This window comes from Vigna angularis, chromosome 6 (assembly GCF_016808095.1).
Source record: "Vigna angularis cultivar LongXiaoDou No.4 chromosome 6, ASM1680809v1, whole genome shotgun sequence".
NCBI classification, from domain to species: Eukaryota; Viridiplantae; Streptophyta; class Magnoliopsida; order Fabales; family Fabaceae; genus Vigna; species Vigna angularis.
The window spans coordinates 37,088,286-37,189,677 of record NC_068975.1 but is presented as its reverse complement, the minus strand read 5'-3'; the positions used below and the strand labels follow the sequence as shown (position 1 = coordinate 37,189,677).

The following is a 101,392-nucleotide window of genomic DNA, read 5'->3' as shown; positions in this document are numbered from 1 at the left end:
TGGGAAGGTGCTGAAAGTAAACCACCCTTTTCAGAACTGGATGAGTGTAATTGGACTTTGGTCGCATCCAATTGGGTTTTGGGAGTTGATCCCTCCACCATCACCCTTCTCCCTCCACCTCCTTAACTCTTTAATTTTTTTTAATTATAAAAGTAGCTTTTTTTTTTTACTTTTAATCCTATTTATATATTTTAATATGAAACTTTAAATTCCTACCTATTTTCACTCTCCCAGTTCCATCCCAACTCTCCCAAGTCTCACTTTCTCTCTTTCCATATTTCCAACCCCACCCACTCATCAGATTTGGTGAACAAAAGGTGGAACAGTATAATATCGTGGGTGGTTAATAGTTCATAAATTTGGTAGCTGGTGTAAGAACGGGAACGATTCATAATTCATAGACATATTGATAACTTTGACAGCTTCCTATAGCACATTTTAACGTGAAAATTGACACGTTTCCAATGAGGCCACTTCAATATTCTAACCACGCCTTTACTAATAGCTAAATGTTATGGAGGAATTGAAGTGTGATACGATGGTTTCAGTTTTGGGAAGATTAACATGTTTTGTTACAGTTTGGCATATCAAGACACGAAACTTTTGCTAGCTTCCTTGTAGTTTTCGTAATCAGCATCATCCCTTCTTGCTTTCTTCCGAATGTATCTATAGTTGGCGTACTGAAAAATTATCTGCCATTGTTAAGGTTTAACAACTTTCTAGTCCTGTAAGAATATGTTTGATGAGTATGTTCTGGAAAAAAAGAAACAATTTCTTATTAACAAAAAAATATTTGCATGAAAAAACTGCGTATAAAGGATAAGAATAGGTCCAATTCCACGCAACCTATGGCATCCAACCGCTGGCATATCCAAGGAAACAAATGAACCTTGAACTTTTTTTGAGAGGTGGAGAGAGGGGTAAAACAGGAATAAGTGGTAGAGAGAGGAGTAAAACAGAAATGGGATGGTGGAGGGAGCAAGAGGTGGTGGTGGAGCAACGCCCTCTTCCTCACCAGATAAGTTTGGCCCAGGAAGAACGGGACCTCTTCCTCAATTCCTCGTACAAAATTACCATGTTTTTTATGGTCATTTAATAGATAATGAAATTTAAAAAAAAACAAAAGAAAAAAAAAACGCACCTCCCTTCTCTTTTTCTTACAAATCTATAATATAATATTTGTCTATTGATATTTAAGGTTTGTCTTCTTATATTTTTCAAAAACGATATAAATTTTTAAATCGTTCTTTAAACTTTAGAACAGGTATTTGTTTCTTTTTAACTGTGTGATTATTATTAATACATTTTTACTTAAAGAAAAACATTCTTTAATTAAAAAAAACAAACATATTTTCCACTTACACTTTTATTTATTCATCATACTCTTTTATATATATAAAAGTATAATTTAGCATGGTTAAGAACATGATGTCACGTTTCTACTGACACTTAAAATAAAATAAGGTCAATTCCTTTTAATGTCACTACAAATTAATATCAGATTATACTAGAATTTTCTATTTAAGTAATAACAAAATGTGAGACAATAGAATAAGCAACCAATATTAATAAGAACTTGGTACTTAGAAAACATTATACATTGCCTCATTTACACTAGTGGAAAAGTTTCTGAAGTCCGTTAAGCGAAAGGTATTATGACATAAAAGTTTTTGTACGTTATAATATGCGATATTTTTGTTGTACTTATAATATGTGATCAACGTATGATGACGTATATTGTTTAGTATGTCATAATATATGTTTTTTTTTAAAAAAAATTTGATTATTAAATATACATACACTGTTGAATTGTAGCCAAGTTTTTACTAACACTTAAAATAAAAGAAGTTCAGTTCTTCTAATGTCTTCCATGTCTGCAGCTTCATGGGACACTGCAAATTGACGTCGACACTGCAAATTAAATACAAATAATAAAGACTCATCCAAACCAAGAACACAAAATATCATATTATATTATAATTTTCTATTTAAGTAATAACAAAATGTGAAACAATAGAACAAGCAACCAATATTGATAAGAACCTTAGTACCTAAAAAACATTATACCTTGCTTCATTTAGTAAACTTTAGTGTTTTAATATGATATTAGGATCATTAAAGTTCTATTACGGTTAACATTTTGTTTTATTTTGTTACTAGCTGTGAAACTCCTTTAATTTCCACAAATAATATAGCAAAACAAAAATCTTGAAATTAAAATTGAAAAATAAATGTTAAACACAATATTTAGTGTATTAATAATTCTTACATAAAATTTAAGATGTTTCTGTTAAGAGATTAATATTTGAATAAACTAACAATGAAAGAATTATGATAACAATTATATCAAGAGCTCTAAAGATTATTTTATGAAATTCATAAATTCGAACCCTGTAATTTTTATATTTGAGTAAACACTTTATGTAACATAAATTTTCATAACGTAGCCTTAGTTATTACATTTGAGTTTGATGAGTGATGGGGATCAAGCAGAGGTCATTTTTTCTTCTGAGAGTAATTCCACCAGACTCGGTCATGTCAAGTTCTTCATTCTTCATATTGTTCGGAAGCTTCCAATCAAAATGGTAAAGTAGCTGAGCAAGTGGCAACTCAATGTTCGGGATGGCAAATGTGATGCCTGGGCAGATCCTTCTTCCACCACCAAATGGCATAAATGCAAAGTCTGCACCTTTGAAATCGATACAGTTATTGAGAAACCTTTCAGGTTTGAAACTCTCAGCTTCAGTCCAATACTCAGCATTTCTTCCAATTGCCCAAGCATTGATAATTACCCTTGTCTTAGAGGATATCTCATATCCATTGATTTCACACCTTTCTCTACTTTCTCTCGGAGCTAACAATGGTGCAGGTGGGTGCAACCTCAATGTTTCTTTGATTATGGACTTCAAGTATATCAATTTCTGTAATTCTGTCTCATCCACATATCCCTTCTTACCATACACTCTTCTCACCTCAGCTTGTGCTTTTTCCATCACCCTTGGGTTTCTTATCAATTCTGACATCCCCCATTCCACTACGGAAGATGAAGTCTCTCCTCCACCGACGAATATGTCCTGAAAAATATGGATTAATGTTATTATTTATCTACAAATAAATGTGTTTTTGTTAGAAATAACGAGACACTTGACTGACATATAAGTTAGAAGATCCATAACAGAGCGAATTTTCCTATGAGAATTCCATCAATCTTTCATTTAAATCATGAATTATTTGACATCTTATCTAGTTAGAAGTTTCATACAGACACTAACCTGGATGACCGCTTTAATGTTGTCATCAGTTAAGACACTTTCAGAATCGTTTTCCTGTTGATACTTGAGAAGAACATCGACCAGATCTTCCACTACTTCACACTCACTTCTATTTCTGTGTTCGTCGATGATGTCTTGCAAAACCCTGTCAATCTCTTTGTGAATTTTCTCAAACTTCACCCTCTCCGCTATTTCAAGCACTCTGCTAGAAGGATAGAGATCAGCTAGCGAAAACCCTCCCATGAGTTTCAATTGCTCCTCAATCTTTGAAATGAAAACTTGTTGATATCTGCTTTTTTTACCAAAAGCCGCTCGTGCCGCTATTCCGTAAGTCATCGGGAAAATGTTCTGGGTGAGATTAACAGCACAGCCTTCACTTGCAGCTATTTTCTTAACCAGTTCTACCATCTCCTCTTCCCTTATGGACTGAAAAGATTGCACTCGCTTTGTCGTTAGTAGCTCCACCGTGCATATCTTTCGTACCTGTCTCCAATATTCTCCATATGGAGAGAAGACTATGTTGGTATTGTTGTAAGAAACTGTTCTAGCCGATGCAAGGTTTGGCCTATCAGAAAAATTAACATCATGTGTTTTCAGAACCTCTTGGGCTATATCCGGTGAAGTGACTATGATGTTGGATACCTCTCCTAGTTTCAGGTGCATTAACGGTCCGTACTTATCTGCCAAAAGTTTTAAGGAGTGATGTGGCAATGAACCTACCAACTGATGCAAGTTCCCTATGAGAGGCAGTGTCGTAGGTCCTGGAGGTAAATTGCTAGAGGAGTTGCTTGAACTCCAGCTTTGAACTAATTTGTATAAGATGAAGAAAACAAAGAGAATGGAAGCAATGAAGTAAACAGAGAAAGGGTGGTAGTGGTGAACATCCATGACCATATATGATATAAGATGATAGATCTAGGAGGAACGGTGAAAAAGAAGATGAATGAATGCATCAACCAGGGGCATTTAATATATTTATCTACAGATTTAGGGACTTACTTATGGGAAACAACTTCTCCATGTAAATTTGTCATCCATACTGTTTGTCATCGCCAGAATGTGGCCAATATTTATTGCCTTTAGATAACGACTGTTAAATATGTGGCTCTTAAATATACCATAAAAACTATAAGTGTTATTTTGTTGACATCCACGTATAAATAAACTTAAGTAATTTTTCCAACAAAGTCTTTTAAGAGATAGATAATTTGAGCATTTGTAAGGAAATTTTTTAGCTATAGAATATCGTTCTTTCTATTGGATTTGTACGCAAAAAGAAGGTCAGATCTAAGTGAATTTAGTCCTAATGGAATATTGCCACCACTATCTTACCTATCCTGGGTTTTTTTCAACCTTGTTTTCCAGAGGTTATAATCGTCAATATCTGACACTTAAATTGACAGATTGGTAGTTTTTCTCATTCCCATGGTATAGATGGATCCACATGTCAATTCCATAATTTTCACATAATATCATTCTAATGGACGGTGTAATATCATGCAAATAAGGAAATAAAGCAACCGAGTTTTATAAGTCAGCACATGATCATGATGTAACTGACAAATGTTTTTTGTATTACAACCAAAACACTAACACACTTCTTTAAACCAAAAAACCAACATTAAACAAAACATTTTTTGTACAATTATTACCTTTTATTTAATCATCAAATTCCTAATCGAAAATGGAAATCTTTTTTTTTCACAACTCATGCACCCATATATCTCCAAATCATAAGTATTTTTTTTCTTAAAATAAATTTGTGAACTGGGTAAACTACGTTTTTCTTATCATAACCTCTTTTTTTTTTGTCATGAAAGTTGTTAAGATTTATTGTACCTGGCGCCCAATATCTTTAGCTACTGGACTTATTCCATCTATGTGGAGCAGGAGTGAAGATTTCAACTGTGAAAAACACAATTCTTTCACAATTCTAAGTAGCTACCAGTGACCAGAATACAAAAGTAAATTGAACATCAAATAATCCAACGTATCTTGCATGTAAAAGCCAAAAAAATCTCGATTTCAATCCAAACTACTCTATTATATTCCAAACATAGGTTGTTTTTCTGTCAAAATAATATATATATATATATATATATATATATATATATATATATATATATATATATATATATATATATATATATATATATATATATATTCTTTTACCTTCTTTCTCTCTTAATCTTCTGTTTTGAGTTTCTAGTTGCTGTAATGAGCTTACCATGTTGCTGGACAAAGATGAGAGAAGGAAAGTAACAGTAAACGCAAGATAAAAAGATAAATATATAGGTATATACAATATTCAGATTTTCTTACAAATTTTGTTTTATGAACATAGCTGAAAGTGTTGATGAGTAAAATTCTTACATTGCATGCTTTCAAAAATAATAGCATGGTACAAAATACATTATGAGTACTATGGAATTTCCAAACAAACCTACAGGAAGGAACCTTAGAGGAAATAAGAATGAAGAAATTGGAAAATAGTAGAACTTCAGAAATGAAGAAAATTACACTTGATAATAATAATAATAATAATAATAATAACATCAATATCAATATCAATTTTTTTTTCTCATTTGCACATCATCTTCTGTTTTCCAAACAACAACATCCAGGCTTGTTGAAAGCTTCTTGTAAAACTGCAGAAGATCAACCAAACAATTTCAATTAGATTCTTTTCCCGCAGGGCCTTACCTTGTCATTCAAGAACAAGAGAAGATCTACTTCCCTTTCTTAATTCAACAACAACTTCATGATGAGGATATAAGAAACTTGATTTCATGTTTTTCTTTTCTTTTATAAATATGTAATTATAAGCTAAGCAGAAACATATTCTTATTGGTACAAATATATATAAAAAGTAAAGATCTGATATTGACAAATGAATAATTCTGATTCTCCTTTCCCATCTAACTAATGATGTATTCTTCCAGGGAAAATTATTCCTTTGTAGAGAGAAGTTTAAAATTATAGAGTAATCCTTTTAAATTATCATTAAAATTGACCCAAGAACAGTTATTTATGAAGTGGCAAGCAAAGACTATGTAAAGCAATTGAGCAAAGAAGGGGACAGAAGAACACCTTATGGAACTCCAATGTGTCTCCTTTTGCCTTCCGTACCTCAACCATGTGAAGAGAAGGTGCCACTTGAAATATCTGTTTATGATGAGCACTTTTAAGTTTCTGTAAAATAATGTGACAAATACTGTTCAACAGCACCAAATAACAATCATATACCTCAGTGGCAACATTAAGGTTTCCCTTTCTTCCAACTTTCACATTTGCAAGCCTCATCTGCAGGTGATGGCTTATTAATTTCAAAAGCTACCATTTCATATAAAGCTATCTGAGTAGCAGAGAAGCTCATTAACTAATTTGTTTGTTCTGGTTTTTGTTTCATATATGACAGATGGGAACACTCTGTCTAACTTTAAATGTCAAATGTCTTTCTTTTCACATTCAAAAAGCATAAAATATGTCACTTTTAAACTCCACCAATGATCTCATTGTCGTTCCAAATTCATGGTTGCATTAGGCCATCAAAAGCCAATATAAAACCAATAGAAACCATGAACATAAATCACTCAAGAGTTCTAACTAAAAATGAATTAGAATTGAAAAGAAAATAAGAAAAAAAAAGGAAATAAATTCCCTCGTAAACCAAATCAGCTACTGGATGAGTTAAAAACAATTTACACACAAGCTAAGTTTAATTTACGAAAGAGCTAACTCATTGTTCATTCTAGTTTCTTTAGCTAACGTGCTTCCAGAAAGGTTAATTCAAATATACACTTAATCCTAGGCAAAGATGAGGTTTGCATTACACCATTTCCATTCAACCAAAAATAGTCAAAAACCCAAACGTGAATAGCTCATTTGAGATTGATTCATTTAACAATAACAATTCATATAAAACAAGAAAAATGACAGAAATAATGTTTGAAAGTACCTTTTATTTATCCACAAGACAGTCATTCAGACTCAACCGGCTCAACCTTAGGAGCTGTATCAGAAAATTAAACAATGAATAAGGAATCACAAAAAAATCATGACAGTAAACCACGATTACAAACATCGTTAATGAAAATCACCAAACGGATCACACCTCTGTAGTTGAAAACAACAAAATATGTAACGGAGTTTCCACATTGCCCAATAATTCCCAAAATAAAAACCCTAGAACATTCAATTTGAAAAAAAATGGTTTTAGAAATTGAGTGACTGACCATGGAGAAAGGGATGGCGACGGTCCTTGCACCAACCAAAAGCGTGTGTGGATTCGAGGTACTGCATACCAAAAGAACATGAAGATTGAAGAGATAAAATTGAGGAGTTTGAGGGGTACCCTTCAGCAGAGTCCTCGACGACTCGCCGTCTCGACCTCGACGACTCGCCGTCTCGACCTCGACGCTCAGCCCAAGTAGGGGAAGACGTTCCACGAACACGAAGCAGGGGAAGATTGAGGGTTTGGGGGAAAATTTCACGAAGGCAGCAAGGAGGGAGGGAATCAATGCTTAGATAATTAAGAATTAGAAGAAGGAACGAAGGAACCAAGGCGGGAGAACAATAATATTTAATAATTACAAATAAAAATAAAAAAGTACCCACGGTTTTAAATGTACTCGCCGGTAATTAATGGAGGTTTCTCCGCCGAAAAATAACTCCTTCTAAAATCTATTATTTTTTAGTATAAATAAAATTATATTTGAGTATTTTTGTCATAAAATCACATTTTATTTTCGTTTAATGTTTTCGTAGGTCCCTATTTTCGTCCAGAATCTCAAATAAGTCCTCTTCTTTTTCGGCGTCTCAACAGCGTTAGTGTTAGGTTGATGTGGCATAGTGACGTTGGTTTTTAAATGACGTGGACTTCTTTAGTGTATTTTGACGTGTCTATTTTATTGTATTTTAAAAAAAAAAACAAATTCAGAAATTGAACTGGGAATTCAACTTGTTTGAATTAGGGTTTGAGAAAATTTCGTTCTCCTTCTTTGTAGGTTCATACAAATTGAAAATCAATTTCAGAAATTGGAGATTGATGGCACTACCCAGCACTACCGCTGCATTTTGATGGCAACCTGCTGCCAATTTCTTCCAAATTCATCCAATTTCTTCCAATTTATTCTTCCACTCCTATCTTCTCAGAATCTGTGGATCTCTCTCCTTATCTGAACGAGTACATGTTTGTGGGGTTCTCAGCTTCCACTGGTAACCATACACAAATCCACAACATACTCTCTTGGAACTTCACTTCTGTAAGCCAAGCTTTTCTGCGCTTCCCTTCATCTGAAACCTGCCAGGGTAAGATCTTACTTGAGAATAGTACAGCAGCACCAACTACTGAGAAGTCTTCTAAGAATGAGCCACCAAGAAGCTTTTTGATTTTTATGGCATCTGTGGCATTGGCTCTGGCTCTTTTCCTTGGCTTTTACTTCATCAGCAGGCACAGGAGAAATGCTACCAAGATAAAGACTTCAGTGGAGACAGAGATTCACTTGTCAAGGCCTCCAAACAAACCACGCCGCTTCACATTTTCTCAACTTTCATCTTCAACTCGGTCATTCAGTGAGATAGAGTTGCTTGGCAGTGATTCTAGAGGAGAATACTACAGAGGAAAGCTTTCTAATGGAAGCCAGGTGGCTGTGAAAAGGTTCTCAACTCAGTTTCTCCACACACATGGATCAGACAAGAAGCGTTTGCTGAAGGAAATCAAAGTCATTGACCATGTTCGCCACCCGAATTTGCTCTGTTTTTAGCTGACGATGTATTGGCCCCGCTGAATTTGGAAGAAATTGGCAGCACGTTGCCATCAAAATGCAGCGGTAGTGCTGGGTAGTGCCATCAATCTCCAATTTCTGAAATTGATTTTCAATTTGTATGAACCTACAAAGAAGGAGAACGAAATTTTCTCAAACCCTAATTCAAACAAGTTGAATTCCCAGTTCAATTTCTGAATTTGTTTTTTTTTAAATACAATAAAATAGACACGTCAAAATACACTAAAGAAGTCCACGTCATTTAAAAACCAACGTCAGTATGCCACATCAACCTAACACTAACGCTGTTAGACCCAATTTAACGGTAAGGGTCTAATTGTTGCAATTTTTACAAAATAAGGACTCAATTGAAACGCCGAAAAAGAAAGAGACTTATTTGAGATTCTGGACGAAAATAGGGACTTACGAAGACATTAAAAATTTTATTTTCTAAATTTGTTTTTTTATTTAATATATGCATATTTTTTACAATTTAATTAAGTTTTAAGTTTCTTGTAAACTTATTTTTTTTGTTGATTATATATATATATATATATATATATATATATATATATATATATATATATATATATATATATATATATATATATATAACATTAAAAAAATTTACTTTTTAAGTGAGTCTTAATTGTTTAATTTTTCTATTAACACATGACGTGATTGCTGTTTAGTCTTATTATTTTGTTTACCTTCTCATTTAATATAAACATAATTTTAAAATTTTAATTAACTTAGTAGTTGTTTTTATAAATTTAAGTACTTCTAATTAATTTTTGAAATAAATATTTATTTATCTATTCTTCAACTTTTTTATCTTTTTCAATTTTGTTACAAATATTTAAATTTTTGTTTCATTAACATTGTAAATTAATTGTTGTCTTTGTCATCTTATCTTGTTTACTTATTTTTATGTATTATGTTTAAATAATATGTAGTGCTGTTAAATTGATTAAAATCTGCGAATCAATTTGACCTATCATGATAGGTTTTAATTGATTAAGTTAATTTTTTTCCAATTTAAACATATAAAAATTGAATTATTAAGTAATATAGTATAAAGTTTTGTGATCAATATAAAACATATTATATAATTGTTATAACAAAAAAAATATTAGGTACAATCAGGGATTAAAAATGTTCTCTCTATTTTTTATTGGCTATTTTAAGAATATTTTTTTCCTTTATTATTTCAATTAAACCTATATGTGATTAACAACAAACAAGTAGTTATTATGAAAATTTTGTGGCATAATTATCCAATTGTTACACATTTTCAACGTTAAATCTAATAAAAAGTCTTAAAAAGAAAAAAAATTATTCAAATCTCATCTTTATCAAATTTGAATATCATAATAGATATAAATATTTTTTTATTTTTCCATTATAGAATTTTACACTTTTTTATTTTTATTACTTTACTTTATTCTAATGAAAATCTACTATTATTTTCTTTTTTTTTTATTACAAATAGAAACTTTTAAAAAATATAAGAATTTCAAATAGAAAGACTATTGCTTTTGAAAAAAAAAAATAAAAAACCCCTTATCGGCTTAAAGATTGATAAGAATTGAACCTAACATCACATTCTATTACCACTTATAACATCATTGTTATACAACATGTTTTCAATAAAAGTCTTATAATATCTCTACATTATTTTACCTCACATTCTTAACACAATAAAATAAATAAATAAGATAACAATTACATCACACTTATAAAAAAAATTTAAATTACAAAAGCTTAATTGAATTTTGAATACTTAGTGAACAAAAAGAAATAAAAAATCAATAAAAATATTTAAATTTACGATAAACTTACAATTTAATTAAGTTATTTTAATTATATTTTATAATTAAATTAATAAATTAAATTATAAATATTAAAATAAAATCATTAATATATAATTATCAAGATAAACAAGAATATTATCTTTGAATTTCATGCCTTATAATAACATAAAAACGTTGCAACCCCTTCATCATCGTATTGTTTTTGGTTGGACCGCGTTTTAATGCATACACCCACGCATTCAGTGCATACTCTAGACATTCTTTTCATTTATTTTGGATGCACTGTTTGTTTTTTATATCATGAGTTTCTTATATTTACACCTCGTTTCTTCTTATTTTATTTTTTGTTTTTTCTCACTCCACTCCACATGTTACTTAAAATGTTATTCTATTTTGTTCATATTTCCGATTAAACTCCATATTTTACACACGTTCACCATTTTTTAAAATATTAAAAAAATAAAAACATCAAATATAAATTAAATCATGAAAAAATATTTTTATTTTATTTTTTATGTGATCACTCGCATATTTTTTAAATAATTTAACAAAATAATAAATTTTTTAAAAAGTTTCCAAAATTAAAAAATCAAATCAATATTACTTTGTTGTTTCTACAAAATAGAATTAGCTTATATGTTGAGTTAAATTAAGGTAGATTAGTTAAAAATAAATATTAAGAATGATAATAATGTAAGGACTCAAGTATATTTTAATTATTTCCCTCGTAAAAGTACTCTTGTTTTTATTTATATCCATGCTTGTACTAAACTATTTTACAATTGTAAATATTAATTCAATAATATTTAAAAAAAAGTAAGAATCATAAGCAAAACTGGAATATTATATTATAATGTAATACACATCCTAAAAACTATTTGATTGAATGAAGTTGCTATTTGTAATTTTTAGAATGTAATACATGTTTTGAATGAAATAAAATATATATACATACATACATACATATATATATATATATATATATATATATATATATATATATATATATATATATATATATACTCAATGTTACATAAAAAAGAATAAACTTTGTGAATATTAAATAAGTAAAAAAAAACATGTTTAAAAAGTAAAAGACTGCGTAAAAATTGTACAATTAAGGTTAGAATAAGAGAAAATATATATTAGCCATTCTTAAATAAACTTTGACCATTAATAAGTTGAAATAGTTGAAAGAGAAAGTAAGAAATATGATAATCTCTTATAAATATATAGATTGGAACACTTAATTATTAATAACCTAGATGTACTTATATTCATAAGATTAGCCTCTGATATGTTTCAGAACTACTAAAAATGATATTAGCAAGTTGATTTGGGTTAGAAATATACTTTTCATGGATGAATCTATTTCTATTCCTTAGTACAATAAAAAAACATAAGCATACATTAGATATTTATTAAGTACAGAAAACAGTATTAGAATTTTCCTCATCTCTTCCCTGGTTACTCTGACTTGGTACATCTAAATTCTGCTCTAGCTTTCGATCTTCGCGGTAATCCCCAATTACTTTTTCATCATTTTTATGTCTTTTCTTTTGGTTGCTTTTATCTTCTACTTCATCCCTAACTACTACTTCCACCCTATCAGACTCATCCTCATGGCTGTTATCTGCTGCTGGCACCAATTGATTATTTTTCTTCATCTCTTTACTTTTACCCCATAAAACCATGTATAAGCCACACACAATCAGCACAGCTCCAATAATGCTGAAACAAATTTATATAAAAATAAATAAATAAATTCATTTCAGAAACATTCAACATCATTGCATATTAAAATGCTAAACCTTAATAATTGTAAAGGTACATACCATCCAAGGTGTAGCTTCTCCTTCAACATGGTAGAACCAGCCAAGGCGACTATTACAAGCATCAGAGGGTTAAAAACAGAGGCAAATAATGGGCCTCTCATGCGGATGCACCATGAAATCACAACCACCATAATCCCAGAAACCACAATACCCTACAACACCATTTAGATAACAACATTTTGCATTTAGTCATAGAAAAATACAACAATAATCACATTTCTTAAACTATTTACAAACATTTCAATAGACATGCTTTCTACCTTTATTTGAATACCAAAAACAGCTACCCAGAAAAAGCAATAAATAGACTTTTGGAATTATACAACTATTAATACCGCATATGCTGCAGTCCAAAGCCTAATATTCCAACCCAACCTCCACTGATTCCAGTCCCTCTCAACGAAAAGTGCAAACATAATGGACACTAATGCTCCCCACAGTGACATCAACGCTGTGCTAGAGTAGGGATGAGGATATCTTTCACTCATTTTCGCCTGACCAAAATTAAATTTTAAGAGCTATAAGTGTATGAAAAAATGCACCAAAGAAAATCTGAATTAAACAAGAAAAAAAGTTTATTTACCTGAATGATGAGCCAGAACGCATAACTGACTCCACTAGCCAGAGCGCACAAAGCACCCATGACGGTCTTGGCACCGCCGCCGGTAGCCTGCACCTGTGGGTGTGCGCCATTCTCAGGCAAAAGGTTAAAGTGAAACGTCCCTATCTCAATATCTTTACCTTTAACGAATGTAAGAACCATTGCTCCACCAATTCCAATTAATGTACCCATTATTTTGGCCTTTCCGAATGTTGTTCTCAAATTCAATCTTTCCAAACTGAAAATAATTAAATTAAATTAATTTAAAAGTAAATTTAAAAAAGTTTAAAATAATAATAATAATAATAATAATAATAATAATAATAATAATATTAATATGAGGGATATACTGAGTTTACCCAAAGCAAACGGCCATGATAAAGGTTATGCCTGGTACAAGATTAGCCATTGCAGATGCAAATGTTGCAGATGTTAAGGACAGAGCTCGCAAGTAGAAATTCTGAGCTAAAGATCCCCTGCATATTGACCAGTTCGTTTAAAATATTATAGAAAAAATTATTCCATTGCTAAATTTTATGTGTATCTTTATACCAAATTTTTAGTAAGAAATTCCGTCTTTTGTTTTTATATTACTACTGCAATTTGTATTTTATTTTATAATAAAAGAAAAACAACAAAACCTGTTTTTGTCACGACAAAAGATAGTGTGAGACTTGTGAGAAAGTAAAAGTAAAAAGAAAAATCTTAGGAAAAAATTCTTTTTTTTAAACTTAATTTAAGAGGAACATAAATTTATTTGCCTATATTAATATGATCTTGAATAATTAGTTTATAACTTCAACAGATTAAATTATAGATAACTTGTTTTAATTAGATTGTATATTTTCTATAAGTTTGTAATTTATCTTTTATTCTTTTTTATCTTTGTTTTTTTACACTTACTTCTCAATATTGATATATAAGATTAGATGACTAAATATAAAATTTATAAAAAAAAGTGCAATATTATTAAAGATTTAATATAAGAAAGACACACATTTTTAAGATTTAATTGATTGAATAATTAAAATTGGTTAAGTGAGATATTATTATATAAAAATAAATAAAACAACAAATAAAAATATAATAAATAAAAATCTTAAAAATAAATAAACATATTATATATGTATTCTAAAATTTATTTGATTTGATTAAAAGTTTATCATAAGAAAAAGTAAAGATAAAAAACTTAATATTATTAAAATTTTAATAATATTATTAAAGATAGAAAGACATATTTAGACTAATAGCGTAACTCATACACTCAATTGACGAATATACACATCCTATGCAATTCATATAATTAATTTACGTGTATTTGGAGAATATCAAATAAAAGACATTTCATCATCTCTACTACTTTATGTTCTCACATCATGCTATTTTTAATCAAGAAAGACTATTATTTAATTACAATCATTTAAATTAAATCTTTTTAAATGTCAAGTGTTTGAATTATAATTTTGAGAAAAATATTGTCAAATAGAGATAAAAAAATGATTTTAATAATTGAGTCAGTATTTACTAGTAATAAATATTTCACTTAAAGGAGTAGTATATTCATAATTTGTAATAAATAAGTTCCTGAAAACTTGCCAGGTGAGGGGGAAACAGCTGGTAAAAAATAGTTCCATGTGTAAATATTGCTATGTATTCATGGTGCGAACACAGTCTACAAACTCATAACCATTTTACATAATATGTATTTGGCTCAAAATCGAAGTTGGTTAACATTCTTAATCTAGAGAAGAGTACCAAGAATAGATAGCTAAGGAACAAGAAAATCGCATCTGAACAGTTAAACGACAACATATACCCAAATAAGCCGCAAAGAAATGACTGAAACAGTATGGTCCAATTCATCTTTGTTCTCTTCTTCCTGCCAATCAAACAAAAGAACCATGTCACCTTGTTTTGTGTTTCTCTTCGTTAACTTTTGTTTTGTGTTTCCTAATTTATTAAAGTGAGTCTGTAACAAACAAGACCATCAAACATGAAACAACACAATCAAACGTGAAAGAAAGAAATAAACTACATAATCAAACGTGAAAGAAAGAAATAAACTACATAGGAATTTAAACGTGTGAAAAACAGAAATGGTACCTTTCAAGAATGAGAGCAAGTGGAGCAATGAAAGCGGTGGCAAACAGAAAACGGTAGGCAACAATGACTTTCAAGTTCATGCCATCGTTGACGGCAAGCTTGTAGAAGATATTAACTCCGGCAAATGCTACTTGCACAACCAGCATTAGCAGGGTGGGTTTCATGGCCTGCACCACATTACACACATTCTTCATGGTTCTGTTTTATAATGACAATTTCAAAAAATGCAAATTACTATATATAATATGAATAGAAGTGAATCTGAGTGGGTAGATGGGTTGTTAAACACTTGAAATTGAAAAGTAGTAGAGAGTGTAATAGAGAAGAGTTGAGAAGTTAATTGAGAGTTTTATAGTTAGGGAAATGGTGTTGTGAGGTAGGGTTTTATTAGGGGGCAGATTCCAAAGTTGAAAGAGCCCTTCTTTGTTTCTTTCACATGTCATTTTCTCAGTTGTTAGTGTCAAAATACCACACACTTTTTGCTCTAGCCTGACACGTGTCAAACCTCTTTTCCTAGGTTAATCTCCAGATTCTTCAACCTCCTCCCGTTATCACCTGTGAACAACTTGTCTTTTTCTACTTTAAACTTATTAAATAACTTATGGTTTTTTCTTTCTTCTACCTTTTCTTACATTACCTTTTTAACAATATTCTTTCTTAAATATTTATAATCAAAACCTATGTTGGTTTAGTGGATTGAAAGAATGAAAAAAAAGTGAGAATAACATTATTTGTACTAAAAAATGAAATAAGTAAAAATCAAATTTATTTATTTATTTTATTAAAATATTATTATAAATATTAATAAAATATTACTCACATAAAAAATTATAATTTAATGCAATCAGTTATATAAAATGGATTCATGCATTGTAGAGATGTAATTAAATTTTTTAATCAGGTTATAGTTAAATTTCTCCTACTTTTTTTACAAAAAATCTAAGAGTCTTCGTTTTTTTTAAAGTTTAGTCTAATTTTTCATTTGTAATGTTTTTTAGTGTGGTTTTGGTTTATGTTTGACGATAAACTTTAACTAATTTTTATGCTTATAGAAAAAGTTAGTTTGAATTCATATTACTTTGTAAACAAACTTTAATAGCTTGTAACTTTTTGTACATAGTTATTATTAAATTATTTTACAGTTTTATATTTATATTCTCTTTTATAATATTTATTAAATTTGTGTAGTATATTTTTGGCTTAATTAAGTTTTGAGTTATTAATAAACTTGAATATTTTCAATTGAATGTCTATTAATTTTTTTATGTCCATTGAGTATTAAAAATTTTATATTTTTAAATTAAATTTATTTTATTTAATTTTTCATTAATTAGGTGTTATGGTTATTAGTTATTTTATTGTTTTATATTTATATGTTGAGAAATGTAAGGTTATATTATTAATATAAAACAATATTAAAGAAATAAAAGTTATTTGTAATTTTACAATGTAATATTGTCAGAACCATTAAAAACGCACCCAAACCCCTCTGAACGGATGTCAGGTGTCAAGCTGAGGAGAGTCAGAAATCAGATAGTGGAATGCAGGTGTCAGCAGAGGAGCGGACGTTCGGTTTTAACAAAACTGATTTTTCTGAAATTCGCGTCACACTCTCTGCATGCATCTTCTTCTCCAAACTCTAAACTTCTCAAATTCTCCTCCTTCTCTCTAAAAGCTCTCCCTTCTCTCTACCAAAACTCACCCTTTCTCTACTCCGATCTCCATTCAGGCACCGTAGAAGCACTTTCGGCGTCCCAAGCTTCATTTTGAACCGAACAGTTTCGAGTTCTGAAACTAGTAAGTTTCCTTGTCGTTAGACGTTCGTTTTCTGGTACATGCAAACCAAATTCTGGTTGCATGCTGTCATCTGATCTGAGCTATTATTAATTTTCTGTTGTTTGGTTTAGTTTGAAGAGTTGTTGAGCGTTGAGAGTAGAAAAATCTGTAGTCAGACGAACCAAACTCTGTCTTTAGGACGTTCGTTCACGCTCAGAAGTAAGGGAAGCTTATTTAATTTAATCTGTATGTTTACTGTGCTGTATGAACGTTCGTTGATTTGATGACTGGAAATGAAATATGGTTGTGCTATGTTCTGATGTACGAAATATATGAAATTGATATGATATAGATGTATGAACTTATGTAGTTAAATGTTGAGAAATTGAATTGAGATAAATGATTCCTAAGTGTGAAATTCCCCTATGAAAGTGTACGTTCGTTACTGAATGGTCTTTGACCGTTCGGTTTTCTAAGTGAACTTGGTTAGAATTGGATTCTTTCATTTGGGAAGAATCCTAGTTGAGGACGAGCGTCTTCGTGTTGTAATACTATGCTTTGGCGTTCGGCCAAGTATAATTGCGTCTTGGGGTATTCCGTGATAAGCTTAAGTATATATATCTCTATACGTATTTGTATATTTTAGTTATTCTTAAACACTACTCCAATATTATTTTAGTATATTCATCAAACCTCTTCTCTTAAAATTTAGTAGCACTAGGTCTTATACTAAGTGTTCGTTCTAAGCAAGTGTTTGGTCTTACACCAGACACTCGTTCTAACTTCTTAAGCTAAACTTCATAATAAGAGCGTTCATTCAAGCCCACTAGGGTTCGCTCAATATAGTGTTCAGTCTTTGACTGTCATTCAGATTTCTTGATACTAAACTCAATTAAGCTAAGTTTTCATAAGCGTTCGGTTTCTTCATGGGAATTATCCTAAGTCTTCTTCTTGGAAAGTCTCGAAGTGTCTGTATTCATTGGTTACAACATAGAGCCATAGTACTAGGCATGGTCATTTCGATGTTCGGTTGAAGTCCTCAAAAGTCAGTTCATCTAATTGACTCACTTTTAAATAACGCTCGTTCCATTCGTTTATTGTGATAATTGATTTTACTCGGTTTCTTTCTCAACCCGACAATACCTTTTACTCTAAATCCCTTATGTAACTAAAGACCTCTTAGTCTTGCTCCAAGTATTCGCTCTCGTTCTAAATCAGTGTTGAACGTTCGGTATTAAGTACCCTTACGGATCGTTGCGAAAAATGTTTAAGTGAGATGAATAATAATGAAAGATACGAGAATATGAGATGGATGAAATGTTGTGAATTATGGACGAGCGTTCTAGGGAGGAACGACTCATAAATGAATATTGGAATTTGTAATGTATGAATGTGGTCATGCTAAGCTAGCGGTTCATCCTGATGTTCCGTGAGTACTCGTCCTCACGTAGAGGAGGGTAGGTCATGTGTGGGAACGGCAGGAGGTCCTAGTCCTTAGGGGTACTTTGAACATATAGGACTAACCTCGGGTGGCAGCTATTGAGGGCATCCCAGTTACTACATCACCCGGGTGCACGAACGTCGTAGCTACACAGATTTCATACAGTCCGGACAGTCAGTCTAGTATTAGGCCTTATTTGAAATGTATGATGAAGTATATATTATGTGTTTGAATGTGAGAATTGTATGTTTATACTTGAATTAAATTATATAAGCTTACCCTGTGTTTTCTTGCGTTGTCTGGTGTTGTACGTCCGTTTTTGTCATTGCAATGATTATCCTTGTGGATGTGAGCAGGAGGAGACGAGCTGCTGGAAGAGGCGTTGGAAGAAGAAAATTTGGTAGAGGTAGAAGTGAAGACCGAACAATAGGACGTTCGACCAGTAGTCTAGTATTGTAAGGTGGTCGTTCGATCACCTCCCCTTTTGTTTCAGTTTTGATCGTTCGGTATAAGTTTTGTAAACTGTTCGGTTAAACTTTCTTAACCTGTTTAGTTAATTTAGTAACCCTTTTATGTAAAGCCGTTCGGCCATGAGCGTTCGCTCTACTTTAGTGTAAGACTGATCTGTATATTATTAAATGTGATTATTCTATTATATGGTTTAGACTGTATTTTTGCGATGTTACAAATATTTTTTATATTAATAATAAAAAATTGAATATAAACATTTTGTATTTCTATTATAGTAATAAAAGTAGAATATTCATTCTTTGAATCTCTTGAGACATAATTATATGCAATATTTTCCTCAAAAGAAATGCTTGTATAATTATTATTTTCTTTCTTATTTGGTATAGAAGGAAAAAAAACTCATGCCTGCAAGAGAAGCACTTAATTTATCTTTATAACACAGTCAAAAGAGAACCCATTTCCATAAAATACTATAATTTTTTAAATAATAATACTTCAACTATCCAAAATTATAAAAAAAACATAATTTTTTTTGCAACTATGATACTATATTAGCAATTCATTACCCATATAAAATAATAATGACGATAAGGAAAAAATAAATAAGATATTTTTTTTCAATTATCGCTCTCCAAATTGTCAATGATATATTGTATAAATGATAATGAAGATAAAAATATAAAACATAAAAACAAAAATTACTACTGAAATTATGTGATATATACACTTAAACTTTGTACTAACTATCAAAATTTCGTAATTGATATTAAGTTAAGTTTGTTGGAACTCCTCTAGTTTTATCCATTTTGTTAAAATCAGATATTTAATTATAATATTTTAAAATACTGTGACTTGAATATAAAATATTTTAAAATAAATAGATGAACTAGATCAATATATAAAATCAAACTAGGGATAGACCATTAAAAATGAATTATATAAGAAGCAAATACCAATTTGAATCTTAGGAGTAGATTTGATTAACATGAATGAAGACACAATAGAAGAGAAAGATGGAGACGAAAAATGCAGAAAAAGTGTAGTGGGGTCTGATAATTCCATTAATTGGTGAAAAATGAAAAAGGGTCATAGGTTTATGTTGATGGAAGCTTACTCATAAAAGGCATTAGCATGTTGTAAAAACCAAACTAAAATTGGAAAGTTTGGTTTTCTCACTTATTTCATGTCTGTCTTAATTATGTTTTTAGACAGCGCCCACCATTGCCTTCTCCTTTTGAGATTGCGTCTAACTTACCTATTCATGTATACACAATTATTACTATAGATATTAAATGTCGACAAAATCTAAATTTTATTTCCACATAATATCTCAGGTTACTTAATTTCAAAATGAGAAATTAAACAATACTTTTTCATGTAATTATATATTAATAAACTTAAACTCAACATATTTGATTAATCTGAGATCAATTCAATGTGCTTGTTGAATATAATTAAAGTTTTATTTGATCTAGATTGCATTACTATATAAGATACTATAAGGTCAAAATAATTTAATAGTAGTAATAGTATATATATATATATATATATATATATATCCAAAACAAAGAAATATAAAGCATCATTACTTGAGTGTTTAATTTTTCACTCAAGTAATAAACCTCTTTAATCAAGTTATAAATTGAAGTTTAAATGAGAGAGATATAAATCAATTATCTTTGATATAAAACTCTTAATGTCCAAAAATAATAGTTGGTCAAGTAATGAAGAAGAGTAAGATTTTTAAGTTGATTATGAAAGTGTGTTACTTATTAATGAATTCATGTAGTTTAAGTGATGATATATAGTATAAGCAAGGAGAATCAATGTTAATTTTCTTTCCACATAATTTACTTGACTAAATTTTATTTTATTTTCATATAATTGACTAAACTTTGATTGACATGCGATTTATTTGACTTTCTTATGAGAAGATTAAATAATTTTAACCATGAAAGATTGGGATATAACCTTTCTCACAAAAGCATTTTCATATAGTTGATCATCTATATATATGATCTTTCCAACACTTAATTTTTTCGTCAAATCTTTGTTTACCAACGATGATGCAAATTAGATTGAATTTATTTGGTTCCAATTGTTAAAATTAAAAAAAAAAAAATTATCTAATCCAAATGAATCCAAAATCAGGGATCTCCAGAAATATTGAGATGGACTTTTTTTTATGCTGTGATGCATCATGTCAGACTTTTCCCTTTTTTTTTCACAAAAATTAATGACTTTAGAGATTTTTTCCTCTAACTAGCATAGATTTCTATAATAGCTCTTCATGAAGCATACTCTCATCTCCATTTATCATAATAGTAAAATTTATTTTGGAGAGGTCAGAATTTGATTCTTGAAAACTTCTCACATTATTTTTTCCTTTTAGAACATTTTGTTCTTATTAATTAAGAGAAGGTCAAAATTTAGTTTTCAGAACCGTGTGTTCTGTTCTGTCCGGAAAATTTTCATAGACAAGTGCAATAGTTGGGAATAAAAATCTAGTTTTACAGGTTAAGTCACTTTATCTTTACAACTTAATGAGGTTTTTAATTAAAAGGAAAAAAAGAAACTTTTAACCCATTTGTTTCCTTTTAAATTTTTTTATTAAACAAAAGGTTAAATGTTGTGATATCCAATGAACTTTCAAGAGCCCAAGAACAAATATATGTTAACACATGAAAGAAAAGATTCAAAGATTGAAAGACAATATTCATGCACCATCTGCTTTGGATGATGCATAAAGCTCTTTGATTTGCTCAATGTCATCGTAACTGCCTAGGAATATTGGTGATCGTTCATGTAATTCTCTTGGAACCAAGTCAAGAGCCTGCAATTTGCCAATCCATTCATAAATAAGGAATGTATACACATATAATGCTTCAAAACCTCCTAGAATTTATTGTAGTTGCTTAAACATTGATACGTAAAAGAATTCAAAAAAGGATCCATCAGAAGTGACATCAAATTATGATCCACATGTTAAGTTCAAGAAGCAAAAATGCATGTACTGCCGTCTAAGTTATTTAGTTTTTTACTATTGGATATTAACATTGCATTGGAGCTAGAGTGTTTGCAATAATAAACTATGAGGTGAAAGGAAAATGAGAGGCATACCCGTCGTTTTCCTGTGAAAGCCTGACCTCCTGCTTGCTCCATCAAATATGACATTGGAAATACTTCATAAAGAATCCTGATTTAACAGTGAAATCCCATAAATAAGTCATGTAACTCAGAAAACACGTCTTGATTTGGAAAATTGAATATGCAAAAGTGTAGGTGAGAGATGGTTTTCCTAGAAGCTAATTCAAAGTACATCATACCGTAGCTTTCCATGTGGACTCTTTATATCAGCAGGGTACATGAAGATACCACCATAAAGCAATGTTCGATGGATGTCAGCAACCATACTGTGTTGCTCATCATTGTTAGAATTGAAATGAAGACATATAAAAGAAGGCCAAGATACTACAAGAAGTTCAGAATCAAATACCTTCCTATGTACCTTAGAGACTTTGGTGGTGAACCATCTTGAGGAAACTTGCACTTTTGTACATATCTGGAACAGAAAGTGTCAAGAATTTTGTCATTTATGAAAGGAATTATTAATAAATTAAATCAGTTATTTCAGGTTCAATTAGATTTCAAATAATAGGTCTCCATAACTTACTTAGTGGTTGGTTCATCCCAGTTTTTGGCATTTCCTTCATTCACGGAATAAATATTTCCTTTCCTTGGTATCTATGCAAGTGACACAGTAATTAAACAAAATTGAAAGCTCGCTTTAACAGTCTAACGTTTGATACACAAAAAATTATGTGCAATGTGTGCAGAGCAAGGATGAATTGGACTCTGGAGTCACATGTACACATCTTGATACTACTACGCCTTATTACATAGAAGAAAATTTAGAATTTCCTGCTAAAAATTCTAATAACTTGATATACCAATTTCACGGCCAATTGCATATACCTTGATGTTGGGGTGAGTTAATATGAACTCCCCAAGAGAAGGATCGAGTGTAAAACCATTCACTCCATTTCCTGTGCTAAGCACGAACTGCAATTCCATAGTTATTTTATTCAATTAGCATCATATATTCGTGACTAGAAAAATAGGGAACTTCTAATTATGTTGGTATAAGAAAAACAGGACAACCTTGAAATTCGTTGTGAAAAGGAAATATTTTTTTTAATAGTTATACAAGTCGTGTTTCACAGATTTTGTCTGTTTTACCGTGCAAGAGCTTCCATACATGCAATAACCTGCTGCTAGCATTTGGTTTCCAGGTTGCATTGCATCTTCAAGACTTACTTTAGCCTCATTCTTTACCATGTAAATTCCAAAGATCTATGTGCAACAGAAAAAATGCTGGCAGTTATTATAATGTTTTCTGTTTTTAAATGCAGCAATTTTGTTTGGCAATTGAAGTTAAAAAAAATTCATACAGTTCCAATAGAAACTCCGCAGTCAATGTTTGAGGATCCATCCAAAGGATCAAACACAACAATGTATCTACAAAATCAAAAGGAACTTTGATCAGATAATGTATTTTATCAAAACCACTAAAAGATGGAGTATTAGTTGGTTCTAGAGCTTTGAACTGACTTGCCACGGTGTGATTGTGGCACAAATATGGCCTCTCCAACTTCTTCAGAAACAAGAACGGACTGTCAAGACAACAGATTGGATTTTTACGAGAAAATATGCCCAAAGGCTGCACGGAGTCAAACTTAAATTTAAAGAAAAGGAGAATGAAAAAACAAGAACTATAAACACACTTACTGTGCGTCCACTGCTAATTAAGGCTTTCACAAATACTTCATTTGAAAGTACATCCAATTTCTTTTGCTCCTCCCCCTACAAAAAGGCATACTTACTCCTAATATGATAAAACACCAAAGCATAATAGTGTAATTAAGAAAATATATCATTACTTTGTGTTTGGATCATCCCAAAAACTAAAGGATTGTAACTATAATTATGTACAGTATTTTAATATCATTAGTTAATTCGTGAGATCCTTAACTTAGGAAAATTTGCTAAACTTTGATATGGTATCTAAAATTTGGATTTGGACTCAAAAGCTAGTTGTCCCTATTCATACACACTAGCGATTTATGTCAATGGTTATTTCGAAAATGAGAAATATAGAACTCACTTGAACATTGGTCTCTCCAGCAAGTCCTATGAGTTTAGCCAACCCAGCCTGCCAGAAAAAGTGCCCAACAAAATATGTAAAGATAAATGCTCCAAAAAGAAAATGTCAAATCATGAGAACATAAAGTTGGACGGGGGAAAACTATGTTTTTTTTTTCCGGTAAAAATAACAGTTTCCCCAGTGTCCAAGAAAATTATGTGTATGGTTGGAGGAAAAAAAACACCTTGCCAACAGCAGAACAAACAAATTTGCAACCAAGAACAATGGTATTGAGAAGGATGGTGAAATCACCACGTGATTCGGGATACTTAGACTGTTCATTCAGAACAAAGCGTGTGATAGTCATCAAATCAGTTCTGTTAGTGTCAGCTTGGTGATCCATCCTTCTTCCCTTCTCTCTTTCTCAATGTTCTGTGTGAATACCAGCAGCAATACACGCAAATTCAACTAAAGAAAGGTACCTCTTTTTAAGAAAAGAAGTTCTTGGAATGAATGAAAGATGATTAGAGTATCCTACTTATACCAATATTTAGGGATTAAAGATTTTTACTAATGGAGAGAATTGGGGCATGAGAAAGTTATGTCAACGAGATGATAGGAATGACACATGGGTATGATGCTGTATCACGAACTATTCTCATACCTTTGAGTGAGAAGGGAAGGAAAGAAGAAAATGGAGGGAAAGGATGAGATTACACGCAAATCATAGACAGCTTGTTTAGAATAAATGGTTTTATATTGAATTTTTATGTAGATACAGGAAAGATTTTTTTATTATCAATTAATTTAAAAATTGTTATCAAGGATAATCTAACTATATATGACATTTTTTATTAGACAAACGTCTGAAAATATTACAGTGTAACCATCCACTCAAAAAGAAACTATAGATATTCAAAATAGTAAGTAATTGATATTCTGGTATCTTTCCTTTAGAGTCTTGAGACATGAAAGATAAAGAAAAGAAAAAGAAACAATATAAGCATGTAAGCTTTTCATTTATTTCACGTTATTATTTTTTATATAATACTGAAGAAAACAAGTGCAACTTCCATTGATCTTGCAATTCCAGTCCATTTATAAATATCGTAAGTACTATATTTCCCACTCAATCTTTATTAGGATAAGGATGACAACATCCTCGCCTTGTCTGACTCATCCCCTTTCTACGAAAATCCAAAGAAAGATGAAAGTGATAAGAAATAAGCAAATCTCTTGAGCAAATGCTAGACGAAAATATACATCAACTTTGAAAAGAAGTGAAAAAAAGTACACTTTTTCATCAGGACTGAGTACCATTAAGGTTCGGTTGATGGATCGAACTCGAACAGCATCATGGTACTAAGGCAGGGTCCATCTTTTGTTCCTCGTGAACCTTTTTCTGGAATATCGAAAGGCAGGGAGCATATACGCACTAAACTCTATCCCTGTTTAAATATATGCCACAGGCGTATACGAATAGATTTCATTTAAGTTTAACCATATGGTGTATGAACGATTGATCACACAAACTCAAAATAAAAGCATTCTTTTATAGTATTGCAAACATAAAACCAATTAGGCATATAACTAATAAACAGAAACTGACTCAAAAATCCACCTGGGAGAAAATATCCTTAAACTTATCGTCCTTCTAAACCGAGGCACCTAATTCTTGGCCACAGCATGAAAAACGAAGAAAAGGAATATCAAACCCAGCAGAACCTACAGAGTTCCAATACCATCCGCCAATTGCATAAAAAGTCTGGCTTCAAGAACCTAACGGAGAAACATATTACATACTCAACTTATAAATCCATTCATTAAACTAGATATATCTATCAAAAACCCAAAAGCATGAAATATCAAATAATTCAACCAAACTTGACTGAAATATGAAACATGATCGGATGCATGCAGAACTTGATAACCGTTCAGTTCAACTTGACCCAACTTAGAAGCACTTCCGATGAACGATAGCTGGCCCCGATTCATCATATTCACCCTTAGAGATCCGCATCTATATACAGTAGAAAAAAGTAAAAATCCAATGACTTCCATAAACTAATCAGTTTTATTCGTAATAATTACACAAGGGGAGGGGTTAGGGGTTCTGTTGAATTGAGAAAAGAATCAGTACAAACCTGTTGGAAGGTGCTAAGCGATGCCAAGATAGAACCACAAATCCAGACACTATACTTTCTCAAGGGAGGTGCAACCACCTTGATTTTTATGCTGCTTGGTGCTAGAGCACTGATTTCCTTGCTCATACGATCAGCAATTCCGGGAAACATAGTAGACCCTCCACTAAGCACAATGTTTCCATACACCCTTCTTTATCCCATCCGGTGAGTGATTTGCCAAGTATAGAGTTGAACATACACGGCTCCAAGTTAATGTGTGCTCTTATTTTTATAAAGAGATATCTTTCTTACTTGTACACGTTTGCATTACCTTAAAATATATATTTATGTTGATAGGTTTTGAAAAACAAAAATCATTTGCGAGCTTAGTATAGTGATGGAATATCAAGTTGGTCTGGATAAACTCATCAGGAAGTCTTTCCTTGCAAAGGCAAAAACATGAAAAAAGATACAACATAAGCAATTAGTACCAAATCTTTTAGAAGAGAGTGAAGTATCGCAATCAGTCAAATATGTTGACATTGCAATTAGAACTGGACAACTAAAACTACATAACACATCAATTACTTGAAACATCCAGATAAGACGTGGATGTTACTTTAATCATCACCATATGCTCTAAAACTATAACGTTCTTGATATGGGCCATTGAACCAGAGGTCAGCTTCAAACCACTTTGGGTACCGGACCAAGTCTCCAGCCAAAAATTGCATGAAACGCTTGCTTCCTTGAGGCACAACTCTCACTTCCCCTTCTTCAATGTACACCAGTTGGTCTACCTGCCAGTCCCAGGGAAGCTTGCTTTTCCCAGTCTTCCACACTGACCATTTTGATACTCCAAGCTCAGTTAGTCTCTCAGGAGACACTTTTCTTTCCACTTTCACATTGTACAATTCCTCCAAGGATTTCTCTATCTTCACCGCTTTTATGCAATGACTTCCTTTAGAAAAATTCCCCGACTTTCCAAATCCCCTGGAACCATTGTTCACAGGACAATAGCTGATGACCGATGTTGTCAACAAGCTTGCCATGCCAGGTCAACAGTTCACACTCAGTCTGTTTCACTTTTAAAATAGCACAAACCTGCAAGGACGATTTTAATAAGTTCATAGACTTCCAATGTTCATGTTATAAGCATTGAACAACTCCACAAGGAACCAAAATTCCCACGAGTAATGTTTGTTAAATTTTAATTGCAAGGGAGGGGGGAGGGGACTGACGATGATATAGCCTTCTGTTGTTGATTCTACAGTAGCAAGGCAGCCCACTCTCTTTCCATCTTTATGTGGGTTTGTTTGTTTTACTTAGCTGTTATTTTGTGTCCGTTTCCATCATAGATGAGAAGTGAATGGCATATACAATAACAAGGGGAGAGATAACCTGAGTGAAGGATCAGGCTTACCATACCCAACACCAACGAATGAAAGGACCAGAAAAATGAACATAAGTTCAGAAAATTATCAAATTGCATTCACTCACAGATGGAGACACCATTCATTAAAAGCACATCACAAATCTTCATATTCCAAAAAACAAGAATCAATTAAAATGTAAAAACACCAGCTTTCTAATTAGGGTTTCCTCACAAGGCCCTATTCAACAACACAGGATAAATGATTTTCGTATTTGATAAGCGCCGATGCTGAGTTGACATGAAAACAAACTAAGGAAAAATGCAAAACGAATCAAAAGATGATTAAAGTCTGAGACTTTACCAGTTCAAAACAATCGCAGGATTGAGGATGCAGAAGGGAATAACCGTTAAACAATAAACCCTCACTGGGAGCAGCAGAGAGAGGTTTATCCTCAAAGTTGAAACCTTCAATTACAGATATTTCTGAAAATATGAAAAAAAATTAAAATAAAGAGGGAAATGAAAATAAAAGGAGATACAAATCATAAGTTTTTCCTCTGAAATAATTATTCCCCAATTGAACAAAAACGATCTCTTTTACTCCCACAAACCCTAATACAAACCCCAATCTTTTTTTTCGAGTCTAATTTCGATTTGTGAATAGCAGATAAAGTAATGCACTTAATTTAATTTCTTTTGTTCACTTTATCTTTAATTAAATTTGATTTCTTTTTTTTTTCACTCCAATCTTTTAATACAAAATATCTTTCACACAGGTTTTTAATGTTGCACGTTTTTAATGTCACAGTCCGATTAATCAATAAGCATGACAGGTAAGGTCATCTTAAACATCGTTTGTCTAATTTAATGGTAAACTCTATTTGTGATGCGTGTTTCTGTTTCTGGCTCTCCTTGCAAGTCTCAAAGCAGGCTCAAGGAAAATGATGTTCGTGATGGAGGGCGCGAGTCGCAACGACGTTGTGATGACGAATTTCTGGGGTTCTTGCACTTGGATTCTGTTTTGAATGCAGATTACGTTTGCATTTTTTGTATTTCCTTTTGCAGGTTGAAGGTGCGACGAAGGCGGTCGCAGCGGCGTCGTGCTCGTGGTGGATGGTGATCTTGCGACGGTGGCGGTTCGGCAGTGGCGGCTAGGGTTTCTCTTTAAAGGGAAATTAGGAATTTTTGGAGGTAGGAAATGATGTTGACGTGTCAGAAGTGGTGATGTGGCAGGCTAACGTGTCAAGGCGATGATTGGTTGGAAGAATAAATTTTGTCACGTCAAAAACTCTTAATTTTAAAAAAAAAATCCACATAATAAAACACGTGCACCAGGTCATCACATTTTAACGTCATTTATGAAAACTTAACGGACATGGCTTAATTGGCTTAATTTTTTAAATATTTAGATCCAATTAAGACATTTTACAAGTATATGGACCCAATTTTGACAATTGAAAAAACGAGACCCACTTGAAATTCTCCAACAAATATGAGGATGATTCCATGGTTTAATCCTAAAAAAAATGTCACTTTGAAAATGATAGATTAGAGTATGAATATCTGGTCTCGTATATTTTGTGGTTTATTTGTAAGAATTTAATTTTTAAATTTTGTTAATTTATGCATTGCATCACTCTTAAAATGAAATGACTTGGTCACGTGAGTTCATTTTTGGAGAATTTTATTTTTCAATATCTATTAAAAGATGATGGATTGATCTATGTATTATGTTACTTTAGACAAGACTTATTGAGTTATGAATGTGAACTATGTAATTGTAGCACTACATTTAATTATGTTTGTTTATTTAGGAAGATTTAATCTCTAACATTTGGTAAAAAATGGTGTATTGTTCTATGTGTGAGTGTTCTAAAAAAAAGTAACTAAGTCATGAATGCATGTCAGATGAAGCATATTGTTCAGTTATGTGGAATTTAATAATGGTACATTAAAAATTGATGTACTGACATATAAAGATTGACTACGTATCAGATCTCATTCAGTATGATGTTCAATAATAATGCATTTCATCATTTCATCACTCATATAAATGGGATGTATGCTTTATATCACTTCATCATATATATCATATACAAAAATGATTCTTTGACACGGTTAAACCAAATAACATTCATTTGACACGCGGTGGGCCCCGAAAACTGTCAACATCATGAAGGATAGCTTGGTCATTTGACATTATGGGCTGGTGCTGAGTTGGCAGGTAAAAAAGTTAAATGAAACGTTGCGTTTCACTGTGTGGCTTAGGATCTGTGTGTGGGATTTCAAATTTCGAAACGCTCGAGTTAACTTGCTGGCTTAGGATCGTGTGTGGGATTTCAAATTTCGAAATTTCGAGCTAGGGTTAGGATTGAGAGAGAACGAGAGATAACGAGAGAACCAGAGATATCGAGGGAGAAAACACAAACCTAACACCATTGCTGCCACCGGAGGCTGGACGTGATAGGAAAAGTTTGTACCAGCGAAGGTGTAGCCGAAGGCAAAGTTCGTACCGGACGTGATCGATGTGGAGCGCGGAAGGTTTGTCCCCTTTCTTATTTCTCCCCTTTGTACCGTTTGAATAATGTTTCGACTGGTCCGGACGGACCCTGCAAAAACACACGAGCTTACAGTTGAAGGCGGACGGGCGGACGACCTATTGTGAGTGCGGACGGATGACCGATGGCGGGTGAACGGACACTCGAGGACGAGCCGGGCGAACGACGAAGACGCACTGCCGGGCGGTTGAGAAGACGGGCGACTGATGGTGTATGTTGGAGCCGGACGTTCGCTCCCTGCTTCAAGCGGGACGGACGTCCTCCCCTCCTGACGGATGATCCCTGGCATTCAGCTCCAAACTGGACGGGCGTACCTCTTCTCCTTAGCGCTGCTTCACCCTCCCAATGGGGAGGGGCCGGGTACCTGCTAAAGGCACTCCGACGCTCAAGTCAGTAATATGACAGGGCATTGAATAATGCATGCATGAGTTGCGTTCTAAGCAATCTGGTCTGAAATCATACCTGAGACCTTTATTTATACTGATCGTAATGGGCTTTTACCTTTTGGGGGCCTTCAAACGGCCCAATAACACCTTAATCTTTATTAAGAACTTGATGTGTCATTAGCGCTTAACCATGTAATCAGCGAAGTACATAGGCTGGGAATGAGGGTCGGTCAGGGATGTTCCCTGGGCGGGCGTCCGGCTCTTGGGCGGACCTCAATTCCATGGGCGGACGTCCAATCCTTAGGCGAACGTCCAGCTATTGGGCGAACGTCCTCCTATGGGCGGACGTCCTACTCTGGGCGGATGTCCTCTCTTTGGGAGGCGGACGTGCTACTTCTTGGGCGGACGTTCGGCTATTGGGCGAACGTCCAGCACTTGGGCGGACGTTCCACAATTGGGCGGATGCCCCATACTGGGCGGACGCTTCATACTGGCGGGCGTTCCACATTGGGCGGACGTCCGGCACTTGGGCGAGCGTCCACTTCATGGGCGGACGTCCTATTTGGGCGAACGTCCAGCACTTGGGCGGACGTTCCACATTTGGGCGGATGCCCCATACTGGGCGGACGCTTCATACTGGCGGGCGTTCCACATTGGGCGGACGTCCAGCACTTGGGCGAGCGTCCACTTCATGGGCGGACGTCCTACTTGGGCGAACGTCCAGCACTCGGACGGACGTTCCATATTGGGCGGGTGCCCCAGCTCTTGGGCGAGCGTCCCCGGGCGAGCGTCCACTCCATGGGCGAACGTCCGTCCAGCACTCGGGCGGACGTTCCTTATGCCGGGAGGGCCTGTCGGTACAAATAATATAAAGTATGATACTGTTGTTCCTTTGTTCTTTTCTCAGAATTTGTCTATCTTTGTTTTTATTTTTGGTATTTTATCGGAAACCCTAGACTAAAGGGGGAAATGTCGTGAGAGATAAAATTCTGGATTGGGCAAACCTGTAGGATTATTTACTGTCGTTAGTGTTTTTGGGCTTGGTTTGCTTATTTGCAAAAGGGAATATTGCAATAAATGGATAAAGTGTGAGATGATTACAAGAAATGGAAAAAGGGTAGTGTCGATGGAGAGCTACAGAGTGAAAAAGTTCCACGAAATCAGAGGGAATAGTGATTGGAATAGTTTGCAAAATGGCAACTACCCAGCACGGTTATTCTGCTCAGCAGCAGCACGAAATGCAACGCAAACGTTTCTAACTGTCTTCGCGCCAATGCTGGAGCTACTTCCCATGAACTGATTGAAATGATTCCCCTTTTTGTTATAGTCCGAAAACTCCCTGTCCATGCTGCATTGGCTCCTTCTGTGTTCCTTCATTATTATCTGTTTGATGATATTTTTTTTGAGTTAGAAAAAGGGAAATATTGTCATGAGAGTTGAACATCAGTTTAAGGTGTCCTGAATTTTTCATACATTTGCTTGTGGCACCATTTTATTTTTAATTTATGTATTGTATATGTTATTTACCTGCATCCACTGTTTTTTACTGAGTGATAAATTTTCTTTGGAATCCATCACATATATTTTATTTATATCACTACTAGGTTGCCCTTTATTGGTCAGTTGTATTAGCATTTTGCATTGTGCCCTGTTTGCCCCTAGATATATTGCGTGATTATGTTGTTTGTGGTTTGTATATGGTGTTTGGCCACTGTTATTTATAACTCCTTGGATTTTATGTAGAGAATAGTTTCATCTAATTTATGAATTTAAATATAGGTTATTCTTTCATAGAGCTAAGTGGTTGATTAACACCAAAAGTTTGTTTCTCCAATTTTTCTGTTTCTAGTGTCCTTGTGGAATCAGCTCTTACGAAATTAATTGTTTTGCATGTATTACCCTATGACAATTGATGCAGGAGTTAGATTTTACAAATGTTCGTGAACTTGAAGATTGCATGATTACCGTATGACAAATGTATGTATTCCCTTCCACAGAGTATTTAATGCTTTCCTACTATCCACACAATCATTATTACCACTATTTTATTTTTTATGTTGTCTTTTGAGAGACATAGCTAAAGCTAGTTTTGATCGTGACTTCACTTCCAATGCATGGTTATGGGCTGAAAAATTCATTGACATCCACGGTAAAAACCTAATTGGGAGTTGATGTTCATAGATTTTTTGTAATTTGCTATTTTAGGAAGATTATCGAAATAGTTATTTCATTTGCAGGATTGTTGATTAAACATGAGGTTGAGCATATCTCAACCCTTGATTCATTGAGAGGAACTTGTAAGTTATCGTTGTTGCGATGTATTGTTAAAGCTTGTGAACATAACGGATTGGGTGACATGAAAATAACAATTCGGGTAGGTTGATGTATATTTACTTTGACGACCAGCTTCAAATATAATTCTGATAAATGAACCTCTTTCTTAACAGGATCCAACAGGGACTGTAAAAGCAAGTGTTCACCACAAGGCCATTGATCATCCTGAAATAGGCATACACTTAAAAGTTGGAAGTGTGATAATCCTACAAGATGTAAGTATATTTCATTTTCATTAACACTTAGCTATTGACCTTATATTCCCACATAAAAATATGGATTCCGCCAATAATATTTCTACAGGTTTCAATTTTTTCACCAATACGTGAAACATACTATCTTAACATAACTCTGAGGAATATTGTCAAGGTAAAGATTTTGGTGAACAATTTTCTATTGTACTATTATATATGTTGTAAACTTTTCTAGGACTTTAAATGATACTCTCGGATTGTGCAGGTTTTTGGAAGTGATATTGGGGGCCCAACTGATGACCTAGTACGTCTATCAATACCAACAAGCCTCCAACACGCTCCGTTGATGACATTCTATCGAAATTGATTCCACCTCTTCACAAACCTCAAGGCACTGGATGAAAGAAGAACAATATAAATGGCCTATGTTAAAACTTTCATAATTTCCTTGCCTGTATTTCAGATTTATCGTTGTTGTTTGTTGTCGAATATTGTGCGTGGTCACATGGATGTGTTATTTAGAAAAATTTGTGAACTACTTAACTTATGTTGATCAATTTGTTGTTGCATTAAGTGCTTATGTAATGTTCGTTATGTTATAAGTTTTATATGAAGTTCATTTCGTGAAAATTAAAAGTGTTTAACTTTATGGACAACTTTATTCGGTTATTTATTGAATTGGTTTTCTACAACAATACAAGTGGTTATTTATGCAATTTGGTTTTGTACACCACCACGAGCGTCCTATTTTATAAACGACCGTCCAATTTTCTGGAGGAGCGTCCAATTTTATGTACGATCTTCTGGACGAGCGTCCTTCTGGATGAGCGTCTGGACGAGCGTCCACATGTGGACGACCGTCCTTCTGGATGAGCGTCTGGACGAGCGTCCATCTGGTCCAGCGTCTGCACGACCTATAAACGACCGTCCATGTGCCAGCGACTGACGTATGGACGAGCGTCCACTAGCTTATCGAGCGTGGACTTGATCTTCTGTACACGACCGTCCTCTTGTGCGTGCAGGGGGCGACGAGCGTCAGCTTGCTATGAAATGTTCGTGCGCTCGCTATGTGACGACCGTCCTGGGCGACAGGGTGATGTGCGAAAACGCTGGACGCTCGGTCAGCTGTCCAGAACGAACGCTGGGTCACGTGTAGAGAGCGCTCGTTCACTAAATGCATAGGCGCTGATTTGGTTACAATAAATGGGCGAAAACGCTGGACGCTCGGTCAGCTGTACAGAACGAACGCTCGGTCACGTGTAGAGAGCGCTCGTTCACTAAATGCATAGGCGCTGATTTGGTTACAATAAATGGTTATGTTGTTAGACCTTTGTGGTTATTTCTGAATTTTATTTTGTACAACAATATTACTGGTTAACTGGATATATGGACATCTTTGATGCAGTAACTGGATATATGGACAACTTTATTCGGTTATTTACTGAACGACCGCGATATTCCAACAACACATTTTTAACACTCTTTTAACACTATTTCATGGATAACTGTAATATTTGAAACGTACAATGTATCATTTTGTTGTGTATGTTGTGTAACTGAATCTCTATTAATGGTGTGTTATAATGAATTTAATTATGTCATACAAAATGGTGCGTAAAAGTCAGTTTTTTTTCCAATGGTGACCTGTGTTCACCTGACTGAGTACCTGTGTTGGACTTTCTGTACAAATTCCCATTTTCTCTCGGGTAATCGTTTACAGGGGTCCTGTAAACGATTACCAGCCCCATTTTTCAGCAGTCTCACTCATTTCTTGCACAGCTTGCTCCCCCAACTCATGAGGGGTCACCCCACCCTCCTTGGCCTCACATCACATCACCATCCACCCTCTCCCACCACTGGAACACCTGCACAAGCCTCAGACAGGTCCAGAAGTGCCGAAAAGTCAGATTTTTGTCCAATGGTGACCTGTGTTCACCTGACTGAGTACCTGTGTTGGACTTTCTGTACAAATTGGTAATTTCTCTCGGGTAATCGTTTACAGGGTTGCTGTAAACGATTACCCGCCCCATTTTTCAGCAGTCTCACTCATTCCTTGCACAGCTTGCTCCCCCAACTCATGAGGGGTCACCCCACCCTCCTTGGCCTCACATCACATCACCATCCACCCTCTCCCACCACTGGAACACCTGCACAAGCCTCAGACAGGTCCAGAAGTGCCGAAAAGTCAGATTTTTGTCCAATGGTGACCTGTGTTCACCTGACTGAGTACCTGTGTTGGACTTTCTGTACAAATTGGCAATTTCTCTCGGGTAATCGTTTACAGGGTTGCTGTAAACGATTACCAGCCCCATTTTTCAGCAGTCTCACTCATTCCTTGCACACCTTGCTCCCCCAACTCATGAGGGGTCACCCCACCCTCCTTGGCCTCACATCACATCACCATCCACCCTCTCCCACCACTGGAACACCTGCACAAGCCTCAGACAGGTCCAGATTAGCATAAAAGTCAGTTTTCTGTCCAATGGTGACCTGTGTTCACCTGACTGAGTACCTGTGTTGGACTTTCTGTACAACTTCCCATTTTCTCTCGGGTAATCGTTTACAGGGGTCCTGTAAACGATTACCAGACCCTTTTTCAGCAGTCTCACTCATTTCTTGCACAGCTTGCTCCCCCAACTCATGAGGGGTCACCCCACCCTCCTTGGCCTCACATAACATCACCATCCACCCTCTCCCACCACTGGAACACCTGCACAAGCCTCAGACAGGTCCAGAAGTGCCGAAAAGTCAGATTTTTGTCCAATGGTGACCTGTGTTCACCTGACTGAGTACCTGTGTTGGACTTTCTGTACAAATTGACAATTTCTCTCGGGTAATAGTTTACAGGGTTGCTGTAAACGATTACCAGCCCCATTTTTCAGCAGTCTCACTCATTCCTTGCACAGCTTGCTCCCCCAACTCATGAGGGGTTACCCCACCCTCCTTGGCCTCACATCACATCACCATCCACCCTCTCCCACCACTGGAACACCTGCACAAGCCTCAGACAGGTCCAGAAGTGCCGAAAAGTCAGATTTTTGTCCAATGGTGACCTGTGTTCACCTGACTGAGTACCTGTGTTGGACTTTCTGTACAAATTGGTAATTTCTCTCGGGTAATCGTTTACAGGGTTGCTGTAAACGATTACCCGCCCCATTTTTCAGCAGTCTCACTCATTCCTTGCACAGCTTGCTCCCCCAACTCATGAGGGGTCACCCCACCCTCCTTGGCCTCACATCACATCACCATCCACCCTCTCCCACCACTGGAACACCTGCACAAGCCTCAGACAGGTCCAGAAGTGCCGAAAAGTCAGATTTTTGTCCAATGGTGACCTGTGTTCACCTGACTGAGTACCTGTGTTGGACTTTCTGTACAAATTGGCAATTTCTCTCGGGTAATCGTTTACAGGGTTGCTGTAAACGATTACCAGCCCCATTTTTCAGCAGTCTCACTCATTCCTTGCACAGCTTGCTCCCCCAACTCATGAGGGGTCACCCCACCCTCCTTGGCCTCACATCACATCACCATCCACCCTCTCCCACCACTGGAACACCTGCACAAGCCTCAGACAGGTCCAGATTAGCATAAAAGTCAGTTTTCTGTCCAATGGTGACCTGTGTTCACCTGACTGAGTACCTGTGTTGGACTTTCTGTACAACTTCCCATTTTCTCTCGGGTAATCGTTTACAGGGGTCCTGTAAACGATTACCAGACCCATTTTTCAGCAGTCTCACTCATTCCTTGCACACCTTGCTCCCCCAACTCATGAGGGGTCACCCCACCTTCCTTGGCCTCACATCACATCACCATCCACCCTCTCCCACCACTGGAACACCTGCAAAAGCCTCAGACAGGTCCAGAAGTGCCGAAAAGTCAGATTTTTGTCCAATGGTGACCTGTGTTCACCTGACTGAGTACCTGTGTTGGACTTTCTGTACAAATTGGCAATTTCTCTCGGGTAATCGTTTACAGGGTTGCTGTAAACGATTACCAGCCCCATTTTTCAGCAGTCTCACTCATTCCTTGCACACCTTGCTCCTCCAACTCATCACCTGTCACTCCACGCTTCTTACATTCACATCAATCACCTACACCCATCTCCCCACTCAGAAATTTATCAAATCCTTCGCATTAATTACCATTAATTTTAGTGAAAATGGTCTCGTACTGTTCAAATTTTAATTATAATGCTGCGTTTATTTTTCAATCGCTAATTTTGTCATTATAACAAACACAAACGCAAAGTAAAAACAATTCATTTCCAAATCCAACCACTATTCTTATTACAAACACATAGTGTACATTGTCAAATAACATTAGGTACATATTTCAACATCTTATACATGTCAAAATTGTCAAATAACATTAGGTACATATTTGAACATCTTATACATGTCAAAATTTGATAATTTCTTAGCAATCCTAGACAATGCCGTATAGATGTAGGGCTTCCATTCTGCTAATGTTCTCATTGTCCAGGATGCAGTCACACAGCGAGAGAGAAGACGGACGAGAGACAAGGCTTGAACGAACGAGAAGAAGCAAGGCTTGAACGAAGAGAGACGGACGACACAACAATACAAGTGTTGAACTTCAATTTCAATGTCAAATATTTTTCGTACAGTTAGTGGTTATCTGTTAAGTTTTATATGGTTATTTGCTCGATAACTTTTGTTCACTGCAAGTTCTGCTAATTTAGTTAATAGCTTATGTACACAAAATGGACGTTGGTGATACTAGTGCATAACTAATCCTTCACTATACATAGTAAACAACTTAAAAAACCATAGAACAAAAATTGTTTCATATTCTATCATATTCCAGCAACATCATTACAAGTTATATCCTATTTCATGACTTCTTCATTTGCTATAGCATTCCACAGTTCTTCATTACTGTACTTCTATGCATATTTCCTTCATGTAATACCCAATCACACACCGTTTGTTGTCGAATAAGTTGTAACTGCTCCTGCATTGATATTACAGTAGTGAAATATTATAATTAATAACCTGTTTTAAAAAACCATTTAAAACAATACAAACATATACTTAAAGAAGATCAACCGTTGTGTAATCGGGCATTTTTTTGCCACCTACTGATTAACTCTATAAGAATAGGGCTAGAAATAACCATATCATCAACCATATCCACCAACCACTTGAAAGGTGTTGACTTTAAACGTTCCTTTTGAAAGGATGATAGGCAACCGTTCACTTGAACTATATGTTGTGTCTGGACTCGATGCCTAACTCTAAGTGAGGCCTGCAATTATAAATCAAACCGTATGTTACTTAATTCAATACAACATTGTGCATATTTAATGGTAAATTAATAAAAATACACCATACTTACCATTTCACTGACTTCTTTGTCCATATCACTATATCCTGCAAATTTAACAAAACAAAATAAAATTGATTGTATAATACTATGTATCTCACTTGACAGTCACATGTTCAAATTAATAAATTGGTTAAATACAGTGTATCAAACTAATGCATGCATAAAGTGGAATCGTGATATTAAAATTTGAACATTGACCACTTACTGTACCAAAAAATACAATGTTTCTAACTAATGCATGCATAACTAACCATAACACCACTTATTGCACTTTAAAATGTGGACATTGATATTGTATATAAAAACTGCTACAGATGTACAAAAACCGATTTACAAATCACCACATCCGACTAACAAGATAACCAGCTAATGCAGGGAGAATATTGCAATCTGATTTCGTTTGGGAGTGGAAGAAAAGGTTGCCCTGCAAGCTCACTGGCTTAGCAGGTTGTGAAGGGTCTCGTTGTTTCTAAGGCTCTCATTGTCTCATTGAATATAAAAAACTTCTACGGCAGTACAAAACCAGATTTACAAATAACCACATACGATTAACAACATAACCACTTCCTGCAGCTCGTTACTCAACTCATGCATGCATAAAGGGTCTTAAAAACCAACCTCAGTCAACGGCATAGCGACAAAAACAAACTCAAAAGTCTAAAAAACCACCTCCCCAATTTTAAACCGAATGGACCCGTATCACGCCTACACCCTAGGGTCAAAATGAAACTCAAAAGACTCAACCTTTTTACTACTCTGCTTCCTGTCGCACCACACATAAAGCTCCTACATAAAACACGTTACCAGCAAAGCAACCCCAACCCCACCTCCAACATAGAACACATCACCAACAAACCAACCCCACCTCCCATCAACCCAAAAATCAGAGATTGGTCCCCCACAACCCCACATCAATAAACCGATGTACCAAAAAATTACATTGCCACAAAAACTACACAGCCTAACACAGAAAATAAAAAATCAAAAACCTGTACCGTAAAATCCGAAGACGAAACACGCGACAGAAATGGAGTTTCTTGATGGAAACGCGCGACACAAATCCGAAGACGAAACGCGCGACACAAATCCGAAGACCAAACCTGGACCGTAAAATCAAACGAAAAAAGTGTCTGAAAGATGAAACTGAGAAGCATATGACAGTGGTGGAAATCGAGTTTCTTAAGAAAACTCAAATGGGGATTTCGAATCTGAAAACACAAACCCTAGGTGTTTTTCCACTTTTACCCTCCATCACTTTGCAGTTTTTTTTTAAAAAAGCTGACGTGGACCGTGTCAAATGAATGTAAGTGACACGTAAGCGTGTCACCGTATTACTACTCATCATATATTATGCCTTATGAACTCTACCATTATTGTATATGTACGTGGAAAGAGTAACTGTATGCTGAGCTGTATATGCCTATATAGGATTTACAGAAATAAAATTTAAAATAGAAAAAGTTTTACTATTAACTTGAAACATTATAGATGAACCAATTTTGAAACGTAATAATGACAAGCTAACACCAATTTTAAAATGTAGTAATCACATAATAAAATAACACAGACAGTTATAAAAAAATTGTCAAAAGAAAATTATTAAAAAGACATTTTTGAACATTATATGAAACAAATAGAAGAAAGAAGGTAGGCCAGCCCAAATGGTGACTCACACCTCAAGAAAATGCTGACTCATACCAGCATGAAAGTTTCAAAAAGACAAATTATACTTTGATACATAGAAATTTTTTACATTTGACATTATCTTCTATATTTTAATTTTTTTTATTTAAAAAAATACAACTTTTTTTTATAATCTTTGTGCTTAATTGGAGGGACAAGATTATTGTATCAGACACACTTCTCTATATTTAGTTATTAGAATATCACACTCACTAAGAACTATTCAAATTTAATTTAAATTGCCACTAACCAACACTAGGCTTTTCATAAATGACAATGACCTTCATTTACACTTCTTAAAATATAAGAATAACTCTGCTTAGATGCATTACCAATATAAAATAGAAAGCACACAGTAATATAGTACAGTAAGTATTTTAATTATAACTGAAATTGTACTAAAATAATAGCAAGCATTGAAACTTATAGTTGACTTATTATTACGCGGATTGCTGAAGAAAAACTTTAATTCACGTAATTTTCCCAAATAAATGAAGTGAGTTGTAATAATTGGTAACAGAGAGGTTGAAGTGCGTGCAACTGAATCATGCATTTTTTATAAAAGAAGATAAATGAAAAGGATGCAGAATTGACTTTGGTAACAGAAGAAAAGGAGAAGTGATAATCACAAGAGTCATGCACTGGTTGAAACGTGGCCAACTTATTGACAACTTGCCTTCTACAATATGAATTTCTATGTCTATTTACTTCAGCCTCATCAACACCTTTTCTTCCTCACATTAGCATCATTATAAAATAACCATTTATGTATTTGCGTTGAGAACAAATATTATTATATATATATTGGGAATGAAGTGAATATAAGTTTCACATTGTATAAAATGAGAAAGTAAAATATTAAAAGAGAAAGTAAAATATTAAAAGATGAAAGACGCTTAATCCATTATTTAAGGTTTTGAATAAATAATAGTGTTAATTTTATGTAGTTGGACTCAAATGTTATTAATATTTTTATTTTCGTGAATCTTCTTTTCCAACAATAAATATATATATATATATATATATATATATATATATATATATATATAAATATATATATATATATATATATATATATATATATATATATATATATATTTTAGTGTGTTAGCTTATAACTAGTTATATTTCATATACAGAGTTGCACTCGCAGTGATGACGGTGCTCTTAGTTCTGTCTCTCTTATTCTTCTCATTCTTAATGGGTTGTTCTGATGGTCAGCTTGAGGTAGGGTTCTACTCCAACACTTGTCCTCAGGTAGATTCCGTTGTCCGTGACGTTGTTAGAGAAGCTGCTCTCTCTGATACCAACATGGCTGCTGTCTTGCTCAGACTTCATTTTCATGACTGCTTTGTTGAGGTCTCTCTGAATAATATAACTGTATTATTGATATTTATGTATACATAACATGGTGCTATTTTCTTTTGGCTTCAACGGTTGAAATGGATGGGATAATTTCAGGGTTGTGATGGTTCAATTCTGATTGAGAATGGTCCAGAATCAGAGAGACACGCATTTGGACATCAAGGGGTTAGAGGGTTTGATGTGATAGAAAAAGCCAAGGCAGAATTGGAAGGATCTTGTCCTGGTGTGGTTTCTTGTGCAGACATAGTGGCATTGGCAGCTAGAGAGGCTATTGTTTTGGTACTAACTAACTTCATTATTATTAGTTAATTCATGCTTTTTCTCTTGTTGCTGATGGAAGATTTTGTTCTTGTAAGTTGCAACTTAGATAATGTTTGATATGAACGTAGGCGAATGGACCAACATATGAAGTTCCAACAGGGAGGAGAGATGGGTTGGTTTCAAATGTTTCTCTTGCAGATGACATGCCAGATGTTAGTGATTCAATTGAGCTACTCAAGACCAAGTTTCTGAACAAGGGTCTCACAGTGAAAGACCTTGTTCTTCTCAGTGGTACTCTCTCACACACTATGCTATCTTTGTCATGCTGAATAGGTGAGAACATGGTTGTTGAAGATGAAAAATGATATGAACCTTGGCAAAAAAAACCAAATTAAAAGACCTGCTATGGCCAAATTACCAAACCTATGATATGAAACTATTTTAGCAGATGTTACTCTCCGCTTTACAATACAACGAAAGCCTGTGCCAATTTGGGAAATTGATGTTGAAGTCCTAGGAATTACCAGAAGACAATTTCTAATTATACCATAAATTATAATAGCATTTCTTTTGTAAGAAAGACCCAAGGAACGAAGAAAGAGAAATTGTGATGAAGAAGATAAAGAAAAAAGAGAGTATAACTTATTTTGCAGAAATTGTTTTGAAACACGATATCTTTTGTTCAAATATATGATATGAGATCATCATCCTTTTAAGTAATCTTTTCCTTTTTTTGACAAATTTTCACCTTTCAAGAAACCTTGACATAACAGCTACCACTTTAATTTATTCATAAACTTAGTACCTATGATTCTGAAAAGTTGCATATGTTCCCTTTATATCTGTTTAGTATAATTTTTGCTAAAAGATCTATCATGTTTTCTATTTGATGGATGATAAATGATACATGTGAGACTTCTTTATTTAATTTATGTCTTATCATGAGGACATATTTAATTTTATATAGCTGTAAGAATAGGGATTCATTGGTATTATTATGTGTGCCAGCTTTCATTTCGCTTTTCTTTTATACTTAGCTTTGGTTTCACCTAATTCATTGACCGCTTAAAGTTTCGTATCAAACCCAATGCAAAATTGTGGCAGATGACAGTTCTTATCTTACAAATGTTGCACATGCAGAGTTACAGTTGCAATCCACATTAATTGGTATTGGTATTGATAGAGATATGCTTGTTTGTCCCTTTCTCTTACATATTTATTTTGTGTATTCTGATTAATTGAGAACCTATAAGTACTAGAATTTATGGTAAATTAGCTAGGTGACTGTTATGACAGTGACAAATATATGTAAGCCAGAATAATAAGCAAGTAAAGAAAACTTGGCTTGGTTAAAGATTGTAAAAGTTGGTGTTTTCTTTTTCGTGTAATATTGTGAGTTTTGAAAACAATCTCAGGTGCACATACAATTGGAACCACAGCATGCTTCTTTATGACTAAAAGACTGTACAACTTTTTTCCAAGTGGTGGAGGATCAGACCCATCAATCAGTCCAAATTTTCTCCCACAGTTGCAAGCAAAGTGCCCTCAGAATGGAGATGTTAATGTTAGGCTAGCCATTGACGAGGGCAGTGAGCAGAATTTTGACGTACACATTCTGAAGAACATAAAGGAAGGTTTTGCTGTGTTAGAATCTGATGCCAGACTCAATGATGACATAGCCACAAAGAATGTCATTGACTCTTACTTTTCTCCCTTGGGTCCAATGTTTGAGCCTTCTTTTGAAGCTGATTTTGTTGATTCATTCGTGAGGATGGGCCAAATTGGTGTCAAGACAGGATTCCTTGGAGAAATCAGGACAGTGTGTTCACAATTCAATTGAAGTAAATAAGCAACCAATAATGAAGTGATTTATGGCTTCTGGTTTTGTTATTTTTTAGGTGGAAAGCTTCCTCTGCTTTATATTCTAAATTCATACGTTCTTATTGTTTGTGTTTTCAACTTCTCAATGGGCACTTCATTTGTGTAAAGGATCACACCTCTAGCTTGTTTGGTTTGGGTAAATTTGTGTAAATGTTAACTGAGGTTTAAGGTTGTTTTTTAGTTAATGTGGGTTGATGGAGTCCGTGGATTCAATATTTGCTTCATATTGGTAATATCATTTTGCCATGAATAATGTTGCAGTGTTTAACCATTGTGATTAAAATATTGGGTAGATATGATTTCTTATGACAATTAAACGAGAAGAATGCATAAACACCAAATCAAAAAGAAAATAAAAATTAATTTACTTTTCAATCAAATTAGGAAAAAATTACACCTTTCAAAATAGTGACACTAAATTGGAAAAAAAAATCAGATAAAGAGAGAAAAAAATATTAAACATATTTTTAGTGGGTTGACGTTGAAAAGGTCAAAGGGTGAAGTTAGCCTACCAAATATGGCAAAGCCCAGTTGTGATGAGTAGAGTCAAACTGGTTTCAAATGGGTATTAACGCATACAATAATATCATTGCATTTCCTTTGTTTCCCACGTTTTTATGCTAAGAAAACGGGGAATTTTTACCCAATTTGAGCTTAGGGGTTGTAATCTCACAGAGTAAGAAAAGAAAGAGATAGAAAAATCTATCTACCTTTTCCTTTCTTATCTTCTTTTTTTCATTTTCCTGTAACAACATCTGGCATGAAGATTCCAACAAAGACAGCATTTTATACATGCCAGAGATATCCGTAAACATTTGTGATTAAGAAAAAAAAAATCGTTGAAAAATCTTAATTACCTCCTTCTGGTGCTCTCGAAGCAGGTTGGATTCCAAAAGCATCCTTACTTTTTGTCCTTACCATCATACATAAATCTTACAATTTGAAATAGAACGTTGAAAAAAAATTTGCAGGGTGTGGTGATTTTGAAGATATTTTAGCGTTAGGGTCGGAAATTAGAATATCTAGGAGGTAATAAAGCAAAGCATGCCACAAAACTCAAAGCTGAGAAGAGCCCTAGGGGCAGTTAAGGATCAAACAAGCATAGGCCTAGCGAAGGTGGGAAGCAGCGCCTCGCTTGCAGACCTTGATGTGGCCATTGTGAAGGCAACGAGGCACGATGAATACCCTGCAGAAGAGAAGTACATAAGGGAGATTCTGAGCCTCACGTGTTACTCTCGAGCATTCATCACTGCATGTGTTAACACCCTTGCAAGACGTCTCAACAAGACTAGGAGCTGGACTGTGGCTTTGAAAACGCTCATTTTGATTGAAAGGCTGCTATTAGATGGTGATCCTGCGTATGAGCAGGAAATTTTCTTCTCCACTCGACGCGGGACTCGCCTTCTCAACATGTCTGATTTTCGTGACAACTCCAAATCTGGTTCGTGGGACTTCTCTGCGTTTGTGCGCACCTCTGCATTGTTTCTAGATGAAAGGCTTGAGTACAAGATGCAAAGCCGGCGTGGGAAAAGCGGCAGGTATAGTGTTGATGAAGATGAAGAGAGAGAAAGAGAAGCAGAAATAGAAAAAGAACGAGAAATGGGTGTAAGATCCACACCAGTACGTGACATGAAGTTAGAGCAAATCTTTTCCAAAATGCAGCATTTGCATTTGCTGCTTGAGCGCTTTTTAGCTTGCCGCCCTACAGGTCTGTAATTGGGATTTTCTTTCAAGTAGCCTTTTATAAATCAATAAGTTCACATTCTGGTTTAGAGATGCATTTCTATCATGAATGATCAGAATGTCTTGTTTTATAAAGCAATCTTATTGTTGGTTATTTCAATGCAACAGGGGCGGCAAAGAACCATCGTATTGTGATAGTGGCTCTCTACCCGCTAGTGAAGGAGAGTTTTCAGATATATTATGATATATCAGATATACTGTCTATCTTGATTGATCGGTTCCCTGACATGGAGGTACAGGAGTGCGTGAAGGTGTATGACATTTTTTGCCGCGTTGGGAAGCAATTTGAGGAGTTAGACCTCTTCTACGGATGGTCTAGGAACATTGGAATCGCACGCTCTTCGGAGTACCCTGAGATTGAAAGGATCACGTTAAAGAAGTTAGAGGTCATGGAAGAGTTTATCAAGGACAAGTCCGCCTTAGCGCAATGCGACAGACCTGAACTACTACAAAATATGAATGAAAGCGTAGAGGAGGAAGAAGAGAAGGAACCGGAACCGGAACCGGAACCAGAACCGGAAGAGGATCCTAATGCAACGAAAGCACTACCACCGCCTGAGGAAATCAAGGAGGAAGCGGTTGAAGAAGTGAAGGAGGAGCCAAAGGAAGAAAAAATAGTGCAGACAGAGGGTGATTTATTGAATTTAGGAGATGACGCGATGACTAATGAATCACAAGCGAATAAACTAACCTTGGCCTTGTTTGATGGAGAAGCAGCAGCAGCAGGTTCCACACAAGCGCTTCCATGGCATGCATTTGATGAAGAGGCAGATTGGGAAACAGCACTTGTGCAATCAACATCCAACTTGTCCAACCAAAAGCCTACATATAGTGGTGGCTTTGATACATTATTGTTGGATGGCATGTATAAACACGCAGAGGTGAATAGAGTCATGCAAGGACCAGGGTATGGGATGAGTGGAAGTTCTAGTAGTGTGGCACTTGGTTCGGCTGGAAGGCCTTCAATGCTAGCATTGCCAGCACCCCCAACATCAGGACATGGAGATTCCAATTCAGATCCATTTGCAGCTTCATTGGCTGTGGCTCCTCCCTCTTACGTTCAAATGTCAGATATGGAGAAGAAGCAGAGGTTTTTGGTTGAAGAACAGATGATGTGGCAGCAATATGCAAAGGATGGCGTGCAAGGACCAGCAGCAGTCGCAAAACTGCACTCTAACAATACTAATAAATCTTACAATGGAGGCTATCCGCAAAATCACCGCAACTTTTAACGTTGACTAGGACCTAGGACAGGTTTTTCCTTCCTTGGGACCTGTCCCCTACCCTTTCACTCTTTTATTCTGAGTGACAAAATTTTACTCATCTCATTAGAAACACATGTTCTCATTATTTTAATAGAATACGAATGAAAAAAGACATTAAAGATTGCCAATGCTAACTAAGATCGCTTACAAAATCTAACGGTGTTAAATGTTTTCTTCCGTTGCCACTTCAGAAAGCTTGTAAAATACTACGAACTTTTTCCTGAATAAATCCAATCCAATTCACACGAACCGAATTTTAACCAAAGTAGTTAAATTTTAAAATACTATATGATACTAAAACCGATTCGTGTATTCAGTAAGTTAATGATGACATTAATTATTCAATAACTCAATTCTTTACTACATACAGTAATGTTTAAAGAGTACAACACGTCAATTTAATAAATTTGTCAGTGCCTTCTAGTTCCTTCAGTTCAGGAGCTATTCTCAATGTCACTGATAATCTAAATTCAATTGATTTTAGTTTTGAAAGTTTGCTTTTGATTTAATGGTATATATTCCATCAAATTAGTAACATAATATAATCTAGGCCCAATACTCCTTATAGAGAGAAAAAAATGGTAGAAAATTCAACTAAAATTTGTTTTAATTTTTTTCCTTAAAAACATCGTTTAATTTTAAAAGCAAAGTTAAATTATATCGTCATCAATTGCTCAACGTTTCTTGTTTACTTAGTTATCTCATTTTATATTTCTATTAGTTCTTACTCATCATCTTAAGGTAGATAGACCGCAAGCATGTAGTCATTTTACCTTTTCATTTTATCTTTAGCCATATCTAACATACACATTAAAGGAGAAAAAGAAAATGGCAACTATGATAAAAGACGGATTAATCGACAAGGTCACTTTAATGTATGGTTAGGTCACCCATTCTTCTCTAAGAACCCAATTCATACAGATCAAATACAGTATATGCTACTCGTACCAGTTATTTATACAAACTAGACTGAATTACAAATTGAACATTTACCTAATAATTTCGTAGCAAACAATTTAAGATCATATCATAAATACATTGAATTAACATTTTATGTTTGCTCCTAATTTAGAGGCTCTACCCCAAAGGACAGACTAAAAGATGCTGTAATATAGGGTCAATATCGATTACAAAAATACTACACTCAGAAAGAAACTTTACGTAAATAAACTATAAATAATTATTCGCAATATATATTTAAGACAAGTCCAGACAACTTAACTTAGTAACTGCGGCGTTTTATCATAAACTCTTGTATCAAACTCCAGAACAAATTCATTGCACCAATGTAATGACAACTAACTAAAATTCAAGGCTGAAACTTAGTCAGAGGACTCACTAAAACCCCCAAAATCATGGCTCCTCTAAATCAATGGCTACTTAGACAGGTAGACACAATCTAAAAGGGTAAGAGAATGTAACTGCTATATAACCATTCCTTAATTTAGTTAAGAGTAGACGTATGGACACTTTCCGGACTGCACTTCACATATATGATCCCAAAAAAAACCAGCTATCCTAGACACCCTGAATAACCAGGCAACCCAGAAGCAAAAGAATAGTCACAATAAGACAAATTCAAGAGAAGGAAAACGAATACTCAATGATGTTAGTTTTCATTTCTCAATCGCATAATAAGGTATTGCGAAATAATAAATATAACTAGCAAATAAATCCACACAGAAACAAAACATCCCAACATTGCAGAAACGCAAAAGCTGCAAATCCTAATTCTCAACCTAGAAAAGAGAAGTTCCCTTGCCCTTCTTGTCACCACCAATCTCAAAGTGCTTGCACCTCTGCACAACATAAATAAAAACCAACAATCAGCCAGATACATCCCGAGCCAAAAAACACCAACCCAGAAATATAAGGTTGTCCACACACTGACCTTAATTGGGTGTTGGGAAACATGCTTGCAACCCTGACATTGCAACCTCAAGACAATCTTCTTGGTGGTCTTGGCCTATTAGAGAAAGAAAAATAAAAAAAATATTTATCTATCAGCAAACAAACACAAAGGTTTTTAATCTATGGACTAAAAAATAGGACGCAGATAAATGGAAAGAACAAAAGGAGTTACCTTCTTGTGGAAAACAGGCTTAGTTTGTCCGCCATAACCGGATTGTTTGCGATCGTAACGGCGTTTCCCCTGAGCAGCGATGCTATCCTTACCCTTCTTGTATTGGGTAACCTTGTGCAGAGTATGCTTCCTGCACTCCTTACTCTTGCAGTAAGTCTTTTTCGTTTTTGGAACGTTTACCTGTTCACGGCGACAACAAGACGAGCACTAAATCGTTATACCAAACACGACCTAAACCCCAACTCAATTAAATAGGGGCATATCCTCAATTTCAAATCTAATTCAACAAGCTAGGGCTTGAGAAAAATTTAATTGATTTCGAAAAATAAAAAAATGTCTAAGGCCGATGAGTTGGTGGTAGCAGAGTTATCTAGTGACGATGAAAAATAACTGAGAGTAAACAAAGATGGAGGAGAAGGTTACCATTGTGACGGCGCGTGCGACCGGAATCTGAAGAAGTAGGGTTCTGATGTGCGCCGCGAAAACAAGGCCACGAGTGATAATGCCCTGCGTTTTAATGGCTTTAGGAACTAGGGTTACACGGACTGGACCAAGCTCTGTTTTCTTGGACAAATTTTAGAAAGGCCCAATTTGAACCAACGCTCACCTGCCCCTTATCCACTCCTTTTAGAATATACATCCTTTTCTTATTTTCTGTTACTTTTTAAAAATTGAAATCCTAAAAATAATATTATTAACAACTAATATATATATATATATATATATATATATATATATATATATATATATATATATTAATTTTCGTATGGCTGTAAAGTGAAGAGGATGTGCTCAATATATAATAATAATAATAATAATAATAATAATAATAATATTATTATTATTATTGATAGCGTATTAAGTATAGGAAAAAAAATTGACATTTGCTTTGAAGTGTGAAACATATCCTTAATCACTTTTCACATCCAATTAAGATAATGAAGAAGTGAATTGAAGGTTTTATTTTATGTCAAAGTCGTTACAAAACATGCAAAACTAATCATTTTAGTTTTGACATGATCCATATTGATTTAATGTAAATAGCATAAAAGAGCATTCAAACACACTCAATATATTGTTTGAACCTCATGTGAATTCACTAACAATAGAAACTAAGGATATGTTTGGATAGACGAAAAGATTTGAGGAACATATTATTAAGTTGATGAATTTGAAGAGATGAAAAGATAATTGTGGTGTTATTTAGATTAAGGAAAAATGGTGTGATTTTTAGTAGATTTGAGAAGAAAGTTTGTAAAAAATTGTATATAATGTGATAGATATGATAAATTAAAAAAAAAATAATAAATAAAATTAAATAATCATCAACTATAAATATGCTATAAATTTAAATATAAATATTATTATTATTAATATTATCATTAATAATAATAATATTAATATTGTTATTATTATTAATTATCCATAATGTTACGTGAAATTCATAGAAATATTTTTAAAAAAAGTAAACATTAGATGCCCATAATTTTAAACATGAAAATGATTAAACTTTATGTGTATACTAGTTTAATTTATAACTTGTAAATATTGAAATATTGAAATGTTTAATATATTTTATAATTCAAATATGTAAATGAGATTATAATAATAGCTTTGATTAAAAAGACAAGTTATCTCCGTAAAAAATATAATTAAAATAAGCAGTTTAACTTCTTTTTTTAACATATTTGTGCTATTTTTCTGTAATTAGCTATTTTTGTATTGAATAAGTCTTGTTAATGAAGAATTTATTTAGAAAGTTAATAGCAATAATCATTAAAGAAGTTTTAAATAACTTACCTTGACATTTATTCATAAAATGTAGTGAAATAGATTAAAATGAGCTTATGCAAATGCATATAACATTTAGCAACCAAGTAAGGATGGTTGTCAAAATAGTCCTAATCTATTGATTCTAAATTATTCTATCAGTTTTATATTTAACTTTATCTCATTAATAATATACATAAACATTCTTCATGTTTTCGTATATAACTATTTTTAACGTTTGAATGAGATAAAATAAATAAGTCAATAACTAGTTCGAGTAAATTGAGTTAAAAAAAGATAGTAAAACTCATAAACAATAGCTCAATATGAAAATTAACTACTGGAATAAAATAGACTCTTACCTATAAAATAGAAACCTCATTCCTTTCTGTCTAGTATAGAAAAGAATAAGAAGACACGAATGCTTCCACTTTTCATAAGTATACATGAACCCAAAGTACAGTTCTGACTATTGACCCTAAATTTTAGTCCAATAAAAATGGTTTGGTGTAATAGAAACAGAAATAAAGGTAAAGTTGTAAGGGATCAGTCAAACCAAACTTATAGAATGTTAAATTAACAATAGAATAACATGATGAGCTCATGGTATCATTTTACTAAGTTGAAGCGATCACAGACTTGTACAATTCACAGAAGCAAGCCGTACATCGAGATCTGAACTCCTTCGGGAAGAAAAAGAGGTGTAACCCGCCCAATATTCACCAAGAGCTACTCAAATGTTAATATGCAAATTGCTTTCATTATATCAACCCATGTGCATGATGTAAAGTTAAATCTTAAACCACTAAACAGGTTATGAGGTTATGCAATGACTTGTAAATACGTTCATGCATCACACTGCTTTATAAATTTGTCCATGCTTATTACTCTTTATATGAAGAATGGATCTCTACAAGGCCGAACTTATCCCAGATGTTTCTATCTAGATCAATCTACACGAAATCATGAGGTTGTAAGAGATTTACTTTACAAATTGGGAGAAGAACTCTCATTATTATTCTATTTCAACATTTCCAAATCAATCCAATGTCAAGACAATTTTCTCGTGGAGACGCCCAATCTCATCCCTACAGAAACCAAGGTCTCGAGTGCCCTGTTGCTATTCGCCAGAAGATCTTCATCAATTGCAATTGAATCCTGCAAAGAAAAAAAAATGTCACTGCGTTTCTCAATCTTAAGCTAAAAGCTCTGTAAAGATGATGTTTCCAAAATGGTAATAAATATATTAATTCTTTAACATCAATTGTATATTTGCACTGCATCAACTATAACCAAAGAAATGGCTTGCTGTTACGCTTATGTTTTCTTATTTATTTATCCATTAACTTGTTCAACTGTTAAGCCATAAAAACCACAAATTTTCATTAAAACCACGCATAGCAAGTGAGAACGCATCAATCTCGATTATCATTTGTAAAATCCTACAAAAAATTGAATTTTAAAAAATCAATTATGGCATCCTCCGTCAATCTGAATATTACACTGTAATTTTGGCCTGTATATATAATAGAAATGCCAAGGAGCATGCATGCTAAACTTAGTAATATATTTAGTCAGTATCAAGTGAAACATTTAAATTTAATTGGATAAAGGATTTTTCGCCCTTGTCTGATAGTTTTTCTTCAAACAGGAATGACATGATAAACACGAATCATTTGTATGATATACTAAACATATAACTCAGGTCAGCGATGTCAGTCAGGAATAATAAACACCATGTCCAACGAAATAAATTTCAAACATTCTCACAATAGAAATACCAACCTTTTCAAATACGCAAATGACAGTGCTCCCACCGAATGAGAAATATCCAAACTGTAAATTAAGCACACAAATGGCACTTCTAAACAAATACAACATATAAGAAACGAACACCGGTAACAACTGTAACTTGACAAACCTCATCTCCCTTCTTGACAGAATCGCCCTTTTTCTTTGTAAAAGTAATGCTACCAACCATCGTCGCTCCTATTGCAACAAATGCCACCTGAATCCAAATTATACAATGCTGGTCAATACAGGTTTGAAATTATAAAATTGTAGAGACAGTAAACTATAGGTAACTCGGAAAAAAAAATCTAAGGAACAAATTCAGAAGGATACAGTCAAACATAAAATTCAGACACAAACCAACCTTTCCAAAATCTACTGTTGAAATTATTGAAACAACTCTCTTGTTCTCCGTGAAAACATTACAGTACTTGCTATTTACAGCAATGGGATTGACCTGAAGAGTGCAACACTATCAAGAAAACAGTGTGAATTGACAAAAAATAAGAGAGTATATATATATGTGTGTGTGTATATCGAGAGAGAATTTAGTGGTTATCCACTTACAGTGTAAAAGAAATCAATATTGTCAACCAATAAAAAACCACCATCAGTATGAACTGTAAGGTAATTATAGTAAAAATAACAAACTGACATGATAATGTGATTGGAAGAGAAATTTACTTTACACTATCTGTGCGCATAACCTATTTCCTCATTATATGTATATATATATGTGTGTGTGTGTGTAATATCATTTTCCTCAAGTTATTATTACACATACAGTATACAAGCATCCAGGGATATCTACGAATTGCTCAACAGTTCCTGATACTGGAAAGTGGAAACGGTGATAATCCTGTAATAAATATATATTACAATTAAAATTTGAAATCAAATTATATAGAAATTTAAAATAACTTTGAAAGAAAGCAACAAATACCTGTGGTGCCAAACGGAAAACCACCACTGTTCCATCAACAAAAGCACTCGAACACATATCTTTCCCCAAAAGACCTTGAACTGAAAACTTTCGACCCTAAAAAGAAACAAATAATGACAAAAACACTTCTTTTGGGATAAATAAAGGAAGTGAAAAGATTAAAGGACTAGAAAATGAGGGATATCCTAACATTTTAGGGAGTATAATTTTATTTGCCTCTAGCTGGCAATAATTTCATCAATGGGCTTAGCTTAATATTATATTATAACTTCTTGGAAATAAAAAGTGATGAAATGGAAAAATTATCATAAAGAAAAAGCAGTGAACACAGTGATAAGTTAACTTCCAGTTACCACAAACACTACGACCATTTCATCGTTAAAATCGTTTAAGCATCTAAATAGTTTTGTATGTTACCTATCAAGCTTGATTTCATGCAAAACAGTGCATGCCAAAAACAAACCTGAGATTGTAATCTAATATTTGCAAAACCATTTCTTCCCTGCCCCCCATCTCTGTCCTAAAGTAAGGTGAGTGAAACAGGCCCTAGTTCAATAAATAAAATTACAATAATATCATCTTTATTTAATTCCGAGCTGAAAATAAGAAATACTTTCCAGCTTCTAACTGATTTTGAAACAAACTGCATCATCGAGATCAGAAGTCTTCCATTTTCAAGAGTTGTAAGTATTAGAATAATTATTAAATTTATGTATGTAAGAGTAATTACTAAGTCTAAAGTAGGGAGTAGTGTGTTGGGAACTACTTCCACCTGCACCTATGAGTCTAGTGCAACCTATGAGTTATACCTAGTTTTGTACCTAGGAAGTCTAGTGTAGTCCTTTGATCTTTCATCTTCCCATTGTATCACTTTCTCATCATTATAAATAGAAGATCATAAGAGGCGTCTTTTAAGCTCTTCTAAACCAATTCAAAGCATCTAAAATAGATTCACGTATCTCTATTTTTAATATTTATAGTAAGAAAGAGGTGAAGTACCTTGATCCAGAATCTTTTACTATCATCAACTGATTTAAATGCCGAAAGACGGCAATCAGCAGCACATACAGCAATGTCATCACGTTCAGCAGAAGCAATTGGTCTAGAACCAGGCTTTAACTCTCTAATGAAAAATTCATTGAATGTCTGCAAAGACCATAATTTAAGAAATGTATTAATATTATGTGACAAAATAATCACTACTATTTAAAATTCCACATGCTTTTCAGCACACGCATTGCTCCGAATTTCCGCTCATCTTTACTCCAACTGTTTGTACAAACAAATATGTATATTGCTAGCTCAATGAAAAACAAATTCTTTCAATTCCCCCCTAAATAAAATTATGTTAAGATCGATCAATAGAGAGGATCTATTCAACTAGAAAGCAGTAGAGATTCTTCAACAATCTAACTTAAGCGGTCAGGGTGGAGGCAGGATTGACATAAATTGTTGATTTCAAGACTGGCTGGGAAAAGTAAAATTCAACGAGTTGATATACTTAAATCGGGAATAGAAGCTGTTAACGACAGGAATGTTTGGGGGTTCACAGGAATGAGGGGCATCCGATTATTTCTAAAAATAGACACGAGAGCGATGCTACAAAGTATGGCAATAGCTTTAAGGAAACATGGGACAAGGTTAATGTTTGTTGAAAAAATTAGCAGCATGTAATGCTTAACTTCATTAAAATTAAGATACAAGACTGTATGTATATGATGAAACGAAACAACGTTAGTTTCAGCATAATTGAACTGAACAGCAAAGCGTACTAAACAACTAACAGGGTCAAAAAGTGTTTTCAGAAGCAATTATGCAACAATAACATATCAATTAAAATTCATTACAAAGTTTGGCCTACCTTAAAGTGTTCCAGTGGATACTTGACCTCAGCCAAATTGATTTGATCCTACAGACAACACAATAGTTACATTTATTATAAGAAGAAAGCAACTATAGAAACACATGTGCAGCACAAGAAGAACTAAAGTACAAAACAGAAAAAAGAAAGGAACCCTAATCGGTTTGTAGAATAATTATTTTTTCTCCTAAACTAAAGAATAAAAATAATGAACAAAATCAGTAAAAAGTAGTTCAAAAATACTTGAACAAAAAGAACACTCATACAACAAAATTTTTGAATTTAACCCTAAATACACACTAACTTTTGCATCATACATGATCATCTAGTGTTCGTGATGCTTGTATGTATAGACACAAGAATAATGTCATTTTCTGTCGCATTGTCAATTCGGATGCACTATGTCATATGATTAGAATAATGCCATGTTCTTAATCCTTGAATATTTCATACATGTTTAGTGGCTCTTAGGGATTGCAAGTAAAAAATGCTAGGCATGGATTTAAAAGTGCTACCAGCTCGACTTAAATATTTTAGTGGTAGAAAAAAGCAATATTCTTCTGCTTTAAAATACAGAATAATCTTGCAAGATCAAAATGGGTACCTGGGCAGCTTCAGTTTCTCTTACCTATCATTTTCTTTATAAAAGATTGGAGATTTCCTAGTTCCTTGGATTCTATGCACGAAGCTTTGGATTAGCTAATTCAATAGTCCTTTCTTTATTATTGTTATTACATGGGCTGTGTTTATTTACTTCCCTTGTAAAAATCCCTTATTATGGGTCGTCCATTAGACACATACTATTAGATAATGCAGGAAAAGACGAGAGGATAAGGTATCATCCAAAAGAAACCGTAATGCTGAATTACGGGGCACCGTAATGAATGAAACCCTGGTCAAAAGTTAGTCAAGAGGCACTGCACAACTACAAACTTTCGTATCAAAATTAAAGTACGCGATTCACAAAGAACTAAGAGAAGCATTGTTACACCTTAAAAGATTCAATAAATTTTGGAATATTTGCAGAAGATTCAGGTGAATCCATTCGTGTTCCCTGTTTTTCAGAAATGCTTTGCAAGAGCTCCTTCACTCCTGCATATGATAGATTCACTAAATTAAACACAAAAAGTAACTCCATGAAAAAGAAAAAAATCATTCAAATCCATTTTGAATCTATAAATTGGCCACAAAAAGCAGGTTTCAAGTGATACGAATGCCATAAAGGTTCATTATGACAAATACTTTTCCAAAGAACTTTCCATCATTTATAATTTTTAGAATAAGTTGTCGTATATAAAATTTATTGAAAAGTTACTAGTTTCTAGATATAACTTTTTCTATCCTCTTCTCTTCTAAGAGAGAAAATCATCCTCTCAAATTCATTTTCTACTCTTTTGTATTTTTCTCAAGTATAATTTACTTACACATCTTAAAGAATGGCAGCTGGATCTAATATCTGTACAGCAATTTTTAACAAGCAATATTTCTATAGCATTAACCCTACGAACAACAACACCTCAGCAACTGCCACATGGCCCACAATAGGGAGTGGTGGCGACTAGTTATTGGTGAAGCTATATATAAACGAAGCCAAGCGCTTCTTTCAATCATTAATAGTAGTTAAAAAAAAATCATACCTATATCCATTAGGCCAAGGCCAATTTTTGACTGATAAATGGCTCTCATTGACAAAACAATCTTTTTGTCAATTATTTCTTCAACAAGCCTTTGAGACTTCCGATCATATACCTGATGTCAAAAGAAGTTAATATTAAATAACAAGTTGGGAGGGTCAAGAGGCACACATCTATGTTTAAAATTACCATAATTGACCCATAGATAGAATTTAATCAAATTTCCTAATTTCTATGTTGGGAATTCCCTCAGAGAATCATAATCCCAATTGCATTACATATTCATGGAATTCCATAGTAACTAAGTTGATTCATTCCAGTCAACTAACACCCTAAATTTTGTCAATTCCTAACTTCCATACTGAGAAATCACCCTCCTCATTTCTGCTACTGCTACACATACTGCCAACATCCCAACCACCCACCCTACCACCATTACCCCCACTTCTCATCCCCTCCACACCATTTTCACACAGCCAGTGCTGTAGAATTAGGAAATTGAAATTGAATTTAGAATTCTAATTCTACGTCTAATTATTTGCATAATTCAAACAAATGAACAATCTATAATTATAAAATTAAAATTCTAAACTATTTTTCCAATTCCATAATCCAATGATATCCTAATAATATATTTATTTCACTGCCTTGATGGAGATGTATAGAGATCTTAAGCCAACACAATTCAAATTGTCAATAATTTAAAAAGAGTTATGCAAGTCAAACATTGTTATATGGGAACAGCTGAAAAGGGTGCTGGGATGATATATGTTAGTAAGTAAGCATGGAAGCCTTTCTTCTAATTCTGGTGGATGTGATTGGGCAAACCCGGTCATTACCAATGCAAAGAAGAAATTTCAAAGAGGTCTTTACATCCTGAAATGACTCGAAACGTACACTTATGTCTAATATATCATATAAATGTACTTCAATTGTTAAATAAAAAGAAAAAGGAAGTTGGTGGAAAATATCGTATACCAGGATATGGGATGCACTTGATCCAGATCGAATTCCAACATCATAGGACGAGAAATGGGCCCATTCGCTCAGTTTGAAGAACCACCTATATAAACAGAAAGAAAAAAACAAGTATTTTTTTTGTTGTCATATGATGCAAATCATAAATACATAACCCTAGTCAATAAAACTGGGGTATAATCCATTAGGTCAATAAAGATTATCATACCCTGTCTGTCATTAATGCCTAAATTAGCAGCAATTTGAAGAAATTTACCCATAAGAAGCCTGCTTATCTGTCAAGAACCCTCCAGTCATCACCTGGTTACCAGTCCCTTCATCAAAACAAAGAGTTAAGTGGATCATGCTGTTCAACCGGTCAGAAATCTGAAGAACCTCGCCACACACAGGACAGCAATTCAATAATGGTTCCCTGCAATACCAGAAGCTATATAAGCAAAATAAAAAATAAAAATAAACTAAAAACTTCAAAATAATTCAAATAAATTATAATTTGTAAATCATCAAATCATAAAAAATGATATAGAGAGGCCAGTTAAATTACTAAATACTGTCAAACTTCTAGCAAAAGAAGATAACAGTCAAACAAAATTAAAACTTTTATCACTTGTAATTTAGATGGGACATTACTGTTCTTGATGAAAAGTAAGAAGTGAAGCCAACTCTTCCATGCTCACAACACCATCTCCATTCTTGTCCGCTGCTTTGAAGAGCTCTTCTTTCTGGTGAAAAATAATGTATTGATGATAGAGTAAAAATTGTACACATATAAAACTAGTTATCATATTATAACTCCATTTCAATATTCACAGCGTATAGATTCATTATTTCAGCCACGAGTTCCACACAAGCTTGCAGGGAAGATTTGGACTTCAATATAACCAAATTCCAGGTTCTAAGTACTAACAATCAAGATGTCACTGGTTTATGTAAAGTATAGAACTCCAAAATAGAAGGACGGCAAATCAGACTCAGAAATGAAAACCAGGTACACAAGCAAATTAGTTTGGAAAGAAAATAAATCATAAACAAAAGGTAATGTGAGCATATTAAGTGCAAAATAACCACTCAGGTATGAACCTTGCTGTTTGCAACTTCATTGCCAAAAGCATCAATTAGATCAGAAAATTCAGAAAGTGAAAGCATTCCATCTTCATTGTAGTCCTGCATCAAACATCACTTCTCAGGTTGATATTAAATGTTAGACAGTGCAACATGAGAACAGAATATTCAAATTACATAGACGATAAAAAATTACATGTTGTGCTTTCCATAATTCGTAGATTCCAAATACTCTGGTATGTATTCAATCAGTTATAGCAATTTGTACAACATCTTACTAATGTGGAATATTGAAACAAGGACTCGTAGGCACAGTCATAATGTGGCTTAATATCATGATAGTACCCTCATGTAAAGGAATGAAATTATACATCATCACTTTTTTCGTTACCTTCATATGTCTTTTTATTTAAGCCCCACATTTGGCACATGTTATCAAAAAACAGAGGGAGATCAAACTTACCACTATAGATAGAATGCGTTTAACAAAGCCTTTCTCCGTTTCAATTGGATCCTGTTAGCATGCGCTTATTATAGTTAGAAACCCCTACGATACTCAAACAATATTAGAATTTATATCATAAGCCATACATACCTCTACAGAGCATGAAATGGAAATCTTGCCAACCACTTTTCCAGGAACTGACGGATCTAAAAGGTTAAATACCTCAGCCTCAGAATCAGAATCCTGCATGATCATATCGTTCACAACAATGAATATTGCTGAAACAATAAAGAATAAACCAATATATTAACAATTCTAAACTCTCTAATTTTTCTGTTTCCTCACCTTGGTCAGAAATTCAAGTAGATCAACCTCGCAGTATCCAACAAGAGTATTGCTGGACAGTTTGTTCGTCTACATGTGAAAAAAAATATCAAACTTATATTCACAAACAAAATAGGCAACAGGAGATGCAGAATGAAAACATTTAAAAAAATTTACTCTGTACAGTATATTTTAAAAAATAGGACAAAAAAATGCTCATGAAATGCAGGAGAAATATCGTGCAAGATTCATTTTAATCTGACAAAAGTGACATCCCCCAAAAGATGTTTTAGAGTAAAAGACTAAAAGGTTCTAATTCTTTTAGCATACCTCGAAGACGGAAATTCTTGCAACATGAGCCCCATTCTGTTCCAAAAGAAGTTTCTTTTCCTGTAGAAGAAAAAGCCAGTCATATGGACGAAACATAGTTTGAAACACCTTTTCAGTAAACATACTTAATTTGAAACAGTAACGGTTTAGAGCACTCACTGAGTTCCAAACTGGTTTGTCTGTGCTGCACCAACAATAATAAAACAAATCAATACCCAACCCACAAACTATTAACAAAAGGAATAGACGTCGCAGAATTGAAAAATAGTGGTTAGATGAAGAGCTTAACCTATCAGAGGTGTTCGTACGAAAAGTCTGTTCTCCGAGAGAAACGCACGCAATCCATTTATCTTTGAACTCCATCTCCGCCTGCAACACAGAAAAAGAAGAAGCAGCAGCAGCTGCGTTCATTAAGTAAACAGAAAATGGAAGAATAAAAGAAATAACAATGTGCGTACGCTAAGGAGAGCGAGGAGAGCGATTCCGGCGAAGCTATCGGCAGTTAGTGGCTTGTTCGCGGAAGAGCCGTTGCCGCTTTGACGGCGGTGAAGGTGACGACGCAAACGCTCTTTTAAGCGAGCACGACGCGATCCCTTTGGTTCTGACAATTTGGAGTGTTCATGACCCATCCCTCTCTCTCTCTCTCTCTGCTAGCAAATGTTTCAATCCAAGGAAGAATTGGATAATGAAAACGCTGATTAGGTCTCTTACCGTGAGATTGAGGTTGAGCTGAGTAACGAGCTGGTCAGTAATGGTGACCATTCAGTGATGCACACATGTTCAATAATCACCTCAATACACGGCTGAATCATGAACGTCGCTAGTGCGCTCCAGGTAAGCATGGCCAGTTCAACCCTTTTGGATATTTTAATATTTCTATTCATATACCATCTTTTTAACTTTATATGTTTTCAAATTTATTTAAAATGCTACTAATTTCTCTACTATATTTTTCGATTTTATTTTTTATTCTTTTAATTTTTACAATATAAATTTTATATTTTATTTATTGTGACAGTAATTTTATTGGCAATATTTTATTTTTATTTTAAAACCCAATAATAATTATAAAGACATAAACTATTACTTACAATATATAAATAAAAGTTTAAACTATAATTTGTATCGAATGACATAATAGAAAAAGTATTATTTAATTTATAATGAAAAAATTCTCAACTTTTATTAGCATTTAACTAAACTAACAAATAATTATTTTATAAATTTTATTTTAGATTTATTTTAGTTTTTAAAATAAACAAATTTATATAAATTTTTCGTAATTATTTTTAGAGTTAAATATGTTTTTAGTTTCTTAATTAATTATTAAGAGATTTTATTTTTTTTTCTCTTTTAACTTTTGCTACACTTTAATATTTATGTTTAAGAAAACTATAATTTTTAGTAGTTGAAAATTAACGATCTTTTAAAAGAATAAGCTGACGTATCTAACAGTAGTCTACACATATATTTTTCTGACACTCTCAATCTTTTCCAATTTTCTCCCTATCTTCCCCCGTATCCTTCTTGCATCTTCTACTGCCTCCATCGTCTTCACTCAATCCTCTAAACAAAGAAACCCATCACGGTCAGAATCCACCGTCGCAATCACAATCTCAGCCTCTCTCAACCCAACCTCCCCACCCAGCATCCCTATTCTGTTCCTCAACTTACAAGCTGAAATCTTTCCATCACCGTCCTCGTCAAGTACCTCACACTCGCTCGTATTTTGCTTAATCATCATTCCTCTCAACAAACAATCATCATCGTCCAAGTATAAACTGTTGCATCGAGGACAATGCAGAATCTTGTCTGGTTTCTTGAAGATTTTATCTTGATCTGTACTGCTACTCTCTGTATTATTTTCCACTGTCTTGGAATTTACTTTTGACTCATTTTCCTGCCGATTATTATGTAGGGTCTCTAGTATGCTATCCGTTGAATCAGAATAATTCTCTGGTTGCTCAAAGTTTTCAGTACAGAGCATTTCAACTTCTTTTTTCTTTAAGCCATTGTAAGCATTATGAAATTTAAGCTTTAATCAATGACAAGTTAAGTAGAACAATGTTGTTGGAAAATTAAGAATAGACGAGAAGCAAAATCAATATTTATTTCCTATGAAAAATATAAAATACCACACAAGAGGAACAATTGGAACTCAGCAATTTCTTAGTAATAGCAAATAGCAGTTTCTCAAAGAATAACATATTGGTTCATACATGAAATCATATTCATCTCCTGTTTCTAATCTGTCTCAACTTCCAGTTTATCTCTCCCATCAAACTGTCATATTCATGAAAAGGAATCATACTAGAACTGGTAACTTATAAACAACAACAATTGCATAAATTTACTGAAAAAATACCACAAAGAGCACCTAGAAACTTTTGGACTTGATTGTTGTGAAAAAGGGAACCAGTTTTTTTTTATGCAAACTGTAGAACTGCTGATAAGGAAAAATGAATAAGTAACTAAATGAAAGATTCTAGTACAATGAAGCCACATTAATCCAAAGAAAATATTCATAGCATATATCAACATTTTTGTATAAAGATGGAAAGGAACTGATTCATGGATAATCAACCACATTGCTCCAACGATGATGAAACAAGTTAACGTTATATTTATGGTTGAGAAAGGGTGAGATGGTGATTGCGGCCATGGATTATCAGGGTGATGGATTTCTTTATTTGAAGGATTTGGTGAAGATGATGGAGGGAGTGAAAGATGCAAGAGACGGAGGAAGAAGGAGAGAGAAAAGCTGGGAGAGATTGACGAAAAAGAAATGATATGTTACCGTCACTTTAGCTTATTATTAAAGTTATTGGTTTTGGAGGAAAAAAATTTTAATTTCTTTAAGGAAAATAATCAAATTTTGAAAGAAGGACAAAAAACAAAATCATCTGATAATTAAAGGACTAAAAACATATCTAACTCTTATTTTTAGTTAATAATTATAATTTATAATGTATAATTCATATGCTCAATGTTTATTTTGTTGAACTAAAATTTGGAATAATTTTTTTTTCATAACTAAAATTAATAATAAATAACTGTTAATATATAAATCATATTATATTATATTTAAAATGTATGATAAAATAATACTTTTAAATTATAAATCATAATTATAAATTGTCGTGATAAAATAATAACTGTTAATTTTATTTCAATTTCATAAATGCTTAAAATAATTAAATAAATGTGTAACTTTTAGCTATTGTCGTGTATACATACTAAAAAAAATTAAATATGTTTATAATTTAATGTAAAATTGGAATTATTATATCTTAAATTTTAATATTTATTTATTTTTAAATTTAAAAATTGAATGAATATAATATTTTTAATTTAATATTGTTAAAATTTTTATGTCTTAATTACCATTTTATATTGACATTTATATAATTATGTTACCAATTTCTCTATTATATTTATCGAATTTATTTTTTATTTTTTATTGTTTTAAATTTTACAATATAAATTTTATATTTTATTTCTTGTGATGGTGATTTTATTAGCAAGAATGGATGTGAGACAAAATATTGTATTAACTAAAACATGTCATAGTATTATTTAAGACAGTTATGTGACTTTAGTCACTTAAACCAGAGATTTTAACATAAAAACTAAATCAGTAAAATTTTATATTAAATAATAAAATAAATGTTATTAAGGATTACTTACATATATAATATAAAAATCTTATTATAAATTAATACTTTTATTTTAAAATATTACATCATTTTGAATAAAAATATTTTAAAAAATAAACAAATCATACATTTTAAAATTATATTAAGTTAACTGAAACAATAAAATAAAATTAAGAATGAAAATTAAAAAAAAAAATATGTATTGAAAAAGATTAATAAAATATTTACATTAATTAAAGAAATATAAAGCTCATTCTCGAGCTTCTTCCTCTTAAGAAAAATTGATTTCTTGATTTTTCAACCAATAAAAAATAGGACATCTTCTTCAGAATCTGAGCCTTTGTTCATTCAAGGATGATTTTATAAATTCTTTCCCGTCCTCTTTAATCTTGGACTTTAACTGAGAAAATAAAAGGAATAAGTGAAAACTTTAATAAAAATATTGATCGATTAAAATCATAATATATTTTATTTAAAAAGTAAATAAATTGTTAATGAAAATGCCACTTTATTCTCACAACGTTACTTTTATTCTTTTTATTTTTACTGAGATTCATACTTCATTTATGGCATGAAAAAAATATAATAAATTAAGAAGTAATAGATAATAAATAATGCACCGTTCTATAATTTTATCGTAATATGCTAAGATAATCAATATCATTATAATTAAGAAGTAATAGATAATAGATAATGCATCAGACTATAAATATATCATTATATATTACAATATAATATATTGGAAGACAGTTGTTTTTCTTTAATGTGATATATTTTACTTTAAAACTAAAATAATATCACTTAATTTAAGTCATGCTTTCTTTACTTTTATTATTTATTTTACTATATTTTAATATATATATATATATATATAATTTTCGTAATGACTTATCTTTTTTAATCTATTATGTTTATCTTTATTTTTATATTTAATTTCAATTTTTTGAAAAAATATATGAATCGTTAAAATTATTCTAGCATTGAAATATAAATCATTTATCACAAATCATTTATATAAATTAATATAGTATGAATACTTTAAAGATATATCTTAAAAGACTTCCAGCGAAGATGTAAAATATAATTTGGATTTGAGAAGAACTATTTCTTTTATTTTTATTTTAAAATCCTATAATTGTTAGTTATAAAGATATGAACTATTGCTTACAATATATAAATTAAAGTTTAAATTATAATTTGTATCAAATAGATACGAGAAAAAGTATTATTTAATTTATAATGATTTTTTTTTAACTTTTATTGGCATTGAACTAAATTACTAATAATCATTTCATAAATTTTATTTTAGATTTATTTTAGCTCTTAAAATAAACATTTCCCTTAAATTGATAAAAATTATATTTAACTTTCTCATCATTTTTTTTAAAATTAAATTAAATTCTAAAGTATAAAAAGATGATAAATTGAAAGAGATATTTTGCTAGGATAATTAAATATAGGAAAGTGATATCTCTATTAAACCATTCTAAAAGTATTTCCTAGCCATCCAGTTTAATAAATATATTTTATTTTATATATTTGTAGATTTTTTATAGATATTTTGATAAATAGATAAACAATCATAAAAAATTTTGGAGAGGTAAAATAATAAAAAATTGTATCTAAGGTAAACCATTAAAAAATAGATAATTATGTTTTCGTTTATTTTCTTTATATAAAAAAAATACTGAAAGATAAGAAAGAATATTTCCCTTATGATATTATATATTTGAAAGAGATATATTTACATTAGATAATATAATCATAAAATATAAAGAAATTAATAAATAGATAAGGAAATCACAATAGATAAAGATAAGTACATGTATAAAAAGATTAAGAACTTAATTAAAATTATATAAATGAACCAAAAGTGATGAATTTCTTAATTAGTATCTTCAATTATTTCTCTATTTATTCACCACATTCGTATTCTCATATCATGATTCTTATTTTGGGGTTGGTGGTGCCTATTTTGTTGGCATTATTTGTAACATACTATGTTTTAGTTTCTATGTTGTGTGATGCAACTACATCTCGAACACATGTGGTGTTGAGTTGCATAGGAGGATTCCTCATTTGGTGTTATATATTATTATCATCATTCTTTCGTTGTCACAGAGAAATGTTTATATTTGATGATGATGAAGTTGGAGACACTGAAACTCATGAAATAAGAAGGGAGCTTTCAGAAATCAAAGTTTGTATTATCGATAAAGCTATGACAACCTTGCCTCCTGTTAAATGCTTCCGTGAGGACCAAATGAAAGAATCTCAGTCTGATTGTTGTATTTGCTTGGAAGAGTTTAAGAATGGAGACTTCATTCAACCATTTGGAGTGTGCATTCATGAATTTCATTCCTTATGCATTAACTATTGGGTGCACAGTGGAAACATTTCATGCCCACTTTGTCGTAAGAAGATGCCAATTCTACTTTAATAAGATCATCGTATCTTATTTTTTGTTTTTGTTTTTATAATTCTTCAAAATGTAAAATCACATAAAGACTTCTATTGTATACATAAGACATAGATCTCGTTTTTGTCATATGAAAAACTAAGAAGGTTGATATAAAATTTAATAACACTGGTTCTTATTTTTTTTTCATTTTGGTTTTATATAAGAGAATAAATTTTGTATAATGAATTAGAGCGAATGAAGAAAGAGTTTGAATTTTAAAATTTCATAAATAATTAAAATGATGAAAAATATTGTAAAAATTACAAGAAAAAATTATTACTTTGAAGCCATACGGTTTTATAAGTTGTTTTGACGAGAAGGTAAAAAATTATTGGAGGAGATAATATTATTAAAGAGGAGAAAAGAGAGAATATAGGATGTGAATCAATTTAAGAATTTCATACAATTTAACTACGTGTACTGGAAATTTAATATTTTTTAACTAAACAATATAAAAAAAGATAAAAAAAATTAACACAAGTCTTATAATTTTTTTTAAAAATCATAATATATAACATACGTTTTACATTTTTAAGTCTTCTATGTCATATATTTTAAAAATCACACACACACACATATATTTATTTATAACCTAATGTCTTATTTAAAGTCCAGATCTTAAATTTATTATGTTAGTATATTTCAATAAAAAAAATTGTTTGAAAATCAATTCCTATGATTTCGAGTTCGAGTATAACTAAGATGAACTAATGAATCTCTAATGTAATTAATATAAATTATTTACTTTAATAGTCATTCATAAGTTTTTTTTCATCTCTTAAATTCAAAAGAACATTTTATGTGATGTATGTTGTGTTACTCAAATCATTACATTAATTTTGCTCGAACTTGATAAATACTTTTAGTAATTGAACTTCAATTTTTATTGTTTCATTTTGTGAGGGGTTGACTTATTTTGAAGCTTTATTTGTTGACTTTTGGTGGTTGCATGGATCCAGTGGTGTGATTATAGGTGTTGGCCTTACAATCATTCTCAGCAGTTGGTCTCTCAAGGCAATGTTTTAAACGAAATCATCATCATTATCATACCAAGAAAACAAGCAAGCTAAAAAATGTCAAGATTGTGATATTCAGGTACATGTCAAACACCTGCCTCTGCCTTTGTGTCTTTATATATACACAAGTTTTGTTGCAATCAACCAAAGCTTTATTCACAAGTTGAAATCTCAGGCCCATTGGGAAGGTTTCATGACTTTAGCAATCATTATAACGTCCAATTTTGATTTGGCATTTTCAACTTTCCACGTCTAGTTCTGTACTACTTCTAATTATGTGTTTTCAGTAATGGTTTTTGGGTCTTTCAATTTCAACTACCCAAAACCACACATACACTTGTGTTTCTCTCTCCTAAAGTCCCAAGCACGGGTGAGATAATTGCAAATCTGATTAAGCAATCAAATAGTTTTGTAGTATTTGTTATTGGTGTAACTTCAAAGACAGAAGGCTGGCAGAGACTTGTTTAGTGATTTATGTGATAGACAAGTACTCGTGGAAACCACACAAAGGTCAAACCGCAGCATGCTCATGTTTTTTTTTTCTAATTACAAAAAATTTTGTTGAAAGAATCTTATTAAGATCAAATTTTTCTTTTAATTTAAATTTAGAAGCAGGTTCAATTACTTCTCAATCTTTCATTATTTGTGTATTGTGTTTGTCCAATACTTGATTTTAGACCAATTAAATCTTAGAATATAATGTTGAAAATATAAGTATGAGTCTAAGTTCCACTTTGGATAGAAATAAGAAAGTAGAATTTTGTATAAAAATAAAATATTCATTAATTTATTTTTTTAAAGCTTTGAATAGAGAGTGATGTTAATCTTTTATATGATTGAGTTAATATTTTATTAGTGATCGTATCTCTCCAATAAACTTTCTCTCCACTATACAAAACTATCTCAAGTTAAAGATTTCTTTCTAGTGATATGTAGATCTTCAAAATATATCATTACATTCGATTGAACATCGGTGAATAATCTCAAATAGTATAAAGACATGAAAGTACAAATTTTATAAAACAGTATATAGGATTTGGTTCAATTTTGTGGCCCAAAAAATTTCACTAGTTTCACTAATGGTGTCATATCATGTGAATGGTAATATTGGAATCAATGCATTTGTATTTGATAATAGATAATAGAATGGATGCTGATGATAAAGATAAGCACCCCCATTTCTTTGGACTCATTCGTTTTTTTATCCATTCTTCACCTAATCTACACTCTCAGCTTTGCCATTAAATTACAGTGCTCACCCTCATAATTATCTCATCTCTTGTAGTGGAGATAAAGAACCTCATAAGAAAAGAATAATGTTGTATTTTGATAAAGTTTGAATGAAAAGTTTATGTTGATATTTTGAGGAAGATAATGGCGAAGTTAATATATTTATATGTGTATGTAATAGAATAGTGGTGGAGGTGGGGGCATGAAAGAGTGGTAGTGGTAGTGCTTGCATCAGAAATGACTTGATGCTTCCCTAAGCAGGCACCCATATAATGCAAGAAAAGTAAAACAACAACGACAACACAAAAGGGAAACCCTTCCTAAAAGCAACACAACTTCGTAGTTTATTGCTCAATGCTCAGTTCCAAACTTCCCTTACAGTGCTCTTTGGGCTCCACGTTTCTCTTCCTCTTCTCACGTTTCATCAATGTTTTTATTCTTCTTCTCTCAACCATCCTTCCATCTCACTCACACAAATTAATTCCCATTTCATATATATTATTCTTTTCTATAGTTCATTATCATCTTTTGCTTTTGATTCTTATCATCGTTCCGTTCCAAAATTGCAGGGTTAGTGAAGCATTTTAATGGCCGAGAGTGGATACCGTGTGCTTGTTAAGAAGTAGACTTTAAAGTCTAATTCAATCCTACAAAACCAGCTTGTAAGGTAGGTTTGTACTCACTTGTATACTCTAAATTGACCTTATCTCTAGTCAATAAAATTTACTGTCACTTATATATATTATAAATTGACTTTATCTTGTCCAAGCATCCTTATTCAGAACAAAGGATAAAAAAAAAATAGTGAAAGGGGCTATAGGTAGCTCGGTGAGTGAGTGGGATCTTTAAAAGCATAACGTCGTCATAGTAATAGTAATAGTAATATTGTTTTTGGCATGAGATGAATATTTTACATAGTGCCCCACTTGAAGAGCTGCTATGAAAATCTGGCTAGAGCCACTTCAGTGATTACAGTGCCACCTACACTAGACCTGACAAATAACATCAACCATTACAATTACAAGCAACCATTATTTTAATTAATTATCCAGTTGGATACTGCGGCTAGCTAGCTTGCTATAGATCACTTGCATTGTCAGCTAATTTGGTAAGCTTATTTCATCAAGATCATCATCCAATGACAAGAATACTTCATCCAAACATGAGAGCTCTGTTCCATTGTCCTCCTCTCCATTACGCTCATAAACACGACATATCACCCATTTATTGTAATCCTGAATTAATCAAACACAAGGAAAAACAAAATCACCAATCAAATCAAAGTGTTGCACAACAGTTTTCCATGCAAGACTGTCACAAGTGAAAATTAATCATGATTACTTAGAGAAGTAACACTTTTTTAAAAAAAAATTAACTAGTTAAATATACATGATGTATATTTATGCATACGTATATTCATGTGATGAGTGTATATGAATGTGTACTGACTGATTTTGGTTGAGGTTTTCTTTTGGATGATCTGGTAGAGGAAGCAGAATCTGATAGACGATATTCTTGCATTATCCAATTGGTTTTGATAGCAGTAGCATCTTCTCCTACATGAAAAACAAAATATTTCTTCATACCAACTCTCTTGCTGTTTGAGCTCGAAACCACTGGTTCTTCCATTCCCGTTGGTTTCCAATATCCATTGCCAGTGACTCTATTCTGCGTCCTTCTGCTGTAGTAGTACCATTGGTTTCCCTCAGCCAAAGCTCTACCTGAACACTTGCATAATTATATGCATACTACAATATATTTATACCTAATTAACCAAAGTCCAACATCCTAGCTAACTAACTATATAACTATATATAGTTTGGCATCTATTTGAATACAGGAAATTATTATTGAATGATATAAGATACATGATCCAAGTCCTACCTGATCTTTGTATAGCAAAGAACCAAATTCTATTAACTCTTACATGCAACACGACTCCAGAATATAAAATATTTTTGTGTGAAATATGTCATGTATTGAAAGTTTGGAAGCAAAGGAAGTAACAGTACCATGAAGCTCCCATGGATCATATTGGTAGAGCTCAAGATCAGGGATGACATCCGGGTGGCAAGGCAAAAGTGAGGCTTTTCTGTGAAGGAAATGGACTATGAGCTCTTCATCTGTGGGATAGAATCGAAAGCCTGGTGGAAGGTTGACATTGGTATCTGCCATTGAAGCAAGGAGAGGCAAGGGGAAGATGAAGGTAGCTAGGAAGTAACGAATGGATAGACTATATATAGCAGGGTCTGACGTGAAATTGAAGATGGCGTTTATCACGTACAAAACAGATACATTTCATCAAATAATTGATAATTCTTTTTGGCACGGTACCACTCAAAGTCCAAGCAAGCAATGCGCCAGATAAGGGAACCTCATGGATATATATTTGCTTAACAAACATACGGACAGATCGTTGTGTGGCACAAGATTATATATGATATACATTTACAGTGGAAATTCTAGATAAAATCAATTTATAAATAAAATCAATTTATAGATAAAATCAATTTATACTATATAAACGAGTATAAATTTCATTTTACAAGTTAATTTTATGAGATTGAAGAATGTATTGAAAGTACCATATCCATTAAAGATAATAATAATACGATGATGATGATCACACTTCATGCTGACATCATCCACCTGCGGTAGTATGTGTCACAGACATTAAGATGGGTTTGGTTTTAGGCCAATTGAACTGGGATGACCCACCTCTTGGAGTGTATCTTTATATGGTTCATAATTATCAGCAATTATAGTATGTTTTGAGAATAAAATATGGGAGGGACTTTTTGTTTCACTCTCAACCCATATGCTTCTGCCTAGCTATGCAATGAATGAATCAGCAGGAGTAGCACAGTGGGAACTGCACATACATCAAGCAAAGCAATCAATTATTTCTTTGGAAGGTGGACTTTAACTAACTCACAAATTCTATTTCTACAACAATAGATTGTATCAATATATAACTATTTTACTCCCCTCACTTGGTGGAGCCAAGGAAACTACAACACAACATTATTTATATGATTAACCAATTATTAAGGAAACAAAAATAAAGTACGTGAACTACACCTTGCTTATAACTCATCCTAACATTAATTAATTATAATTTTGCAGTTGATTGATGTCTTTTCTGATTTAGAAGTTTGGCAGTAATATTTATTTATTAACTTGAAGTAGACATCGTTACCTTAAATCTTAGAGATATTTACTATTTACAGTACAACTTTGGACGGTGTCTTTCTTGTAAGTCGTTATATGTTTTATATGTTAACTGCTATATTGTGCTTCATAAAATAGGAACGTGAAAGGGTACCTAAGTACATTCTTCTTTCACTGGCATCAGTTGAGACTGGCAATGAAGTAGACATATGGGCTATGTAAGGTTGGTACCAACAGAACTCAACCAAACTAGTTATCAATAACCGAAACGTTTAGTTCCGGATTCAAATTCCTTTACCGTTTATGGCTTCATATTCTCGTACCATAACATGATAACATTAATCTGAATCAGAAGGTTTTGGTATCAGCTTAATAATACTTGTACCAATTTTTGATAAGGTTTATGTCACCAAGAAAAATTATATTATATTGAGAATATGAGAATTCAAGTGTGAGTATAAGTTCTACATTGGATAAAAATAAGAAAATAGATATTATATAAAGATGAAAGACCCGTTAACTCATTGTCTTAAGGTTTTAGTTACATAATGATGTCAATTCTTTATATATTTATATCTTTCCAGTGAACCTTCTTCTTTATAATGTTAAAAGTCTCACATCGACTAGAGATAAGGCCAAATTATAATATATAAGTGAGATGCTTACCTTACAAGCCGATTTTTATAATATATAAGTGAGGTACAAATCTCACCTTACAAACCTATCTCTTAACTAGATCTATGTGAACATTTTGTTTTATCCATTGTCGGATTATTCTCGGATCACTGAGTTAGACTTAAACTCACTTTCTAATAGATAAACCCAACAGATAATAACATATTACACATGTGTGGAAGTGGAAGCACTACCGTACTCCATCTTTTCTGGGCTCTGGTGGACCAAGAGTTGAGGAACATCTTTCCACTGAAAAGGTGAATTCCATCCACATAAGGCCCAGTGAGCAACATTCCTAAAACTATGAGCTAGTTCTTTTTTTCATGCTCATAACCTTGGTATTCACTCTATAGCCATCTTATTGATTGTGAGTGCTTGTTCCACTTTGCCCACACCCACCCTTACATATTAGTTGCTACTCGTTAGATTCATTGAGAAATTCTAAGATGCTCCTCCAGCAATATCGCACACACAAGAGTGCATCAAGTAAAAACAAGTGATGACTTATTTTTAATCACTCATTGTTGGAGCACTCACAGGTTTCAGACAGACTCTTGTTGTACAGTTTTGGTACGTTTCCACATACCTACCATATGCTGAAGTAAGCATCTAAATAATCCCAATATATATTAATCTGTTGTCTCCTTTTATCTTGTAAGAAAATGATACTATCATAACTCAGTGGTGGTGGGTCTAAGTTTGGCAAGTTTTGCTTTCTGACGATTTTATCTCTTTATCCATTTCTTTTTCTTGGCCTTGGTAGACCAATAGAATCTAAAGAAAATAAGCAATAATTATCAAGAACTATGAGTTATCACAGAGATGATAAAAAGGCAATTGGAAGATTTAAAGAATGCATTTGAAAGTATCGGAATAAGATGAAGTGATAATATTTTGAGAGTGATTTATCTAGACGTAACGGACAATTTGCAGAATCTCAATGACATTAGCTAGTGTGATCAACAAAAAAATTCATGAAAACATTAGAAAAGTACATGATTGAGTTTAGAAAATAAAGTCGAGATTGATTTGATTGACAGGGTAGGTAATCAATTCTCTAGAAATCAAAGTGATTATTGAGAGAATATTTGACTAGTGAGTTAATGATTTAAAATAGTTGTGTCTAAAGATTGCAAGGGAAAAGCCAAGTAATACTGTACAAATGACAGCTTGAGTTGAGCTATATATGTTTATACGAAAGTATTGATAATTAAAAACAAATTAAAATTATTTGTTTTAAAAAATACCTAAAATTAAATAAATTATTTTTATTTTTAATAACTTGATTTGATTTTGTTCATATTAGAGTAGCTCAATTCGATTCTATGTGTTTTTCAATAAATTATGAAATTAAATTTCTAAATATTTTTGGATCTAATTAAGCTGTGAGACGTAACTCATGTTACCGAAACAACATTAGATGAACAAGTATAAAATTTAGAAAATAATAGTATAATTGATAAATTTTAAAATATGTAACTTTTGTAAAATTGAAAAATAAAAGTTAACGTGTGGAACTAGACGAAAAAGGGATATAAAATCATCTGTCACAAATTTAATAAGTCTTAAAAATCACCACAAGAATTAAAAAATTCTGAATAAAATATATTCGCCTCATAATCCTAACAAAAGTGATAGCTAAAATATTTTATCTCTTCCATTAATTTCCAAATTATATATACAATATAGTTTTTTTGAATTATATAACAAAACAATATAACCTTAGTATTATACGCATAACTAGCATGCTTTTGTATAGTCAAGTGAGACTTAATTATCAAAAACATTAAGCATTTTAAAATAAAAAGACAAAGTCCAATAAAAAAAGATTATGACAAAAACAATCAAAACAATATTACATTTTAGGTGAATTACATGATTAAAAATTACTAAATCGATAAAATAATGATTATTTTTACATTGTGTTTACAATTACATAATAAGCATGTGCTTTTCTGGGGTTTGGAAAAACAAGTTTAATTAGCAGTAGTTATTGTTGAATTAATAAAGTATTGAATTATTGGAAGGTTGATTATTTTACAAGAGTTTAGGTTGAATGGCTTGAATCCCACTCATGGTGAAACCTCTACATCTTCATTCTTCCCACTGCCAACTTCTTTCTTTAGCTCCTTCCAGTTGTTGCTGTAATCACCCACCTTTAATTTTATTTTAAATCCCTTAAAAAAATATATTAATTTCCTCTTTTTATTTCTTTAAATTCATACATTCATTTTTTCTCTCAAATTTATTATTTGAAGCAAAAGCCTAACAAAAAAGACAAAAGCAAACAAAGGAAATATATTTTCTTTATACGATCATTTTTATATTAAAAGAGATTATTGATCAAAACTAATTAATTCAATTTTTTTTACAATCACAAATTTTGATAAAAATTATCATTTTATTTTATTAAATTTTTAAAACATATCAATTATTGTAAATTTTAACATTTGAGTAAAGTTAATTTTAAAAAATAAAATATAACTTTTTTTCTATTTTCTCATAGGCAACAAATAATGATGCAATATTTCTTCAATACAACCTAACACAATTTTTTGTGAGTATAAAAATTACTTAAAAAATCACTTTTAATTGATAATATTGTTAAGAATAATAGACATTTGACATATGTTTTATGATGGAAAAATAAAATATAATGAAAAGAAATGAAATGAACGTGGAAATGTCTTAAAATAAACTTTTTCTATTTTTAAAACACTGCCAGAGCTGTGAAGGATTGGAATGAGTTTATATTTAAATATTTCTTGAACAGAGCAACAATCTGTCTAGCAGATCAATTTACTCATGTGTCAGTGCACAATAACTTTTTTTTTCAGAAACCCCGTTAATAAAATATCAGTGAAGGAAATAAAATAATTTAATAGTTGCAAGGCGAGGTGCTCGTGGAGGGTTATATCTTAGGAGATGTGACGATAATCATAGCATAACACTTCACTTCCTAAAAAAAACTATTTTTCAGTAAATTATTTTTTAGAAATTAAATCAACTATTAGAAATTCATAGATCTACTATGCAACATCGAAAAAGAAAGCTGACATAGGGGAGTGAAGAGAAGATAGAAGCCAGTAGGTTGAGAAAGATATAAAGTTTATTAATTTTAGAAAGAGATACAGTAAAAGAGATATTCAGAAAAGAAAATTGAAATAGAAACTACAAGCCTAATTGTACACCAAACAGTGGAGGTTAGTGACATCGAACTATGTAACGAATCAACACAATCGAGTGATTTAAGTCACTAATATCAAACGGTGTATCGAATTAATATAAGAGTGATTGACACAACAATATAATTAAATGGTATAATGAATCAATACAATTAAACGGTTCAGATCAATGATATTGAACAACAAAATATAAGAGCAATCGGCACAACAATATAACCAAACAGTATATCTGTTACCACAAATATTTTTATTTATGCTAATTTTATTTAACAGTCACAATTTTTTTATAACTTTTATTAAGTAATTAATTTATGCTATGACACCTTCAATCCCTTAATCTGCACCATAACAATCTTTTGGTGTTAAATTTCTCATGAATCATGTAGAGATCATGAAGCTGCTCAGCATAATCAACGGTGGTGATGTAAATGTTATTTGACCGGTGTTTTCCTGTCTATTACTTTGTGATAAATTACATAGACTAGTTTTTCCATCGATTACTTCTTCTTTTACACACAAATTTTAAAAAAATATAATTCTTTTTAATAAGATTATTAAAAAGATATAAATGATTATAAAAAAAATTTAAATTATTGAAATCAACATCTTAAAATTAAAAAATATATCATATACAATTTAAAGTATTGGACTTTGAAAATCAATCAAAAAATAATTTTAAATAAAAGGATGTGTATTAAAATTTTAGAAAATATAAAAAAGTTAGTAAAAAAGTTAAAGTTAAAATAAAAAATAAAAAATAAAATAGTGAAAACGATAATTGAATATTAAATTAAAGTCATTTTTAGAAAAATTATTATTTGAAACACTTTAATTTTGTATACTCATTTGAAAAGAATACAACGAGCAATGATAATAGGAGACATTTTTATGCTCATTTAACACATAATATAAATAAAGATAAAATAGTCGTAAAAATATAAATTTTTGTATTTTTAAAAAAATAAGAAAGTAAAAGAATGTAAAAAATGTAGATGTTTATTTTTTCAAATATAAAATTTTACATGACAATTTTAGGTTCAAATTAATGTAAAGAGCATGTGTAAAAACATGTCATGGTTTCATATTCACCATGCACATTCATCTGTTTATTTATATACTGTTAACACCCACCAAAACTCCAAGCCAAGCCAAAACAACCACAAAACACAAACACTCATGGATTCTCTCCCTCTCGGCAATGATAAAGTGCAGAAGCCTCTGCACATTGCAATGCTCCCATGGCTGGCAGCAGGTCACGTAAATCCTTATTCGGAGCTCGCAAAGATTTTCGCTCAAAAGGGTCACTCTGTCACCTTCATAAGCACTCCCAAAAACATCGATCGCATGCCCAAAATCCCTCAACCCTTACAACCATTCATTAAATTGGTGAGGTTACCCTTACCACACACAGAGCATCTCCCAGAAGGCGCAGAGAGTAGCATGGACATTCCCAAATCAAAGATCAGTCACCTCAAGTTAGCTTATGATGGTCTCCAAGATGCTGTGTTCGAGTTGCTCAAAACTTCAAGGCCTGATTGGGTTTTCTACGATTTTTCAACCGAGTGGTTACCCGCAATAGCCAAGAGTCTCAGCATTCCCTGTGCACATTACAACTTAACCGCAGCATGGAACAAAGTGTTCTACGATCCACCCAAGGAAGTACTCAACAAAAATAATTTCTCTATTCTCGACATGTGTAACCCTACCTGGTTTCCTTTCCAAACAACCCTTCATCTCAGGCCTTACGAAATAATAAGAGCAATGATCTCTCGCAAAGACGTTGACACAGGTCGTACTGCTTCTTTCGATCTCGGAAAGGTGTATTCCAGCTGTGACATGTTTCTTCTGAGGACATGCAGAGAACTGGAAGGAGAATGGTTGGATTATCTTGCTGGCAGGTACAACATGCCCGTGATTCCGGTGGGTTTGGTTCCACCATCCATACAGATAAAGGATGTTGGAGAGGAAGACAGAAACCCCGACTGGGTCAAAATCAAGGAGTGGTTGGACTCGAGAGAGTCCTCATCCGTGGTGTATATAGCTTTCGGGAGCGAGTTGGAGCTGAGTCAGGAAGACCTGACTGAGTTGGCTCATGGCATTGAGTTTTCAAAGTTGCCTTTCTTTTGGGCTTTGAAGAAGGTGAAAGGGGATTCGGCTGAGTTGCCAGAGGGGTTTGAGGAGAGAACAAAGGATCGTGGGTTTGTTTGGAAGAGTTGGGCACCCCAGACTAAGATCTTAGGCCATGCAGCTATTGGGGGATGCATTACTCACTGCGGCACCAACTCTCTGGTTGAAATGCTTAATTTTGGGCATGTTCTTGTGACTATTCCGTATTTGCTAGACCAAGCGCTGTTTTCAAGGGTGGTGGAAGAAAAGAAGGTGGGAATTGAGGTAGCAAGGAGCAAGGAAGATGGGTCCTTTACGAGGGAGTCTGTGGCTAAGACATTGAGGTTTGCAATGGTGGATGAAGAAGGAAGCAGTTACAGAAATAACGCCAAACAGATGGGAAAGCTTTTCAGTTCCACATATATTCACAATCAGTACATCGACGATTGCATTCTTGCTCTTCAGAACTACAAAGCTCCTTCCAACACTTAATCATCTCTACTCTGTTTTTCTCTTTTACTTCTGCAAAAGCTTTAACTTTCACATGCAGTTGTTCAATTCTCTGCGTTTTTTTCCCACTTTATTCACTTGAATGAGATGAGAAGAAAGAGAAATGACTGGGTTGTACAACTTATGCATGTTAATAAAATCCTTTTTTTTTTCTGTGAGAATCATGTAAGACGTCTTCCTAATTGGTTTTAGTTATTGATTAAACTACAATTGCTGATGTTGATTTTTCAAGTAAACTCTTAAACATTACATATTATTGGAATATATTAACTGATTAAAAAAGGAATAATACACAAATAATTAGAGAAAGTACTGGGATGAACATTCAAGGGTGATTTGAGTAAATGTTCTTAAATAAACAAGAATTAATGAAAGAAAGAAACCCTTGTATATATAAATTTAAAAAATTCAATCAACAACAATAATATTTAGTATTGATGATTTTGCGACCCTCATACATTTCTTCTTCTTCTTTAGTTTATCTTTTATTACAGTCCATATCACACCAATTTTCTAATATTGTTAACTTTAAGTTTAATTCTCCCTGCAAAATAGACTTATAGACTTATAATATAAAACAAGGTTTTCACTCAATTATATATTATAAATTAATTTTTTGGTCAATATGAAATTTCCTAACGTTTCCTCACGACAAATATATACATCATATAATAAATAGTCCGATAATAATCCTATAATGGATGAAATAATATGTTTATAAAAATTTTACGTCAACTAAAAATAAAATTAAAATATATAAATGCACTTTAGTTTAAACTTAAATTTGTGAATATATAAAACAAAACATATAATGGGATTTTGAATTTTTGAGCCTTGCAAACCTTTTGCGAAGCCTGTGTGCACTGAAAGGGCATTAACTATGGAAAATGGAATGTACTGAATTAGCACCTCACTCCATGTGACTTTATATATCCTTTTCCCTTATATAGCCTTTTTTTTATCTAACTTTCTTTAAATAATTGATTTATATTCCCCACTTTCCCAGGACACGAATATTTTTAATCAGCGAACCCTCCTTAGATTCTAAGATCAGTTAGATTCGAGATGGAAGATACCAAAAGTGTTCTATTTAAAGTAAAATAAACAAGCAAAGAAATCTTCCAAGGTTTAAAAAATAGTTCAAGAATCAAATGCTGCAGTGATACAAGGTTAATGGAAAAATATATATTTTCTTGTATTATTTGTGTGTACATTTCATGTTACAGTGAGTAATTTAATATGTAACATACTATTACTTAGATCCACACTAGATTCGATTGCTTATTGGATTTTAATTAAGAATAATTTGTTGGTTTCCGGGTCCATCCTATGTAAAAGTCTGAGTTATGTTGCGTGAATGCATCAATTAAGAATGAAGGAAGGTCTGTTAAAACGATAAATTAATTTCACTATGAACCTAATCAGTTGACATTGTTTAATACCCTTATTCTACTATTCATTTTATTATTTTTCTATTCAATAATTTAATTTATATTTAAGCTAAATAACTTAATATAATATAATATTATCATTCACAATTTTTATATGGATGTATAAAGTTAACAGTAGTGTCAAAGGATTTTTTTCCTTACACAGACCTGTATGGCTGCAAGTTTAATCAAGTACACCAATCTACATCTAAGTTTTTCACGCACCATATTTATTATAATGAGTTTTTCAAATAAAAATCGATTATATATATAATATTTAAGATATGATGGATTATCTTTAAAATGATTTTATTAATTTTATATTTTATAATAATTATATGATTCATATTTTATTCATATACTATAATATTATATATTAAATGTAGAAGCATTAACCCTCTTTTAATATACTAAAATAAAATACTAACATAATAAATAAAATAAAATAATTTAAAAATAGATATTTCAAAAATATTTTATTTTAATATATTATTTTGAAAAATTACTTATTTCTTATTAAGATTTGATAATAATTTTTCTTTTAATTAATTTAATTATTTTTTAACTTTAATTTATATTTTAAAAAATTGTTTTACATCAAACTATTCTTATAAAATATTTTTAAAACATAAATTAAAATTTTTATTTTATTTATAAACCAGTCAAATCAATTATTATTTCTGAACTTTATTTTTTCACTCTTTTCATTTTTTTTTCTATTTTACTATTCTCTTTAATACGAAGAAAGCATTTGTTAATTAATTCGCTTTTTACTTGAATTTTGGCTACCAATTTTACATCAATTGGCCTTCATATAATCTCTACGGAGGAAGCAAAACAAGCAAATGTACGTGTCGAAAAACTTTTCCAGAGAAAAGTAGAAAGGGAAAATAATTTTTTTATAAATTAATTTATGTAAATTTATATATATATATATATATATATATATATATATATAATTTTTTTTAAATGATATAAAATAGAGACAACGAATTACTTTTTCAAAAATAATTGTTCCTTTTTACACGGACTTCTCTTGTTTTGCATAAATATTATACACATGTAAATTTTTTATTTTAATCTTTACTTGGTAAAAAAAATTAAACACTTAAATTTATCAGCTATTGGTACAAATGTGTTACTGGAATGTTGTTACTCCAGCCAAATGACTTTTATTTCATTAATTAATTGATTAGGCATCCAAATAAAAACTAAATAGGTTTCTTTGCCTATAAATCTACGAGAAGAGAGGATAGTCATAAGTAGCTAGTTAATGGCAGAACATATGGTTCGAATTTCACTATCAGAACCGGTCTTCAGCTCAATGTTGCCCATCTTCACCATAGACTTTGCAAAGTCCGATTTGAAACGCAACGCTGAGTCGGAGTACTCTTCCACAAACGTCTTCGTGGAAGCATCGGTCCAAAGCAATTGATCAGACTCCAAAATTCCACGTCCATTCTTCAAATTTTTAAAGTAAGATCTATCAAATTCGAATTCACTGCCAGTATCCAGTGCAACACGGTTTTGAGCACCTGTACTTTGAGGGCACTGTGCTCGTAGTGTGGGAAGAAATGTAGGGTCAATGGAAGGGTCAGGACCACCATTTCCAGTGAAGTTGTACAGTCTGTGCCTGAAGAATAGGCAAGCTGTTGTACCAATTGTATGTCCACCTGCATACCAAAATACGCATCATTAACTCTATCATTTGTCTATAAGATTGTATTTGCATTTACAAGTACCAGAAGTGACGACGAGGTCTTGAGTGTTGAGACCCTTTGCTGCAAACTTCTGCGTCAGAATAGCAACAGAATCGAAAGGAGAAGGCAAGTTATTCGCTTCTGAAGCCTGTGATATGCGTCCATCTCTACGTCCAGTAGGCACTTTCCAACTCAGTCCATCACTCTGCCATGCAAAATATACACCAAATCATCACATCATAAACAATTAATGTAATAACAAGGTCATGAACATCATGAGATTGATAGATTTTGAGTTCATTACAAAGTCGACAGAATCACGAGTTGCAAGAGCAAGAATGTCGGCGCATGACACAACGCCGGGGCAGACAGCCTCGAGCTGTGTCTTAGCATCATTAATAACCTCAAATCCTTTTAAACTAAGGTTTGGCAATGCTGTTCTCTCGGTTTGAGGACCCTCGATGAGAACGGAAGCATCACAACCTTGCACGAAGCAATCATGGAAGTACAACCGAAGCAACCCTGCTGCCAAACTAGGATCGGACTTAAGATGATCTCGAACAGTGGACTTAACAATGGACTCAGCTCGTGGACACGTGCGGGAATAGAACCCCACACGCGTCCCTTGCCCACTAACTTCTCCTGTGTTCACAATAGTCAAACCAAGCAAAACAAACATTAGACAGTTTAAACTACGTCCCTCCATGTTTGTGAGGAAATTAAGACTTCCAAAGTGTGTGGAATACATTGTCACGAGGAGGAGATATTTATAAGAATGGTTTGCTCAAATTTTTAAGATAATTAAGTAGGGATATACAAGTTGATACTTAGTTGAATTTATCAAGTGACCATCCCTTAACAATTTTTTTTTAACAATTTTTTGACAATGGAGTGTGTCATTATTTCATTGGTTTCAATATTTAAAACGGACTAATCATGAGCTATCACATAAATGTAAAAAAGTTGTTAAAAAAACATTTTTCTTTATCAAATTATAAAGAAAAATGTATTTTTAACAATTTTTTTTTATAATTTTTTTACAACAATTTATGTGGAAGTTTGTAATTCGTTCTTATACCAATAAAATAGTGATATATAGTCTGTTAAAAAAAATGTTAACATGATCCAGTTATAAAACATAAAATATCCTTTGCTTTTTAACCACACTGAGCCAAGTGGATAAATTATTAATTTAATAAATCGACCATTAACTTATTAATTCAACGTTTTCATTGGATTAATTATCATATTGTAAGAATATTTTTATTTATTTTAATGGAAAACTAAAATCTACCGCAAGGGCCTGATAACTTTATTAGAATTTATAGATAAAAAAGGTTGACTCGTAAAGTTAAGTGAAATTGACATTTTTATATTAGCAGCAAGTTGCTCATATAAAAACTCATTACGAATAGTTTATGTATAGATCAATTCATTTTAATTTATAGAAAAAAGTAATTTCAGTTTTTTTATATTCTTCTTATGAAAATAGTACTCCAAGATCTATTAAGAAATATGTGAAACTCCAAAGTCAGCCTATTAATTTATAGAAAGTCAAAATTTCTAAATATGACCTGTAAATCCTCTCCAACTTAAAGAAGACACACATGAGATCTCAACCACTCTTTTATTTTAATATTTGAAAATATTAATTTATAAATAGAGCACTTCTTATTTTATTACTTTTTCCGAAAAAAAAATATTACTTTAAGACATTTCAATCTATTATAAACTGTTTGATTGTGAAATTAAGAAATACAAGTAGGGGGCACTTGTTTTCTAAGTTTAACCATTTGAATTAACTCGTTGTCAACGGTTAATCACTATAAAAAAAATCAAATTATTGATAAAATTTTATCAAAAAAAATAAATCTTTAGTAAATTTAGTAAATGTTAATTATTTTGTAAAAAATTGTTGATAAATTCGTTGATAATATATATTTTATTTAGTAACACATTTTTTATCAATATAAATTTTAAAATTTATTATAAAATATATTGATAATTTAAAATGTTTATTATTGTGTGATAAGTTTTTTACCTAATAGCTCATACCCAATTTCACATTAAAACAAATATTTTCTTTTTTCATCTCTAAACATAAAATTCTAAAAGTATTTTCATTTTTTCCATGTGCAACCCACTACCACTAGAACTTAGGGCCTCGTAGTTATTCTTCTCGTTGGAAACTGTATATGTTCGCAGACTTTTGGTGTCGATAGACCTTTTTTTCTTATAATAAATTATCTTCGATTTATATATTTGTATTAAATTTAACAACTCTTTATTTATATATATATATATATATATATATATATATATATATTATTTTTTACATATTTTGGTGGAATATTTTTAGTTTTCATTTTTTTTACATTTTATTTTTATATTTTTATTGATTGTTTTCAAAAATTAAAGTTTAAACTAATTAATTGTTTAATATAATGAGAACTATGTGTTCAATATACACATAGAGTCCTTCGTTTATAATAGAAGAAATTTAGACTAAGCTTAAAATATTAATAATAACAAATTAACTAAAGATAAATATAAAATAAAGATAATATATTTAACATTTTCCCGTACATACATATGTACCAAGCTTGTTACTAGTATAATTCATCAAGTCTTAGTGAAAATATATGTTTCTGCACTCGAGGAACACCAAATTGCTAATGATTTGCAAGACAACATAGATGTGAGACTTCCAATACACACATTCACATTGATGTATAGATCTCGAGTGTGAAAATAGAATTAATGGGTGATTTGATAGTAGTTTGACAACGGATGAAACCACATAGATCTCGCTAGAAAAGACTCCAACCTAATTTTGATACCATATTGAATATAATGAAAACTATGTATGAGATTAATCTCCCTTATGTTGAATATAATGAAAACTATGTATGAAAACTTTATAAATGAATTTCTTCATTTATAAAATAAAAAAAATATGGACTAAGCCCAAAATATAAATAATAACAAACTAATTAAAGATAAAAAATAAAAATAAAAAATAAAAATAATATACATTAATGAAAATATAAAAATGAGGATTAAAAATATTAAACCAAAGTTCGTGAAGTGTATATATATATATATATATATATATATATATATATATATATATTCAAATAATAAAATCATAAAAATCACATTTCAAAATTTTTATTTAATTATAAGTTAAAACTACTCACTCGGATAAAAAGAGTGTAAATGAGCATCTTCGACATCCGTACCATGAGAAACCAATCCTATTTGATCAATCACCTATCTATTACCTAAGTTCCATCTCCAGATCATAATGTTCTTACCGTCTGAATGAAGATGAAGAAAAATTATTTACTTTTCCCTTAGTATATGTGTCCATAATTATTGTAAATGTTGTTTGTTATTGACATATTAGTATTTATACCGACGTCAATATTCTAAAAATTTATAAAATCTAGTTTCTTTTATGGATAGGAACATCCTTATACCATCTAGAAAATCCAAAAGATTACCAGTGTAAGACTCATGAAAAATATTTATAATAGTAAATTTTAGCATTTTATTTGTAATAATAATTTTAATGGATAGAAAAATGTAAATTTTGGATATAAAATTTTAGTAATTCTAGAATGAGAGGTTCAAATTTTTGATAACTTATTTAGGATTTTTTTAGAAAATTGAATAGTAAAAAGTGAATAGTTGATAGTAAATAGTAAAAAAAAATAGTAAAAATGAATAGTGCTAAAGTGATAAGTAAGCCACGTTGGTGCAAGGTGGATCAGATAAAATTTGAATTAAAATAATATTTTTGTAATAGTAAATGAATAGTAAAAATAAATAGTAAAAAAATGAATAGTAAAAATGAATAGTAAAATTTTTTGGCTATAAATAGCAAGGGATGGAAGGCTGAAACTTACACCAAAATTATAGAAAAATTTGTGAAAGAAGAGAGTTGGAGAAATTTTTAGTTGCAAAGGGGGAATTCTGGAAGTTTTCAGAGAACTGTTTCAGAGAAGGAAATTAAGTCTGGAATAGAGGTAAGGGGAGTTACATTTTTGTTTGGTATTATTTTGAGTCTTGTATATGTTGCTTTTGGTTGATCTTAAATCTTGAATGTGAAGTATTTTGTTTCTGTATGATTTTTAAATTTTGGATGAGAAATGCTTCTGTGTTTAGATTCAAGTGTGATAGTTTTAAATGTGATGTTGATTATGTTATGCCATATGTATGCTATTAATTGTTTATTTCTGTATTTTTGGATGGATTAGAAGTTGTCTAACCGGCTCTGCCAGATTCAACTTCTTATTTCCCCAAACTTGTTATTATTCTTATTATTTAATTACATTGTATTCCTGGAAGGATGAGAAGTTGTCTAACCGGCTCTGCCAGATTCAACTTCTTATTTCCCAAAACTTGTTATTATTTTTATTATTTAATTACATTGTATTCCTGGAAGGATGAGAAGTTGTCTAACCGGCTCTGCCAGATTCAACTTCTTATTTCCCCAAACTTGTTATTATTCTTATTATTTAATTACATTGTATTCCTGGAAGGATGAGAAGTTGTCTAACCGACTCTGCCAGATTCAACTTCTTGTTCCCCAGAACTTTTATTGTTCTATTTAATTTTTATTGCATCTTCTTGGAAGGATTAGAAGTTGTCTAACCGGCTCTGCCAGATTCAACTTCTTGTTTCCCCAAGAATTTTTATGTATTAAGATTATTTTAATGATTGTCAAATATTTGATTCTTCTACGATGACCATTTATAGTAATATTTTATTATTGTTATTTTATTTGTAATATATTTATCTTGTATGATTTTTGTGATGAATGTATTTTATGATGTTGATTTGAATTTATGCATCTGAACATGATGTGATTATTGTGGGAAGTAGGTGAATGTATGAGGTATGTTGGATTCACTATGATAATATGATGGTATCTGGTTATTCATGTCTTGGGTTAAGTTTCAAAGTAACAGTATGGTTCATGGACGTAATTCCATGATCCTCAAGGAGAGGATACATGGTGGTGTCCTAGTAGTGTTTAGAATGAAAGTAGGAGCTCAGTCTTGGGGGTCATCCTAAAACTCCAATGGTCTTTCTTCTCATGTAAAGAGGATTGAACCATGTGGTGAGGAGTAGTAGGAGGTCCTAGTCTTGGGTGCTTCCAGTATGATCCAAGGTGAGTGATAACGAATTTACCTCGTGAGTGTGGTAGGGTGGGGAGCCCAAGTTTCATAAGCCACCACGAGTGCAAGACCCGCCATAGCTCGACTATCATTCTAGTCCGGACGAGTCGGGGTATAAAGTAACAGGTCTTGTGATGTCAGTTTACCATGTTTGGATGACTTTTGCATGTTGTGTGAGTGGGTGAATTGTGGTTTAATAAGTATGCTCTAATTGTTCTTTTATACGAATTTAAGTATGATAACATGAATTAACTGTGCTATATGTATAACATGCTTTTTATATCTAGCTCACCCTTACATTGTTTGTGTTGTGTGCTGTTTGTGTATGTTTCTTTGGCGATGATCATCCACTTGGATGGGAGCAGATGTTGTCGCGGAGATACCCTTGGAGCAAGAGCTGGAGGTTACTGATGTTGCGGAGTAGTTTTCTTAAGAATTTCCTGATTGAACACTTGTAGTGTTTAATCCTTTCAACTGTTCAAGTTTAAATTTTATGTTTCTTTTATTTCTGGATGACTATAATTTCACATTTAATTACACGTCATACTCCGACTGTTCTCTATATTTAGATGTTAACGTCTTTATTATATAATATTGGTTATTATGTTATTATATAATCGGGATGTTATGTTACAACCAGCTTCTATCACAAATATATTTTTTAAGCATACTTAAACAAATTGATTATATTTTGCCAATAATTTACTTTTTAACCCGTAATCGATTATTAAGAACTGTTAATTACGCTGGTATGTGTCTTTCTTGTGTTTTACTTTCAGAGTAATAAAAAAAAATGCTACTAACAAAGAAATATGAATAACAAATAAAATTTATTTACCTCAAACTAAAAATATAAAAAAAAACACATTTCACTTATTTTTATTTATATTTCAACTAAATCATTTTTTTCTTCTTCTTTTTTTTCATTTTTTTTTCTTTTATGTGTTTTCCCTCTCTCTTTTTCTTTTCCTGCCTAACCTTTGGGAAATCCAAAATTTTCCATTATTGATTAATTAGCTATTTGATACGGCATTGTACCCAAGAGGGAAAACAAGAGGGACTTATGATTCTTCTGCACTCGCTAAACCAGCGTTTAACTATTGCTGTACTTTTTTTTTAATTGACAAGTTGAATGAAATATAGTTGTAGAAGAAAAAACAAACTTACATACGGAAAGTAATATATAAACACAATTTTTTATGAAAAAAATATTTAATCCTAAAATAAAATATAAGAAAAACAAACAAAAAAACATAAGAAATTTATTCGAGTAGGAATGATAAATAAAACTGTTTTTTTGGTATTATCTGAATTCATGTTCTTATTCTTATTTAAAGTTCTCATAATTTATTAACTTATATATATAACATTTATGTGTGTTAAATTATTTTTGAGACACATTTAATTATTTTAACTTATTTTTAATATTTTTATTTCATATTTTTTATCATTTAATACTAATTTGATAATTTTTTATATTTTTTTAAGGGATCGCGATACGTTGACAATGCGAATTTGACAATGTTTTGACAACGTCACGTGTCAGTATTGTATTGGTCCATTTTGAAATTATTTTTTTATAAAAAAAACTGATTTGGAAAAGGGGTCAGGGTTGGACATTTGCTTATTCCGAAACCACCCTCCTTCCTTTCAGCACTCTCTCCTTATTCAGAAACACTCTCTCCTCTCTCCATTTTAGGTTTTCAGTTTTTTCATTTGATATTCTCTCCCTCCATTTGGTGAAGTTGAGCAATCTCTCTAGACGTTGAGGAAGTTCCGTCGTCGGTGGCCTCGAAGTCTCTCTTTCTCTCTCGAATTCGTGATTTCAACGATATACGTTCAGTGATCTCTGTGGTTGGTCTGTTGAAAGTGTCTCGTTCGGTGTCGATTCTGTCAAAGTTCTGAGCTTTTTTTGTGCAATGGGTTCGTCCGCTGACACTGGTTCTTCTAACAAGGTATGAACTTTTCCCTTTCCGTATTCGTATTTTGGGGTTGGGTTTTTGCTTTTGGCCTTTGTTGGATATTTTGCTGGTTTTTGCTTTTGGGTTGTGACTTTTGTTGGTTATTTGTACTAACAAATATTAATTTTTTTTTGTAGTTGTTTGTTCGTCATTATTGAAAAAAAAGTGTATTGCTACTTTGAATGGAATTTTGAGTGAGGAGCACAAGTCCATTATTTCGAAGACGCAATTTGGATGTTTTTAGAAAAATCCCCTTTTGTACCGAAAGTTGAAGAGTGCTACCCAGACATGGCTTAAGCACTCTCCAAGGGTCCTTACGAGTGTGTTTTCAATGTTGTGTGGATTGATTATTGTCGCAACCGGAATCGCGACGGGACGACGATCCAATAAAAAGAATAAGAATAAATATTTTGAAAAGAGATTTTGGAGTCGCCACCATAGTTTATTCTGGAAAACTACGGAAAAACCATAAAATGATAAGGCATGGTCAAATTGAACCAGATTCTTGGTTCGGGAGTCGGTTACGTGTAGGGAAGGTATTAGCACCCTACAACGCCTGCCCTAAGGCAATACCTTTAACTAAATGCGCGAATGTAGATGTGGTTTTTCAAAGTGTTTAACATTCCCTTAAAATAAAACTCTAAAGAAACAAACAATATTTTTTATCTTTTTTGGGCCCGACAAGGATTGACCTTGCTCCTACGTATTCTCATTCAGAATGAGAAATCAGGGTTCCGTAGTTCATTTGAAAACTGTTTGAGAATTTGTTTGAAAAATTGTTTGAAAACTTGTTATGGATAATTTGGATTTTTGGGAGAGTGAGCCTGACAAGGACTAGCCTTGCTCCTACGTATCTTCACTTTTGGTGGAGAATCAAGGATCACGTAGTTCTGGCAAGGCGATATTGATTGTTATTTGAAAATGTTGATGTTTTTGGTTTTTGAGGATTTTTATATTTTTTTGGTATTTTAATGTAATATTTATATTTTTTGCGTAATGAGTACTAGGCTGATGCGTACGATCGCACGAGCACCCACACGGCTTTTTCCTTTATTGTTTTGCGTAATGAGTACTAGGCTGATGCGTACGATCGCACGAGCACTCACACGGCTTTTTTCTCTTATTGCTTTGCGTAATGAGTACTAGGCTGATGCGTACGATCGCACGAGCACTCACACGGCTTTTTATTTATTTTATATTTGGGCAATAAGTACTAGGCTGATGCGTACGATCGCACGAGTACTCATACCGATTTATTACATTAAATGTTTTTTAAGTTTTATATATATTTTTTATTATTTACAATTTTTATGATTTTTGAAATTTTTATGTAAAACAAAAATAAGTTTAACAAATATAAACAAAACAAAAGGGGCGGATACTGTATAAGGGATACATTCAAAATAAAAAAACAAAGCATAAAAAAAAAGAAAGTAAACAAACCGAACATGAATAGGGGTGCAAGGATGGAAATTAATTCCAACAGTAAACTGGGCCATGGCCCAGACGGACAGGGGGGTGAACGGGTGAAATATGGGGTGTGCAGGTGAATAAGGATGATGGTGTTGGCCGCGAGACCGGCTGACTGAAGATTCGGATGGTAAGCATAGATGGCAGAGTGGTAACCGCTGGGAATATGGCGGCGATAGCCGACGCCAGTGGATGCTTTGGGGTTGAGAGTGTGGCAGGGAGAAGACGACGACGGCTGGGAGGTCGGAGTTTCACGACGGTGCAGAGTGGGTGGCGGAAATTCGAAAAAGAAACGGTGAGTTGGGTGATGTCCATGGTGGCTTGTGAGTGGCGGTTGAAAAATGATGGCAGTGAGGTTGAAGATGGAAATAAGGTTGTGTTGTTAGTGAGAGGTGACGGTGAAGATGATGATATTGGCTAGGAGGAAAGATGGTGATAAGGAGTTTCACGGATGGTATGGGATTGGTTGCGAGTTTTGGTGCTTAAGGAAGCATGAGAGTGTTCGGTGGTGGAGGAGATGGGTGGCTCGCGAAGGTGTTGGGAGGTAGATGATGACCAGTGAAAATGGGGAGAAGAATAGAGGTCCTCGGCAACCAAAACGGCTGAGGATGATGCAATGAAGATGGAGAAGAGCTTGGGATGATGACCGTTACATTGGTTGTGGAGGTGCTGTTGCGGCAGGTCACAGTGACGAAAGTAGTTTCGATGGTGGCCTACAGTGACTGCCACTGTAGTGTTGGGTTAGATGGGAATATGATGAAGATGGGGGTGCGATTTGAGAGGAAGAGAAGTTTAGCTGGGAGTAGTGAAGCAAGGTGATAGTGCGGCTGTGACTCAAAGATGGATTCCTGGTGGTGGTCAGAGGTGGTGATTGAAGGATTGCCGGATGTATCAGGTTTCCCGGTTGGTGTATGGTGGGAGGTAACGGTAATGAACCAGTGGTCTCAGTGATAATGGCGTAAGGTGGCTGGGTGATTTGGTTTGTGTTAAGGGTTGCCGGATGCATGAGTATGGATATGGTTGATTGATAGAAAGATGAAACCATGAATTGGTGGATTATGCATGAATCTTCGAAATTCAGATTGAATAATGGGCATGGGAAAGATAATATGAACTCAGTGCAACATTATAATTCACAATCAACATACGAGATAATCTTTGACGTGCAGTCCCATATCATAGCTAAATAGTTTTACGTACCTCAGAGATGCATTTCAACAATGAATACAATTCGCAATTTAAACACACACCTCTTGAAGCTTCCTTTAATTTCTTCCGCTTTCCGTGGCCTTCTTCAAGTGTTGTGCTCTTTCCTGTAGCTTCCTCTTTGCTCTCTCTGTAATCTTCCTTTCTTCTTTCTCTCCGCTTGCAGCTTCTTCGCAGTACCCACAGTTATTCGTTTCGGATCTCTCCTTTCCACTTCGGTTCCTTCCTCTTTCTATGGCATTCCCCTTCCCATAGCCTCTCTAGCGGTTTCCTCTCTCTGGTGAATGAAGACGTGGAAGGGTGATAGCCGTGAGTGTGGATATGGCTATGGTGACTGGTGCATACGGATGAAGGTGATGACTGGGTGAGAATAGTTACTGGAAATGAGGATGAAAATGGAGGGCTGGTTGTGGGTGTTGGTGATTGGAAATGGATGAAGATTAAGATGCTGCCATGAAATGGTATAAGGATGAAGAAAGATGGTCGTGAGGGGTATTGGAAATGAAGGTGATGAGGTTGGCTATGGGTGTTGGATCTGATGGATGAAGATGATGATGCTGGAGGTTGAGTTTGGTTTGGTGAGGATGATCGGCGTAGTGAGTAATGGTCGCATAGTTACGAGGCGTTTGAGGGTGGCTGTGACAATGGGTGAATATGGATGGAGATGATAATGTATAAGGGTTAATTATAGGTCCAGTGGTGGAACAATGTTGGAGATGAAAGTGATGGCCGAAGGGTAGGGATGAATATGGTGGGCTGGTGGTGAGTGTTGGTGATAATAAAAAAAATAAAGAGGAGGAAATGGTGAGTTTGTGTGGCGGTGGATGAGGCTGTGATGGAGACTACTGCATGCAGAGTTTTAACGTGGTGGTGCGTGATAGAAGCTTCACGGTGGCTTGCGGTGGTGAGGTGAAGGCCATGGTGTTCAGTAATGTGGTCAATGCCTCTGCATGATGGTTGCAGGCAATGGAGTTTTTAGGTTGATGGCCATGGGAGTTGAAGGTGAGTGGGAGACAAAGGTGAGTGATGATGAGAAGTGGAGATAGTGGAGTTGGATACGGTGGGGACTCGTGGTGGTGATGGTGGTGTAGTTATGAGGTGTTTTAGGGTGGCTGTGACAGTGGCTGTTCGAGATGGATATGCAGGGGTGGTGATGATCTGGGCTGTATGCGAATGATGATCCTCCCCGGGTCAGTGGAGTCTGGGTTCTTGAAAAATGAAGATCCGGTCCAGGCAGTTTCCCCAGGTCCCTGAAGATTATTCCAGAGGGGTCCAGAGTGTGGGCTGTATCTAAGGTATGGGTGTTCAAGATGGATATGCCGAGGTGACCTTCTGGAGATTTCTCTTTTTTTTCGAATAAGGTAACCATTCTGAAGGTAAGTGGAAGCCCCAGGTGTTGCATGCGTTTCAGATGGCAGACGGAATCAGCAGAGGTTCCATGTGGGCGCACGTGGAAGACAAGTGGAAGTGTTAGCCAGGAATATTCTCTGCTTCTTTTTAATTTCCAGAGACCCATACTGTAAGTGATTTTTCAGAGTGGCCGCATGACCATGTGCTTCCAATCATTGCTCTGCCGTGCTGGTGTGCTTCTCCCAGCCATGATGAAACGCTGGTCATCATTTTGCATGTGAAGGCCGTGATATTTTCTTTTCCTCTTGGTGATTGCTGGATGAAGATAGAGCTGCTGGACGTTGCAGGCTTTACAGATGCCATCTGGAATCTGTACAGAGATGCCAGATTGAAGTTCGTGGGAGACCAACTCAGATGGCCTTCAGCAGATTGATTCTCCTCTTTTTAAATTCCAAAAACCCATACTGTAAGTGGTGTCTCCTACTTGCCGCGTGTTTACTTCACCATGTACCTCCAAGAATTTCTCTGCCGTCTGGGTGTTGAGTGGAAGCCAGGGTGCTGAAGGTAAGTGGGAGCAAGATGAATGGGAGGCAGACTCAGGTGCCAGCAAAATGATTCTCTGGTTTCCCCTTTTTTTAATTTAAAACGCTGCCAGAAACCCCCTACCGTGAGTGGCTCCTCAGACGGTTAAAGGCGAACAGTGGCAGCTGGAGGTGAGAATCCTTGGTGGAAAACTCAGACCAAATTTAAAATGCAGCCACCAACCTTTTGGACGTTCGGTCAAATACGGGAGTGCCACCAAAACGAACGAACGTTAACGAAAACGAACGAACGCCCATACCGAACGTTCAAGGTAAAACAAACGAAACGAAACCGAACGCATACAGTAGAAGAGAACGAACGTTCACAAGGTCAACCACAGAAAAATCGAACGTTCACTAATCAGGCCGAAGGATTGAAGACGATCGTCCAGAGGAAACGAAATGACGAACGGTTGAACAGTGAAAAGGACGAACGTCCCAATAGGCAAGGACGAGCGGTTTGAAACTGAGGACGAACGTCCTAAATTAACACATGGTCGAACGGCCGAATAGTGAAAGAATCGAACGTCAATGATAATGGACGAACGTTCAATGGAGGATGAACGTCCTCTAGGACCGAGTGGCTGAACGGTCGACTAGTGAACATCTGGCCGAACGGTTTCATACATTGGATGGAAACGAACGCGAAATGTGAAAGACGGACGAACGCTTTCAGAAACAGTGAAGAAGGACGTACGCTCACTATTCGGACGAACGTCCACTGTTTGGACGAACGCGAGATCATTCTTCTTTTTTTTTTTATATTTTATTTTTACTTTTTTTTTATTTTATTTTATTTATTATACATTTTTTTTAAAATTTTTCCTTTTATGAGGAGAATACAAAAAACAAAAATATTTAGTCAATCCGGACGAAATTGAGTGTTGACAGCTGCCCCTCTTTACTTAGATTTTACTAGATGATATGATAAACAACGTTTTCATATTATCATAGTAAAAGATAAGTAAAGATAGAAATACTAATTTCGTCTGGATTTCAAAATACACAAGAAACAAACAGAGAATAAAACAAACAAACAAAACTGAGAATTGAAGTGACAACCTTGTGGAGGGTCCACCAATGCTGCAGATGCAGTGAGCGAGGAAATAATCTTTTTTTTTTTTTTTTATGAAAGCAAATTTATTAATCAATCCGGACGAAATTGAGTGTTGACAGCTGCCCCTCTTTACTTAGATTTTACTAGATTATATGACAAACAAAGTTTCCATATTATCAAAGTAAAAGATAAGTAAAGATAGAAATACTAATTTCGTCTGGATTTCAAGATAAACAAGAAACAAATATAGAACAAAACAAAACAAACAAAACTGAGAAAAATGAAATGTGACAACCTCGTGGAAGGTCCACCAATGCTACAGATGCAGTGAACGAGGAAACATATATTTTTTTTATTTTTTGATGAAAGTAAAATTTATTAATCAATCCGGACGAAATTGAGTGATCTGTCGCAACCGGAATCGCGACGGGACGACGATCCAATAAAAAGAATAAGAATAAATATTTTGAAAAGAGATTTTGGAGTCGCCACCATAGTTTATTCTGGAAAACTACGGAAAAACCATAAAATGATAAGGCATGGTCAAATTGAACCAGATTCTTGGTTCGGGAGTCGGTTACGTGTAGGGAAGGTATTAGCACCCTACAACGCCTGCCCTAAGGCAGTACCTTTAACTAAATGCGCGAATGTAGATGTGGTTTTTCAAAGTGTTTAACATTCCCTTAAAATAAAACTCTAAAGAAACAAACAATATTTTTTAGCTTTTTTGGGCCCGACAAGGATTGACCTTGCTCCTACGTATTCTCATTCAGAATGAGAAATCAGGGTTCCGTAGTTCATTTGAAAACTGTTTGAGAATTTGTTTGAAAAATTGTTTGAAAACTTGTTATGGATAATTTGGATTTTTGGGAGAGTGAGCCTGACAAGGACTAGCCTTGCTCCTACGTATCTTCACTTTTGGTGGAGAATCAAGGATCACGTAGTTCTGGCAAGGCGATATTGATTGTTATTTGAAAATGTTGATGTTTTTGGTTTTTGAGGATTTTTATATTTTTTTGGTATTTTAATGTAATATTTATATTTTTTGCGTAATGAGTACTAGGCTGATGCGTACGATCGCACGAGCACCCACACGGCTTTTTCCTTTATTGTTTTGCGTAATGAGTACTAGGCTGATGCGTACGATCGCACGAGCACTCACACGGCTTTTTTCTCTTATTGCTTTGCGTAATGAGTACTAGGCTGATGCGTACGATCGCACGAGCACTCACACGGCTTTTTATTTATTTTATATTTGGGCAATAAGTACTAGGCTGATGCGTACGATCGCACGAGTACTCATACCGATTTATTACATTAAATGTTTTTTAAGTTTTATATATATTTTTTATTATTTACAATTTTTATGATTTTTGAAATTTTTATGTAAAACAAAAATAAGTTTAACAAATATAAACAAAACAAAAGGGGCGGATACTGTATAAGGGATACATTCAAAATAAAAAAACAAAGCATAAAAAAAAAGAAAGTAAACAAACCGAACATGAATAGGGGTGCAAGGATGGAAATTAATTCCAACAGTAAACTGGGCCATGGCCCAGACGGACAGGGGGGTGAACGGGTGAAATATGGGGTGTGCAGGTGAATAAGGATGATGGTGTTGGCCGCGAGACCGGCTGACTGAAGATTCGGATGGTAAGCATAGATGGCAGAGTGGTAACCGCTGGGAATATGGCGGCGATAGCCGACGCCAGTGGATGCTTTGGGGTTGAGAGTGTGGCAGGGAGAAGACGACGACGGCTGGGAGGTCGGAGTTTCACGACGGTGCAGAGTGGGTGGCGGAAATTCGAAAAAGAAACGGTGAGTTGGGTGATGTCCATGGTGGCTTGTGAGTGGCGGTTGAAAAATGATGGCAGTGAGGTTGAAGATGGAAATAAGGTTGTGTTGTTAGTGAGAGGTGACGGTGAAGATGATGATATTGGCTAGGAGGAAAGATGGTGATAAGGAGTTTCACGGATGGTATGGGATTGGTTGCGAGTTTTGGTGCTTAAGGAAGCATGAGAGTGTTCGGTGGTGGAGGAGATGGGTGGCTCGCGAAGGTGTTGGGAGGTAGATGATGACCAGTGAAAATGGGGAGAAGAATAGAGGTCCTCGGCAACCAAAACGGCTGAGGATGATGCAATGAAGATGGAGAAGAGCTTGGGATGATGACCGTTACATTGGTTGTGGAGGTGCTGTTGCGGCAGGTCACAGTGACGAAAGTAGTTTCGATGGTGGCCTACAGTGACTGCCACTGTAGTGTTGGGTTAGATGGGAATATGATGAAGATGGGGGTGCGATTTGAGAGGAAGAGAAGTTTAGCTGGGAGTAGTGAAGCAAGGTGATAGTGCGGCTGTGACTCAAAGATGGATTCCTGGTGGTGGTCAGAGGTGGTGATTGAAGGATTGCCGGATGTATCAGGTTTCCCGGTTGGTGTATGGTGGGAGGTAACGGTAATGAACCAGTGGTCTCAGTGATAATGGCGTAAGGTGGCTGGGTGATTTGGTTTGTGTTAAGGGTTGCCGGATGCATGAGTATGGATATGGTTGATTGATAGAAAGATGAAACCATGAATTGGTGGATTATGCATGAATCTTCGAAATTCAGATTGAATAATGGGCATGGGAAAGATAATATGAACTCAGTGCAACATTATAATTCACAATCAACATACGAGATAATCTTTGACGTGCAGTCCCATATCATAGCTAAATAGTTTTACGTACCTCAGAGATGCATTTCAACAATGAATACAATTCGCAATTTAAACACACACCTCTTGAAGCTTCCTTTAATTTCTTCCGCTTTCCGTGGCCTTCTTCAAGTGTTGTGCTCTTTCCTGTAGCTTCCTCTTTGCTCTCTCTGTAATCTTCCTTTCTTCTTTCTCTCCGCTTGCAGCTTCTTCGCAGTACCCACAGTTATTCGTTTCGGATCTCTCCTTTCCACTTCGGTTCCTTCCTCTTTCTATGGCATTCCCCTTCCCATAGCCTCTCTAGCGGTTTCCTCTCTCTGGTGAATGAAGACGTGGAAGGGTGATAGCCGTGAGTGTGGATATGGCTATGGTGACTGGTGCATACGGATGAAGGTGATGACTGGGTGAGAATAGTTACTGGAAATGAGGATGAAAATGGAGGGCTGGTTGTGGGTGTTGGTGATTGGAAATGGATGAAGATTAAGATGCTGCCATGAAATGGTATAAGGATGAAGAAAGATGGTCGTGAGGGGTATTGGAAATGAAGGTGATGAGGTTGGCTATGGGTGTTGGATCTGATGGATGAAGATGATGATGCTGGAGGTTGAGTTTGGTTTGGTGAGGATGATCGGCGTAGTGAGTAATGGTCGCATAGTTACGAGGCGTTTGAGGGTGGCTGTGACAATGGGTGAATATGGATGGAGATGATAATGTATAAGGGTTAATTATAGGTCCAGTGGTGGAACAATGTTGGAGATGAAAGTGATGGCCGAAGGGTAGGGATGAATATGGTGGGCTGGTGGTGAGTGTTGGTGATAATAAAAAAAATAAAGAGGAGGAAATGGTGAGTTTGTGTGGCGGTGGATGAGGCTGTGATGGAGACTACTGCATGCAGAGTTTTAACGTGGTGGTGCGTGATAGAAGCTTCACGGTGGCTTGCGGTGGTGAGGTGAAGGCCATGGTGTTCAGTAATGTGGTCAATGCCTCTGCATGATGGTTGCAGGCAATGGAGTTTTTAGGTTGATGGCCATGGGAGTTGAAGGTGAGTGGGAGACAAAGGTGAGTGATGATGAGAAGTGGAGATAGTGGAGTTGGATACGGTGGGGACTCGTGGTGGTGATGGTGGTGTAGTTATGAGGTGTTTTAGGGTGGCTGTGACAGTGGCTGTTCGAGATGGATATGCAGGGGTGGTGATGATCTGGGCTGTATGCGAATGATGATCCTCCCCGGGTCAGTGGAGTCTGGGTTCTTGAAAAATGAAGATCCGGTCCAGGCAGTTTCCCCAGGTCCCTGAAGATTATTCCAGAGGGGTCCAGAGTGTGGGCTGTATCTAAGGTATGGGTGTTCAAGATGGATATGCCGAGGTGACCTTCTGGAGATTTCTCTTTTTTTTCGAATAAGGTAACCATTCTGAAGGTAAGTGGAAGCCCCAGGTGTTGCATGCGTTTCAGATGGCAGACGGAATCAGCAGAGGTTCCATGTGGGCGCACGTGGAAGACAAGTGGAAGTGTTAGCCAGGAATATTCTCTGCTTCTTTTTAATTTCCAGAGACCCATACTGTAAGTGATTTTTCAGAGTGGCCGCATGACCATGTGCTTCCAATCATTGCTCTGCCGTGCTGGTGTGCTTCTCCCAGCCATGATGAAACGCTGGTCATCATTTTGCATGTGAAGGCCGTGATATTTTCTTTTCCTCTTGGTGATTGCTGGATGAAGATAGAGCTGCTGGACGTTGCAGGCTTTACAGATGCCATCTGGAATCTGTACAGAGATGCCAGATTGAAGTTCGTGGGAGACCAACTCAGATGGCCTTCAGCAGATTGATTCTCCTCTTTTTAAATTCCAAAAACCCATACTGTAAGTGGTGTCTCCTACTTGCCGCGTGTTTACTTCACCATGTACCTCCAAGAATTTCTCTGCCGTCTGGGTGTTGAGTGGAAGCCAGGGTGCTGAAGGTAAGTGGGAGCAAGATGAATGGGAGGCAGACTCAGGTGCCAGCAAAATGATTCTCTGGTTTCCCCTTTTTTTAATTTAAAACGCTGCCAGAAACCCCCTACCGTGAGTGGCTCCTCAGACGGTTAAAGGCGAACAGTGGCAGCTGGAGGTGAGAATCCTTGGTGGAAAACTCAGACCAAATTTAAAATGCAGCCACCAACCTTTTGGACGTTCGGTCAAATACGGGAGTGCCACCAAAACGAACGAACGTTAACGAAAACGAACGAACGCCCATACCGAACGTTCAAGGTAAAACAAACGAAACGAAACCGAACGCATACAGTAGAAGAGAACGAACGTTCACAAGGTCAACCACAGAAAAATCGAACGTTCACTAATCAGGCCGAAGGATTGAAGACGATCGTCCAGAGGAAACGAAATGACGAACGGTTGAACAGTGAAAAGGACGAACGTCCCAATAGGCAAGGACGAGCGGTTTGAAACTGAGGACGAACGTCCTAAATTAACACATGGTCGAACGGCCGAATAGTGAAAGAATCGAACGTCAATGATAATGGACGAACGTTCAATGGAGGATGAACGTCCTCTAGGACCGAGTGGCTGAACGGTCGACTAGTGAACATCTGGCCGAACGGTTTCATACATTGGATGGAAACGAACGCGAAATGTGAAAGACGGACGAACGCTTTCAGAAACAGTGAAGAAGGACGTACGCTCACTATTCGGACGAACGTCCACTGTTTGGACGAACGCGAGATCATTCTTCTTTTTTTTTTTATATTTTATTTTTACTTTTTTTTTATTTTATTTTATTTATTATACATTTTTTTTAAAATTTTTCCTTTTATGAGGAGAATACAAAAAACAAAAATATTTAGTCAATCCGGACGAAATTGAGTGTTGACAGCTGCCCCTCTTTACTTAGATTTTACTAGATGATATGATAAACAACGTTTTCATATTATCATAGTAAAAGATAAGTAAAGATAGAAATACTAATTTCGTCTGGATTTCAAAATACACAAGAAACAAACAGAGAATAAAACAAACAAACAAAACTGAGAATTGAAGTGACAACCTTGTGGAGGGTCCACCAATGCTGCAGATGCAGTGAGCGAGGAAATAATCTTTTTTTTTTTTTTTTATGAAAGCAAATTTATTAATCAATCCGGACGAAATTGAGTGTTGACAGCTGCCCCTCTTTACTTAGATTTTACTAGATTATATGACAAACAAAGTTTCCATATTATCAAAGTAAAAGATAAGTAAAGATAGAAATACTAATTTCGTCTGGATTTCAAGATAAACAAGAAACAAATATAGAACAAAACAAAACAAACAAAACTGAGAAAAATGAAATGTGACAACCTCGTGGAAGGTCCACCAATGCTACAGATGCAGTGAACGAGGAAACATATATTTTTTTTATTTTTTGATGAAAGTAAAATTTATTAATCAATCCGGACGAAATTGAGTGATCTGTCGCAACCGGAATCGCGACGGGACGACGATCCAATAAAAAGAATAAGAATAAATATTTTGAAAAGAGATTTTGGAGTCGCCACCATAGTTTATTCTGGAAAACTACGGAAAAACCATAAAATGATAAGGCATGGTCAAATTGAACCAGATTCTTGGTTCGGGAGTCGGTTACGTGTAGGGAAGGTATTAGCACCCTACAACGCCTGCCCTAAGGCAGTACCTTTAACTAAATGCGCGAATGTAGATGTGGTTTTTCAAAGTGTTTAACATTCCCTTAAAATAAAACTCTAAAGAAACAAACAATATTTTTTAGCTTTTTTGGGCCCGACAAGGATTGACCTTGCTCCTACGTATTCTCATTCAGAATGAGAAATCAGGGTTCCGTAGTTCATTTGAAAACTGTTTGAGAATTTGTTTGAAAAATTGTTTGAAAACTTGTTATGGATAATTTGGATTTTTGGGAGAGTGAGCCTGACAAGGACTAGCCTTGCTCCTACGTATCTTCACTTTTGGTGGAGAATCAAGGATCACGTAGTTCTGGCAAGGCGATATTGATTGTTATTTGAAAATGTTGATGTTTTTGGTTTTTGAGGATTTTTATATTTTTTTGGTATTTTAATGTAATATTTATATTTTTTGCGTAATGAGTACTAGGCTGATGCGTACGATCGCACGAGCACCCACACGGCTTTTTCCTTTATTGTTTTGCGTAATGAGTACTAGGCTGATGCGTACGATCGCACGAGCACTCACACGGCTTTTTTCTCTTATTGCTTTGCGTAATGAGTACTAGGCTGATGCGTACGATCGCACGAGCACTCACACGGCTTTTTATTTATTTTATATTTGGGCAATAAGTACTAGGCTGATGCGTACGATCGCACGAGTACTCATACCGATTTATTACATTAAATGTTTTTTAAGTTTTATATATATTTTTTATTATTTACAATTTTTATGATTTTTGAAATTTTTATGTAAAACAAAAATAAGTTTAACAAATATAAACAAAACAAAAGGGGCGGATACTGTATAAGGGATACATTCAAAATAAAAAAACAAAGCATAAAAAAAAAGAAAGTAAACAAACCGAACATGAATAGGGGTGCAAGGATGGAAATTAATTCCAACAGTAAACTGGGCCATGGCCCAGACGGACAGGGGGGTGAACGGGTGAAATATGGGGTGTGCAGGTGAATAAGGATGATGGTGTTGGCCGCGAGACCGGCTGACTGAAGATTCGGATGGTAAGCATAGATGGCAGAGTGGTAACCGCTGGGAATATGGCGGCGATAGCCGACGCCAGTGGATGCTTTGGGGTTGAGAGTGTGGCAGGGAGAAGACGACGACGGC

At 33.7% G+C, this 101,392-nt stretch overlaps 12 protein-coding genes and 2 long non-coding RNA genes across 21 annotated transcripts; 5 read left to right on the top strand and 9 right to left on the bottom strand.

Annotated features, from left to right (window-relative positions):
- Positions 1-2,381: 2,381 nt before the first annotated feature.
- LOC108342024 (cytochrome P450 71D10) lies at positions 2,382-4,281 on the bottom strand. The gene is made up of 2 exons (XM_017579726.2): positions 3,273-4,281; positions 2,382-3,074 (listed from the first exon to the last, which is right to left on the bottom strand). The coding sequence occupies exons 1-2, from the start codon at positions 4,164-4,166 to the stop codon at positions 2,457-2,459; spliced, it is 1,512 nt and encodes a 503-aa protein (XP_017435215.1). The 5' UTR covers positions 4,167-4,281; the 3' UTR covers positions 2,382-2,456.
- A 1,348-nt stretch (positions 4,282-5,629) lies between these two features.
- LOC108342623 (uncharacterized) lies at positions 5,630-7,844 on the bottom strand. The gene is made up of 5 exons (XR_001833403.2): positions 7,508-7,844; positions 7,231-7,284; positions 6,519-6,575; positions 6,363-6,437; positions 5,630-5,920 (listed from the first exon to the last, which is right to left on the bottom strand). It is a non-coding gene; the product is annotated as an uncharacterized LOC108342623 (long non-coding RNA).
- Positions 7,845-12,194: 4,350 nt separating this feature from the next.
- LOC108341725 (WAT1-related protein At1g68170) lies at positions 12,195-15,725 on the bottom strand. The gene is made up of 7 exons (XM_017579369.2): positions 15,391-15,725; positions 15,104-15,166; positions 13,647-13,763; positions 13,270-13,525; positions 13,022-13,180; positions 12,687-12,838; positions 12,195-12,582 (listed from the first exon to the last, which is right to left on the bottom strand). The coding sequence occupies exons 1-7, from the start codon at positions 15,582-15,584 to the stop codon at positions 12,273-12,275; spliced, it is 1,251 nt and encodes a 416-aa protein (XP_017434858.1). The 5' UTR covers positions 15,585-15,725; the 3' UTR covers positions 12,195-12,272.
- Positions 15,726-21,746: 6,021 nt separating this feature from the next.
- Positions 21,747-26,164, bottom strand: LOC108341832 (fructose-1,6-bisphosphatase, cytosolic). 7 transcript variants are annotated; one of them, XM_052879364.1, is made up of 14 exons: positions 25,843-26,164; positions 25,539-25,669; positions 24,466-25,408; positions 24,243-24,290; positions 23,867-23,941; positions 23,690-23,751; positions 23,530-23,596; positions 23,318-23,431; positions 23,054-23,140; positions 22,752-22,822; positions 22,575-22,640; positions 22,405-22,491; positions 22,199-22,274; positions 21,747-21,911 (listed from the first exon to the last, which is right to left on the bottom strand). In XM_052879364.1, the coding sequence occupies exons 3-14, from the start codon at positions 24,622-24,624 to the stop codon at positions 21,795-21,797; spliced, it is 1,029 nt and encodes a 342-aa protein (XP_052735324.1). In that variant the 5' UTR covers positions 24,625-25,408; positions 25,539-25,669; positions 25,843-26,164; the 3' UTR covers positions 21,747-21,794. The 7 variants fall into 7 exon arrangements, with proteins under 7 accessions (XP_052735324.1, XP_052735322.1, XP_052735325.1 ...); XM_052879362.1 differs by having other exon boundaries at positions 25,539-26,164; XM_052879365.1 differs by having other exon boundaries at positions 22,587-22,640; positions 25,539-26,164.
- Positions 26,165-26,823: 659 nt separating this feature from the next.
- LOC108341833 (uncharacterized) lies at positions 26,824-28,360 on the bottom strand. The gene is made up of 2 exons (XM_017579486.2): positions 28,081-28,360; positions 26,824-27,448 (listed from the first exon to the last, which is right to left on the bottom strand). Exon 2 carries the CDS (start codon positions 27,394-27,396, stop codon positions 26,965-26,967), a length of 432 nt encoding a protein of 143 aa, XP_017434975.1. The 5' UTR covers positions 27,397-27,448; positions 28,081-28,360; the 3' UTR covers positions 26,824-26,964.
- A 4,359-nt stretch (positions 28,361-32,719) lies between these two features.
- Positions 32,720-33,771, top strand: LOC128197431 (uncharacterized). Its single transcript, XM_052879324.1, has 5 exons — positions 32,720-32,812; positions 32,901-33,037; positions 33,111-33,212; positions 33,301-33,366; positions 33,457-33,771. Exons 2-5 carry the CDS (start codon positions 33,020-33,022, stop codon positions 33,556-33,558), a joined length of 288 nt encoding a protein of 95 aa, XP_052735284.1. The 5' UTR covers positions 32,720-32,812; positions 32,901-33,019; the 3' UTR covers positions 33,559-33,771.
- A 7,576-nt stretch (positions 33,772-41,347) lies between these two features.
- Positions 41,348-43,943, top strand: LOC108341727 (peroxidase 43). Its single transcript, XM_017579371.2, has 4 exons — positions 41,348-41,582; positions 41,685-41,867; positions 41,978-42,140; positions 43,265-43,943. Exons 1-4 carry the CDS (start codon positions 41,379-41,381, stop codon positions 43,687-43,689), a joined length of 975 nt encoding a protein of 324 aa, XP_017434860.2. The 5' UTR covers positions 41,348-41,378; the 3' UTR covers positions 43,690-43,943.
- Positions 43,944-44,146: 203 nt separating this feature from the next.
- Positions 44,147-46,890, top strand: LOC108342464 (putative clathrin assembly protein At1g03050). The gene is made up of 2 exons (XM_017580247.2): positions 44,147-45,438; positions 45,582-46,890. Exons 1-2 carry the CDS (start codon positions 44,775-44,777, stop codon positions 46,703-46,705), a joined length of 1,788 nt encoding a protein of 595 aa, XP_017435736.1. The 5' UTR covers positions 44,147-44,774; the 3' UTR covers positions 46,706-46,890.
- Positions 46,891-48,335: 1,445 nt separating this feature from the next.
- LOC108342172 (60S ribosomal protein L44) lies at positions 48,336-49,421 on the bottom strand. Its single transcript, XM_017579892.2, has 4 exons — positions 49,245-49,421; positions 48,822-49,001; positions 48,630-48,704; positions 48,336-48,537 (listed from the first exon to the last, which is right to left on the bottom strand). Exons 1-4 carry the CDS (start codon positions 49,245-49,247, stop codon positions 48,478-48,480), a joined length of 318 nt encoding a protein of 105 aa, XP_017435381.1. The 5' UTR covers positions 49,248-49,421; the 3' UTR covers positions 48,336-48,477.
- A 2,029-nt stretch (positions 49,422-51,450) lies between these two features.
- On the bottom strand, positions 51,451-60,797 carry LOC108343274 (phosphatidylserine decarboxylase proenzyme 2). 2 transcript variants are annotated; one of them, XM_052879218.1, is made up of 22 exons: positions 60,671-60,797; positions 60,418-60,606; positions 60,249-60,328; positions 60,119-60,143; positions 59,960-60,019; positions 59,651-59,719; positions 59,456-59,548; positions 59,324-59,374; positions 58,879-58,962; positions 58,429-58,520; positions 58,055-58,210; positions 57,799-57,883; positions 56,824-56,935; positions 56,178-56,278; positions 55,187-55,234; positions 54,325-54,471; positions 53,326-53,421; positions 53,167-53,241; positions 52,747-52,854; positions 52,513-52,599; positions 52,377-52,427; positions 51,451-51,749 (listed from the first exon to the last, which is right to left on the bottom strand). In XM_052879218.1, exons 1-22 carry the CDS (start codon positions 60,719-60,721, stop codon positions 51,642-51,644), a joined length of 1,968 nt encoding a protein of 655 aa, XP_052735178.1. In that variant the 5' UTR covers positions 60,722-60,797; the 3' UTR covers positions 51,451-51,641. The 2 variants fall into 2 exon arrangements, with proteins under 2 accessions (XP_052735178.1, XP_052735179.1); XM_052879219.1 differs by having other exon boundaries at positions 52,747-52,839; positions 60,671-60,796.
- Positions 60,798-68,632: 7,835 nt separating this feature from the next.
- Positions 68,633-71,901, top strand: LOC108342517 (uncharacterized). The gene is made up of 3 exons (XR_001833393.2): positions 68,633-68,751; positions 68,892-68,989; positions 71,632-71,901. It is a non-coding gene; the product is annotated as an uncharacterized LOC108342517 (long non-coding RNA).
- LOC108342516 (NAC domain-containing protein 104) lies at positions 69,165-70,551 on the bottom strand. Its single transcript, XM_017580302.2, has 3 exons — positions 70,335-70,551; positions 69,772-70,043; positions 69,165-69,557 (listed from the first exon to the last, which is right to left on the bottom strand). Exons 1-3 carry the CDS (start codon positions 70,495-70,497, stop codon positions 69,423-69,425), a joined length of 570 nt encoding a protein of 189 aa, XP_017435791.1. The 5' UTR covers positions 70,498-70,551; the 3' UTR covers positions 69,165-69,422.
- A 4,565-nt stretch (positions 71,902-76,466) lies between the features above and the next one.
- Positions 76,467-78,130, top strand: LOC108342184 (soyasaponin III rhamnosyltransferase). The gene has a single exon (XM_017579906.2). It carries the CDS (start codon positions 76,530-76,532, stop codon positions 77,949-77,951), a length of 1,422 nt encoding a protein of 473 aa, XP_017435395.1. The 5' UTR covers positions 76,467-76,529; the 3' UTR covers positions 77,952-78,130.
- Positions 78,131-80,491: 2,361 nt separating this feature from the next.
- Positions 80,492-81,817, bottom strand: LOC108342654 (cationic peroxidase 2). The gene is made up of 3 exons (XM_017580449.2): positions 81,404-81,817; positions 81,142-81,304; positions 80,492-81,072 (listed from the first exon to the last, which is right to left on the bottom strand). The coding sequence occupies exons 1-3, from the start codon at positions 81,803-81,805 to the stop codon at positions 80,666-80,668; spliced, it is 972 nt and encodes a 323-aa protein (XP_017435938.1). The 5' UTR covers positions 81,806-81,817; the 3' UTR covers positions 80,492-80,665.
- Between the last annotated feature and the right edge of the window lie 19,575 nt (positions 81,818-101,392).

Bases quoted from the DNA above. Each gene is read 5' to 3' on its own strand.
- LOC108342024 (XM_017579726.2), bottom strand. From the start codon at position 4,166: ATGGTCATGGATGTTCACCACTACCACCCTTTCTCTGTTTACTTCATT. The intron at 3,075-3,272 runs GTTAGTGTCTGT...CATATTTTTCAG, and splicing joins ACATTAAAGCGGTCATCCAG to GACATATTCGTCGGTGGAGG.
- LOC108341832 (XM_052879362.1), bottom strand. From the start codon at position 24,624: ATGGATCACCAAGCTGACACTAACAGAACTGATTTGATGACTATCACA. The intron at 23,432-23,529 runs GTATGAATTTTT...TGTTGCACATAG, and splicing joins GCGGAGTTTCTATTGGAACT to ATCTTTGGAATTTACATGGT. The intron at 22,275-22,404 runs GTATGATGTACT...CTGTTAAATCAG, and splicing joins AGTCCACATGGAAAGCTACG to GATTCTTTATGAAGTATTTC.
- LOC108341725 (XM_017579369.2), bottom strand. From the start codon at position 15,584: ATGAAGAATGTGTGTAATGTGGTGCAGGCCATGAAACCCACCCTGCTA. The intron at 13,526-13,646 runs GTAAACTCAGTA...AATTATTTTCAG, and splicing joins ATCATGGCCGTTTGCTTTGG to TTTGGAAAGATTGAATTTGA. The intron at 12,839-13,021 runs GTATTAATAGTT...ATGGTGTTGTAG, and splicing joins TTTGGACTGCAGCATATGCG to GGTATTGTGGTTTCTGGGAT.
- LOC108342172 (XM_017579892.2), bottom strand. The intron at 48,705-48,821 runs GTAACTCCTTTT...TTTCTCTAATAG, and splicing joins AGCCTGTTTTCCACAAGAAG to GCCAAGACCACCAAGAAGAT. The intron at 48,538-48,629 runs GTCAGTGTGTGG...TATGTTGTGCAG, and splicing joins TTTCCCAACACCCAATTAAG to AGGTGCAAGCACTTTGAGAT.
- LOC108341833 (XM_017579486.2), bottom strand. From the start codon at position 27,396: ATGGCAAGCTTGTTGACAACATCGGTCATCAGCTATTGTCCTGTGAAC.
- LOC108343274 (XM_052879218.1), bottom strand. From the start codon at position 60,721: ATGGTCACCATTACTGACCAGCTCGTTACTCAGCTCAACCTCAATCTC. The intron at 58,211-58,428 runs GTAATGTCCCAT...CTGGTATTGCAG, and splicing joins CTTACTTTTCATCAAGAACA to GGAACCATTATTGAATTGCT. The intron at 52,600-52,746 runs GTTGGTTTGTGT...ATTTGGATTCAG, and splicing joins CAACAGTAGATTTTGGAAAG to GTGGCATTTGTTGCAATAGG.
- LOC128197431 (XM_052879324.1), top strand. The intron at 33,213-33,300 runs GTAAGTATATTT...ATATTTCTACAG, and splicing joins GTGTGATAATCCTACAAGAT to GTTTCAATTTTTTCACCAAT. The intron at 33,367-33,456 runs GTAAAGATTTTG...CGGATTGTGCAG, and splicing joins CTCTGAGGAATATTGTCAAG to GTTTTTGGAAGTGATATTGG.
- LOC108342516 (XM_017580302.2), bottom strand. From the start codon at position 70,497: ATGGCAGATACCAATGTCAACCTTCCACCAGGCTTTCGATTCTATCCC. The intron at 70,044-70,334 runs GTACTGTTACTT...GCAAGTGTTCAG, and splicing joins TGATCCATGGGAGCTTCATG to GTAGAGCTTTGGCTGAGGGA. The intron at 69,558-69,771 runs GTCAGTACACAT...TGATTAATTCAG, and splicing joins GAAAACCTCAACCAAAATCA to GATTACAATAAATGGGTGAT.
- LOC108342464 (XM_017580247.2), top strand. From the start codon at position 44,775: ATGCCACAAAACTCAAAGCTGAGAAGAGCCCTAGGGGCAGTTAAGGAT. The intron at 45,439-45,581 runs GTCTGTAATTGG...TCAATGCAACAG, and splicing joins TTTAGCTTGCCGCCCTACAG to GGGCGGCAAAGAACCATCGT.
- LOC108342184 (XM_017579906.2), top strand. From the start codon at position 76,530: ATGGATTCTCTCCCTCTCGGCAATGATAAAGTGCAGAAGCCTCTGCAC.
- LOC108342654 (XM_017580449.2), bottom strand. From the start codon at position 81,805: ATGGAGGGACGTAGTTTAAACTGTCTAATGTTTGTTTTGCTTGGTTTG. The intron at 81,305-81,403 runs GTAATGAACTCA...TTTGCATGGCAG, and splicing joins CTCGTGATTCTGTCGACTTT to AGTGATGGACTGAGTTGGAA. The intron at 81,073-81,141 runs GTACTTGTAAAT...TTTGGTATGCAG, and splicing joins AGACCTCGTCGTCACTTCTG to GTGGACATACAATTGGTACA.
- LOC108341727 (XM_017579371.2), top strand. From the start codon at position 41,379: ATGACGGTGCTCTTAGTTCTGTCTCTCTTATTCTTCTCATTCTTAATG. The intron at 41,868-41,977 runs GTACTAACTAAC...ATATGAACGTAG, and splicing joins CTAGAGAGGCTATTGTTTTG to GCGAATGGACCAACATATGA. The intron at 42,141-43,264 runs GTACTCTCTCAC...AAACAATCTCAG, and splicing joins AGACCTTGTTCTTCTCAGTG to GTGCACATACAATTGGAACC.